Source organism: Pipistrellus kuhlii, unplaced genomic scaffold (assembly GCF_014108245.1).
Source record: "Pipistrellus kuhlii isolate mPipKuh1 unplaced genomic scaffold, mPipKuh1.p scaffold_m20_p_14, whole genome shotgun sequence".
In the NCBI taxonomy this organism is placed as follows: Eukaryota; Metazoa; Chordata; class Mammalia; order Chiroptera; family Vespertilionidae; genus Pipistrellus; species Pipistrellus kuhlii.
In genome coordinates, this window is record NW_023425449.1 from 38,548,178 (window position 1) to 38,670,073 (window position 121,896).

Below are 121,896 nucleotides of genomic sequence, written 5' to 3' on the forward strand. Positions count from 1 at the left end.
TGAATAAAAAGATAGAAATGAAAATTGCCAAACTAGTAAAATATTAAAATCCAAATATGACATTGAAATACCAGAATTTTTCAACTATCTCAGGAATAGTCTCTTTGGTAGTAAAAATTGGTATACAAAGATTGTCTAGGTACATAGTTTTCTGTCTTGTTAACAGCTACATTTAACATTGAATTAACCTGGTAGCCACTAGTTGTATGTGACTCTGAACACTTGAAATGTAGCTAGCCTGACTCAGGAAATGGCTTTTTAATTTTTATTTTAATTAATTTAAAATTTTTAAAAAATTGAAGAAGTGTAAATATCTTTTTTTTTCCTTCCAATTTTGTTTATATTGGTTTCAGGTGTATAGCTTAGTGGTTAGACAATGTAATAGTCTTTATATTGAACACAGCTCACTCTTCTTTTGCTAGAACTCCGTTTTGCTTTTGGTATCTGCATTGTGTTAGATGTTACTGCTGTATTAGGGCACATATATTGGGCATAGGTGACATTTTAAAACCTAACCAATAATTTTTATACTGTTTACATAGTAAAATGATAAAACTTGGAATATACTAGGTTAAATATTAAAAATTAATTTTATAGCCCTAGCCCAGTGGTCAGCAAACTCATTAGTCAACAGAGCCAAATATCAACAGTACAACGATTGACATTTCTTTTGAGAGCCACATTTTTTAAAAATATATTTTATTGATTTTTTTACAGAGAGGAAGAGAGAGATAGAGAGCTAGAATCGTCAATGAGAGACATCAACCAGCTGCCTCTTGCACACTCCCTACTGGGGATGTTACCGCAACCAATGTACATGCCCTTGACCGGAATCGAACCTGGGACCTTTCAGTCCGCAGACCGATGGAGAGCCACATTTTTTAAACTTAAACTTCTTCTAATGCCACTTCTTCAAAATAGACTCGCCCAGGCCATGGTATTTTGTATAATATAAGAGCCACACTCAAGAGGCTAAAGAGCCGCATGTGGCTCGCGAGCCACAGTTTGCCCACCATGGCCCTAGCCGGTTTGGCTCAGTGGATAGAGCATCAGCCTGCAGCCCCAAGGGTCCTGCATTCATTCCCATCAAGGGCACATACCTGGCTTGCAGGCTCCTTCCCATCCCTGGCCCTGGTTAGGGCCCTGGTCAGGGCCCTGGTCAGGGCTCCTGCAGGAGGCAACCGATGGGTGTGTTTCTCTCACATAAATATTTCTTCTTTCCCTCTCTCTTCCATTCTATCTAAATAAATAAATAAATAAATATCCTCAAGTGAGGAATTTTTTTAATTAATTCTATAGTTTCCTAAAAATAAATAAATTGAATTAACCTAAACCTCCCTCCCAGTTCAACTCAAGGTTGAATTCTGTTCTTACATCACAGTTCTAAGTCCAAATCAAGACACTGAGCTGTTGCTGTAGAAGTAAAATGTCAGAGTTCCAGCTCCTTTTTTTAACAAGTTTTTATTGATTTTAGAGTGAGTTCTGGCTCTTACCTCCTTGGCGAAATTAGTCATTGCTGCCTGCTTCCTAAGGATGCCAAGTCTTAAGAGGTGAGGCGGCACGATTCTACCTCCTTGGTTCTTCCTCAAAATTTGAATAGTGCTGTGATAGATAACCACCTCTGTCAGCACCATTCTCTACCTCCAGAAATAGTGCTTCGTAAGGTCTGGCTAAAAAGAAAATATAATCAATCAATCAATAGAATTTTTAAGGGTTGATATTTTAGAAAATATGGAGAAGTGAACTATGCCTGGTTAATAAATCTTTATTTACTTATAACTAGAGGTCCAGTGCACAAATTCGTGCACGGGTGGGGTTCCTCTGTGTGGTCTGCAGGGATTGGGCCAGAACCCACAGTCCAGCACTGCCTGCAGCTCCTACCTGCCAGCCCTACTGTGCACGCCATGGGCTTGTGCCCAATCAGTCCTGATGGGGAGAGGCTAGTGCTGCAGCAGCAGTGCTCACCAGCCATGCGCCATGCACCTGGCATCCTCTCAAGGTGAGTGGCCTGCAGAATTGAGCTGAAACCAGCGCTCCAACATCCCCCCGAGAGATCCCAGATTGTGACAGGGCATAGGCCAGGCTGAGGTACCCCACCAGTGCAGGATCAGGCTGGGGATGGACCACAGGAGGGCTCCAGGGCATGTCCAGCCCATCTCACTCAGTCCAGATTGGCCAGACTCCAGCAGCAAGCTAACCTACTGGTTGGAGAATCTGTCCCATGATGGTCAGTGCATGTCATAGCAGTTGAGCAGTCTTAGCATATCATTAGCATATTACTCTTCGATTGGTTATTTGGTTGTTCTGCCATTCTATTTGCATATTACCTTTTGTTATATAGGATTATTATATAGGATGACAATACTACCTGACCAGTGTTGCTCAGTGGTTGAACATTGACCTGTGAACTAGAAATCAGGGCACATGCCAAGTTGTGGGCTCAATTCCCAGCAGGGGGCGTGTAGGAGGCAGCTGATCAATGATTCTCTCTCATCATTGATGTTTCTAGCTCTCTTCCTCTCTGAAATTAATAAAAACATTTTTAAATGCCATTACTATATTAAATATTGTCTCTCCTTTTTAGTTGAACAGTAATAGGAGACTTTCGATCGGGCAGAGTTCAGATAGTATTATAAAGCATCCATTTGGGATGACTTCTTGCCCTCCCTGGGAAATATTCCAAATCAGATGTCAGAAAGACAGCTGTTTTCCTCCAGATGTTATTGGAGATCGCCAATGTATATTTAAACTAAGAATTAAGCTACAGACAGGGATTTAAAAAACATAAAATAGCTCTTTTATGATGCATTTAAATTAATTACTTTTAGCATGTACAATAAAAGGAACAGCAGATGGTGAAGACTTAGTTTAAAGTGAAAGCCATTAAAATAATTGCAGCTGGAAAGAGAGTTTCCCACATCAGGAATTCATGAATAACAGTTTAAGCAAAGTTTTTAAGTGACCCACATAGTAAACGAATCTATATTATAATTATATTCCATGTACTAAGCACATAACATTTCATATACTAAATGGATTTCTATATTTTTTCAGAATACCAAAAATGAGGAAATGTTACTCAAAAGAGTAACGTTAAAAATGTTGATACAACTACATACAATTTTCTTCAAAATTTTACTCAGATTTTATAATTGCTTAAAGGTTTAGATCTCCAATTATTAGTCATCATTTATATGTAATCTGTATATATCTTATACAAAGAAAAGTATCAATATTATATTTTAATACAATGTTATTTATGACTTCCAAGTTTTAAACGCCATAGTTCCTTTCTTCACGTGGCATTTTAAAACAGAAGATGGTAGCCAATTCACATAGTTTCCACTGATAAAGCCACAAAAACTATCTTCGTGTGTATATATACAGTTTAACATACATACATTGAGTATGACTGTAATTCTCACACACACAATCACAGACACATGGTTAAGTATCTTACTAAATGACAGAACACTGCTATTGAACTATTGAACGTCAAATGCTGAGTCAGCAATTTTTGGCTAACAGATTCTGACAACAGCTGTAATCTTACTGATAACTCCCAATGAGAAAATGACTGTTAGAGATGGTAACAGAGCCTGATGAAAGAGGCTGGGGCTGGCTGAATACTAACAAACGGGGCCATAAAGTTCAAACTTCTTGTGACAGATCCTGCACTAAGCACATATGTCTGTTCTCAACATGAGTCTAGTATAAATCCTTCTTGAGACAAGAAATTCTATGCTATAGATGGAATTTTTCTGTGTGTGTCCCTCACTCCCACACACACACAAAGTCCCCAGTGTGGCCATATTTGGAGATGAGGTTTCTGGAAGATAACGAGGGTTAGATGATGTCATGAGGGTGAGCCCCCATAATGGAATTAGTGCCCTTATGAGGAGAGGGAGAGACCACCTGTGAGGACACAGCAAGAGGCAGCTGAGGTGGCAGGGCTGCCCCTCCACGCCTTGGGGGTGACACCACCACTCCAGTGGGTCTGGAAGGCAGTGTTTCAAATTAAAGAAGGGAATTCTCTAGCTTAGGACAGCATGGACTGTGCCTGGCTGTTTTCATCTTCCTTGGGATCCATCACCCCTGACCCCCAGGCCTGAACCACGTTGTATTTTGGAAGTACATCGTTTGCCTGGCTTCACTGGCTTCCAGCCAAAGAGGAATTGGCACCAGGGTGAATCATACCTGGAGTCTCATCCATATCTGATTTATATGATTTTCAGAGGAGACTTTGGACATTAGATCTCAGGCTTGATGCTAGAATGAATTCAGACTCTGGGGCTGTTGGAATGGAATAAATGTGTTTTGCATGTTAGAAAGGCATGAATTTTGGAGGCCTGAGGCAGAATGCTATGGACTGAATGTTTGTGTGCCTCCAAAATTTGTGTTGAAGCCTTCACCCTCTATGTGATGTTATTTGGAGATGGGCTCTTTGGAGAGTAATTAAGGTTAAATTAGGCCATGAGGTTGGGGCACTCACAACAGGATTAGTGCCCTTACAAAAAAAGAAGAGACACGAAAGATCAACCCTTTTTCCCTCTCTTTTTCTCTCTCCACCCTTCTTCCTCCTGTAAAAAAATAAAATAAAATAAAAAATAAAGGAAAGGCCACATGAAGACATATGAAGAAGATGATCAACCAAAAATGGGGAAGGGATACCTCAATATATCCCTTGAATCTGTTAGCACCTTGGCTACGGACATCTTGGCTTCCGTAACTGTGAGAGATAAATGTTTGTTGTCTCAGCCACTCTGTCTATAGTGTAACTCGGGCTGTTAAAACAGTCTGGCCCTCAGAGGTCACAGAAATGTGAGTGTGTGCGGAGGAAAATGGCTGTGTGACTGTGGAGCTGAGAGTTCAAAGAGAGAAAGTGCAGAACCTGGGGAGGGGAGGACAAGAGAGTGAGCACTGGTGGAAATCACCCACCTCGAATGAGCAGGAAGGTGTGCAGTGCCTGAGTGAGGACACGGTGTCCTGCACGGTCACAGGCATTCATGTGGCTACACAACTTGCTCACTCGTTATTTTAGGGAGCAGGGCAGGACTTCCCACACTGGTGGTCCTCCTTGGTCCCCAGATCTATGCCTATTCAATGCCCATTCGTTTTACTTTCTTGTAATAGAACTTTTTTTTTTTATCCTGGCTGGTCCAGGGTCTATCTAAGATATCTCAACCTATAACGGAAGGGTTTCAATCTCAATCTAAGATGTTTAAACAAAGAACAGTGCCCATAGGATAAGATAATCAAAGAAATTGGAATTATTTCTTGTTATCAACTGAAAGTAATAACAAGAGATAGAATGGTCAAGACCGGCTTGGCTCAATGGATAGAGCGTCGGCTTGGGGACTAAAGGGTCCCAGGTTCGATTCCGGTCAAGGGCATGTACCTTGGTTGCGGGCATATCCCCAGTAGGGGGTGTGCAAGAGGCAGCTGATCGATGACTCTCTCTCATTGATGTTTCTAACTCTCTCTCTCCCTTCCTCTCTGTACAAAATCAATAAAAATATATTTTTTTTAAAAAAAAAGAGATAGAATGACTTCTTTTAGTCAAGAGTCTGGAGGGAAACATGAACATAATTTAGGGGGGAGGGGAAGATATATATAAAAAAAAAAAAAGACCCATATAAAACTTCTGGAGATGAAAAATACATCTGAAATGAAAAATACATGGAATGGGTATAAAGGATACCATTGTGCTAATTTCTCAGTGCATCATTCTAACCATTCAATATGTCATCTCTGTTCATAAACACAAAAGCTTTCCAGTGACAGCAAACAAAATACCTCATTAGTGGTATTTTTAAGCTGGGAAGTCGGGGCCACCTGTATGCGCTGAAGCCTGGAGGGACTCCAGTTTCATGAACATTGATGCTGCCGATCACTGAGGTACATGAGTCTGCACATGTCAGAATCCCCGAGTTTTAATTAAAGTTATGATGGGAACAAAGAGTGTCCATTAGACAAGAAGAATTTGGTGTTGGCAAGTAATATTTGCACTCATTTGCTTAATTAGACCAGTACTTTTAAAACAATTTGTAAAGCATAGGATTAGAGCCCGGAATTTCAAAAGACTTAGCAGAAGCCACAATCATGGTTTCAAACAAATCATCTGAAAAAACTGTAGGCTGAAGACGGCAATTAGCAGCTCACAGAAAAAATAAATTTGATGGAGACCGTTTCTACTAGTTGAGTAACCACATATAAATATGGCTTCACCGGAATCATTGGTAACTTAACCTTCAAAAATTTCTCAGAGTGACAGCAAACTGCCCTTCCTGTTTATTTCAGAATTAGGAGCCTACGCAAAATTCATGCACTAGGGTGTGGGCAGTCCCTCAGCACAACCTGCCTCCTCTCATACTGGGAGCCCTCAGGAGATGATTGCTGGGGGTCCGCTCCTGCCCAAGCCTTACCTTACAATGACCTGGGTGCCAGGATGTTCCTGGGACATAAGCGCTGGGAGCATATGTATGCAAATTAACAGCCATCTTGTTTGGGTTAATTTGCATAGTCACTCTGATTGGTTATGGCATAGCAAAGATATGGTTAATTTACATGTTTGTCTATTATTAGGCAAGACTAGAATTCAAGTAAAAATTAATTCCAAGTGCAAAAATATTCTATGTGATTTTGACTTTGGTGGGAAGCATGGAAGCAACAAAACAGGCAGGACTGGCAAAGCTCAGTCCCAGCCTGACCTTTGCTACTTCAAGCTCAGTCCTAGCCTTACATCCTCATCCTCATAGTTTAGTTTATTTGTTAAATATGTTTTTATTTCAGAGAAGAAGGGAGAGGGAGTGAGAGAGAATCACGGATTGGCTACTTCCTGCACGCCTCCTCCCGGGAACCGAACTCCAAACCTGGGCATGCGCCCTGACCAGGAACTCCTGATTCATAGGTCGACACTCAACCACTGACCAACACCAGCTGGGCTCCATCCTCATATTTTAAAAAAGTAAACAAAATCCCTTGATATATGGAATTAATCAATGGCCACTGACTTAGTAAGTGTACTTTCAGTTCAAGTTATTATTCCAAGCATTGAAATTTTATTGTTTTATTGTTTATTCTCAAACAAGTACCTCAGTCAGTAACCTTGCCCATTCCTTTTCCTAAAGAAAGAGAAATATTTGGGGGGGCATGTAATAATGTCATGGAGAAGGTGATTTTTTTATCCTCACCCTAGGATATGTTCACTGATTTGATTTGATTTTAAAATATATTTTTATTGATTTCAGAGAGGGAGGGAAAGGGAGAGAGAGAGAGAAACATCAACGATGAGAATCATTGATGAGCTGCCTCCTACAAGCCCCACACTGGAGATCAAGCCTGCAACCCCAGGCATGTGCCTTTGAGCAGAATAGAACCCAGGACCCTTCAGTCAGCAGGCCGACGCTCTATCCACTGAGCTGGCTGTTCATTGATTTTGGAGAGAGAGGAAAGGAAATTGACTGGGGATGGTGAACACACAGTACAGTGTACAGGTGACTTGTTGTAGAATTGTGCATCTGAAACCAGTGTCACCCCAATAAATTCAATAAAAGGGGGGGGAAACAGAGTGTCATTTTTCTGCTGACTCCCTGGATCCAACAAAATATAAATTTATTTAATCACCTGCATTCAGCAACCCATGAATCTAATATTGTCATAACAAACAAAGAATGGATTTAAGGCTTAGTAGCCAGAGCATTAGGGTTCATACATCATATGAGCTTCACCACTGGTTTTGTGGTTTATTGTTTTAAAGACAAAGTCATCATCTCACACTTTGCCCTCTGTAGAAGACAGAAGGCATTTTTGTCACAAACTCTACACGGATTATGGGACAGATCTCACACCATCAAAATCAAGAAAGTAATCAATAGAACTCGCTGCAGGCGATAATTCTTATAATATTAAGAAACAATTATTTTCTACAAATAAAGACACATTTATTATAAACGACTTTGCTTAGCAATGGTGCTTCAACGGTCTGATATACAGGCAGCACTACATCATTTCAAAATAGCTAGAGAGGGAGAAAAAGAATTTTATTTTTTTAATATATTTTATTGATTTTTTTTACAGAGAGGAAGGGAGAGATATAGAGAGCTTGAAACATCAATGAGAGAGAGAAATCAACCAGCTGCCTCCTGCACACCCCCTACTGGGGATGTGCCCACAACCAATGTACATGCCCTTGACCGGAATCGAACTTGGGATCTTCCAGTCCACAGGCCGACGCTCTATCCACTGAGCCAAACCGGTTCCAGCAAGAAAAAGAATTTTAAGAAGACAACACAATAGATATCCCCATGAGGCTCTTACAATGTAGGTGAATAACCAAAACCCAGGTCCATGAAATGTCCAAGAACACGTGATGGGCTCTGCCTTGCTCACGAGCGCAGAAGGGAAGTGGGGGAAGGGACCAAGAGGGTCTGGGAGACGCCCTGGGCCGTGTCCCCGGACTGTAAGAAGCCTGTGTGGGTGCATGTGCCGGTGAGTAACGCAGAACGGGTCCATGAGAGTGCAGTGACTCACTGGGGTTTGGAAAAGGATATATTTTATGACGCCATCAGCGGAGCAGAGTTTTGGATATACACTCCCACCTCCTGTTCCCAGGATTGATCAGGTACTTCGATAAGGACATAGTCTATGCTTTTATGGATATATCTAGCAATGTTCATTTAGCTTTAGTTACCAAATATAAAGGATACTGCGGCTTTTACAAGGCAGTGTCTGTTAAGTTCCCCTTAAAAGGAAGCACAGCCTCGTGCAGAGTAACACAGAAAATAAAACCACCCCGAACCAAACAGCCTTCATCTTGCACTCAAGAGAGTGACCATTTTTTACACAAGCAGTAAACTCTGAAGAGCCCTCATAAATTCATGTCAGAAAGAAAAGGAAAAAGGAGAATTCTTAGCAATGAAACCACAGCCACACATCCACCTGTATTTTGATTTTTAAAAGCCAGGATGTAATTTCTTTAAAAGTATTCAAAATCTTACTTGTGAAAGGAGTTCGAACGTCAGCTCCAAACCAGCAGAGGGGAAATGTAATCTGACCACTTGGAGGACTCACTTCTAAAACCTTCACACACACACACACACACGGAACAAAAAAAAGGAATAAAACTTTCCACAAACTTTGGGATCACGTGAGTCCAACTTTAATCCTGCAACTACTTCTCCTTTTTCCCAGTTTGTTCCTATTCAAAACTTCCATGCGAATGAACCAGATTTACTTAGTATAAGCAGGCGTTCTGCATTTAGTCCTTCTCCCTGAAGAGAAATGAGAAACTAAGTTCTAGCTCCTGGGGAAACGTTGAATGTCTTTTCTATGTTAATTATCGTGAGGACCAACATGGCAGGAGGTGACGATTCCTTTAATTGCTCTGATACCTTTGCCATTGGCTGTACCTACTTCCCCAATATTGTTCAATGGTAGGAAGAGGGAAAATGCCACGGAGAAACCTGGCACCATGGGGCCAGGGGCCAGGGACAGAGATATCCTTCCAGAGCGTTCACTATTTGGTGCAGTATTTGACGCAGCATTAGTTTTCACATGACCTTTATTTAACTGCTAGAGGCCCAGTGCACAGAATTCATGCATGAGTAGGGTTCCTAGGCTGGCCGGTGACCAGGGCCAATCAGGGCCTTCCTTCTCTCAGCTGCTGGCTGTTGGCCAGGGCCTTCCTTCATTCCACGCTGCCCCTGGTGGTCAGCACACATCATAGCGGGGCAGTCAAACTCCTGGTCTGTCCAACTCCCGAGGGGACAATTTGCATATTAGCCTTTTATTATATAGGATTATTCAAGAAGCAAATACATATATTACTGAATTTAAATATTTGAGGCCCAAATGAACTAGATGGGATACTTTTTTAAAAAAAAAAGAAATTAGTATTCATAAAAAAGCAAAAATAAAACAACAAAACCCATTCACTTATGATTATACTGTGGTCTTGGGTTCAGTATTTCTCAAATTAGTTTTAACCTTGCACTATATGGATCCATATAGAACTCCCTTTCTCTCTCATTTTCATAAAATGACCTATGTTGTTGTTATATAATTGAATGAACAGTTTAAGAGAAAAAAACAAAACAAAAAAATTCCTTTTGCTGTGTCAAAGACTCGGGACTTCTACCTGCTGATAAATTTGACTTTGTAAATAAAGAATAAAGATCATTAACCACAATCCAAATTGATCAAAATGAGGGGTTGTTTTTGTGTACTTTTTGTTTTTTTGTTGTTGTTGTTTTGTGTTTTTTTTTGGGGGGGAGGGTGAGAGTTGAGTGAGTCTTTCCTTCGCTTTTGTTTTTAAGCACACTATTTTTAATTCCCAGGTGTAATTGTAAATGATGGTGCTAAATGGCAAATATCTGTTGACGTCTCTAATGAAACTTACTGGTTATTTACTTTTTTAAAAAATCCAAACTGCTTTTCTGGAAAGACTGTGAAAACTATGTTAAGTTTGTTTTTTGTTTTTTTCAAAAATAGTTCTTAGAAACTCTGATTTAAATACAACAATAACAAGCAAATAAACTGGAAGGTCTTTAAAAGCCAAACCAAAGAATTTTATCTCGGATCTTATCATTAGATTCTACAGTATCAAAAATAGCCATCAATGTTGAATAAATTTAAAATACAAATAATTCCGCGGAAAATAACAATAGAAAAATACCCATCACCCATCTCAACCGCAGGGTGATGCAACTGTCGTTTACCCAAAACACAGCAACCCGTTTTCCCCCCTCTATTCAGTCAGTTTCATATTGCCCTGTTTAATCAAGTCTGGAAAATAACAGTGTAAAGTTATCATTAAGGTTTAGGATAGGTGTTCATGGTTAGCTTTAGCATTAAATAGATTGATACCAGCTCTGGATAGTAGTACTATCCAGAGTTTTCAAAATATATTTGAAAAGTAAACACCCCAGGACTCTGTTGCTACAGAAATAAAATGAACAATAATAAAAGATAGGGATCTCTTTCAAAACATCTTTGTTAGGCCCAGCTAGTGTGGCTCAGTGGTAGAGCATCAACCCAGGAACCAGAAGGTCAGGGTTTGATTCCCGATCAAGGCACATGCCCAGGGTTGTGGGACCAATCCCCACTGTGGGGCCTATAGGAGGCAGTCGATCGATTATTCTCTCTCATCATTGATGTTTCTATCTCTCTCTCCTTCACCCTTCCTCTCTGAAATCAGTAAATATATATAAATATATTTTAACCCTGATTAGGCTAGTTCTTGAAAATGCCTTCCTTCTGCTTCAGACAACAATCAGAAAGAGGAAGAAAGCAGCTTAGAACACTTATAAACCTTTGAAGGTCAACTTTCATAGCTCTTCTTGGCACAGATCCAAATCAGTTCACAGACTATTATAACTTCTGAGTGTTGGCTTGAAATTCTGGAGCCTCCTTGACGTACCTTTGAATCATCTATCACACTGGAATTTTTCAGTGAATAACATATTATTTTAGAATCAAAGAAAAATAACTTGAGGTGTGTTAAATCTTAAATGTATGTGACACTTGGAAATGTACTTGGGGAACCCAGGTATATCAATAACACAAAACACACACAGAATCCAAAATAGCAGTCAAATTAGCCAGCATTTCAAAAACATTTGCATGGGCAACTTTGCATTGGTTGGCATGCACAAAGTGACCCTTTCAGCTACATGGTTAGGGATAAGAATTCCACCATAAGCAAGAAAATAAATATTCAATCCAATAGTCAAAATGATCCTTCAGCATAATGTGTTGTTCAGCTTAAGAGAATTCTAGACAATGACTACTTTGACAGAGATATTTTGAAATGGTTCAACCTTTAAGGAAGTATGGAAATGTACATAATGACACCAAAATAAACACTGAATTTGTCCTAAAATTCCAAAAATGTTGTCAATGAGATAAATTTCTCTTGAATTTATTTCCTCCTGTTCATTCTCACCTTGATTGCTTTGATTCAAGCCCTCATCACATCTTGCCTAGACTGCAAGAACCTATTAATTTTCCTGCTGACCTCGTAACATTTCAACCCTCCTAGTACTCCAAGAATCACTGACAGACGTGTGTGTCATCACCTACAGCCGTGGTCGGCAAACTGCAGCTCGCGAGCCACGTGCGGCTCTTTGGCCCCTTGAGTGTGGCTCTTCCACAAAATACCACGGCCTGGGCAAGTCTATTTTGAAGAAGTGACGTTACAAGAACTTTAAGTTTAAAAAATTTGGCTCTCAAAAGAAATGTCAATCGTTGTATTGTTGATATTTGGCTCTGTTGATTAATGAGTTTGCCGACAACTGACCTACAGACTAAGATGCACACTTTTTAAAACTTTTGGTAAATCTATTTCATAATCCAAGTCAGTTTACCGTCCTAGGCTCATCTTCCACTCCTTATCACCTGTGCTGACTGTGGGCACATGATGCACTCACAGCTCATCCGTCACAACACCTTAGACCTGCTCTGTGTGTGGGAGCTATTTGAGGGCAGGAAACAGTACTGGTAGTTGGAAATGCCTTACAAAAAAAGACATATTTGCTTAATGTATCTATAGGACATTTATTTCTGCTATAAAATAATGAAGCAGCCTAGCAGGTTTGGCTCAGTGGATGGAGTGTTGGCCTGCAAACTGAAAGGTCTCAGGTTCAATTCCAGTCAAGAGTACAGGCCCAGTTGTGGGCTCAATCCCCAGTGGGGGACTTGCAGGAGGCAGCCAATCTATGATTCTCTCTGGTCATGAATTTCTCTCTCTCTCTCTCTCTCTCTCTCTCTCTCTCTCTCTCTCTCTCTCTCTCTCCCCTCCTCTTTGAAATCAATAAAAATATTTTTTTAATGAAGCAAATAAAGTGAATGTTATATAAAGCACTAAGGAAAACACCATTTTTAGACCGTTTATAAAATGTAGACTGGAGAGAGAGGACAGAACAGATAGATGAACTTTTAGAATTTTTCAGTTCTTTTGGTCCATAAAGTCCACTCTTTAGCTCTCCCACATGAATATTTTGAAAGCAAAAAAAGAAAAAAAATAGATTTAAATTGTACCCCAAAATTCAGTTGGGCAAAGGAAGAATGTTCAACAAACAACATTCAATAGTCCTTCAATACCCAATAATGAAATCATCTGTGTCATGCACTGAAAAGATCCCAAGAGAGAATTACAGGGAATAAAAACAAAAACTGAGACATATAGTCCTCAACCGCAAAATGCAGGTGTGATGATGATATGTTGCAATCCATGTAACATACAAATCCAAGTGCCATCAAATAACATGTTGCTAATAGAGTGTCACCTGATGCCTGACTACCCTGGATGCTTACTGGAGCACCACACTCCATTCCTGCCCAATCTCAGCATGCAGGAGAAACACTAATTTTTCAACCAAAGACCTTGGATGCATACATGCACAACCCATGGACACAGACAATAGTGCAGGGAAGACCTGGGGGGCGGGGGCGGCGAATTGGAGAAATGAATCAATGTGGGGGGGAAGGGACATCTGTAATACTTTCAACAATAAAGATAAACTTTAAAATTTCAATAAGAGGCATACATTTGGTTGGGGATATGATGACAGCAAATAGCTGCAGCAATCTGAGAAAGAACAAAATAGGAGGGATCACAATCCTGAGTGTCAAACTATACAAGACATTGTAACCAGCCCTACCTGGTTTGGCTCAGTGGATAGAGCATCAGACTGCAGACTGAAGGGGGTTTGATTCCGGTCAAGGGCATGTACCTTGGCTGTGGGCACATCCCCAGTGGGAGATATGCAGGAGGCAGCTGATCAATGTTTCTCCCTCATCAATGATTCTAGCTCTCTGTCCTTCACCTTTCCTCTCTGTAAAAAATAAAAATAATTTTTAAAAAAAAGACATTTTAACCAAAACAGCCTGGTACTAGCTCAAGAACCGGCATATAGATCAATGGAACAGAACAGAGACCCTAGAAATCTTCCTAAGCCTTTATGCTCAACTAATATTTAACAGAGGAGGTGCTGGGGAAATTGGACAAAAGGATGAAACCAGACCATCAACTTACACCACACACAAGTATAAACTCAAAATGGATAAGACACCTTCTAGTGCAAACACCCCTCCAGGGACCTTCTCCCCTCCACCCCCCTCCCTCCCCGACTCTCCTGGGCGGCCACCTGGTCTCCCCTTGGTAAGTCATGAAACCATAAAAATCTTAGAAGAAACTATAGGCAGCAAAATCTGAAACATCTCTCAAAACAATACGTTTGCCAATACATCTCCTAGGCCAAGGGAAACAAAAGAAAAAATAAACAAATGGACATTAAAACAAAAAGCTCTGCACAGAATAAGAAACCACCAACAAAATGAAAAGGGCCCACTCTCTGAGAGAACATATTTGCCAATGATACATCTCATAAGGGGTTAATTTCCAAAATATATAAAGAACTCACACAACTTAACAAAAGACAAATAATCCAATTTAAAAGTGGGCCAAGGATCCAAATAGACACTTCTCCAAAGAGGACATACAGGCGGCCAAGCGACAGGAAAAAATGCTCAAAGTCACTGATCATCACGGAGATTCAAATTAAAACAACAATGAGGTATCACCTCACACCTGTCAGAACGGCTAAATGACGAGTGCTGGCGAGGATGTGGAGAAAAGGGAGCCCTTGTGCACTGCTGGTGGGAATGCAGACTGGTGCAGCCATTATGGAAAACAGTAAGGAGTTTCCTCAAAAAATTAAAAATGGCCGAAACCGGTTTGGCTCAGTTGTAGAGCGTCAGTCTGCGGACTGAAAGGTCCCAGGTTTGATTCCGGTCAAGGGCATGTACCTTGGTTGTGGGCACATCCCCAGTAGGGAATGTGTAGGAGGCAACTAATTGATGTTTCTCTCTCATTAGTGTTTTTAACTCTCCATCCCTCTCTTCCTCTCTGTAAAAAAATCAATAAAATATATTTTTAAAATTTTTTAAATGGAACTGCCATTTGACCCACTGATTCCATTTCTATGAATATTTTCTAAGAATCCCGACACACCAATCAAAAAGGGTATATGCACCCCTATGTTCATAACAGCACAATGTACAATAGCTAACATTTGGAAACAGCCCAAGTGCCCATCAGCAGATGAGTAGATAAAAAAGCTGTGCTACATTTACACCGTGGAATACTATGCAGCAGTAAAACAAGAAGGATCTCTTATCCTTTTTTTTTTTTTTTTAATATATTTTATTCATTTTTTTACAGAGAGGAAGGGAGAGAGTTAGAGAGCTAGAAACATCGATGAGAGAGAAACATCTACCAGCTGCCTCTTGCATACCCCCTACTGGGGATGTGCCTGCAACTAATGTACATGCCCCTGACCGGAATCGAACCTGGGACCTTTCAGCCCGCAGACCGATGCTCTATCCACTGAGCCAAACCGGTTTCGGCAGGATCTCTTATCCTTTAAGTCACAACCCACAGGTTGAGAACCGCTAGCAGGGTGGCCTGAGACCATCGGGAAACACAGATATTTACATTACAATTCATAACAGTAGCAAAATTACAGCTATGAAGTAGCAACGAAAATCATTTTATGGCTGAGGGTCGCCACAACATGAGGAACTGTATTAGAGGGTCGAGGCATTAGGAAGGTTGAGATCCACTGCTTTAAAACAACATGGAGGGACCTGGAGAATATTATTATGAAGCAACATAAGCCAGTCAGAGGAAGACAAGTATCACATGATCTCACTCACATGTGGAATGTAATGGACAAAATAAACTGAGGAATAAAACAGATCCAGAGGCATGGGAATCTCAGAGGAATGGGGAGGGGGTACGGGGGTGCAGGGAAGAGATCCACCAGAGAGCTTCTGCACACACAGCCGGTGGACACAGACAACAGTGGGCGAAGGCCTGGGTGCACTGGCATGAGCTAGAGGAGTCCAGGAGGAAAAAGGGGAACATCTGTAAAACCTTCAACAATACGATTTTTTTTTAAGAAAAAGTACATAATGCATGATTTTGAAAAAAAAAAAAAAAAAGCATAAAACAAATAGTTCTTTTTAATTTTGAATCCAAATGTACCATAAAGTAAGGTCAATGTGAAACTGAAAACTGTCTTTTCAAGAAAAACTGCTTTTTATTTGACTTATGGCCCCACTAAGCCCTTCCTGCCGGTGACTAGATAATTATTAGAATTAGGATTGGCAAAACACCCTCTCCGCCACGTCACGGACCGGCCTGAGGCGTCTTAAAAGGCGTTATTCCAAGGAGAGAAACTTTAATTTTGCCATGCAGAGCCGAGCAAACGATTATTTGTGTGTTTAACTGCAGTTATATCGGCTTATACAGTTATAGGTAACTTATATGTAGTTAGCATGGCTATTCATGAAATATGCAAAGAGAAATGGATTTTCTTAGTTACCTTAAGGCTGCACAAACTCTTCAAAAAGCTCAACCCATGTTTTATCAACCTCAAACCACCCTAGCACTTTACTTTAAAATGAATGTACACTCCGCTGTACTTGAATTCTGTAGGTTTTTCTTTAATCTTCCATTTGAAAGCGGTTCTTTTCCTTAAACATAAAAAAGGAAAAGAGTCTCTTGTTTCTCCTGAAACAGCTGAACCCTTAGTCGTTTTCCTAAGAAGCCACTTCAATATAAAACGAAGGAAACTTTGGCCTGGACAGATGGCTTTGTTTACTTAGGTAAAGTTCCTGTCTGGGGAGCTGGCCAGGCTAGTACAACCACATCGTCCAAACAAGATGGCCAAGCCGAGTCTGCACATTCAGGGAGCATAAACGGCCACCATAGGTTGTAATGCCATCCCCCTGAGACACCTTCTAGCGCAGACACCCCTCCAGGGACTTTCCCCTCTCTACCGCCCCTCCCCCACCCCCAATCTCCTGGGCGGCCACCTGGTCTCCCCTTGTAGGGAGCACTGACCATTGGCCGTCTCCCTGGACCAAAGAGGTCATGTAATCAGAGCGCATCACTTCCTTCACGCATGCAAAGCCTGAAAAACCTACCTCACAAAGACCTTTTTATCTTATCTCCACTCTTAACACGTCTTTGCTAACAGCTTGGCATTGTTTTCCAAGGCGGTTCTGCTGCAGAGTGAGAGGTTTGTAATTACTTCAGACTCAGGGCACCTGGCCACCACAGCGCCCACAGGATGTGGAGAGGATTTCTAAAGCGGCTCCTGCCCAGCGCTCGGACCTGGAACAAAAGATAAATTATGCACACCTGGTGCTGCCCATTTGCCTACAGACGCCAGCAAGTTTGACTGGCTGCTTGTTAGTGTGCATATATTCCCCTCCATTTTCTCTGTTTCTCGTGCATCTTTAGTCTCATGTTCATATGTCAGAATAAGCTCAATATTTAAAAATCTAACTTTTTGCCAGCGTGGCTCAGCGGTTGAGCATCAACCTATGAACCAGGAGGTCACAGTTCGGTTCCCGGTGAGGGCCCAGCTCGATCCCCAGTGTGGGGATGCAGGGGGCAGCTGATCAATGATTCTCTCTCATCATTGGTGTTTCTCTCTCTCTTCCTCTCTAAAATCAATAAAAATACTTTTTAAAAGATAAAAGTTCAACTTTTGCCCTTTCCCAATACCCACTTCTTTAGTTTAAAAAAAAAAACAAAAACACCTGACTCTAGTGTGACTAATTTGAATTTTCTCATTCGTGTTTGGTACTCAGACCAATTCCATGAGAAGAAACTAAATCTTAGAAAGGACATACTTTTTTTTAATATATTTTATTGATTTTTTTACAGAGAGGAAGAGAGAGTTAGAAACATCGATGAGAGAATCATCCATCAGCTGCTTCCTGCACACCTCCTACTGGGGATATGCCTGCAACCAATGTACATGCCCTTGACCAGAATCAAACCTGGGACCTTTCAGTCCGCAGGCCGACGCTCTATCCACTGAGCCAAACCTGTTTCAGCAGAAAGGACATACTTTTTTACAGTAAAAATTCTCTTGATATTTTGTAAAAATTAATTTTTAGATTATGTTCAAATGTGAAAAGAGACTCCCATGAAAAGTTCCCCAAGCCTGTTTCAACGGTGAGGAAACTGAGGGCCAGGGTCCCACAGCCCTGCCCGCCCTGCAGCCTCCCTCTGCAAGCTGCAGTGGAGCTATCTGCACACCAGACCCTCAGACGTGTTTCTCTAATCCATGTTCTCTCTCTCTCTCTCTCTCTCCCTCTCTCTCTCTCTCTCTCCCACCCCTTTCATTCTCTCTAAATATCAATGGGAAATTATTCTCGGGTGAGGGTCAACAAAAAATAAAATAAAATAAAGCCATCAGAATAAATCACAACGGGTACATACAGACACTGTAAGACAGTGTTATGTTTTACAGTGTTTGTTCACTTTACCTTTTTTAAAAAAATTTATTGATTTCAGAGACAATGGCAGACCGAGAGATAGAAACATCAATGATGGGAATCATTGACCTGCTGCCTCTTGCACGCCCCCTGCTGGAGATCCAGCCTGCAACTTGGGCATGTGCCCTTGACCAGGATAGAACCCGGGACCCTTAAGGCCACGGGCCAACGTTCTATCCACTGAGCCAAACCGGCAAGCGCTGTTTACCTTTAACATTCCATGGGAACAAATTATTGATAAATCACAAATTTGTTCAGATACTGGTAGCGCGAGTGTGTTCTTTGTAAGCAGTAATAAGCCAACATTTGGTTTCAAAATGGTACTGCTTAATAAACTATATGTGCATCCAGTATGTTACACGTACAGAATGGTGTCTCATGACTAAAGGAGCTGTAGTTAGTCATAAAATATATATATAAACGAGGTCACTGAACTGCATAATAGAGGTGCCTTAATCTCAGAAACCTTTGTTTCAGAAAGCCATTTGCACCGTCTGAACCACCAATAAGAAATAATTTGAGCCAAGAATGTACCTTACACTTTCTAGTATTACAAATGCATAGGTAATGCTATGTGCTCTCATTAAACTGTTCGTGAGAGCAACAACAAGGAAGTACTGTGCCCCAAGGAAAGCCTTTTTCCTTTTGGTGAACTAAAGGAATATGGCTCTAGCTGGTTTGGCTCAGTGGATAGAGCATCGGCCTGCGGACTGAAGGGTCCCGGGTTTGATTCCAGCCAAAGGTACATGCCTGGATTGCAGGCTCAATTTCCGGAAGGGGGTATGCAATAATTCTCTCTCATCATTGATGTTTCTATCTCTCTCTCCTTCTCACTTCCTCTCTGAAATCAATAAATATTTTTTAAAAGGAATATGGCTTTTTAAATAATGTCTCATTTATTATTATATAATTAGAATTCTATAATTAGAGCTATCATTTATAATTAATATATCTTAAATATAATCAGAATGATATTTGTTTCCCAAACAAATAATAAGATGTAAGATAGAGAACCAAAAATTGAATCAAGGTGGTTTTTTAATTACCAATTCTTCTTTTATGTACTTTATAAGTTATTTTTATTCATTCCATAAAGGCAGAAAGAAGTTTTTTCTGTATCACTAGTGAAAAATATCAGCTGTTATGATTTATTGATATTGTGCCATTAATTTTCCTCATGCCTTTTTCTGCAAATGTAGCAAATAATTCTGAGAAAGTCCACTAGGGGGAGTTCTTACTACAGCTATAACACAAAGACCGCTCTTGCCATTTGCTGATGGGAGCCGATGGTATTTTCCTTCCATTTTTCTGTGTACTTGAGTTGGCAAACCAGATGCACTCTCCGTCGCCAGCAGATGCCAAACATAAAAACATTTAAATGAAAGTTTATTGAACCAAAGAAACAAGATGGGAATGTAGGACAATTCTTATAAAACTTTTCTTGCCATCTGGAGTAAGGCAAAAAAAAATGTACATCTGCAGACAATTAAACGTTGACTAATGTCTTTAAAAGAATGATATACTTTAACAGGAGACTTTCTTAAAATTTCAATTAAATATTTTTATTTCAGAAACACTCCAACGTGTTCCTGCTAAAAGCTTCCACAGAAGCCAAAGCTCACCGGCACACCCAGGTCCGTTCCCTCAGACGGCCTCGGTGTTCCAGGGGCGACTCCTTAAGAATGTTTTTTACCAAAACCGGTTTGGTTCAGTGGATAGAGCATCAGCCTGTGGGCTGAAAGTCCTGGGTTCGATTCTGGTCAAGGGCATGTACCTTGGTTGCGGGCACATCCCCAGTGGGGGGTGTGCAAGAGGCAGCTGATCGATTACATCGATGTTTCTAACTCTCTATCCCTCACTCTTCCTCTCTGTAAAAAAAAATCAATAAAATATATATTTTTTAAATGTTTTTCATGATTACAATTTCAACTTGGCGTCTATTATGAAAAATACAACATATACATATATGTTCTCACATGCAAAGTTTTAGCAAAATACACCTCTGGGAAATTTACTTTGAACTGCTGTGTGAGTGTGTGTACGTGTGTGTGTGTGTATTAGTGTGTTCCTATGGCTGTCTGTATTAGCAATCTTGTGCTGGCCCATTGATATTAACGGTAAATGGTCCATCTTTTTTTTTTTTTTTTAATTTGGGAAGTAGCTCCAGGTTTCATTCAGAGGAAAGATGGCACCTCTTGCTGGCACGCCTGCGGAGGAATGGGCGGGAGACAGCACACGGAGGGAGGCCTGGGAGAAGCAGGACTGCGTGTGTAACCTTCCCTGGCTCCGGGCTCCTGGGCCAGGCCTCCAGCGCGCGGAGCAGATGGAGCAGGCGGGGTGAGACATCGTAAACATTTCTGAACTCGCTCTGCCAGGCCCAGTGGCCTGTGGAGCCGCGGGGGGAGGAGGGGACGGAGGCCAGGGCCGCCTCCTGACGTGGAGCTGTCCCAACGGGTGGCGGCCACCACCACATGGTCCTGGTTTTAACCGGGGCCGGGAGGGCGGCCAGAGCACGGGGGCAGCAGCTGCTCCTCGCCTGTCCTGCCGGCCTCTGTGTCCGCAGCCGTTCTCTGTGCTGCCCCGTGTGTTCAGGCCACGATTTAGGCCCATGGCCACGGCGGGGCAGCCTCGCCGAAGGCAGGGCGGTCCGTGGAGGCACACAGGATGCTCTGCAGATGGGCACTGACACCCTCGTCACCTGCAGGACAGGATCCGAACTCCTCAGCATGGCATTCGGGCTCTCCACAGCCCAGCCTTACCCAGCCGGCCCCGCTGCTCCGTCTCCTGGAAGCCACGCTCCCCTGAGTCACGGTCAGGCTTCTCTTCACGCCTGTCTGCCTCCTCCCCGCTTCCCTGAGCGCTCCTGTCCCCTCCTCCCCGCTCCCCTGAGCGCTCCTGTCCCCTCCTCCCCGCTCCCCTGAGCGCTCCTGTCCATCCCTCCCCGCTCCCCTGAGCGCTCCTGCCCCCCTCCTCCCCGCTCCCCTGAGCACTCCTGTCCCCTCCTCCCCGCTCCCCTGAGCGCTCCTGTCCATCCCTCCCCGCTCCCCTGAGCGCTCCTGTCCCCTCCTCCCCGCTCCCCCTGAGCACTCCTGTCCCCTCCTCCCCGCTCCCCCTGAGCGCTCCTGTCCCCCTCCTCCCCGCTCCCCTGAGCGCTCCTGTCCCCTCCTCCCCGCTCCCCCTGAGCGCTCCTGTCCATCCCTCCCCGCTCCCCCTGAGCGCTCCTGTCCATCCCTCCCCACTCCCTGAGCGCTCCTGTCCATCCCTCCCCGCTCCCCTGAGCGCTCCTGTCCATCCCTCCCCGCTCCCCTGAGCGCTCCTGTCCATCCCTCCCCGCTCCCCTGAGCGCTCCTGTCCATCCCTCCCCGCTCCCCTGAGCGCTCCTGTCCATCCCTCCCCGCTCCCCTGAGCGCTCCTGTCCCCTCCTCCCCGCTCCCCCTGAGCGCTCCTGTCCATCCCTCCCCGCTCCCCTGAGTGCTCCTGTCCCCTCCTCCCCGCTCCCCCTGAGCGCTCCTGTCCCCTCCTCCCCGCTCCCCTGAGCGCTCCTGTCCTCCTCCTCCCCGCTCCCCTGAGCACTCCTGTCCCCTCCTCCCCGCTCCCCTGAGCGCTCCTGCCCCCTCCTCCCCGCTCCCCTGAGCGCTCCTGTCCATCCCTCCCCGCTCCCCTGAGCGCTCCTGTCCATCCCTCCCTGCTCCCCCTGAGCGCTCCTGCCCCCTCCTCCCTGCTCCCCCTGAGCGCTCCTGTCCCCTCCTCCCCGCTCCCCCTGAGCGCTCCTGTCCCCCTCCTCCCCGCTCCCCTGAGCGCTCCTGTCCTCCTCCTCCCCGCTCCCCCTGAGCGCTCCTGTCCCCTCCTCCCCGCTCCCCCTGAGCGCTCCTGTCCCCTCCTCCCCGCTCCCCTGAGCGCTCCTGTGCCCCTCCTCCCCGCTCCCCTGAGCGCTCCTGTCCATCCCTCCCCGCTCCCCTGAGCGCTCCTGTCCCCTCCTCCCCGCTCCCCCTGAGCGCTCCTGTCCATCCCTCCCCGCTCCCCTGAGTGCTCCTGTCCCCTCCTCCCCGCTCCCCCTGAGCGCTCCTGTCCCCTCCTCCCCGCTCCCCTGAGCGCTCCTGTCCTCCTCCTCCCCGCTCCCCTGAGCACTCCTGTCCCCTCCTCCCCGCTCCCCTGAGCGCTCCTGCCCCCTCCTCCCCGCTCCCCTGAGCGCTCCTGTCCATCCCTCCCCGCTCCCCTGAGCGCTCCTGTCCATCCCTCCCTGCTCCCCCTGAGCGCTCCTGCCCCCCTCCTCCCTGCTCCCCCTGAGCGCTCCTGTCCCCTCCTCCCCGCTCCCCTGAGCGCTCCTGTCCCCTCCTCCCCGCTCCCCTGAGCGCTCCTGTCCATCCCTCCCCTCTCCCCCTGAGCGCTCGTGTCCCCTGGCCAGACCCAGCCGGCTCTGCCGAGAGGCCGCTTCCCGGACAGCGCCTCTCCCCCTCATCAGCCCAGATTACTCTCTCTGGGCCCATCAGCACTCAGTCATTTCTCCATCACATCTCTTAGGCCCTGCCTGGCCGGCATGGCCATGAACCAAGATGTCATGGTTCAGTTTGGGTCAGGGCACAGACCCGGGTTTCTGTCTCAGTCCCCAGGAGGGGGCGTGCAGGAGGCAGCCAATGGATGATTCTTTCTCATCTCTGATGTTTCTCTCTCCTTCTCCTTTCCCCTCTCTGAAAGCAATAGAAACATATTTAAAAAAACAAAACAAGAACAAAACAAACAGAAGCTCTCTACAAAATGATTCATATGCCTTTCAGCATAACGATTATTGCTTGTCTCATTTCTGATTCTTATATTTCCAGTAGGACATGATCTCACTCCTCCAGGACCCATGGGTCAGACTGTCGGACCTCAAAGGGAGGGTGGGGATAAAAGGGAGAGATCAACCAAAGGACTTGTGTGCACACTTATGAGCCTAACCAGTGGTCAAGGGCAATAGGGGGGTGGGGGCATGAGAGGAGGGGTTGGGGATTGGAATGGGGGATTGAGGACAAATATGTGATACCTTAATCAATAAAGAAATTAGTAAAATTTTTAAAAATACACAAACAAACATATTTTGGGTCTAAATGTTGCACTTCCCTATGAGCCTGCCAGCCCTTTAAGGGAGGGCACTCAGCTGGACACACACACACACACACACACACACACACACACAGGGGCCCTGGCCGCCACATTGTGACAGCTGCTCCTGCAAGTGCCCACACCGAGCGTGTGTCCTCAGTGCCTGCAGCCTCGTGTCAGTCTGCCTGGTGAGAGTCCTCCCTTTCCCGTCACCTGTGGGCCAGCTTGGGTCTGTGGCTTCGACTATTGGTGCCTCCGTGACCCCATTTGCAAACCGGGGCAACACTGGTCCTCGCTCACGGAGGAACCGTGTCAGGCATGTAACATATGGTGTGAGGCATGTAACATGCGGTGTGAGGCATGTAACATATGGTGAGAGGCATGTGACATAAGGTGTGAGGCGGGTGACATACGGTGTGAGGTGGTGACATACGGTGTGAGGAGGGTGACATACGGTGTGAGGCGGTAACACGGTGTGAGGCGGTGACATACGGTGTGAGGCGGGTAACATATGGTGTGAGGCGGTGACATGGTGTGAGGCGGTGACATACGGTGTGAGGCGGTGACATACGGTGTGAGGCAGTGACATATGGTGTGAGGCGGTGACATGGTGTGAGGCGGTGGCATACGGTGTGAGGCATGTGACATACGGTGTGAGGCGGTGACATGGTATGAGGAGGTGACATACAGTATGAGGTGGTGACATACGGTGTGAGGCGGTGATATACGGTGTGGGGCGGTGACATACAGTGTGAGGCGGTGACATGGTGTGAGGCGGTGACATACGGTGTGAGGCGGTGACATACGGTGTGAGGCGGTGACATATGGTGTGAGGCGGTGACATGGTGTGAGGCGGTGACATACGGTGTGAGGCGGTGACATACGGTGTGAGGCGGGTAACATATGGTATGAGGCGGTGACATATGGTGTGAGGCGGGTGGCATACGGTGTGAGGCGGTGACATACGGTGTGAGGCGGTGACCATAAAGGTGGTGAGGCGGTGACATACGTGTGAGGCGGGTGACAGGGTGTGAGGCGGGTGACACGGTGTGAGGCGGGTGACATACGGTGTGAGGCGGTGACATACGGTGTGAGGCGGTGACATACGGTGTGAGGCGGTGACAGACGGTGTGAGGCGGTGACATACGGTGTGAGGCGGTGACATACGGTGTGAGGCGGGTGACATACGGTGTGAGGCGGGTGACATACGGTGTGAGGCGGTGACATACGGTGTGAGGCGGTGACATACGGTGTGAGGCGGGTGACATACGGTGTGAGGTGGTGACATACGGTGTGAGGCGGTGACATACGGTGTGAGGCGGTGACATACGGTGTGAGGCGGTGACATACGGGGTGAGGCATGTGACATACGGTGTGAGGCGGATGACACGGTGTGAGGCGGTGACATACGGTGTGAGGCGGGTGACATACGTTGAGGCGGTGCTAACGGTGTGAGGCAGTTAACAACGTGTGAGCAGTGACATACGGTGGTGAAGAGGCGGTAAACTACGGTGTGAGGCGGGTGACACGGTGTGAGGCGGTGACATACAGTGTGAGGCGGGTGACACGGTGTGAGGCGGGTGACACGGTGTGAGGCAGTGACATACAGTGTGTGGAGGCGGTGAACAACGGTGTGAGGCGGGTGAACACGGTTGAGGGCAGGTGGACATACGGTGTGAAGTGTGAAATACGGTGTGAGGCGGTGAAAATACGGTGTGAGGCGGTGAACATACGGGGTGAAGGCATGTGACTAACGGTGTGAGGCGGGTGACACGGTGTGAGGCGGTGACATACGTGTGTGAGGCGGTGGACATACGGTGTGAGCGGGGTGACACGGTGTGGAGGCAGTGACCATACGGTGTGAGGCGTTGGACATACGGTGTGGGCGGTGACATACGGTGTGAGGCGGGTGACACGGTGTGAGGCGGTGACATACGGTGTGAGGCGGGGACATACTGTGTGAGGCGGTGACATACGGTGTGAGGCGGGTGACACGGTGTGAGGCGGTGACATACGGTGTGAGGCGGTGACATACGGTGTGAGGCGGTGACACGGTGTGAGGCGGTGACATACGGTGTGAGGCGGGTGACACGGTGTGAGGCGGTGACATACGGTGTGAGGCGGGTGACATACGGTGTGAGGCGGTGACATACGGTGTGAGGCGGTGACATACGGTGTGAGGCGGTGACATACGGTGTGAGGCGGTGACACGGTGTGAGGCGGTGACATACGGTGTGAGGCGGTGACATACGGTGTGAGGCGGTGACATACGGTGTGAGGCGGTGACATACGGTGTGAGGCGGTGACATACGGTGTGAGGCGGGTGACACGGTGTGAGGCGGGTGACATACGGTGTGAGGCGGGTGACACGGTGTGAGGGTGTAGACTGTGTGGCGGGACGGTGTGAGGCGGGTAACATATGGATGTGCCGGTGACATGGTGTGAGGCGGTGACATATTGTGTGAGAGGTGACAGACAGTGTGAGGTGGTGACATACGGTGTGAGGCGGTGACATGGTGTGAGGCGGTGACATACGGTGTGAGGCGGGTGACATACGGTGTGAGGCAGTAACACAGTGTGAGGCAGTGACATACGGTGTGAGGCGGGTAACATATGGTGTGAGGCATGATATACGGTGGGAGGCGGTGACATACGGTGTGAGGCATGTGACATACGGTGTGAGGCGGTGACATACAGTGTGAGGCGGTGACATGGTGTGAGGAGGTGACATACGGTGTGAGGAGGTGACATACGGTGTGAGGAGGTGACATACGGTGTGAGGCGGTGACATACGTGTGAGGCGGGTAACATATGGTATGAGGCGGTGACATATGGTGTGAGGCGGGTGGCATACGGTGTGAGGCGGTGACATACGGTGTGAGGCGGTGACATACGGTGTGAGGCGGTGACATACGGTGTGAGGCGGGTGACACGGTGTGAGGCGGTGACATACAGTGTGAGGCGGTGACACGGTGTGAGGGGGGTGACACGGTGTGAGGCGGTGACATACGGTGTGAGGCGGGTGACACGGTGTGAGGCGGTGGAATACGGTGTGAGGCGGGACATACGGTGAGGCGGTGGATATACGCGGGGTGGGGGGTGGTGACATACGGTTTGTGCAGGCGGTGACACGGTGTGAGGCGGTGTTGGGTTGTGATATACGGTGTGAGGCGGGTTGGGGTGATGACATGGTGGGAGGTGACACCGGTGTGAGCGGTGGACCATACGGTGTGAGGCGGGATCCTGGCCCACAGGAAAAGCTTGAAACCCACTGTGCTTCTTACTGGTGCTGCTGCTGCAGCTCACACAGCGCTGAGATGGGGTGGCCTGGCCCCTCCCAGAGCTCCCGCAGAAGGGGACCAGGGCTCCGGGCCAGGCCTGCCTCCGGGGACAGACCGCGGTCTCCGTCTCGCTGCCTGAAAACCACAGTTAGCCCGTTTCTCAGATAAAAGGAAAACAGATGTTAGTCATGTTACTGAACGTGTAACAATGAATTAAAATAACTGGCTTACAACCTTACTTTGTTGGGGAAGTGGGTCTAAATGTTGGGTCTAAATCCTGCGGAAGCACACAGAATGCTCTGCAGATGGGCACTGACACCCTCGTCACCTGCAGGACAGGATCCGAACTCCTCAGCATGGCATTCGGGCTCTCCACAGCCCAGCCTTACCCAGCCGGCCCCGCTGCTCCGTCTCCTGGAAGCCACGCTCCCCTGAGTCACGGTCAGGCTCCTCTCCATGCACCTGCCCGCCTCCTCCCCGCTCCCCCTGAGCGCAGAAACCTCCGAGATCACTGACCCTAAACTCCGCTCTTCCCGGTGAGACACCCGGCACTCCCAGCACTGAGGGGTCTCCAGACGCTCCTCCCTGGGAACGCCGAGGGGAGCACTGGGGGGAGGGAGGAGCAGAAGGCACGGTGCCGCCTCAGAGAGGTGTGGACAGGGAAACCCTCCCTGTCCCCTGACCCTGAGGCCGAACCGTGCTAGCCGTTCCCAACCTGGGGGCGTGACCCCCGGGCTGAGAATCGCTGCTGTGGAGCCTAAGACCATTGGAAAGCACAGATATTTGCATTACGGTTATGAAGTAGCAACGAAAATAATTTTATGGTTTGGGGTCACCACAACGTGAGAACTGTATTAAAGGGTCACAGCATTAGAAAGGCTGAGAACCACTGCTTTGTAGGCTTACAGCAAAAAACAAGTCAGTGTAACGTGGACATTTCTCAAGGAAAAGCTTTGTCTTTAATAAGTCTCGTATCCAGCCCTGGCCGGGGTCCTGTACCCCAAAAGGTGGCCGTTCGATTCCCAACCAGGCACAGACCCAGGCAGCAGGCTGCCACCCCTGGCCAGGGGGCCATACGGGAGGCACCTGATCGATGTTTCTCTCTGAGTCTCTCTCTCTCTCTCTCTCTCTCTCTCTCTCTCTCTCTCTCTCTCTCTCTCTCTCTCTTTCTTTCTGTCTCTGTCTCTCTGTCTCTCTCTCTTTCTCTCCCTCTCATATCAATGAAAAACATGTCCTTGGGTGAGGAGTAAGTAAATAAATAAGCCTCTTATCCCAGGGGTTGGCGCTGAGCGTATCAGAAGGAGGGACATTACACAGGATTAAACACACAATCCGCCATCTGCTCTCGCAGAGCTGCAAACGCAGGAGAAACTGCGTGGCCTCCGGCAGGTGCGCGCAGCCTGAGTCACTGGCATCGCCTTTCCCGCCCGCCTTTCCGTGCGTCCTCCTCCTGCGGCTCCTGGTGAGGGAGTCCGCGGCCATGGCATGGGACCAGGTGAAGATTAAGTAAATCAAGCAGATAAGGGGGAGAGAGGGGGGAATGGCAGTTTAAGTAAATTAATAATAAATGGTGATTTGCTTAGGGATAAAGGACAGAAGCCACATCAATGCCTGTGGCTGAACTGGCAATGGCATATATCTGCGTACGGGCCTCACTCAGATCTTCAGTGATCGCCCCCAAGTAGATAAAATGTAAAGTTAGGCCCTAACCGGTTTGGCTCAGTGGACAGAGCGTCGGTCTGCAGACTGAAGGGTCCCAGGTTTGATTCCAGTCAAGGGCATGTACGTTGGTTGTGGACACATCATCAGTGGGGGGTGTGCAGGAGGCAGCTGATCAATGTTTCTAACTCTCTCTCCCTCTCCGTTCCTCTCTGTAAAAAGTCCATAAAATATAATTTTTTTTTAAATGTAAAGTTAGGCTCTATGTTTGCTTAGTGTATGCTAGAATTAACCATGGGTTATAAAATGGATGTTAAGGAACTATTAAAAATACGTTGAGCCGAAACTGGTCTGGCTCAGTGGATAGAGCATCGGCCTGCTGACTGAAAGGTCCCAGGTTCGATTCCAGTCAAGGGCACATGCCTGGATTGTGGGCTCGATCCCCAATAGGGGGTGTGCAGGAGGCAGCAGATCAATGATTCTCTCTCACCCTTGATGTTTGTATCTCTCTATCCTTCTCCCTTCCTCTCTGAAATCAATAAAGAAATATATATATTTTTGAAAATACATTGAGTGATATCAGCAAGAGGAGCAGAGAAGGGACAGCCTGAGCCCATCCCTCCACAGAATCACAAAACAATAAAATCAGCCTCAGCACTGCTCCATAAAGTAGTCCGAGGTTTACAGCAGCCACGTGAGCACGCCGCCAGTGCTCCCAGCGTCCCAGGGAGGAGGACTCTGTGCTGGCAGCCTCGCCTCGCCTCCACCCGCTCGGTGGAGCTCTCACACACAGGGTGGGCACCCGGGTCTGGAGGGGGCCAGGAGGGCCTCGCTCCCACGGACAATAAAAGAAACGTCAGCCAAAAGGCCTACATCTGGCAAAGCTGAGATTCTCAGATGGACAGAAGCTGAGGGACATTATTGCTAGGAGGACCTACCCTCTGAGAAAGGCTCCAAGGCGTTCAGGAGTGAAAAGACACCAGCCAGGCGGAGCTGCGAAGCCGTGCGAAGGGACGAAGAACACAGCGACAGCGACGACTCAGCTAAATGTGACAGCAGACACTACCGTGTCTTTGGTTTGTAACTCCCTTTTCGTTTCCCCTGTGATTTGAAAGACAAATACATCTAACAATAATTGGAAATCCACGTTAACGGACATGAAATGAATAAAGATGTCGTCTATGACAACAGCAAGAGGAAGGAACAGAGACGGACAGGATTGGAGTGTTTACATGCTGCTGAAGTTAAGCTGGCGTTCATTCAAACTAGGTCATTTTAGATTTAAGATACTAATTGTACCTCTCAAGGTTATACTAAGAAAATAACTAAAAATCACCATTAAAAAAATAATAAAATAAAATAAGGGCCCTAGCAGGTTTGTTCAGTGGATAGAGTGCCAGCCTAAAGACTGAAGGGCTCCTGATTTGATTTTGGCCAAGGGCACAGGCCTGGGTTGCAGGCTCAATCCCCAGAACAAGGCGTGCAGGAGGCAGCCAATCAATGATTCTCTCTCATCATTGATGTTTTCATCTCTCTCTCTCCCTCCCTTTCTCTCTGAAACAAATAAAAATGTATTTTAAAAAATAGAGAGAGAGAGAAATAAGTTTCAAATAGAGGTAATGAACCAGTAGCTCTCTCATTACCTGTGTAGAGGAGTGACTTGCAGGAGGCAGCTGACAAAGAGTTACATGCTTTACCGTTTTGACATCAAATATTAGCGTTTACGAAGATAACTGTGGTAGGCAGAAGGGAACATTCAAATACATCCACGCCCAATCACCAGGACCTATGGCTGCGCCAGGCCACGTGGCAAAGGGGAATGAAGGCTGCAGATGGACTGAAGGCTGCTCATCCACTGACCCAGAGACGGGAGCATGTCCTGGATCATCCGATGACGCCCCAGGTCCTCACGAGGGTCCTGAGACGCAGGGGCAGAGGCAGAGGGAGATTTGGAGAAGATGCCAGGCTTCTGGCTTTGAAGATGGAGGAAAGGAACACGAGCCAAGGGATGCAGGCGGTCCCCGGCAGCGGGGAACGGACGGGAAACCAGCCATCCCGGGACCTCCAGGAGCAGCAGAGCCTCGCTGAAACCTTGATGTTAATCCCCGGGGCCCATTGGGACTTCTCTTCGGGAAGGAATAATTCTGACCTGTTTTTAACCACAAAGTATGCAGTGACCTGCTCCAGGGGCAATAGGAAACCAATGCAAGAGAAAACCAAGATGGCGGTGTAGGTAAACAACTAATCTGCCACCTTGCACAACAATTTCAAAACTACAGCTAAAAGACAAAATATCTATCACCCAGAACCACGGGAAAGCTGGCTGAAAGAGAAAGGAGCACAAGCGCTGAAAACAAATACATGTCTATCAACAAGTGAATCTAAAAGCCAAGTGAATTAAAAATCTGAGGAACAGAATAAACTGGTGACTATAATAGAATCAGGGGCATAGAATGGGAGGGGATTGATAATTCTCAGGGGGAAAAGGGTGTCTGTGTGGGGGTATGGGAAGAGACTGGACAAAAATCATATACCTATGGATAAGAACGCGGGGGAGGGGCGGGGGGGAGGTAAGGGCAGAGAGGGGGGTGGGGACCAGGTGGAGGGGAGCTATGGGGCGGGGGGAGGAGAAACAATTGTAATAATCTGAACAATAAAGATTTATTTTTAAAAAATAAAGGAAACCAATGCAACACCATAAAACTTGAAATATTGCAACAGGTAGTTATAGAATCAAAACGCAAAAAGCATTTAATTGTAGGCTCTGCCTAGGGGAGCTTGAAATGCCCTCAACCTTACAGCTTATTTATAAAAGACAAGGGATAGACTTTCCCCAATTTGATGATCAACCTATTTATGAATCTGAAAAGAATTTCTTAAACTGTTAATAATAACTTTTAAAAAGCAGACTTTGACCAGTCATACTAAAGGAAAGACTGGGAATTTCTTTCTAATGTCTGCATAGAAACCCATTTCGGTGCAGAATATTTCTCATGTGGAGGGGTAATTGTGGAAAATGAGGACAAAATTGCAGAAAAGAATAACTATTAAAAAGATGTGTCAGACAAGTCGTTGATACAAGTATGATCATTTACTATATTTTCTGACAATGTGACCTTGGTCAGCTTTTTAGATATCTGAATTTGCCTCCATTTTTTCATTCTGGATGAATATAGAACCCCAGCCGAATTCTACGTTCATAACTTTGCATTTCATCTCAGATTTGTATGAGCTCTGGGATCCACAAAATCCAGATTCCCCAAGGACACCAGGCTCTCTGCTAAATTCCCTTCCCGCCATCAGCATCTCCACTGAAGCACAAGGAAATGAAGACTTTTCACGCCCGGTTTCCTGCCCAGGTTACTCCGTGGCCTGCATCCGGGACAGGGCCTGCATCTGAGCCAGTGTCCGACGCCAAGGCTCAGGCCCTGTGTCACAGGGCACAGGTTCTCAAGTGTGTCCCCTGGGCCAGTCACATCGATTGCCTGCCCCGTCAGGACCCCTGGTGAACAAGCCGTCCAGGCGACTCTGAGAACCGCTGCCATGCACTGTCCCGACCCCTCTGTTCTGGAAGGCCGGCTGCCATCACACCAGCCTTCCTGACCCAGGTACCCAGGCCCTCACAGGGTGGCTGGTTGCCCCTGAATTACAGCACCTGGGGCCGCACAGACTCTCTGTTCGCTGGATGAGAGTAAGAATTACACCAAGGAGCAATCTACCAGCACTTGTTGTGGAAGGATGGATGCTGTGTTCCAAACCTTTAACTGGAACCGTGTCCTAGTATAAAGCAGTGTGCAGGCTGCTCAAGTCCAGAGTGGCTCCATGACCGACTGCGGCAGTAAGGCGACATCTTGTGGACAAACGTGGGCATTTCACGAAAGTAACACGACTTGTGGAGTGGGCAAGGTTTGGAGGGTTTTTTGCTTTATTTTTCCTCCAATCTGTCATAGACTAAAAATACTTTGTAAAAGACAACCAAGTTTTTGAAAAATAAAATTAAGAAAGATGTCAAAAAAAATCAACTGAGGAGATTTTAAAGATCTTGCCGGCTTCATTCATTGATTCAGAAATCGGGCAGCATCCAACCTAACAGATAGAAAGAAGCTCTGAGGAGCTGGAGAGGGAGCCAGATAAAGGGTTATCATACAAGGGCATCATGCAGATATTCTGATTGCAAAAATAATACCACCAAGGCCTATAGAATCTATAGCTCTAATTAGTCTTAAATTTTTTATTGATTTCAGAGAGGAAAGGGAGAGGGAGAGAGAGATAAAAACATCACTAATGGGAGAGAATCATTGATCAGCTGCCCTTTGCATGACCCACATTGGGGATCAATCCCACAACCCAGACGTGTACCCTAATTGGAATCAAACCATGGCCTTCTGGTTCGTACGTCAGTGCCCAACCACTGAGCCACACCAGCCAAGCTCTAACTAGTCTTTATGAAACGCTGTCAGTACAGATATTTTACCTGTCTCCATCAGTATTGTTGAAAATATTTATCTTCTACGAATACCTACCACTTGAGAAATCTTTTATGTTTTTCTCCACTGCCAGCTTCTGTAAGTCAAAGCTTGCTTATTTATCATATAAATCCATGGCCATAATACTGTTACATCTTTGTACATTTGTCAGTGTAAATACATGTGTGTGTTTAAGGAATGTTCCGCAAATATGTGCCTTCTCTTCCTCGGGGAGATTTAAATGTGTAGCAGCGTTAGAAATCCCCACAAGCTGTGTTCTGAGGCTTAAAATGGTGTTTGATTAATTTTTCCGATGCCAAGACGTGGAGCCAAATTATTCTGATTCTGATCCTGGAGTTTGAAGAACAATAACGAGCCGCCACCTTCCTTTTCATATCCAGTTGGAAGTTCCGACTTAATTCCAAGCAGGCCCCATCTGCTGCTTCCTTCTCATCCGGTGTTCTCTCAGAAGCACTTAAGTCTCTCTTTGGGGAAAAAGACCCCGCTGATGTCACTTGGAATACACTTTTCACACTCCCCCCCCCCCCACCTTCTCTCTCTCTAACTGTCGCTGGTCCTGCCTTGAGGACGCGGCTACAGCCTCCATCCCACGGCAACCAGTGGCTGGCTCGCTCGCTCACACACAGGGCTCAGCTTCAGAGGTGAGCAGGGGACACATTTGAGAACAAACCCTGAGAACATTTAAAAACTTGAAGGCAAGTATTTGTATTTCGTTTTCAATGGATTCACCTAACCTGATGCCTGACGACCCTAGATGGTCACTGGAACACCATACTCCATTCCTGCCCGATCTCAGCATGCAGGAGAAACACTGATTTTTCAACCAAAGACCTTGAATGCATACATGCACAGCCCATGGACACAGACATTAGGGTGCTGAGGGCCTGGGGCGGGGGCGGGGCAGGCTGGAGGAGGTCCAGAGGGGGGAAAGGGGACATAGGTAGTACTTTCAACTGTGGTGCGCAGCTACAGTGTTTGGACAGGTGCAAGCCTCGGACTGATGGGAGGGCACAGTCCTCTCATGGCCACGTGCAAGCCTCCCAGCACAATGATAGCCAACAGCTGTAGCTGTAAGCTTGAACACGTGGCCCCAAAACGTGGCCCCACGTGCCTGAGTGATTTAGGCTGCAAGTAAACAAAGCTTGATCAGGTGCATGTCATTGAGTGGGATCCAGACCCCAGAGAATGTTGTGAACATCTGACCACGCCCTCACTCTGCCTGGTGGCATCAGCTATAAAGTAAAGACGCGGCTTGTGGGTGCTGGCGCTGCTGGTCCCCACCAGGGAAGCAGCGTCCCACCGAGTCCCAGCTTTCCTTCTCTTGTCTGTCTTTTCTCAATCCTCCCTCGCCCCCACTCGGGTTCACCCTTGGCTGTGCTGGTGAGGCACATTCAACAATAACGAACTGTTTAAAAAGAAACACTGATTTTTGTCAATATGCTCATCAGTGAATCTGCTGGTCGTTCCAGCCCCGCCAGGACCTTGAGTTGACCAGCCTTGAGAGTGAGAGGGAATGGCCAGGAGATCCGCCTCAAGGCTGACAAAACCTTCAAGTCCCAGACGCCGGCAAATTAGACATAACTTATAGTTTTAGTTATAACAACGTTCTCCTTTCTCTGACTGACAACAGGTCATTTTAGATGGTTCCTTGGGTTTCTCCACCTGTTAAGTAAGGAAAACTATAATGAAAAAAGTCATGCCCTGGCCAGTTTGGCTCAATGGATATAGCACTGGCCCACTGACTGAAGGGACCCAGGTTTGATTCTGCAGGAGGTAAGCAATCAATGTGTCTCTCTTACATCAATGTTCCTCTCTTTCTCTCTCTCTCTCTCTCTCTCTCTCTCTCTCTCTCTCTCTCTCAAAAAAAAAAAATCCCTTCCTCTCTCTAAAAAAAATTCCTTCCTCTCTCTCTAAAAATCAATGGAAAAAATACCCTCAGGTGAGGCTTAACAACAATAACAAAAAGTCATCAACTAGGGTTCTTGCGGTGTGGACTTGTGATTGAGGAGATGCAATACCTCCTGCTGACTTCTCCAATGAACAGTGCTTTATGGGGTGACCTACAATGCACCAACCTGTCCATTCGTTTCTGCCAAAAGAAAGCCAGACTCATTGTTTTGGTGCTTACAGAATGTTGGCTTCTTCAACTTTTTTTCTAGCCACTTCTTATGGTATTTAAACATGACCCACGATAAATACTTACATGACTCATTTAATAACATCATGTTGAATGACAAACTACTGATGAATTTTAAATATATATACATATATATTTAAATATATAGTTTTAAATATATATCGTTTTAAATATATAATGATTTCAGAGAGGAAGGGAGAGAAATAGAAACACCAATGATGTGAGAGAATCACTCATTAGCTGTCTCCTGCATGCCCCATACTGGGGGGTATCCAGCCCACAGTCTGGGCATGTGCCCTTGGCTGGAATCAAACCTGGACCCTTTAGTCAGCAGGCCAAGGCTCTATCCACTGAGCCAAACCATAGGGCTTTACTTTTTTAACCACAGCGTTTAGACAGTGATGGAGATGAGGTCTGAAAGGGTCACAGAGGCGCCTGGGCAAATGCCTTGGTTCTCAAAATGTAATATTTTCTACATATTTTTTTAATGGAATTATAAAGACTTCCCTCACAACTCCTCCTTATAAAAGAATTCAAAATAATGGAGATATTCCCTTTTCCAAGAGGTGGAGCTTAATCCCCACCCCACCTCTTAAGCATGAACTAGAACTAGCGTCTTGTTTTCAAATAGCAGACGAGGGGGGAGGTGGCGGTTTTGCAGTGGAGAGAGCTGGAACACACCAGTGTGCACAGTGATGGGGCCGCGTCACCTGTGGTGCTGGGATGTGATACAGTCCCTGACGTGATGTGATGAGAAGGGCACTTAATCTCTGTGGCCTTCACTCCCAATGCTGACAGCTCCAGTCTCATCTTGAGAAAAACAGCGGACGAACGCAGGTTGGGGAATACTCTGTAGGCCCCAGGCTGCCCCTCCTCAAGACTGACAAGATGATGAGAGAAGAGGACTAAGTCCCAGACAGAGGAGGTGAGGGGGCCATGATAACGAGATGCAATGTGGCTCCTTTTACTGGACCCTGAAACATAAAATACCGGGCGAAAGCTACATGAAGCCTGAAATTAAATTAACAGCAATGTATGCACTGATGCTAACTTTCTAGTTTGACAAACGGTGGTGTAAGATTTTAGTAACGGGGAAACCACCTGATATATGGGAGACCTATGCGATTTTTGCAACTGAAATTATACGAAGATAAAAAAGCTTATTTTGAAAAGTCTCTTCTTTCAGAAGTTGAATCAATCATTGAGAAATGGCAAGATAACACAAGTCACATCAAATTAGCAGATCATAATTAATGTAAGGGAAAAAGACTAAAAATTTGAATGCATGGACAGATTGGTTTAAAAAAAATTGTTTTTTTAATTCTCAGCACAGTTAAACGGAATATCTCTCATCATTTCATTATAGTATCAGCTCTTTTTCCTGCCATTTTACCTTCAGCCATTTCTTTAGTGTGTGTGTGTCCCTCCTCCGGCCCAGCCGGCATGACTCGGTGGTTGAGCCACGTTATGGTTTGAGTCCCAGTCAGGGCACAGGTTGCAGGTTCCATCCCCAGTGTGGAACTTGCAGGAGGCAGCTGATCAATGTTTCTCATCATTGATGTTTCTCTCTCTCTCTCTCTCTCTCTCTCTCTCTCTCTCTCTCGCTCTCGCTCTCGCTCTCGCTCTCGCTCTTGCTCTCACACTCTCTCTCTCTTTCCCTTCTTCTCTGAAATAGATTTTTTAAAATATAGTTTTAAGTGTTCCTCTGTGTTTCATTCCATATTTCTCTTAACTGCCCCCGTGTGCCCCTGTGAAGCAGGAAGCTGTCACCAGGCTATTTCCACTCTCCCTGTGGCCCTTTGGCTTGCTGTCCTTATTCTATCTTCTTTCAGTAACAGCCCCAAACAGTTGGGAGAATCACTCCCCCCACGGAGCAGTGTCAGAACCACGGTGAGCCAGGTTGTGGAGCCTCCCCTGGCCAAGGACTCAGGGCCACGCTTAGGACGCCCTGCTGCCTCCCTGGAATCTGCGAGCAGGACAGAGGGCCGAGGCGCATGCCGCGCGGTTATTCCGGGCTCTAGCGAGTCTGCTACCGAGACCTCTCCAACCCCCCAGTTCTGTCTCCCAGTCTAGTTCTCCAACCTCCCTTCACTAGTGAATCCCCTGTGCTTCTGCCCCTGGCCTATTACAGAGCCGGTGACTGAATAAGCGACTGAGCTTCCCTTCAGAATAACTCAGGGGACAGAGGGAAGAGGGTGAAGATAGAGAAGGCATGTCAATGATTACTAAATCTGGGTGGTGAAGACTAGGCATTCTTTACATTATACAATTCCTCTGCTTCAGTACGTTTGGAGTTTTCTGTGATTTAAAAATATGGTAAGAAGGTGTCTAGCTTTATTTTTTTGCACATAACTGTCCAATTTTTCCAACACCATTTATATCCATAAAAAGAAATCAAGATTCACATTAAAATTTAAAAAGAGTGAAATAAGCCAAATGATTTCCAATCTATAATAATAAAAGTGTAATATGCTAATTAGGCTGGACAGCTGAATGACCTTCCGGACGTCCTTCCAAACACGTTTTGGGCAGAGCTGGGGCTGCGAGGGTGGAGGCTGCCCTGCAGCTGCGAGGCTGAGCCCCTTGCACAAATTTCATGCATCAGGCCTCTAGTACCTTATAAAGTTTTAAAACTTTTCTCTATTTTCCAGATAGAGGTACAGGAGGGATTTAAAACAGAACTGGACATCAGCTGTTTAATGCCTCATTCTTTTTTTTTTTTAAGCATATATCTTTTTTTTTAATCTATATTTATTTTTTATATTTTATTGATTTTTTTACAGAGAGGAAGAGAGGGGGATAGAAGGCTAGAGACATAGATGAGAGAGAAATATCGACCAGCTGCCTCTTGCACACCCCCCACTGGGGATGTGCCCACCAATGTACATGCCCTTGATTGGAATCGAACCTGGGACCTTTCAGTCCACAGACTGATGCTCTATTCACTGAGCCAAACCGGTTTTGGCAATGCCTCACTCTTGAGACTAAGGATAAACAAGAAACACTAGACAATTCGGGAACACTTCTGACATGAAATAAAAAACAAAATTAATAAGAAAAAAAAACGCCTTGGAAACAATAGAGGACATAAAAGAGAACTAAAGAAAAACAATTTATATCTTCAGAGAAATGTGAAAAGATAATGGACCCTATCACAAAAGATCATCAGCACTCTTAAAAGTTATAACCATAATTGTCAACAGAAAAATTCAATGAAATGGTTTAAAATTGAGGAAACGCTTAGAAAAGACTAAAGTTTATCAATCAGATAGAAAATAGGAAATCAGAATACAAGGGAAATGGAGTTCTAAAAGGTTTAACATACATTTGAGAGATAAAGAAAAAAATTTAAAAACTTCCCCTCGCTGGTGTAACTAGTCTCAACCTGCACAGCTAGGTTCCGGATCTGAAGGAGGGGCCGACGCCCAGATGGAAATGCCATATGAGAAATATGAATCTAGAAGGCCCTGGGGGCCAGGTGGAGACCCCTTCCTGAGGGAGGCACCTTTCTGACCTGGTCCGCCTTTTATTCCTTTGAATACACCTTTCCCTTTAGCAATGCATACAGGCAGATCAAAGGTAAATTCTGGTAAACAACGTAAGGATTATCACATCAGGAAATCGCCTTGATCAATTGTGCCCACAGCAAGCTATTACATGACAATAGCACAAAAGACAACATAAAATGAGTTTTATGCTCATTTTCAGCCCTGCTGAATGTCCAAGCCCATTGGCCTTCCAATGTTCCTTTTTGCATTTTCATGCTAACTGCAATTTGCTTCAGTGACTGAGTGGGTGAGCTCCAAACCAGAGGTCATGGTTTGATTCCTGGTCAGGGCATATGCCTGGCTTGCAGGCTCCATCTCCAGTGTGGTGTGCGGGAGGCAGCCAATCAATGATTCTCTCATCACTGTTCCCTCCCCCTCCCCCTTCCCCTCCTCCTTTCCTTTCCCCTCCTCCTCCCCCTCCCTTCCTCCTCTTTGAAATCAAATAAATATAAAACTTCCCCTATAGGACATGTATCCTTAGGTTAAAAAGATTCACTGATTAACAGCAAGAAAGGAGATCGGGAACTGCAAGACATTTTCCTGCCGTCTTATAGTTCTAGGTCTAAAGGCTCTTAAAGACTTCTGGGGATCATAGACGTGGGCTAAAAACTATAGAGAACACAAATAAAATGGCATTTGTCTTCACAACAACTTAGACTAGGGGTGTCGAACTCAATCAGAGAAGGGGCCGAAATCTAAAATGCAGCCTAAATCGCAGGCCGAATGGTTTACTGAACAGTCATAAACTGTCATTGTGATGGAAACGCAGCGGAGTGCAGTGATGACAGCGCGGTGCGGGCCACATTGCAAGGCCTGGCGGGACGGATTTGGCCCGCAGGCCTTGTGTTTGACACATGTGACTTAGACAGAAAGAGACAATGGAGTTAGTTTCTGAAAAATTCTATACCCCGTTTGTTATATTAGCAGGGATTCAGAAAATTTATTTTCTACTATTTTTCCCCCTAGGATCATAAGCTCCAGAAAGAGAAACATGGAACAATGGCTTTCTAACAAAAAAAACAACAACAACAACAAAAAAGTTAGAATATGATATAGCAGGCTTAGAAAGCAACGATTAGTCTGAAGCAGAAGAGCTAATGTGTCCAAGAGGAGGTCTCTGAGGAAAAGGACTTGATGGACTAAACCGCAAAGAAGCATTTGAAGTTATTAAAGCTATGGTGATTACACAATAGCACAGAAGACAACAGAAAGGCTTCCAATAAAGACCATGGACCATGCAAGAGAAGGAATGTCATCACAGTTCAGGATTTGGCTCAGCAGATAGTCTATGGCCATACCACCCTGATCTCGGAAGCTAAGCAGGGTGGGGCTTGGTTAGTACTTGGATGGGAGCAGACAATATTTAGAGCACATGTGTCAAACACAAGGCCCGCGGGCCAAATCCGTCCCGCCAGGCCTTGCAATGTGGCCCGCACCGCGCTGTCATCACTGCACTCCGCTGCGTTTCCATCACAATGACAGTTTATGACTGTTCAGTAAACCATTCGGCCCGCGATTTAGGCTGGATTTTAGATTTTGGCCCCTTCTCTGATTGAGTTCGACACCCCTAATTTAGAGAGTCGTAATATAAATGCTAACGAACCAACTAGGAAGTTAACAGAGGTAGCCAAGAAGTTCTTATGAAATAATGAAACCTGCAGACCACACGAGAAGGTAAGAGAACAGGAATGGAGACACAAGGGCTTGCAGCACAGAGCCCTGTAGACTGTGCCTGAACCTTTTACCTCCCCTTGGACTGGACGTGGAAGAGGAGCAGGAGGATGCAGCCTTCACTGGCTGGAGGTCCCGATGTTCCCTGTTGCATCTTTATGCCAACTGCTGTTTGCTTCGGCCTCAGGCAGTATCTGAGGCCCTCATTCAGCGAGCTGCAGGGGTGGTCACAGCCACAGGCCCGACACAACACACGTCTCTCAAGTCAGGCCACCCCCAGCCAAGCAGCGGCTCCTCCTCAGGACCGGAGCTTGGAGAGTGGGAACCCCGAGAAGCAGGCCCAAGGCCTTGAGATGGTGCAGCGTGGCCAAAGCCAGCCGCGGTGGGAGGATGGCTAGCCGTCCCCAGCATTCGGCTGCACCCACAGCCTCGTCTCTGCCAGTCAGGATGGGAAGTTGTGTTTCAGCTCCAGGCTCAGAAAAGCAGCCAAGTCAGACCAGTGACCCCAAGGCTGACCTCCGGACCAGCTGCATTGAATAATGACCCCCTGCCCTTGTGCCAGCCCAGCAGTCAGTGGAGACCACAACCCTAAAAGGACACACCTGGAAAACTGCTGAATATCCTATAGAGCGCTTCACCTGGAACCGCCCTAAAATCTCCGCTCTTAAACCCTTAGGATGGAGGACCCACTGCTCACACTCTTCCTCGGGGAGCACTCCCGTGCCCCTCTCTGCCCCAGGCAGGTTATACCATCAGCTTCTTCACTCCCAAGCTCCAGGGGCCCTGCCTTTACCTCTGTAACTTGTTTCCTAAGCCCGCTTCTTCTAGGAATGACTTTCTATACCTCTGTGATCAACCAAATCAACATTCTCTTATAAAGTCAACAATGTAAATTGTTTTTATCAAGAAACAGCAGTATGGTGATAAAGTTTGAAACACGAGATAAAAATGGCAGAGTAATATCATCTCTAGGTGGCAAAACTGGGAAATATGACAAAGGCTTAGGTGTATACTAAGTTGGTTTTTACCCCATGATAATTTTTAAAGTAAATGCAAATAAAAGTTTAATTTTTGCGCATCTCTTCTTAGTATATATCCAGGCATATTTGCCAAAAGAAGTAAAACTGTTCCCACAATTTACATATACCTCACTACTCTGCAGTGAACATGATTTAAATATCCATCCTTTTAATAAAGAAAATCACATTTCTATTAGAACCTGAAGAGTGAAATTCAGATTCTTAAAGCTTTACAATAGCTCCTATTTTCTGAGTACTTAGCCTGTTTTTAGAAATTGTTTGAAGCACTTCATATTTGTAACTTTTATCATTTAATCTTCAAAATAACCCTATGAAGTTGGTCCTTTTATTACACAATTTCATACATGAGAAAGCTGGGTTCGGTTTATGCAACTTGCCCAAAGTCCAGTTATATCTAGATCTGGAATATAATACAAACATTCTGATACCATAGCTCACAGTACATTTTCCTTAATCATCCAAAGGTAAGGATACAATTGATGAGTTTTGATTTCCAGGTTTCATTTTTTTCTTTTTTCTATCATTTATGTTACTAGAGGCCCGATGCACAGATTCATGCACTGGCGGGGTCCCTCGGCCTGGCCTGCGGGGATTGGGCTGAAAATGGCATTCTGACATCCCTCAACGGGTCCTGGATTGTGAGGGCGAAGGCCAGGCTGAGGGACCCCGCCTGTGCACCAGACCTCTATTATGCATGAGGCCTTCAGTTAATCTCTTCCCACCCTCAACCCCATTCCCTCTGAGATTCATCAGTCTGTTCCAGTTCTCCATGCCTGTGTATCGAGCGTCTTCCCCCCTGGTGGTCAGTGTGTGTCATAGCCACCGGTCGAACTGTCACTATAGATTGGTTTCAGGGGATGAGGAGATAGAAAAACATCAATAATGAATCATTGATTGGCTGCCTCCTGCATGCCCCTTACTGGGTGGGGATCAAGCCCAAAACCCGGTCACGTGCCTTGACCAGTGTCAAACCCAGGATGACGCTGTTATCCACTAAGCCAAACTGGCCAGGGCTCTTTCTTTTTTTTCCTTTGTTAAGAAAATTGCACTGCCGTTCCGCTTTATAAATGTGTATGTGAACACTGACAAGGTGGACATAAGGAAAACTATAAGCTACAAAGTTAAAGAGCAGCATTAATGAGACGATGGGTGTGATGTCAGGTGTCAGCCCACTGTACTCCACAGCATAATTAAGTAAAAATGGCCCGACTGGAAGATTCAATTAGACCCAAAAAACCTGCTTTGAAAAACCACTCTGTATATCAAGGGGTTTATTGTTTTGGTACTCTTTGCATTAAGATGTCATGAAAGGACTAAATAGAAACATGTGAAGTCATTTGTTCATTTATTCATTAATATGTCAAATTCAGTTTTCTATACACTATGTTGTTTATTCCATTTTCTGTACTATTAGACATACATATTTAAAAAAATATTTAACTTATTTTTATGAAGAAATTAAATATTTTTTGGGGGGAAATCATTTTATTTATTGTTCTCTAGCAACAATCTTGAAACAAGTCTCATCCAACTCAACGCATTTAAATACCTTTGCTCCATGGCAGTTTGTTTACAGATCTAGTTTAGTTTACACAATTCTATTCTACATAACACTGTTTTACCCTGTTACATAGTATATAATTAAAGAACATTTTTGTAATTAACATGTTTCTTTTGATATAATACAGAACAAGTTTTTCCCATCTCCCGCAAGCACTCAAATATATTAAAAAGGTATCCTTTCTTAAAAGGCACACACATTTACAGGTTCAAATCTTTATTGTTTTAAAATTCTACATGTGTTTTACAATACAATAGTTTGTTATTTAAATGACCTCTAAACGGTTAATGTACAATGAATATGTTTTTTTCTGAAGCTGAACCATGAATTATAATTTCATCAATATAGTTATTCTTAACAGAATAATAAAGGTGGGAAGGCTTCCGTGCTGCACGTACAGTGTCAACAGCACAGACTCCTCCTTTAGAACCCAGGCAACCAGTCTGCTGAAAGTGCTTTTAAAGACTGATAATTATGGCTGATCTTAAAAACCAATCAATCAAATTGAGTTCCTTTTTGTTTTGAAACATCAAAGGGCATTAAAAAAATAAAGGAAACCATTTGCTTTAGTCATCTACAGAGGCAAACTCAAAATTATGATTATCTGCATGCAATAACACTCCTCTCTTTAAATAGCCTTGAAGAATCTATACATTTTATAAAGAATGTGTTCAGAGTGCAAGTGTTTGATACTGATTTCACAAAAGGACAAATGCTGGTAATAGCAACTAACATTTACTATCTAAGTTCAAGCTAATGTATATGTAACAGGCAATTAATATGGCTAATCGTAAGCCACAATACACAGGGTATGCCCTTTGAGAAATGAACTAGTTTGGTCCGCATTTCGTTTGGATAAAAACAAAACCAAAACCATTTTAATTCAGCCAAATGTCTTATTCAGTTTATTGTTCTAAAGGGTGTGTAGCCAGCTGAAAAGTAAATGATGTACACCAATGAAGCATATTGTCACGCTGACTTTTGTATAAAAAGATGGCTTGCTGTTTTGGAGTGATGGATGAACACTGTAGGATAAATCAGGAAAATGTCACAGAACGTATTCATTTCTTCCAGGTTATACTTTCTTATTCCATGACACAGCTTTCACTCTGTAAAACTTTGTTCCCAAAGGAACTTTAAATCTGTTTTGTGCCTAAGAAGAAAAGAAACCAAATTACACAAGTGCCATCGTATCATACCACTCAATGCTTGCATACTGGGGCGAGGGGTGGGGAGGGGCTCTTAGACAAACTACACCAGACCTTCCCCTCACCGGGCGAAAATACACTGAGCCACTAATACTGACGGAAGGATACAGTACAAAGTGAGCCGTAAGTCCTTAAAGCATCAAGGAGACTTCAATACTACACAGTTTAAGTTCTATAAGTGTTTTGAGCAAAGGGGCCCAAAATTACACAGTTAGGAAATATGCTCCCTAGATTTCACTAATTGTATTGTAATGGCATTGCTAATGTAACAGTCAGATGCATTTTTAGTCATCAATATTTTACTTCAATGGGAGTAGAGTATGAAAATAAATAAGAAAATATCAACTCTATTTATAAATAGATTCACTTTTAATCAGCAGTTATGTTCCCATTAAAGGTCTCACTCAAGAGAGCAAAAAGGCCAAAACAGCACTGTTCAAGATTTTTGTATCAAGTAGTATAAGAATCCTATAGAATAAAGAGGTAATATGCAAATTAACGCTCACACCCTCACAAGATGGCTGCCTATGACCAGGCCAGCAGGGGGTTAATGAGGGATGACCAAACGACTGAACAAGCAGGCCATATGGGATGACCAGGCCAGCTGGGGGGAGAGGGGGGCATTACGGGTGACCAGGACAGCAGAGGGGGCAGTTAGGGGCAACCAGGCCAGCAGGGAGAGGGCAGCTGGGGCGACCTGGCCAGTAGTGGGGGGCAGTTAGGGGTGACCAGGTAGGCAGGCAGGTGAGTGATTAGGAGCCAGCGGTCCAGGATTGTGAAAGGGTGCAGGCTGGGGTGAGGCGACCCTCCCCATGCATGAATTTCATGCACCAGGCCTCTAGTTTTCTACATAATTCCTAAGTTTATAACATATGATATATATATAAATATATATATATATTTTTTACCTTTTTGGCTTGACAGTATTCCTTTTCCATTACTTTTCCAAGAACCCAGGGTCTTCTAGATACACCTGAAGCTGTTAAATCAAGAGATTAGTTTCTTTTTAAAAGTACAGTTTATAATTATCATAAAATGTAACTGTCAGAATCAAAACAGACTAATGCAAGATTGCTGAAATCACGAAAACGTGTAACAATTTTCAAAACAACACTGAATTCAGTCTACTTTTCAGCCATAAATTTTGATTTTATTTACTCATTAAAAATAGATGGTAAGTCTAATCACAGAACTAACAAAGTTAAAGATATACAAATAATCTAAGTATAAATTATAAACAAATGTAGAAATTCTCTAAATTAGCTCAACAGTGCCATCTACTGAAAGTGCTAAGATGACCTTTTCCATTCTGAAAATAGGCAAAGCCATGCAGACAAAACGTATTTTCTAGATTCTAAGAAAAGCCCTGCTCTGAGGGGCGCTCCTGTCTGCACCCAGAGCACGGAAGGGGTGAACACAGTCGGTGCACAATAAATGACTGACGGGTCTTCCAGGGGAGGCCTGAGCAACGGGAGGAAATGTGGGAGGAGCCGGAATGAAAAGGCTTGCCCTCACAGAGCCCAAGCGTGACAAACTAATACTCATTCTCTTTAAATTCATCAGAAATTCTCATAAAAACTTGATTCCAAAAGTTCTTTGGCCAATAAATTATCTGTTTAGATAAGCCTTTGAGATTCCCAAGAGAAGCCAAAATTAATTTGTATGCCATAAATATAAGTAAATAAAAGATATCCTGAAAAACCATCAGAAATGTACATTCATAGCGACTATCACATAATAGAAAGACAGAGAAGCCCCTGGACCACAGAATGTGAAAAATACTATAAATGCTGTAATATAGCATTTTAGATAATCCATCGTTTATGAAGAGACTCATTCTAAAATGAAATGCTTATGTTTTATGTATGAGGACTAAAAGTCCCCACTGTCTCGGGCATACACACACTCTGCTAGTCCACACTCCATCCCTAGGACAGAGGACAGAGGTACTATACCCTCTGCTCTTTAATCCTCACCACCCCCACTCTCCCCCTCCCCCCGCCCAAAAAAAGAGGCGGGGTAGGGTGTAAGGAGGATGTGGAGTACCAGGGTAAATTAAGACTGTTGCCCTAGCCAGTGGTCAGCAAACTCATTAGTCAACAGAGCCAAATATCAACAGTACAACGATTGAAATTTCTTTTGAGAGCCAAAAACCAACTTCTGCGCATGGGCCAGGAAATTTCAATCATCCTGTACGTGCGCACCCACACATGGTATTTTGTGGAAGAGACACACTCAAGGGGCCAAAGAGCCTCATGTGGCTCACGAGCCGCAGTTTGCCGACCACTGCCCTAGCCAGTTTGGCTCAGTGGACTAAAGGGTCTGGGTTCAATTCTGGTCAAGGGCATATGCCCAGGTTGCAGGCTTGATCCCTAGTAGGTGGCATGCAGGAGGCAGCCAATCAATGATTCTCTCTTGTCATTGATGTTTCTATGTCTTTCTCCCTCTCCCTTCTTCTCTACAATCAATAAAAAATATATTTTTTAAAAAGACTGTTAAATTCTTTTCTGCAAGATTTGAGTGCTTTAAAAATGATAATGTGCACTGTGGATCTGAGTATACAGTCAGTGTTTACAAAATTTAAAACTGAATTCCCTCCCTATCCTTAGGATATGCACATTGAAAATATTTAAAGATAAAGAAGAACCATGATATAATTTCGCCTCATATGGTTCTGAATGTGCACACAAAACATTATATGTATTTTTGTGTTGGTACATTTAGACATACACATATAGAAATAATAGAAATGGGGCCAAATGTTAATAGAAGGTGAACATGAGTAAAGGTTTATGGGGGGGGGGGGGTGTTGCACTATACTTATGCTATTTTATGATAAATTTTGAAAATTTTTCAAATGAAAAGCTTAAACAAATAAAAAACAAAAACTATAAAAAATCATATAAGAAAGTATCAAGCTCATTGTTTTCAAGGTACAAACCCCACTCATTTCTCATGTTTACATGAGAAATGCACGTATTTATGGACATTCTACGTAACCCGCCGCCAACAGCCACAAGAGCGTGACTGTGATGTTGGCCTACTTCAGAGATTGGTATTTGATCAGGTTATCATCCCAAATAAAAACAGCAATCTGAGTACACATACATTCTTGTTTTTCTATGTAGGTGAAGTATCCCAGGGTATCATCTTGTTGTTGTTTTTTTAATTCTTCCAAGTAATAGAAAAATTGGAAAAGTAATAACAGAGAGAGAGGACCCTTCCCCATCTCTTTGCCTATCACTCTGCAGATCTGTGTGTGTCCACTTCAGCCCAATTCTATGCTCTCCCTCTGGGGCCAGCTGGGGATGAAGAGAAGAGACCCAGCTTGCCTGAGGCTCCTGCTCATTGAATGATTACCTTACCACTGTCCCATGAGCCTAACGCTGAAAAATTCCCTTCTAAATGGTGAGTACTCTTCCCCACAGGCTTTTCAAATACAAAAATGGTCCACTGATGAGTGGAAACAGAAACAATCAGTTAAAACCACAGGCAGAACTAGTGAACTCTTTGTCCTAACACAATTGCATCTAAAATTGAATATTCATTAACTCTAGGGTGGGAGGGAGGGAGAGAGACAGAAAAAAATGCAAATATAAACAAATGAGAGAACAGGAATAGCTATAAAGAGAATGCAGCCAAGCAGCAGGCTGACATACAGAAACACAGACAATGGTTTTCACAACAAAAGCTTGTAAGGACTGGGAACGAAGGAACTAGGACAGGTTCTAGACCAGAGGACAAGTACCACCATCGTTAAAGAAACCAGTGTGAGAGGGAGTGGAGTAGGATACATGTATATTCTTTTTCCCTCCCTAAATGGATTGATAACTAGATTGGACTGGCAAGAAAACTGCTTCTGAATATTGGTCAGTAGAGTGACAGCAGGTCACTGGAAAAATAACCCCCTGCCCATCCATCAGCTTTCTCTTATTCTGAGGAAGGAAAATATGTACCAGATAAAAGGTGGGGGAGAGGGAGAGGGATGGACAGGACACTAAACAGTTGTGGCAGCAGAGAGCTTTTTATTTTAAGCCAGACTATAAAGTAGTATAGAAATTATTTTAGCCGAAACCGTTTTTGGCTCAGTGGATAGAGCGTCGGCCTGTGGACTTAAAGGTCCCAGGTTCAATTCCGGTCAAGGGCATGTACACTGGTTGCAGGCACATCCCCTGTAGGGGGTGTGCAGGAGGCAGCTGGTTGATGTCTCTCTCTCATCGATGTTTCTATCTCTCTATCTCTCTCCCTTCCTCTCTGTAAAAAAATCAATAAAATATATATATTTCTTAATTATTTTAGAAGATTTATACCTGACTGTTGAAAATAGTTCAGTACATCATACTCAGAAATCACTAGTCCATAGATGCATCTCACTATTATTAAAGCCTTCAGCAAAATTGCAAATTATTTAAATTTGGTAGATAATTTAAAAAAATAAGATAATAGATATTATAAAGTTAGTATATTTTAAAACTTATTTTTGCCTTTAAAAATGTTTAAGAATTGACATTTTAATAAAAAAAATAAAGTAGAAACACGGGATGATAAAAAAAGACAGGAAAGACATTTTATCATTTGCCAAAAAAAGGTAATGTTATTAACAAGCATGTGAGCTTAAATAGATTGTACTTATATAAGAATTAAGACAATTTAATTCTGCTACTCCTGGGATATGAGATATCTGGCCCAATTGCAATAACTACGTTGATTTAGAATTGTCAGTAGAATCCAGGAAATTAACCTGGATACAGCAAATTTTATAAACAAACAGATTCTGACATATTTAGACAGCAAATAAAAATGTGTAATATAGTCTCTCCATTCCAGGTTTTATTATTGTAGTTATGGATGTGACACTTACCACCCTCACCTGGTTTGAGATCCAGGGCAGGCAAAGACTCTGAATGCAGAAAATACAAGGTTGGACTAACGGTAAATAATACATAATTGTCGTGGCGCTCGTCTAGGATAATGAGTACCAAATCTCCCACCTGGAAACTAAATAAAGGAATGTCATTATCGACCTGAGAAGTTACTATCGCCCCCTTCTGAAAACTTCAAGTATATATGCAATGTTCAACTATATATTAAAATATCACAAATGCAGTATAATTTTCACATTTACTATGTGAGATATATATATATATATATATATATATATATATATATATATCCTATATACTAAAAGCCTAATATGCTAAGTGTCCAATCATCCATTCAACCAATCAAAGCATAATATGCTAATGATATGCTAAGGCCGCTCAACCTCTCGCTATGACATGCACTGACCAACAGGGGGCAGATGCTCCAACCGGTAGGTTAGCTTGCTGCTGGGGTCCAGCCGATTGGGACTGAGCGAGATAATCTGGACATGCCCTGCAGCCCTCCCATGGTTCCTCCCCAGCTGGCCAACTCCCACATCCCTTCCTGGCCCCAGCTGTGCACCGTGGGATCCCTTGGCTTGGGCTGACCCTCGCACAATCTGGGACCGCTTGGGGGATATCAGAGAGCCGGTTTCAGCCCCAAAGGGGAATGGCCAGTCGCTATGATGCACACTGACCGCAGGGGGAGCGCGGCTCAGCCAGAAGCCAGGCTCACAGCTGCCAAGCACAGCGGGTCTGGGAGCAGGGAGCGGGTCTAAGTCGGCAGTCAGACATTCCCCGAGGGCTTCCGAACTGCGAGAGGGCGCAGGCCAAGCTGAGAGAACCCCGCCCCCGAGTGCACGAATTTCATGCAAGGGGCTTGGCCCTTGCAGCCCCAGCTGGTCATCCAAAAGGATGCCTAGAGGTCGTTCAGCAGTTGGATCTAAACAGCATATTGGCTCCTCATTATATAGTACTAGAGGCCCTATGTACATGAAAATCCATGCTCTGGAGTGGGGGATCCCTCAGCCCGACCTGCCCCCTCTCACAGTCCGGGCACCCTCAGGGGCAGGAGGCAACCCAGCGACCAGGGGAAGACAATGCCCCCATCAAACCCCTGCTGCTGTCACTGCCAGCGATGTAAGCCTCAGGCTGGCCCTGGGCAGCTGGGGGGTGGAGGGGACTGGGTGCCACCATCTTGTGGCTATGGGTGCCGGCATCTTTGAGGGCGTGACAGTCAATTAGCATATTCCCTCCTTATTGGCCATGGATGCCATCTTTGTGAGGGTGCGGTAGTCAATTAGCATATTTCCTCTTTATTAGATAGGGTGTGTATATATATCCTATCTAATAAAGGAGGAGATGCAAATTGACCATCACTTCAACACATACGATGGCTGCCTCCATGTAGACAGAGATGGCTGGCCCCATGTGGACACAAGATGGCCACCACCAGATGGCCAGCAGGAAAGGGCCATTGGGGGGAACCAGGCCTACAAAGGAGGGCAGTTGGGGGATTCAAGCCTCCTGCATGTCCCGCACTGGGGATCAAGCCTGTGGCATTTGTGCTCTAAGAATCGAACCTGTGACCTCTTGGTTAATAGGTCGACGCTCAACCAAATGAGCCACAACAATTGCATGAAAAACCATGCTTTTTAATACAATTTTTTCATCACCAATACAATTCAAAATTATTCAGTTCAGTAAAATATTTTGCACAGAAAAAAAGAAACCCACAAAATATAAATAAAATACTTACTCTCTAATAGCTATCTTTTCAGAATGCCTTGAGGATACTGAAGACATGCTCTGAGACATCTAAAAACAACAACAACAACAAAAAACAACAGTCCATAAAGCTTATACAATTAAAGAATGACAGTTATTAGGTCCTATTGTGAAAACTTTGTTCAATGTTATACACACTGTCCCTATCCCAGCTTTTTTTTTTAATATATTTTATTAAATAAATATATATTTTTAATATATTTTATTAAATTTATTATTAATTTTTCACAGAGAGGAAGAGAGAGGGATAGAGTTAGAAACATCGATGAGAGAGAATCATCAATCAGCTGCCTCTTGCACACCCCCTACTGGGGATGTGCCCACAACCAAGGTACATGCCCTTGACCGGAATCGAACCCAGGACCTTTCAATCCGCAGGCTGACGCTCTATCCACTGAGCCAAACCGGTCCTGGCATCTATCCCAGTTTTTAAGAGTCAAAGTTTATATGGTTCATAATAACATAATTCTTTGCCTTCAACAATTACTTTCAGTGGACAAATTTACCTACATTTTTACTTTTTATTATTTTCTGAATCCAATTTGGCTGGATTAAAAACAATACAGAATTACATCTGTTTTGTTTGTTTTTTTAAATATATTTTATTTCTTTTTTTACAGAGAGGAAGGGAGTGGGATAGTTAGAAACATTGATAAGAGAGAGACATCGATCAGCTGTCTCCTGCACACTCCCCACTGGGTATGTGTCCACAACCAAGGTGCATGCCTCCCTTGACTGGAATTAAACCTGGGACCCTTTAGTCCACAGGCCGATGCTCTATCCACTGAACCAAACCAGTCAGGGCTAGAATTACATCTTATTTATAATTACATACCTAATCTTAAAATTTTCACAGGGAAAGAGATTGACATGTATACTTCCCGAGCAAAGTGGGCCTAAACCCTGATTATACAAATCAACAAAAGATGAATAGATCTCCCTTTATTTATTAAGTTTAATTTTGATGCTCAGAATTTCCTCCATTTCCCTCTGAACACTATTTTGAATAATGCAGGGTCTCAATTAGTGTTTAAAAACAAGAGAGAAAGAAAAAACTACAACAATAATGACTAGAAAAGCCTAAAATTGTATAGCAACTGATTATCATAATCATCCAAATAGTCTACATGCTGCTGGTAAAGATAAGTTTGATTATCCATTTTCAGAACACATGCAACTTTATTCAGATTTTTTTAAAAAGATTACGTTTTTGATAAATTTTTTAAAATAAGGACTTGGATCAATTAAGAAGAAAAAACTTACCAGTCTTTGATTTAACCGCTTGTTTTCTTCTTCTTTTAATTGTAATGTCTGCAGGGGGAAATAAGAGAGACCTGTGGTTTGGTTTATCCTTGTACCTACTCAAATCTAAACAGGATTGACAAAACTTTTTAAACTTCAGATTACTTTCAGTTCCCATACAAAAGTTAGTGGGAAATATTTATTTATAGATCCTTTCCCACTGTTTTATTTACTGGATTAAAAAATAATGAGAACATTTTTAGTATATTTACCTAACCCAACGACTCTAAAAGTTTAATGTGCGTTAAAATCGTATCACTTATGGAACTTTTAAGTATGCAGTAAATATCTGAGATCCATCCCCAAAGACTCTGCGAATATGTCTGAAGAGGTATTTGCTTATATCCCAGTTGATTCTGATATGTGATCATGCAACACTTCAATAGCAGCAAGAACAACAATAAATGCAGGTTAGAACCAAAGCTGAACAATTTTTACTAGGTTCTTATAAGCTTGTAAAGAGGGGAAAAAAATTTTTAACTGAAAATCTTAAAAACCAAAGGAATGAGAAGTGCTCTGTAAAACGATTGGGAGAAAGCGACTTATTGCCCATGTTCATTTCCATCAATCTCCATTAAAAAAAACAACTTTTCTTCATCATTCATATAATCTATTTTTGCCCAATCAAGGCATGTATTCAATGCTTTGTTTTTGAAATACTTATGTTTTAATGAATTCTGAGCTATTGAATAAAACTATTATTATACATAGTTATTTTATAAAGACCAATAACCTTTTTCCCTAATATAGACTTCATTTATTAGAAACATATAACAAATAGAGTCTTGAAATAATATTGCCAATTGTTAAGCCACTTCTCAACATATTAATTACAAAAATAAACATTAAAAAAAGATCTGGCTGAAACCGGTTTGACTCAGTGGATAGAATGTCAGCCTGTGGACTAAAAGGTCCCAGGTTCGATTCCGGTAAAGGGCATATACAATACCTTGGTTGCAGGCACATCCCCAGTGGGAGGTGTGCAGGAGGCAGCTGGTCAATGTTTCTCTCTCATCGATGTTTTTCTAGCTCTCTATCCTTCTCTCTTCCTCTCTGTAAAAAAAATCAATAAAATATATTTAAAAAATAAAAATAAAAATCTGCCCCAGCCAGCATGGCTCAGTGGTTGAACATCAACCTATGAATGAGGAAGTCACATTTCGATTCCCAAGAGGGCACATAACTGAATTGGGGGCTCAACCCCAGTGTGGGGTATGTAGGAGACAGCCAATCAATGATTCTCTCTCTCCATTGACTAGAGGCTCGGTGCACGAAATTCGTGCACAGGGGTTGGGGGGTGTCCCTCAGCCCAGCCTGCACCCTCTCCAATCTGGGACCCCTCGAGGGATGTCCAACTGCCCGTTTAGATCCGATCCCACAGGCAGTCAGACATCCCTCTCACAATCCAGGACTGCTGGCTCCCAACTGCTCACCTGCCTGCCTTGCTGATTGCCCCTAACTGCTTCTGCCTGCCAGCCTGATCACCCCTAACCACTCCCATGCCAGCCTGATGGATGTCTAACTGCTCCCCTGCCAGCCTGTTTGCCCCCAACTTCCCTCCTCTGCTGGCCTGGTCACCCCTAACTGCCCTCCCCTGCAGGGTTGATCACCTCCAACTACCCTTCTTTGCAGGCCTGGTCCCTCTCAACTGCCCTCCCCTGCTGGCCTGGTACCTCCCAACTATCCTCCCCTGCTGGCCATCTTATGTCCACATAGGAGCAGGATCTTTGATCACATGGGGGCAGCCATCTTGTCTGTTGGAGTGATGGTCAATCTGCATATTACTCTTATTAGATAGGTTTATTAGATAGGATGTTTCTGTCTTTCTCTCCCTTCCTTTTTAAAATCAATTATATATTTTATAAAAAGACCTAATTTATAAACAGGGCACGTTTTCAGCATAAGACATATTTAACTGCATCCACATAATGAACATATCAAATATTGCAATTGAAGAAAATAATTTACTTACTCGTTCTAACAGCATTATCCTCTGTTTTTCTTCAGATAGCATATGGATGTTTTCTCTAAGAGACAATGAATTATTTTAGTTTAAGTCTAAAAATTCTGGACTTCACACTCTTCAAAAGAACTTTAGAAATCTAACTATTACTACAAAGCATTTTAAAATTTAAGGGTCTGAACTAAATTGTAGAAAGCATCCTGTTTAAGCTATGGTACATTTCAGTGGTGTACATTCTTTGTAGCAAACCTCCTGAAATTAAGACCTGTTGACCTTTTGAAAATATAAGCAAAGCATTGGTTTATGCCTTTTCCTGGGATAATGTCTTTTATTTTATTATTTATTTCTTATTAATCCTCACCCGAAGATATTTCTCCATTGATATTTTAGAAAGAGTGGAAGGGAGGGGGAGAGACAGAGAGAGAGAGACATTGAAGTGAGATAGACACGTTGATTGGTAGCACGCCCCAAACCAGGGCCCAGGTGCAAGCCAGCAACCACGGTACATGCCCCTGACTGGAATCAAACCCGGGACCTTTCAGTCCACAGGCCGATGCTCTACCTACTGAGCCAATATTTTTAGGGACCTCCATACTGTTTTTCCATAGTGGCTGCACCTATCTGTAATCCCACCAACAAGGTCTGAGGGTTCTCTTTTCTCCACATCCTTGCCAGCACTTGTTCCATTAATGTGAGCCATTCTGACAGATGTGAGCTGACTTAACAACCAAAAAATAAACAATCCCAATAAAAAATGGGCAGAGGACCTGAATGGACATATCTCCAAAGATGACATACACATGGCCAATAGGCTTTTATTATATAGAATACATAGTTAATTTTCGTAATCGTGTTTCTATTGCTTTATTTTTTTACTTTTTGCTGAGAGGAAGAAGTGTCCTACCCCAAATATGTCTATAAAATGTGCTCATTTTACTCCCTCGCTTGTTGGCTCAGTGGATAGTCAGCCTTGGACTGAAGGGTTCTGGGTCCAATTCCAGCCCAAGGGCACGTCCTTGGTTGCAGGCTCCTCCCCTGCCCTGGACCTGGTCAATGCTTATGCAGGAGGCAACCAATAGATGTGTTTCTCTCACATCGATATTTCTCTCTATCTTTCCCTCTCTCTTCCACTCTCTCTAAAAATCAATGGAAAAGTATCCTCAGGTGAAGGTAAAAATAATAAGAAGAAGTTTTCATGTTAGCCCTGCTGGTGTGGCTCAGTGGTTGAGTGTTGACCTATGAACCAAGAAGATAACAGTTCGATTCCCTGCCAGGGCACATGCCTGGGTTGTGGGCTCGATCCCCAGTGTGGGGCCTGTGGGAGACAGCCAATCAATGGTTCTCTCATCATTGATGTTTCTATCTCTGTCTCCCCCATTTCTCCTCTCTGAAAATCAAATAAAAATATGTATTTTCTAAAAGTTCCATTTCAGTTTTAATCATTTAATTCAGTCATATTTTAAAGCACCTACAAATTAACAATTGTTTGTTGTGAACGATATCCTCTCAATGTATAAAATTTCCTATTTAACTTTTCTAAACCATTACCTTTATGTGGCTTATGTATTTTTTCATCATTTACCTTATGTATTTTTCTCAACTGCATTGAATCAAATGTTCTGTATTAATTTTTCTTTAGATGCTTTTTGTTTGTTTGTTTGTTCATTGAATGCAGTTGAATGCTTTCTTTCCAGACAGGTTTTGTAGAGAGGTTAATTCATTTTTTCACATACATTTGGACTTGTTTCTGTCATTTATGTTTTCTAATGCTATGGTCTCTATATATGGTTATGCTTCCTGTTTTCAAATTGCACTTATTTGTTCTATTTTTCACGTACATTCTTAAGCCTCATACCTTTCTCGAGGTTAACCAGTCTCTAGTCCCTTCTTTTGAACTAAACAGAGACCTACATTCATTTTTACTTTTCAAAAGACTCCTCTGCCTTTCCCCAGTACACCCTCACCAAAACGAATATACTCACTACTAGAGCAATGCCTTTTCCTCCTACGTTATGGGTCTCAAAGTTCAAACACTCCTGTAAGTAAGAACAGCTTAATGCTACTATAGCGACTCTTATCCTGGCAGTCTATGAAAATACGCCAGGGTGATTCATAAGACACATAATCAGTTACATTAAAATATCTGTCATGTTTATAGCTTAGAGAATTAAAATGGCACAACTTTTAGACATATGAGCTATCAACCAGTGGTGCTAAATATATCTCCTTCCACCAGAACTTGTAGTTCACACGAGTGGCCTGAGAGCCTAATACCTGAGGCAGCTGACAAGGTGTACTCACTGTACGGACATCATGCTCGTCTCCATCGCCGAGTCCACTCTCCCTTCATCTTGTGTCTCGATGGCTGACTTCTCTGTCTCCCCTGGGAGTTCAGGGGCACAAGCTCCATAGAGTTCTGGGGCTGTCGCTACAAACGGTGAAGGTACAAAACCGCTGCCCCGCAGCTTACTGACTTCTTCCTCAAGTTTCTTCTTTTCTTCCAGCAACCGCGCTCGGTCTTCAGAGAGGGACTCGATCAAATCTAAGGGGCACCCCGAGGTTGAATTAAGCATTACAGAATACTCTTAAATGATTTCTAATTTAAAAACAGAATTAAAAATCGTATTACAAAACTTTACTGACCTTTATCTCGCTCTTGCTGCTGCATTGTACTTTTCAACTTGTCACTGAGATCATTAATTATGTTTTCTTTCCTCATTTTTTCTCTTGTTAAAACAGTGTTAAAGTTGGTCTGGAAGACAAAATGATTAGTTACATAAATTGTCGCTCTAACCGGTTTGGCTCAGGGATAGAGTGTTGGCCCATGGACTGAAGGGTCCCAGGTTTGAATCCAGTCAAGGGCATGTACCTTGCTTGCAGGCACATCCCCAGTAGGGGGTGTGCAGGAGGCAGCTGATCAATGTTTCTCTCTCATTGATATTCCTAACTTTCTATCCCTTTTCCTTCCTCTCTGTAAAAAAATAATAATAATAATAAAATAAAATAAATTACTAAAATATATATATATTTTTTTAATATATTTTATTGATTTTATACAGAGAGGAAGGGAGAGAGATAGAGAGCCAGAAACATCGATGAGAGAGAGTCATCGGTCAGCTGCCTCTTGCACACCCCCCACCGGGGATATGCCCACAACCAAGGTACATGCCCCTGACCGGAATCGAACCCGGGACCATTCAGTCCCCAAGCCGACGCTCTATCCATTGAGCCAAACCGGTCTCGGCAAAATATATATATATTTTTTAAAATTGTCTGCATGCACATAGATGCTAGGGCTAAAAAACTAGCCTTGAAAATAGTTTTGCATGTTACATTTATATGTGGGGGCGAAAGTACAACATACAAATGTTTATTTTTTTTTTTAATGAAAATGTTATACTGTAGTAATTACAATGTTATTTTATTTCTCTGGTTCCATATTAAGATAATATTGTTCACATATTTATTGTCAGAGGAAAAGCAAAATTTGGGGAAAAGAAAATGATCAACAAATTAGCAAGTGCTATTTTACCTACTCTCTTAGTAATCTTCCTGCCTCTGAAAGCTTCCTGTCTTTATCTAAACCTTGGTTAGCACAACAACATTTCAAGAGAGATTTTATCACATCTCCATCTCTTATCTGTATATTTCTATGGCCACTGCTTTATGACCAGGCTTAATGGTCTGGCCCCCGCTTATCTGGCAAGCTTTACCACTCACTACTGATCAATATTAATAACTGAATCATGTTCAATAACAATCAACTGTAATCTACCAACAGCCTAACATGAATAAGAATTATCAAAAGGAAAAAAAAAACATTTGGGCTGATGCAATTTAGAAAAATAAAATTTTAAAGATTATCATCTAAGTATAGTATAAACACTTTCATTTGCAAAAGAACTTATCTGAGTTTTGAAGAGATAAGAAATGTACTTAAAATCACACAGGTAGTTAAGAAACTAGAAGGAGCCCTAGCTGGTTTGGCTCAATGGATAGAGTGTTGGCCTTTGGACTGAAGGGCCCACTTTCGAGTCCAGTCAAGCCAGCACATGCCTGGGCTGCTGGCTCCATCCCCAGTAGAACAGCTGATCAGTGATTCTCTCATCATTGATGTTGCTATCTCTTCCTCCCTCTCCCTCACTCTTCCTCTCTGAAATCAATAAATATATATATTTTTAAATAACATTTAAGTAAAAAAACAAACTAGAAATATAATTCACATTTCCTAATTTATAATCTAAGACTTTTTCATTTTGAAGCATCTGTCCTTGTAATATAAAAAGAAAATGCTGCCGAAACCGGTTTGGCTCAGTGGTAGACCGTCGGTCTGCAGACTGAAAGGTCCCAGGTTCGATTCCGGTCAGGGGTATGTACGTTGGTTGCGGGCACATCACCAGTAGGGGGTGTGCAAGAGGCAGCTGGTCGATGTTTCTCTCTCATCGACGTTTCTAGCTCTCTATCTCTCTCCCTTCCTCTCTGTAAAAATCAATAAAAATATATTTTAAAAAAAAGAAAAAGAAAATGTTTTTCATCATGAAGAAGGTATCAATGTAGGAAAATCACTTCTAAGAGACCCTAAAACATTAACTGCACAAAGAAATTATATTTTGTAATTTATGTTGCCCTTCTTTAACCTAAAATAATGAAATGGGGCAGGAGAGCATACCTGCTGTTCAGCAATCAAAGATGTTCGAACATTTTGCATTTCTTCATTCTTTCTTTTCTCTTGTTCTTCAAGTTGTTCTAAAAACTTAGCTTTCTCTTCCTGAAGCTTTTCCTGAAGTTCAGCAACCAGGCTTGAAGACTCTTCTCTGGTAGATTCAATGGCAGAACTTGAAAATTAAATACAGTATTACTTTTTTTCAAATTTGCAGATATAATCCCAAATATACCAAATACTATTACTAGCTGAAATCAGAAAGGTTTTATATCTTCAAATCTAACAGTGGTTACTATCATTATTCGCAAATAACATGACATTGTACACAGAAAACCCTAAAAACTCCACCAAAAAACTCTAGATTTAATAAAGGAATTCAGCAATGTAGCAGGATACAAAATTTACTCCTAGAAATCTATGGCATTTTTGAGTATCAATAAAGTACTCTGAAAGAGAAACTAAAAACAAAAACAATCCCATTTACTATTGCAACAAAAAAATTAAGATACTTAGGAGGTAAAAGATGTACTCAGAAAACTATAAGAAGTTGAAAAAAGAGATGGAGGAAGTTATAAACAAGTGGAAGAAAATAGCGTGTTCATGAATTGGTAGAATCAACATCATAAAAGTGTCCATACTTCCCAGAGCAATCTATAGATTCAATGCAATCTCTATTAAAACATCAACAGCATACTCCACAGACCTAGAACAAATACTACTCCAAAAATTTATATGGAACCAAAAAAGACCCCAAAGAGACACAGCAATCTTAAGAAAGAAGAATAAAGCTGGAGGAATCACAATACCAAGTTATACTACAAAACATCTGGGTTCTGTCACAGAACAGCATATAGATCAATGGAAAAGAACAGAGAACCCAGAAACGGACCCACGCCATTATGCTCAATATCTGACAAAGGAGGCAAGAGCATACAATGGAGTAAAAACAGTCTCTTCAATAAATGGTGCTGGGAAAATTGGGCAGATGCATGCAAAAAAATTAAACTAGACCACCAACTTACACCAGACACAAAAATAAACTCAAAATGGATAAGAGATTTAAATATAAGATGGGAAACCATAATAATCCTAGAAGAAACCATAGGCAGCAAAATCTCAGGCATCTCTCGTAGCAATATCTTTACCGGCACATCTTCTAGGGCAAAGGAAACAAAGGAGAAAATAAACAAATGGGACTACATCAAAACAAAAAGCTTCTGTACAGCAAAAGAAACCATCAACAAAACCATCCCACTAAATGGGAGAACATATTTGACAAGATACATCTGATAAGGGGTTAATTTCCAAAATATATTAAGGAATTCATACTTTAAAAAAGACAAATAATCTAATTTAAAAATGGGCAAAGGACCTAAATAGATACTTCTCCTAAGTGACATACAGGCAGCCAAGGGATATACAAAAAAATGTTCAAGTCATTGATCATCAGAGAGATAAAAATTAAAATGACAATGAGGTATCATCTCACACCTAACCGAATAGCTACCATCAACAAATCAACAATGGTGTTGGCAAGGATGTGCAGAAAAGGGAACCCTACTACCCTGCTGGTGGGAATGCAGACTGGTGCAGCCACTGTGAAGAATAGTATTGTTTTCTCAAAAAACTGAAAATGGAACTCCCGTTTCACCCAGTGATCCCACTTCTAGGAATATATTCTAAGAAACCAGAAACACTAATCAGAAAGAATAGATGCACCCTTATGTTCTTAGCAGCACAATTTATAATAGCTAACATCTGGAAACTACCCAAGTGCCCATTAGCAGATGTGTGGATAAAGAAGCTCAGCCAAGACCGGTTTGACTCAATGGATACAGCGTCGGCCTGCAGAATGAAGGGTCCCAGGTTCGATTCCCATCAGGGGCATGTACCTTGGTTGAGGGCACATCCCCAGTTGGGGGTGTGCAAGAGGCAGTTGATCCATGATTCTCTCTCATCGATGTTTCTAACTCTCTATCCCTCTCTATAAAAAAAAAAAAAATCAATAAAATATATTTTTTTAAAAAGCTCATATTTCTAAATGATACTTTGTTTTTATCAGTAAAGAAACACACGTGCGTGTACACACAAGAAAACTGCATACTCCCACCTTTGCATAGAACAAAGGCGCCAGCAGCCAGGGGAAGGCAGGCCCATTCTCTCATGAATCTTCATGTGTCGGGCCTCTAGTTAACTATATTTGATTTGGTCTAACAAATAATTGTTTGCCATGTGTTTTGAAACTTTTTTTTGAGATTAAAATTTAAAATTTTTAATGTTCCATGCTCTCCCAGATCTGTATCAACTATTCCTTAGAAGTATGACTATGAACAGTACAGATGTAGATTTTCAGATATATGGAAACTATACACAGCTTACATTCATTTTCTTTACACACAGGCATGTAAGAAAGCCCCATTTCTAAAGACTTAAAAATAAGATAGCCCCTTTCCCAAAAAGTATCTAAATAATGTGTAAATTGATTTAATTTTACTGGTTATATAGGAAAGTTATTTTAATTTTGTATTTCTTAAACCTCAAGTAGACTGAACGGCTATTCACATATAGACTATTAATATTCCATTTTCTGTCTGTTCATATCCTTCGCTCATTTATCTAATGAACTGTGTGCCCTTTTTAAAACTGACGTGTGTCCCTGGGCAGTGTGGCTCACCAATGAGCGCGTCAGTAATGGCACTGAAGGACTGTGGGCTCCATCACCAGCCAAGGGCACGTGTCTCTGTTGCACGTTCGATTCCCTGCCCTGGTTGGGCATGTGAGGGAGGCAACCAATCAGTGTGTCTCTCTCTTCACTCTCCCCCGACACCTCACCCTTCCTTCCATTCTAAGTATCAATGGTAAAAATACTGAGTGAGGATTAGCAAACAAAATATCTGACTTATGAAAGTGTTCTTTCCTCTGCATGAAAAAGAAACTGAGAACTACTTTATGCAGAATCCTCATCCCAGTAAGTTCTGGGAGGTTCAAGTTTGTCAACAAGAGACACCCACACAAAATCTGGAGTGCTAAAGAGGGTCTATGTTTCTCCAAAGATGGCTGTGCTCTGACATGTGGGCAACTTAAGATTCACAAGGGGTTCCTAAGCAAATTACCTGTATTGGTGTCTCAGTAGACAACTAGTATTCAATAGAAGTCTCCTAAAAATTGTAGGTTTCCTGCCCAAGCTGATTTGGCTCAGTGGGTGGAGTGTCAGCCTATGGACTGAAGGGTCCCAGGTTTAATTCCAGTCAAGGGCACATGCCCAGGTTGTGGGCTCAATCCTCAGTGGGGGGCATGCAGAAGGCAGCCGAACAATGATTCTCTCATCATTGTTTCTCTCTCTCTCTCTCTCTCTCTCTCTCTCTCTCTCTCTCTCTCTCTCTCTCGCTCTCTCTCTCTCTCTCGCTCTCTCTCTCTCTCCCCGCGCCCTTTCCTCTCTGAAGTCAATAGATACATATTTCCTAATTAGCCAACACTTTATAACTTTGAACCTATAGACCTCCAGGATATTGACTCCCTTATACCACCAACCTCTCCCGAAGCTCTTTAAGTTCTAATTCTAATATTAACTCCTTTAATCATATGTAATAAAGGGCTAATATGCAAATAGACTGAACGGCCGAACACCCGGAATCGAACTGGTTGCTATAACGTGCACTGACAGGGGGCATGCGGGGAGTGGCGGACGTAGTGGGATGGTGGAGCATGTGAGTGGTGGCACCAGACCACGGCAGGGCGCCCGTCACTGTCATTGGGGCGAGCCTCTGGTGGTTACTGAAAATTCTTTGCTCCCGCGTGCCGCGGTCTCATCTGCTGCCGGCACTGGAGCCACTGCTCGCACCAGCTGCTGGCAACCAGTGCCGGTCCCAATTGCTCGACACCCTCAGCGGGTGCTGCTGGCCCTGATCACCCCTGAAGGCTTCTCCGCCTCCCCCTGCTCCTGAGGGGCAACAGGGATAGCAGCTGCCACTTGCACCCACCAACCGTGCTGGCCCCACTCGCACCTGCTGCTGCCACCAGTCCCAATTGCTCTGCACCATCAGCGCGTTGGAGCAGCAGCAGCGGGAGCAGGGCTGCTGGCAAAGAGGAGTCCGCGGCCACAGCAGGATGGGGTGAGACCCACCCCTGTGCCCACCATAGCCACATGGCCCACAGCTCCTCTCAAGGTACAGGAATTTATGCACTGGGCCCCTAGTCTTGAAATATTTAAGAGAGGTTCTGGCCATGGCCAGTATGGCTGTTGGTTGGAGCATCGTCCTAAATGCCAAAAGTCATGGATTCAATTCCTAGTCAGGGAACATACCCAGTCTGTGGTTCAATCCCTGGGCAGGTGCTGAAGGCAGGCAACCAATTAATGCTTCTCTCACATGGATGTCGTCTCTCTCTCTATCTCTGTCTCTCTCTCTCTCTCTCTCTCTCTCTCTCCCCTCCTTTCCTCTCTAAAAGCAATTAAAAAGGCAACAAAAACATATCTTCAGGTGAGGATTTAAAATATAAAATAGGTTTTATTTCTAAGCTCAATCCAGAGATAGATACAAATGTAATTGTAGGGAAAAATAAACTCTAAAGATGGGAATCTGGAATTCTCTGATGTTTCGATCTGAAGGCAGTAATGACCTTACCACCCGCGCAAAAATGGAACTTTGGCAGACCGGGGCATTCAAAGCAGAACCACTAACAACTGTAGTTGTCTGGGATCAAATAGCTAAAGCCTAGGTTTTGGAGATCTCCCAGTAGTCCCTCCAAATCCCACTAAGCCTCCCTTATCAGCAGTAGCCTTTCTCCCTGATTTGAGTCTGAGGCCCAAAATTCGTGCACTGGAGGGAAGGGTCCTCCTCAGCCCAGCCTGCACCTCTGGCATCCCTTGGGGGATGTCCAACTGCAGGCTTAGACCCTATCCCCCTGTGGGATTAGGCCTAAACCAGCAGTTGGACTTCCCTCTCACAATCTAGAACCGCTGGCTCCTAACTGATCACTTGTCTGTCTGCCAGATTGCCCCTAACCACTCTGCCTGCCTGCCTGATTGCCCCTAACCACCTCTGCCTCAGCTCCCGCCACTGCAACTTCATCCAGAATGATGTCTGGAAGATTATTCAGCTTTCCGGTCTAATTAGCATATTACACTTTTATTATAGATTTGTGTCATCTTAGCTAAGGTCCCCTTCTCAACAAGCTGATCATTTTCAACCTCTCCACCTTTTCCTTAATCCCAGACCCATTGCTACAGTCATATCCCATGTTTCAAGAGAAGTTAAAGGAGGAACTGCACTTCCAAGAGGTTTCATTTATTTAGAAACGTTGGAAATAGATCCAATGGGAGTTAGACAAACAAAATGTTTAAACAAGCCAAAATCATTGGTATAAATGTAATGAACGGAGATTCTGGATTAAATGTTACCTTTTAACATTTCGCAAGGTTGGCTGCGTGAAACCTGGACCCAATGGCCAACATTAAACAAATATAAGAGGCCAAGGAGATATATGCTAGACCCATGTTTGGTAAACCGTGGCTCTCGAGCCACATGTGGCTCTTTGGCCCCTTGAGTGTGGCTCTTCCACAAAATACCACAGCCTGGCGAGTCTGTTTTGAAGTGGCATTAGAAGAAGTTAAAAAATTTGGCTCTCAAAAGAAATTTCAATTGTCGTACTGTTGATACTTGGCTCTGTTGACCAATGAGTTTGCCGACCAGTGCGCTAGACCACAGGCCAGGTCTAACCTGCTATTACCTGTTTGGGTGAGTCAAGTTTTGTTGGAACATAGTGAAACCCCTTTATACTGTCTCACTCCCGTTTGGCTATAACAGTAAAGCTGAGTAGCTCATATAGAGACCATCTGGCCCACAGAGCCTAAGACATTTACAAACTTTTTTTACAGAAAGTTTGCCAACCATTCTCCAGTGTAGACAAGTTTATCCCAATGATTCGCAAAGTGTGACTGACCCACAGAACAATCGGGGGGTAACTAGAACACATACAGGGGATCAGTTAAGGTCAAAACTATTTTCAAAATAATACTAAGATGATATTTGTCTTTTACACCTTGTTGACATTTGCACAAGTGATAAAACTGCTGACACCTTCACATAAATTGAAGACAGTAACACCAAACTGAACTTTTAATCATTATATCCTTTACTTCAAGACACTCAAAATGAAAAAGACAGCAGGTTTATTTTGAAACATACTGATGTACTAGAATTATATTATTGAATCTGGGCCATTAAGTATACAATTTTTTTAATATTCTATGTGACAAAATGACAAGCATATGTAAAGCACTTCTGCCACTTACAAAGTATGTCTGTCTCATGGAAACATGCCTATGTAATTGTTTTGGCTGTAGGCATAACTGGCTGTTTTTTTCATCGAATACATCTAAAAAATTACAATCTTTGGTTATTCAGACTTGGGTTTTTGGCAGATAATTTTGAGAAAATATCAAATTGAGCCTATTATTTTAATGAACAACTGACAAACTTATTACCAACGAAAAAAGTGTGACTCTTTAAAAAGAAAGTTTGTATCTGCCACTATGCACTTTAGAGCTTACCAGTACCTAAGATTCCTCTTATAAAATCCTTAAGATAGTAACAAATGTGACTTCTGTTAATAAAATGTATTCACATCTGCAGATCTGCACTACAATGAACCAGTGTTTTCCAAATGATCACTTTATTATGCTACAAAATCATGCATGAGTAAAATATCCAAAGTGATAGTTCAATGAATATTAGCATCAAGATTACCTAAAAAATCCATTGACATGGAGTCATATTCCACAATGAAACTAATGCTTAAGAAATTATCAGTCGTTGCATTCTGATTTAGTATCAAGGAAAAATATCCACAATTATCGGAAAGGCTATTTAAATATCCCTCTTTCCAATTTTATATAAGTGAAAGGCTGGATTTTCCATATAATTTATTATTTCCATTTCTAATACAGAAAATATTGATAACCCATTTAAGCAAAATCACTTTGCAGTCCTTAATAATTTTTGAATATGTAAAAGTGTACTGAGACCAAAGTAAGAACCACTTACTCTTGGTTTCTACCTATTTAAAGGGTAGCATACACAAAGTGTGCACACACACAGGAAAATATGATAAAGTCTACATGTGACCAGCAAATCCTAAGATATTCACTATATGTCCCTTTAAAGAACAAATTTCCTGGCCCTTGGTCCACAGGAAGGCACACAAAGAGTGATGGTACAGGGGTACTGGGAATTAGTACACACCTGGGAGAGGCCGGAGAATACTCCCCTCGGCACAGCTTTGAGAAACACCTCGAAAGGCTCTCTGCAGGACAGGGATGGCAGAGGGAGGAAAAAACACCAGAATTCTATGAATTTCAATGGAATACCATTGAAATTGGAGTGGCAGAGGCCAATTACTGACCCTTAACCAGAGACATGATGTGGTGCCATTACAGACAGCACAGAGCAGTACTTGGGTTTGACCCAGAAGTCTTGGAAGTGGCTGCCTCTAAGGTGTGCAGAGAGCTAACTTAAATCAAAAGGCTCACTATTCCACACTCAATTCCACTATCTGAGTTGGTCCCCAACTACAATGCCAAATTTTTATACTGTTGTCTTTTTTTCTAGCCCTCACCAAAAGCACTTGAGACAATTTTCCAGGTGAGTGTGTATTCAGGGAAGGTACTTAACCAATTCTGGGGGGCTACTGAGCACTGGCTCCGAGGGGATTCTAGTGCCACCAAGACCCATCCGATTACTGATGACAGAGAAGTCTGGGCCCGGTGGGCCCCTCATCAGAGGTAAGAGCTATCTCCTTATATCCGGAATCTGCAGTAAAAGCAACTGATGGGGAAGCCATGGAATGAGGACCAAGTAAAATCTCCAAAACTGTCTCTCACTTCAAACCATATAGGGGAGGAGATTTCCATCACAGTTTTATCTGACTTAAGTGTATGTCCTGAATAAAACGTGTAAAAGCATGCAACAGATGATCATAAATTTAATCAGGTAGTGACTCCAGTAAATCTGCTGTTTCACATATGATCTCTTTCCTGGAGCAAATCAACAAGGCCTAGTGGCCTGGCATGTAGCTACTGATTTGGTGATTTCTTTCCCATCTACACCTATTAGTATAATTCAGGGGTTGACAAACTTTTTTTTTTTTTTTGGGGGGGGGGCAGTAATTGTTAGCCAGGTGATCTCTGTCACAACTACTCAACTCTGCCCAAAGCAGCCACAGGCAGAGGGAAGGAACAAGATCTCTGTGTTCCCATATGGCTGCACTGACAAAAAACCAGCAGCGGGTTCACCGCTGGTGTAGACCACCATTGCTGCTTTGCTCTCCGTCACAAGTAGACCACAAGCAGCAGTTTGACTTTACCCACAGTGACAGCAATATACTTTCAGTCTTATCTCTGGGTTATACCAACTCTCCAGTCCTCTGTTAAAATCTAGTAGTTGGTTTTCTTGCTAGTCCTAAGGATACCACATTATACATTTATGGCAATATGCTTCTTAAGCCTACTAAAAAGAAGTAACTATGTGAGCTAACCAGGGGAAGACACGTTTATTACCAGAGTGAGCAATAAAGACCATGAAAAGTGAGGAGCTGGTCAGCACAGAAAAATTTCTAAGTATCCCAGGGTCTGGGCATGAGGTGTTCCCTCCACGGTGAACAAGCAAGATGCCATTGAGCATCTCTGAATTTTGGGTGCAATATATAGTACATTTGGGTATGCTGCTGTGACTCACCTATGAAATAACTTTTAAGGCGGCCTGTTCTGTGTAAGGTCCACAGCAAGAGACACTCTTGCAATAGGTCCAAACTATCACGCAAGCTGCTCTACCCCTTGCGCCATCTTTACCACAGATACGTGTCTGCAGCAGGAATAGATACTGAATAAAACTGTTAGCAAGTCTTATAAGACAGTCAGTTGAGACCCTTAGGATTTTTGGAGCTGGTAACTATTTTCCTCTGGTAAATGGCTTGCTACTGGGTCTATACAGAAACTGAGAAATTTTACATGGTCTCCTAAATTACCATGTTACCTGAGTTGTCCATCATAAAATAGATGTGGCATACATGGGCTGGAGCTTAAACAAATCCTGATGGCACAAGTAAGGTCCAAGAGGTGCGGGTTCCCAAGATTTACTCCTGCCTCATTGCTGCTTTGCTCTCTGTCACAAGTATGGCATTCAATATGGGCTGGAGAGGAAACCGACCAACCTGGTTTCCTCATAGTAATTCTGCACAATATGCTGACACGATTCAAAAGCACAGCTCAAGTCCTAGAGCCCACTGAGAAGTGATCCTGAAGAACAGCAGTGAAGGGAAATCTTCCCAGCAGCAGTGTGTTTGGAGTTGCCTCAGAGAAATGGCCAGGGCTACAACAGGGATGCATGGATGCTAGCCAAAGACTTGCCTGGACAGCGAGGGACTTGGAAGAAACTAGACTAGATCTGGTGACAATATTTGCAGAAGAGAAATAGAGATGAACCTCCTGAAAATGGGCACAAAGGATAAGGATCTGTAAGTCCTCTGAGTATATAATATCCCACTTTGAGGAACCTCCTAATAATCAGATGGTCAAGGTGAACATTCTGTGAATATCAGTCTTTAGCCACACCAGTCCTGTTCGAAATGCTGACATACAGGAAGTGAGGTTATGTACTGGACTCAGCGATGGGGGCTGCCACGCACACTGAGCCCCCAATATTGCAGCACTTCCATGGGAGACGAGCCAGACACCTGGTGACAGGTCAGCTACCCTTGACCATTTCCATCGTGAGAAGTAATCTGTTCTCACAAAAACAGTCCATTATTCTCTATATAGATTTCTTTTGCATGTCCACAGTGTTTCTGTGAGAAAAACCATTCCTGAACTTATAAAATGCCTTGGTCACTGCTATGGTGTTCCACTAGGACTGCTGCTGAAGAAGGGATTTTACTCTCCAGTGGAAGGTGTGCAGCCATGGACTCAGGCCCCTGGGAGTCCTAATCTCACCATGTATGCCAATCCCTAAAGCAGGTGGCCTGACAAAACTGTGGACCAAACTACTGAAAACTCAAGTTATAGCACTAAATAGGTGAAATTTTGCATGGCTAGATTAAAGAATGCATACATGCTCTGGACCAGACACCACTTTGGGAGACTAATTCTCCCATAGTTAGAATACATGAATTGGAGAACAAGGCATAGAAATTAAGAGTAACTACTCTATTGTCCCTAAATATATTCGCAAAAATGTTGCTTCTTGTCCCTACAATTTGGGGCCACAGATTTTAGAGCAGATATAGTCCCCCTAACCTCCCACAAAAAAAGAAAATCCTTTACCAAGAGATACAGCCAGGGTCCCACGAAACTGAAGCTTAAACTACAACTAGGCTAATTAGGGCTCCTCAGGCCACTGAACCAACAGTCAGAGGAGGAGGCTGTATCGATGTAAATTGAATTCAATTCTCTCTGGGAAAGTTTCTCCTATATGAGGGCAGAGAGGAATATTGCTGGAAGTCAGGGGCTTTCCCAATGTGTCTCTTGGCACTACTGTGACCAAAAACAGTCAAATGAGCCCCAGCCGGTTTGGTCAGTGGTTAGAGCACCCACCAGAGGTCCAAAGGGTCACGCGTCTAATTCCCAGCCAAAGCCACCTCTCTCGGTTGCAGGACTGATCCCTGGCCCCAGTCGGGGTGCGAAGAGGCGGCAACCAATCAATGTGTCCCTCTTACATCATTGCTGCTCTCCACCCCTACCCCCACCATCTCCAATAAATAAATGGAAAAAATATCCTCAAGTGAGGATTACCAAAAAATAAATAAGTCAAATGAAAAACTATCAGCAACTATATTAGAGGATGGACCATTACTAACAGTCTCCTCAGATCAACAAGTAAAACCAGTTGAGGTAATGTCTAAGGTAAAGAATGGGTGTGTTAATAGAAGCAAGATGTGAATACCTACTAGAGTTACAGGGTTAATTACAGCAATAAAGACTATAGGACTTAAGATTGCATAAATCAATCAATCTTCATCTCTTTTCCTTCTCCCATTTCCCTAGTATGTATGTTGTGGTAACGATAGTTAACCCTATATTTCAGCATTCAACTTGCAGAATATAAAGAGAGATGTAGCTGTGTGAAAAATGAATGGATATCTCTGAGATGGCTAGAATGGCCTAAATTTGACTCTCACCTTTTGAAGACAGGGTTCGGTAATCTGAGGAGATATGAGACATATAAGCTCAATCACGTTAGACAGAAACATAACATTCAAGTATCTTTATTTGGCAGTTCAATATGAGTAAAAGAGATTTGTGGTTACCGAGTTTAAACAAGGTATACAGTGCTAGACTGTCGTCATCTTGCCATTGCCCTCACCTCTTTTCTCATCTGCAATGTAAAGCAGATTCTCTACTTCCCAGAATCCCCCTTATAACTTCAAGTTTGCCCATGAAAAGAACAGGTACAAGTCTGGAGAGCAGAAAAGCAGCCCAGGCTAACTCTCCAGAGGTGGCTGTCTCCAGATGCAGTTTCACAGGAGCCTCCTGCCAAGGAAATGGGAACTACCCATTGTGTGCTGCAGATGGAGCCACAGCATTGGGGCTTGAAGAGATTCTTGAATGTTGCAGCAGCTTCCCAGTGAGCCATGGAAACCATGAGCTTTGGTGTGTGCTTAATGTCTCTTTTCCTCATATTTCACTCAGAATTCTCCTGGCCTTCAGTAGTGACTACCTTGGCCTTACTGCCCCAATTCTATAAAACATTTCATGCAGGTTCTAACTCCTATATTGCACCCTCTAATTCTCACAGAATACAGAAGAGTTTCACTGTACACCAATATATATTACACAGCAGAAAGGCAATCACAAGTGACTGTGTAAAAGTGGTAAGGCGAGAAACAGAAATTCAAATATAATGTACATATAACTATATTCACCTGGAAGAAGAATTGATAGAACTAATTGATAATGTTCTAGAAACTTTTTATTAAGCCATAAAATCCCTCAATAAATTTGAAGGAACAGAAAACCTGGGGAACATTTTCTCTAATAAAAAGTGTTATTAGTAACAATAAAAGTAAAAAAAAAAAACACTATATAAAATTTGGGATTTAAAAACATCTTTTGAACCACCAAAGAAATAAATGAAGTTGTAACATCAAAAAAGTAACAACAATGAAACGTACATAGCCCAATCTAGAATTCAGCCTTTACTTAATACTGCTCAGAGAAAAACTGTTATCTTTTATACATACATACACAATTAAAAAAAAAAAAAAAACACACAAAAATAAGTAATTTTCAATTGAAGAATTTAGAGGGAAAAATTTCAAAGAAACCAAAGAAATAAATTTATACCCTAACCAGTTTGGCTCAGTGGAGAGTTGGCCTGTGGACTGAAGAGTCCTGGGTTCAACTCTAGTCAAGGACACACGCCTTGGTGGCTGGCTTAAACCCTGGCCCTGGACTCGGCGGGTACAGGAGGCAACCAACCCACATTTCTCTCTATCCTTCTTTCCCCCTCCCCTGCACTCTCTATCTCTGAAAATCAATGGAAAAATATCCTCGAATGAAGATTAACAATAAAAGAAATTTGTAAGAAAGGGAAAATAATCTCTTGAAAGTATTTTGAAATTTTCAAAAAAAATTTTTCTCTAGAAACCCAAAACTTTAATTCATTATTAAAATCTACTATAGATTTTCAAAATGTTTACAATAAACATTTAAAAACTAAAAGTTTTAATTTCATAAATATGTCCCAATTGCTCCATTAACTAAGTAAATGAATAAATCAAGGTACTATGCTTACCTACATACAAAATTGACATTTGAATCATCAATATTTTTCTTTTATAATCACAGACTAAAGTTCTTACCTTTCTCCTATTTGATTCTCAAGATGTTTAACTTTTTCTAATAACTCTTTCTCAACAGCTTCTCTCTCCAATTTAAATTCATTTAGGGCCGTCTGAATAGCTTCTTCTTTTTCACTATTAAGCTTCTGAATTAACTCTTCTCGGTCTTGTTCCTGGCTCATTATGAATTTCTCTTTGTCTTTCTCAAGTTTCTGGATAACAGCTTCATACTTCTCCTCTTGTTGGATGAGTTTTTCAGCTTTTTGTTTTTCAAGCGCACTCAATGCAACGTCCAATTTACCCTGCAGTTCAACTATTTCTTCTTTCAGGTTTTTTTCTATTTCAAATGCTTGATGATGCAATGCTGTTACTTGGTTTAATTCAGCTTTAAGCATGTTAGATTCTTCTTCATGTCTACTAATCAGCTCTGAAATACATTGATCTTTTTCAATTGTCATTAAAGTTCTTAGCTCTGCCAAGCCCACCTGATAATTTTCATTATTTTCCTGAATCTTTTGGTTTAGTTTACTTATCTCTGTTCTCAAATTTTCCGTCTCTTGTTCAAGAAGCGACTTTAAGGTCTCATTCTGCTGGGCTTTGCTTTCTTCCAACAAAATTTTTATTTCATCTGTTTCCGCTTCCTTCAATGCAAGTTCAACCTCTAACTTACATCTCGTATCTGACAAATCAGAAACCTTGAGTTTCAACTCCTGTAGCTGTCGCTCTTTTTCCTGGATAATTGTGGCATGGGACTCTTTTATCTGATCAATTCTTTGTTGGTTTTCATTTTTTAATTTCTCCAAAGAATCTTTGTGGTCTGTCATAACTTTCTCGAATTCCTGTGTGTGCCTGACATGCAGGGTGTCCTCCAATTCCCTTAGATGACTTTGCTCTAAGCTCTGAAGTTCTGTCCTCAACAGTTGCATCTTCTCATCATTTTCAACATGGAGCTTTTTAAAGTCTTTTAATGCTTTCTCTCGTGACTCCTTCAGTTCTTTAATTTCACAATTCTGAGTGTGCATTACGTTTTCCATTTCTAACAGCTTCTGGTCCTTTTCATTCTGCAGGCAGATGATAGCTTCTTTTTCATGCTTAACCAAAGCAAATTCATTATCTTTATTTTGTAACACCTCCTCAAGGCATACTAAGTCTCCTTTTAGCTTTTTAATTTTACTTTCATTTTCTTCACTGTCTTTGATTAGTGCATCAAGTTTGTCTTCATAATCACTTTTTAGAGACTGCAATTCTTTTTGATGTTTTTCATTTAGTGTTATTTCCACAGAGTATTTTACCTTTTCAATAATGTTCCTTATTTCTATTGCTATACACTTTAAAGAATTTGAGAAATCACACTGTTCTCTTTGTACAAATGTTCTGAAGTGGCAAAGGTCTTCCTTGATGGTTTGTATAGTTAATTGTGAGTCTTGCGCAACAACCCTACATTTTTCCAACTGGACATTTAGAGACACGTGATCCCCTGAATCCTCTTTACCACATATATTGGTATCCTGCATACGTCTACTGTCTATTGCATTGATAACTGATGAGTAAAGTGATTCCACCATCATTTCAGGACTTTGTGGATCACTTATAGGATTAGGAGATGATAAATTTTCTTCTATTACAAACTCATTCACAGCAGACATAAAATCTGATTCAGGACTTTCTGCTAATGAATCCAAATCTAAAGAAACTTGGTGAACAGTCTGTTCTCTGTTTGGGTGGGGGATAGTTTCAAAATCAAATGTATGTGCATCAATGCTATCTGGAGACAATTCTTCTAAGGGACATACTGCAGGACATAAGGGATCCTGAACAGTGAGTGGAGGAGGAGTTCTTGGTGAGGTAGTTGTTGTAATTCCTGTTGCACTTTCTACTCTTGGTGAGGAAGTCGACTGTGGGGATGTCTGACTCATGGATGCCTGGAAAAGAGAGAGACAGACTTATACAACTGCAGCAGTATCAACATTTACACTAGTAAAGTGAACCATTTGAAACAACTTAATTTGCCTTTTGTTCACTCAGTAGATCTGTAATGGTCTGTGACATTTCATCCAAACTTTGTGCTGCTTTTACCAAATTATGTAGAGAAAGTACATGCTGGTGTAGAGGTTCAAAGTCACAAAGTAAGGGGACCCTGAAACAAAATGTAAACAAATTAGATTTCTGATTTCTTAATTAAAAGATGAATAAGTACAACCAAATATTTTAACCTATGTAAAAAATCACTACTTCAGCTCTCGCCGGTTTGTATCAGTGGGTAGAGAGCCTGTGGACTGAAGGGTCCCGGATTCTATTCCAGTCAAGGGCACAGGCCCAGATTCCAGGCTTGATCCCCAGTAGGGGGCATGCAGGAGGTAGCCGATCAATGAGTCTCTCTCATCATTGATGTTTCTGTCTCTCTCTCCCTCTCCCTTCCTCTCTGAAATCAATAAAAATATTTTTAATTAATAAAAACACAAAACTACTGCCTTAACAACCTTTTTCAATCATTACCAGAAAAAGCTCAAGAAACCTAAGCCATCATCATTAAAATATTAGGAATCTCCCATAGTATGCAAAGCAGGAGTGACTACTAGAAAATAATTTACTACACATAAGACATTAATTTTCTGTTCACTTTAATATTCCCCAGAAATTTCCTAAAGCAGTCATAGGAGGGTCAAGCCTATCATAAAACAGTTCTCTATTCTGGCATCTCCTAGGAGGGCTGGTGCTACTTTCCACAGCTCCAGAATGAGGAAAACAGAGTAAGGTGATATCTACAGTTAAAAATACTAATGACATTTACCTGAGGAATGGCTGAACTTCTGAAGGACAAAATGACTGCAGAAACTGTAAATCTTTTAATGAAATATCTGGAAGCTCACAGTCAAACTTTCGAGGTTTCTGTGTCTGTACAAAATAACAATAATAATAATAATAATTCACCACAAAATATACAAATAATAAGTTGTCTCATTATAATCAAATTGAATAAAACAGTTAAATAAAAATGCTTCAAAAATTTACTCCCATTTAATAGAAAAATAATAATAAATTAAATATGAAGAACTAATCAATGACATGATGTACTATTTTTCTAAGTCTTAAGTAACTGGGATACAGTTGTTGGTAATCAACTGGTGTATTTGTCCCTGCCCTTTTGTTTTCAGCATCTTTTTATGGGAAATTCTAACATTTTCATCAACATTAAAGGAATCATTTGTTTCACTAGTACATAAATTATTTCCTAATTTTTCCTTGACCTATAAAATGATCATGAAACTCTATCTGGCCCTATATCTATCTACTCCTATCACCTGTTCACATACCTTGTTGTTTTAACTTAGTAAAAATCATTTTTTCCCATGTAACATTTTCTTCCTTGCCATTTTTTAGAATACAAACCCTTAGCCCTAGCCTCATGGTCAGCAAACTGCAGCTCGCAAGCACATGTGGATCTTTGGCCCCTTGAATGTGGCTCTTCTACAAAATACCACAACCTGGGCAAGTCTATTTTGAAGAAGTGGCATTAGTTTAAAAAATTTGGTTCTCAAAAATAATTTCAATCGTTGTACTGTTGATATTTGGTTCTGTTGACTAATGAGTTTGCTGACCACTGCCCTAGCCCATTTGCCTCAGTGGATAGAGCATCGGCCTGCAAACTGTATGTCCCAGGTTCGATTCTAGTCCGGGGCACATGCCCGGGTTACAGTCTCAATCCCTAGTAGAGAGCATGCAAGAGGCAGCCAATCAATGATTCTCTATCATCATTGATTTTTTTTCTCTCTCTCTCCCTTCCCCTCTGAAATCAATAAAAATATATTTTTTTAAATATAAATACAAACCCTTAATTTTAAAAAATTTCTGATAAGTGCTACCATTTCTTTATAATATGGCCAAGAAATGACCTTTAAAAATAACTCAATTTGTTTGCATCATTACCCTAAGTAGATGTAGAAGTGTCAAGATGCTCTTCATTAAACAAGTGTGGGAACCCTATTAAATCACTCATTCTTGATGTTCAAAAATGCATGCATTTAAAGCCCTAAGAAAGCCCGTGGCACAGAAAATGGCACAAGCAGAATGTCTAGGGGGTAGGGGAGGAGTAGGGGAGGGGGTAGAGAACCTACAGCATTTCGTAAACTTCTTTGACTGTGAAGTCTGATTTAGAAATATACCAAACTTATATTTTATGGTTTTAATTAAAGCCACTTGAAGAGTTACCCTATTCTGATTTGTTGAAACATAAAATGAAAGAAAGGGGGTTGATGGATAAGAGAATGAAGAGAGGAAGAAAATAGGTGAGAACAGGAGAAAAAGGAAGAAAGAAAAAGAATTAAGAAAAAGGTAAAGAGGAGAAAGAGAAAGACAAAATACAATTAAGAGAATCTAGTCTTATCAATCTTAACAGTGTAGTAAGACATCCCCTTGAGTGATTAAGACTCTAAATAAAAAACTATATTTTAAACCTTTATAGCAACTGGTGTTTTTAAAGCCAAAAGCTTTTTTATGTTGAATATATTAAATATATACATACACATACATACATATGGCTAATATGCTAAGTGTCTGTCCGGGTAATGACATCACGAAGCAACATCTGGCTTCCTCTCCCTAGCCATGAGCATTATAGCCAGGTGGGAACATTTTACACTGTAACCAAATGTCTGTGAATTGTTTTCCTATGCCTCATCTCATTTAATACTCACAGAAGTCCTAAAGTAGGTAGATACGAGACTTGGTAGAAAAAATTTTTTTTTTAATTAGCCAGAAAATGGAGATTTGGAAAGCTTAGAAAATTGATTCGAATGAAAAGAAATGGTGGACCTTCAAAATGACTTTAGGTTTTCTCACTGTGCAGAATGCAGTTAAATATTTTACCCTTTGTTCTCCCAGTATGAACTACAATAATAATCTGCTTTGTGTTCATATTTACTACTCTGCTGCTGACCATTACCTGAAAGAGAAGTTGGAGTGCTTCACTGGGCTGAAAAAGTTTAGCTAAATTAGAAAGCAGGTATAATTAAGCAAGTTTATTCTATATTTATAAAAGGCTAAGTTGACTCGCCCATACAAGATACATAGAAAGCTCTCACTGGAGCCAATCGCATGCATGTTTCCAGCTGTCATTGTTAATAGTGAATTTGGTTGACACTTCTATTATAAAGAACGAGCAAAGAGCAAAATATTTCTTCTAATTAATTTCCTTTCAATGTGCATGAATTCGTGCACCGGGCCACTAGCATTCTGATAAATACTTCTACTTCTGAAATAAAGGATTGAATAAAGACAAAATTTGGTCATGGTTAGGAAATAAATACATACACAAAAGGACGGTGGCCAGGAATCCAATCCTCTAAATAGGCGATTTCTTAAAAAAGACTTCCCTGTATAAAGAAATTAATACAATTATAACTTTGAGATAAAAAACAAACAAAAAAAACCCTCTGATTTGTGGGGAGGGAAAATTGATAATACTTCAAGTTTAAAATTAATAATGAATTCAACTCTACAGTCCTAAAATTTTTCTATAGATTTCAATAGTAATTAAAATCATATACATACTATGTAATGCTATGTTCATATTTATAGACTAAAACAGCATTTTTTACTTAAAAAAATAAACAAGCTGTTAATGAAGAACACTTACTAAATAATTTCCCAAAGGATTCCCTTTTTGACTTTTCAGCTTCATATAATCGCTTTCCATCTTTGACTAAAGCACCAGCCCACTAAAAAGAGGAAAGCTTATGTTAGTATCACTCAACGATTCATTAAGACTCATACACAATTAAAACAGAATTCAACTTGCATACCTCCCTGTAGTGTTTTATGAACATTTTTCTCCTTACAACTTCAACAACAGCTAAGCAGTACATCTGAGGAACTGTACTAAGAGCTTCAACAATTTTCACTCTTTCTAACAGCTCTATTACGAGGCGAAGTAAAGCTTGCAATTTCTCTCCATCTTGATCAGCATGAAGCATTACAAAGCAACACCACCTATAGAATGAAATTTACAAACTATAAAAATAATCTAATTTCAATAGTGGCAAGAGAAATACACTCCACCACTTGGGAGAAATCAAACAACATCAATTCTAAACATCCTAAATAAGATAACAAAATCACTTACTTTAATCTGACATGGAGATTAGTTGCTAGCTCTTGTTTGGCAGTGGTACACTTCTGTTTAATATCCAATATTTTTCTATGATTTTGCAACATAATCATCAACTGGTTTGCATGACTCAGGCATAAATCGGGTAATACAGATGCATCCTTCAAGTTTTCTGCTCTCATCTGATTAGCTAAAAATCCCTTTGAGAGAAAATATTTTAAAAGTATTAACTTGGTTACATGAGAGACATAAACATTCACTTAGTAGGAATATCTTTATGTTAAATAAGAACTATCTTCCTTTCAAAGATTGTAAAATCTACTCTTTTAAATGTGTAACATGTGGTCAGAACAAAAGATTCAGTTTTTAAGAAATCTATATTCTAATCTATTCTATTGTCATGCTAGAAAAAAAAAAAGTTAAGCCCAGGGAGATAAAGTCACTTATCCAGATACATTTAATAACTTAATTAGAACTAGAAAGTATGTTTCTAGACACCTACTAAACATGTCGGTAAGAGCATGATATTAAATGAAATATGGTCAGTGATTTAAAGCCATGGAAGAGTAGCTGATTTGCCGAAACCGGTTTGGCTCAATGGATAGAGCGTCGGCTTGGGGACTGAAAGGTCCCGGGTTCCATTTCAGTCAAGGGCATGCACCTTGGTTGCAGGCATATCCCCAGTAGGGGGTGTGCAAGAGGCAGCTGATCAATGACTCTCTCATTGATGTTTCTAACTCTCTCTCTCTCTCCCTTCCTCTCTGTACAAAATCAATAAAATACATTTTTTAAAAAAAGCTGATTTAATCTTGAACATTTAATTGTATATGGCATACTTCCTGATATAAAAAATTAACTTTGCACTTTTTATTGAAAAGCCATTCCTCTCAGTATTTCTTAACTATCTTTTGTTCCACTGATACATGTTTTGTGCTATCTTTAGAGCAATGACTAAGCTGTACAATTTTATAGTATATATAGAGGACCGGTGCACAAAATTCATGCACAAGGGTGAAGGAGGAGTGTCCCTCAGCCCAGCCTTCACCCTCTCTAATCTGGGACTCGAGGGATGTCCAACTGCCCATTTAGGCCTGATCCCAGTGGGATCAGTTGGACATCCCTCTCACAATACAGGACAGCTGGCTCCCAACTGCTCCCCTGCCTGCCTTCCTGATTGCCTCTAACTGCTTCTGCCTGCTCACCCCCTAACCACTCCCCTGCCAGCCTGATTGTTGCCTAACTGCTCCCCTGCCAGCCTGTTTGCTCCTAACTTCCCTCCTCTGCTGACCTGGTCACCCCTAACTGCCCTCACCTACAGGGTTGACCACCTCCAACTGCCCTCCCTTGCAGGCCTGGTCCCTTCCAACTGTCTTCCCTTGCTGGCCATCTTGTGTCCACATAGGGGCAGGATCTTTGACCACATGGGGGCAGCAATCTTGTGTGTTGGAGTGATGGTCAATTACTCTTATTAAATAGGATAGAGGCTTTTGGCGCTCGGTCCGGGAGCGTCCGACACCCACTGGGGGGGGGGGGGGGGGGAATAGGATAGAGGCCTAGTGCACGGATGGGAGCCAGCTGGTTTGCCCTGAAGGGTGTCCGGATCAGGGTGGGGGTTCCCTTGGGGGGGGGGGGGGGGTCTGCGGTGGTTTGCAGGCCAGCCACACTGCCTGGCGACCCAAGTGGAGGCCCTGGTATCAGGAATTTATTTACCTTCTACAATTGAAACTTCGTAGCATTGAGCTATTCAAGCCTTCTGCTTGTTCCCTGGCTGCCGTCATTTCTGTTTGGATTTTGATTACCTTCTATAATTGAAACTTTGTAGCCTTGAGTGAAAGCTAAGGCCTGCTAGGACAGGCAGAAAGCTTGGCTTCCTCTATTGCCTGGAAAACCCAAGCCTCCCTCCTGCTCTCTGTGGTTGTAGCCATCTTTCTTGGGGTTATTTGCATACTTGCTCTGATTGGCTGGTGGGCGTGACTGGTGGGTGTAGTGGAGTGATGGTTAATTTGAATATTATTCTTTTATTACCGTGTTTCCACAAAAATAAGACCTAGCGCTTGGAAAAATAAAACATCCCCTGAAAATAAGATCAAGCTCATCTTTGGGAGCAAAAATTAATTTAAGACACTGTCTTATTTTCAGGCAAACAGGGTAGGTAAGATTTTATTATTTGGTAGGAAAAAACTTTTTCTTAGCTATCCTCACTCATTTATTTTCATAGGTGAACTTTACATCATTTTGTTAAGTAGGGAAGGAATTGTCTTTAGGCTATAAATTTAGACAGATGTGCCATCGGCAAAAGTATTCTTTTGTTCAAACCAGCCAAATGAAAGCCCAATAGCAAACACTTAAAAAATGTTCAGAGGTTATAATTATAATCTCTTGATGAGGTTATTACTAAGTACTTTTATTGTGTTAAATAAGGTTCTTTTCCTATTATATTTACTAGATAACACATTACGGAAGATTTCAAACTTGAACATCCATCTGACTGCCATACTTACTGTATAAAATGATTATCTTTCTAGGGATTTAACCATAATGATCAGCAAAGAACAGCAAATTGTCTTCGAAATTTCTAGTAGTTCTCTCCATTTCATGTTATTCTAAACATCATGAACATATTCAAATTTAAATGATGTGTATTTAAAATTAAGTCAAAATAGTCTATATATAAAAAGAAAATTTCAATAGTAATTTTATTTTACTTTATTTCAAAATGGAATATACTCTATGGTTATACTTTTCTGTAACTTAATTCATTTAAAAATAACATACTGCTTATATCTCCTGTCAGTCCTTATAGGTTTTTAATTACTTTTTACTGAATCCAAGAAAAATATAGAATCCCCAAATCTAAATTTTGGACCATTAATAAAAGATTTCCTAACACCAAAACCACATATTTGTAATATAGCACACTGAGAGAAAATACACCCGATTCAATCAAGACCGAAAGATCAGGAAAAAAGTGTGCCTGGGCAATGTTTCAGTTTTAGGCTGTGCCTAAGAAATGCTAAGATAGCCCAGCTGGCAGGCTAAGTGGCTGAGCACTGACCTATGCCCAGTGAGGGCACATGCCCGGGCTGCAGGCATGTGTGGGGCATGCAGGAGGTCGCCGATCAATGATTCTCTCTCATCGTTGGTGTTTCTCTCCCCCCACCTCTCCCCCTCCCCCTCCCCCTCCCCCTCCCCCTCCCCCTCCCCCTCCCTCTCCCTCTCTCTCTCTCTCTCTCTCTTTTTAAATATATTTTAAAAAAGAAATGCTAGCCGAGACTAGTTTGGCTCAGTGGATAGAGTGTCGGCCTGGGAACTGAAAGGTCCCGGGTTTGATTCCGGTCAAGGACATGTACCTTGGTTGCGGGCGTGTACAAGAGGCAGCTGGTCGATGTTTCTCTCTCATAGACATTTCTAGCTCTCTATCTCTCTCCCTTTCTCTCTGTAAAATATCAATAAAATTTATTTTAAAAAATAAATAAATAAATAAATAAAATAAAATTGTAATAGCCCCTACCACATGCCATAAGCAAACAAATTCTCTCTAGAAATCTGTAAGAAACAAGAGACACACAGGCACAGATAAAAGTGTTAACAGATATAGCCTTTAATTACTATATGCTTAATGTATTCAAAGATAATGGATAAGACTAGATGTTTTGGTAGATAATTTGAGGTTATATAAATAAAAAATAGTGTTTAGAGCTAAGATTAACAAAAAATATCAAATCACCTGAGCAAGTTCTTTCTGCTCATTCACCAGTCGGCCACAGCTAGCAATCATCTGGTCCAGGGCATACAGCCGATCTTCGAGTCCTTTAATGGCTTTCATATTCTGATTATCAAGTTTGGCAATAGTTTGACGGCATTCTACTATAAATGGCCGAATAACCCTTGGATCAAGCTAAATGACAAGGACACATGAATAAATTGTCATCAAATAGTTTGATACAGCTTCAGAGAAAAATACAGTTATCTGAGATTTTATTTTCAAAAGAAGGTCAAGAATAGGATAATTATGTTAATAAAACACAAGTACTATTGATTGTATGGAAATACATAATTTAGAATATAGCCCTAACCCAGTGGTCAGCAAACTCATTAGTCAACAGGGCCAAATATCAATAGTACAACGATTGAATTTCTTTTGAGAGCCAAATTTTTTAAACTTAAACTTTTTCTAACACCACTTCTTCAAAATAGACTCGCCCAGGCCGTGGTATTTTGTGGAAGAACCACACTCTAGGGGCCAAAGAGCTGCATGTGGCTCACCAGCCACAGTTTGCCGACCACGGCTCTAGCAGTTTGGCTCAACGTATATAGCATTGTCCTACAGACTGAAGGGTCCCAGGCTCAATTCCGGTCAAGGACATGTACCTTGGCTGCAAGCTTGGTTCCAGGCCCTGGTCAGGGCATGTGCAAGAGGCAACCAATCAATGTGTCTCTCTCACATCAATGTTTCTCTCTTTTATCTCTTCCCTTCCCTTCTACTCTCTCTAAAAAAGTCAATGGAAAAAAATCCTTGGGTGAGGCTTAACAACAGTAACAAAGAAGAATATGTTTCCAGGAATTACACATTTCAATCAATGCCACAAACTATTCAACTGTTACTATCCCAAATAAAATGTAATTTTCAAGGTCTAAAACACATCCTTTGGTCACTTATCAATCCCACTTCTCTCTAAAACATAACATCTTCAAATTTACTTCCCTCCTGGAGAGATCTCTTGCTCCTCAAGGAGCTGGATCATCTGCAGTCTGCCCTTTCCCAGGGAATACTTTACACGGTCAGGCTTTCTGTAGGCACTCTCCATAAAACCATTAGCCAAAGATCACCAATGACCTTGTTTCAGTTGAGGCTCTTTTACATTAAGCACTTTTCCAAATTTTAAAGCTTTTGGCCTTACCTCAGGAGTTTCTTCACAAACCCTTTTCTGGCTCCTTTTCCTTCTTAATCCATAAACACAGATAAACCCAAAGCACTCAGTGCTTACTGGGCCATTTTCACTCTTTTTTACATCACTTCAGCATAACGTCTATAGAGCTAACTCCCAACCCTTTCTTAATCCCAGATCCTTATACATTTTCATCCTGTGTTTCTGCTTGTTAATATCTATGTATGAATATCAACTATGATATGTTCTATTACTAGTTCATTACATGTCCGATGGAAATCCCTAAATGATTTCTTTCAACCCACAATGATATCCAAAAACACAGAATACAGTGAAGGGTTCTGTGATCTAATACCAATAATTCCTTCCAGACCTACCTTCTTTTGAAACTGAATTGCCTACTGTTTCCACATAAACCCCGTGTTTCTCTACTTCTGACCTTGGTTCACCTTGATGTACCGCCTCGCTTTTAAAGCCCATTGCTGCCTCTCTGTAAGGGTCACAGACAAACACTGCCTTCTTCATGGTGCATTCCATGACCTCTACAGTCAAAAGGACCTAAATCATTTGTTTTATGTGCAACTTCTGGTTCACAGATAATAGACAAAAGCAGTTAAAAACAAACCATTCTAATGTTATTATCAAGAATACAATCCTATCCTATATAATAAAAGCCCAGTGACCAAACAGCAGAAAGACCAGAATGACTGGTTGACCAGTCCCTATGACGCACACTGACCACCACAGGGGCAGATGCTTGATGCAGAAGCTGCCCCCGGTGGTCAGTGCACTTCCACAGTGGGAGCGTCGTTAAGCTGACCCAGATAAGCAGCGCTCCCACAGCCAGCCACGCCCCCCACTGGTGCATGAATCCCATGTACCAGGCCTCGAGTGTAATTAATAAATTAACCATTTGTGACTCCACAAAAAAGGAAACAGACATTATTTAAATATAGGCAGTACTTCCTTTGCACTGAAACTTGTGCATATATGAACATCTTCTCACTTTTCTCAAGTTCATGGTAACTGAATCCAATGTACACACATTTCCAATCCAAAGTATTGTACAAACCAAAGACTAGCTGTAAATTATTAGGGTGATAAAGGGCTAAAAAAAGATGACTGAAATAGACTCAAATTTTCACAATTAAAACTATACACAGAATTAACTACTGAAGAATGTATTTCATTCAATGTAAATCATCAGTGTAAATAAAACCTAGAAAAAACAAACTTTTCTTTTACTCTAAAAGTCATTATTTCTATTTTAACACAATACCCATTCTCCCACTTCATACTTAGTATAAATAATTTAAATAATAAGAAATATCAAATTAACATTACTTACCCTGCTCATTGAATCAAAGCACTTCCTAACTAATGATTCCACATCATTAGGTCTATCTTGAACATTTATCCAGTCTAACAAAGAAACATTAAAAAGGGGCAGATCTCTGTCTTCAGCATCTACTGAAGTTTCATCCTGCTGAGCAGTACTTTGACAAGTTTCCCCAATTTCAACATCTGTGGTATCTGGGGCTACATGTTCCACTGACTTGTGAAATGAGGTTAATAAGGATTTGTTAGTTGTCCTAGGCGTGTCAGGAGAAAGCACCAGTTCAGTGGAAGTTTTCATCTCAGCCTTTTCTGAGCCTTCATGTTCAGGTAAAGAATCCACTCTTCCCAAACATTCCCTGTAACTATGTCTGGTTAGGCACTCCAACAGGGGAATCTTGGCCATTACTGAAACCGCAGTTCCTAAACTTAAAATATAAAAGTTGTGTTAGGAAAATAACAGGATTACTCTAATTAGAGATCAACATTTTGAAAGATTAGCATTTTATTATTACACAAATCTTACCACCTTTCTATTATGTTATACATATGTAAAGCAACCTAGGAGGTATTCTTTAAATGAAACCTAGTTAGATGGAGAGAAAGGTATCAACACATTTAAATTCTAAAGTTTGTCAGTTCACATAAGTGAACACCTGGTTTTTATCAAACCTAAGAAATTCAAACTAACAGACAAGATTTACCATAGCAGTCTCTTAGGATAATTTTTATCTTTAAGTCAATCAAGTATTTTTGACATGCTGAAAGCACAGGATAAAATTAACAATCTTAATAAAGATTAAGGTAACTCTTACATTCATCAGACCATGAAAATAAAATAGACATATGTTGTCATAAGCCATAGGTAAAAGATAAAATCTTGATGATGTGTCTTCTGTAAAAATATATATAAAATGATTCCGGGTCCTAATTAAGTTAATATATCTAAGCAACTCTCTAAAATTTAAATAGTTACTTGAAAAGGCTTTTATATAAAATTTTAAAAGATATTTCAAGTCTTAATTAATGATTCCCTTTCCTTCCCAAGATTTGTCCCATTGTCAACTTAAGGCCAAATCTTCTAAAGATTTAGGCCATAAAAACAGAAACTTTATTAAAGGTTTGCTTGAATGAATGAATGAAAAAAAAAAATCTCAATTCAAGGCAATAAAAATACTAAACACAAAAAAATGAAAGTATATATTTTTTTCTATGTAATAGAAAATATTGCTATATTTTCATTATAGCCCTTTTTAAAAAGAAGCAAAAGGTATCAGGTGTGTTTATACACAAAGAACCAGAAAACAATCTAAACAGAGGTAGAACACACTGGCTTTTTTCCATCTTAGCAAGCCTAAAGCATATGGCCACATTTTAAAAGGAAATTACATTTTCCTTGATCGGTTAATGTTTTGAAATTTTTTCCATTTCCATTAGATATGTGTTGTTTTTTTTAATGTTACTTTTACTTTATTGGAAAGTTGTTAGCAAGATGAGAGGATGCAGATTCTTGGGTCAAAAGTATTTTAAGTCTTTTACATAAAGAAAACAACACAAGAACTAGAAATGTGGGAGAACTGTAAGTATGTGGTGAGAAAAACTGACCATTATTTTGGAGTCTACAAAAGGCATCATCGGCCAGCTGGTGTGGCTCAGTGCTTGAGTTCCACCTATGAACCAGGAGGTCATGGTGTGATTCCTGGTCAGGCCACCTACCCAGTTGCAGGCTTGACCCCCAGTAGGGAGCATGCAGGAGGCAGCCAATCAATTATTCTCATCACTGATATTCTAACTCTCCTCCCTTCCTCTCTGAAATCAACAAAAATGTTTCTTTTAAAAATTAAAACGGTATCATAAAATTCTCAAAAATTAATTTTGATCACTAAAAAAACCTACTGATACATTGCAAAGGTATTTTAAACATCATATTATCCATTTTAATGGCACACATACTGAGTAAGTTTTAGCTTGATGTCTTCTATGGATTGCAGATAATTTGAATAAATATTTTCAAACTTGAAAAGTAGCTTTTGGTATGAATTTGAACAGTCCTCCAGATTGGCCATTATTGCAGCCCAGCCCTGGTGTTGAAGGTGTTCATCATGGACCAGACTTTCACAGAAGGAGCTAAGTTTCTTGGCAACTTCATACATTTCCTACATTGAAAAAGAAAAAAAGAAAAAGAAAAAGGTAATGTTTTCTGTGCACATATTTATATATGAATGCATTTTGAATACATTTTAAAGAAATTAGTTAATCTTGTGCCTGTTTATTATAATAGTGGAGGAAGAAAACCACCTAACTCATTGCTGCTGGAAGTATATACAGGTAAAGCATCTACTTAGGGCAACTCAGCAATAACTATCAAAAGTAAAATGGGTCCAGGTGGTGTGGTTCAGTGGTAAGCCTCGACCTATGAACCAGAGGTCATGGTTTCATTCCAGGTCAGGGCACATGCACGGGTTGCCAGCTCAATCCCCAGTGTGGGGCATGCAGAAGGCAACCAATCAACGATATTCTCTCACTGAGATTTCCTTCTCTCTCCCTCTCCTTTTCTCTCTGAAATCAATAAAAATATTTTTTTTAAAGAGCTAAGTCAAATAAAGAATTGTCAAAGGGTTTTTTATTATCTATACTATGAAATAAAATGCAAAGAACCTCAATGTCTATCATAAATAATTTGTGCCAACACAATGAAATATTGTAGTAGCATAAGATAAAATAACTTTGTATGATGATACCGATATGGAAATATCAACATACAGCATTAAATTTAAAAGGTAAGGGTGTTGGTTTCATAAGTCAATATTCTTTTATTCTAAGTTGATTCTAGGGAGGGTATGAGGAAGAATAGAAAAGTGAAGAGGAGAGAGAGATGAGAAGAGAAAACATAGGAGAAACACTGACCTACAATCTAGGCATGTGCCCTAACTGGGAATCGAACTACCACCTTCTGGTGTTTGAGATGACACTCCAATCAACTGAGCCACATACCTTGCTATTTAGATTTGAATGCTTTAGAAGTAATAAATGTTAGAATGTTCACAAATGACTAATAATAATTCATGAAAATGTTACCAAGTATATGTGTAAGACTTCATTTTGTTAAAAGCACCAGCTATTAATTTTTAAGTTTTACTAGATGTAACTAAGTATTATTGCATCTCAAAATGTACTTATATCTTACCACTGCAAGCTGTGTTCTTGAAGCAACAGTGTGAAAAACTGCAGGCATCATTAGTGACTCTTCAACTTTTATTTCCATGTCATTTTCTGTTGAAAAGGTAGTTTTAGGAATAGCAGGTGGGAGTTCACATAAGATCATTTCTTTGTTAAAAAGAAAAATTGGATTTGTGTCCTATGAAAGTAAAAATGCAAAGGAAAAAAAACAACGCTGAAGTAAAATATTACAAACAGTGAACATGCACATTCCCTTAATACATGAAGCAGGTAAGCCTTACTTCGGAACGCTGATTCCCCACGCCCTCTCTGAGGAAGCCGTAGCACGTCTGAGTAAAAGGGCTGCTGGACACCTACCGTCCCAGCACTGTAGGTGCACACTCTTCTATCTGCAGCCATGCACTCTCCTCCGTTGACCACCAGCACCTGGTGCTGAATAGCGATCTTGTATTTGCTATGAATAGCATGTTTAAGATCTGTAACACTAACAAGAAGGTAAAAAAACAGTTATTTACATTAGCCCCATGACAAATATGCTTATTATCAATGTAATACTATGTAAAAGTATCTAAATTTCTTATTTCTGGAATTGGAGTCAGAAATTTAATTTCATAATAAAATAATTAATCTTAGGTGAATAAGTCAAGCTATGTGCCACATCTAAAAGTGAGTCTATGAAATAGAGACAGTAGACATTCATTTTGTGCTCTTTATATAATGTAGCAAAGGAATATGCTCAGATTAGCATCAGGTCAGTAAAAATCCTCAAAGCATAGGATGTATGATAAAAACTCCACATCACATTACACAAGCATATATTACATCTAAACCATATGAAAATTATATCCTTTTCCTATCTTTCAAAAATAATTCCTTTATAGGTAAAATCGTATTATATAAAACTAAAAAAAAAAAATTAAGTTAATAATTTCACAGTTCCATTTTAAAACTAAGATTATTAATTCCATAAATTATAATACTTTCAGTGTCAAAATTCTATTTTGTTATCAAGTCTTTGCTATTTTGGCCACTATAAAAATATAAGTAGATTTAGAATACGGGGTGAGGCAAAAGTAGGTTTATAGTTATTCATATGAAAAATAACAAATAATAATAATACAAGAATAAACTTGTTTACTGTACTCACTACTGTAAACCTACTTTTGCCCCTCCCCTCCTTATTTGCTATTTCTATTCCCCGTCGTTTGGCCTCAAAATATATTTTTCTTCCCCTGAGACTTCTCTCCATTTTTAAAAATATAAAGGACATTTATTAGTCAAATATTTGAAACCCCTGCATAGCTGGAAAATTATTAGACACATGATTTCCACTAATTTGGCTAAAAGTCAAATATTGCCTTTAATAATATGAGGGAATTTTTTTAAAATCACTAAAAAACATGGGATTGATACATGTTGCTTTATATAGCTAGTAACAATCCCCTTAGCAGAGTACTGTAAAATCTAGAAAAGAAATCAGCTATGAAAACTTACTTCTAGTTGATAACTTGGGTTGAAATCAGTATATTTGTGGGTGAGTTGTTTCTTGTAAATAATATAGTCACACAAATAGAATAAAGCACAACTTAATGATTTTAACTTTAGCATTTCAGAGAAAGATAACATGCTGAGATGATATACTGCATTTAAGACTTGTATTATCACTACTCTTATTTAACAAAGCAATAGTTTTCACAAATCAAATTGTTCCTATTAAGTTTTTTCATGTATAAAATGCAAAGCTGATGCAAACAAATGAAATACAGCTCACGTTTGCACTGTAAGTTCAGTGTCAAATGTTAGGGTAGTCCCAGTGTTAACCAGAAATACATATAACTTCATGATGACGTCTCAGGATTCGGTGGGCTTATACCTCACACTCTGATATAGTTACTAAAAGAAAGAGATAAGAAAAGTGGTCAAATTTAAACACATATAAATACCATCACACAAAGCACAGCACAGCTGTACTAGATAAATAACACCACCACCAAAAAACATAGATTTTTATGTTTAAAATGACTAACTGGACAATTTAGTAAACTTGCTGCCTAAAAACATAATGATGAGATGAATAAAATCCATAACTGTTTTACCATTAAAACATAATTTAAACAAAAAGGCCAGTGGTTTAAAAAGTTATATGTTAATGTCACACTGTTCTACATGCAAAATAAAACGAATAAAAATTAAAAATTTGATAAACATCTTTTTAACTCCACTTTTTCCTTATAACGATAAAATTTTAAGGTTAAACTTACAAAGAACAAATAAAAATTGCCATTAACTTGCAAGTTAGGGAAATAAGTTCCAATTCCTTCTCTTGAGCTGCCTGGGTTCCATCTGTACCATGAGTTAGAAATATTTCACGGAAGAAACTAGGACCTGCCCTAGCTGGTGTGGCTCAGTGGATAAAGCATCAGCCTGTGGACTAAAGAGTCCCAAGTTCGATTCAGATCAAGGGCACATGCCTGGGTAGCAGGCTTGATCTCCAGTGTGGGGCGGATCAATAATTCTCTCTCATCATTGCTATTTCTCTCTCCCTCTCCCTGTCCCTTCTCCTCTCTGAAATAATAAAAATATATTTTGAAACAATAAAAATATTTTTTAAAAGAAGAAAAAACAAATTCAGGCTCTAATAGTTTTATCACCTCGTGAACAGCAGAGTGTGAAAATCAGAATATTTAAAATAACTTTGCCACTAACTATTTGAAGTCAAAATCTCATATATACATAAAACATCTATGAAATAAAGCAGGGTGGAGAACCTTTTTTCTGCCAAGGGACATCTGGATATTTATAACATCATTCCCGGACTATACAAAATTATCAACTTGAAAATTAGCCTGCTAACTAATTAAACACCCCTAATGCCTTGGCAGCGCTAAACCAAATGGTTTCTTAGGCCTTGTGCAGCCCGCAGGCCAGACGTTCCCCACCCCAGAAATAAAGGGACAGATTCAATGTTTAGCCACAGGAGGTAAAAAAAATCCCTAAGGTTAATGAAAGATAACAATAAATTGCCACGAATTAGTATCTTTATATTCTTTCCACATGGCCTCTACAGTGAAATTATCAGGAAAGAAAGAAAAGGCAAATAGGTTTTAAAATTAATGTATCCCAAATCATTATTCTAAATGCCTTAGATCTATTAAAAACTATTTTAAAGGTAGGAACTGTGACTTACCGTCAGGCACTGTGAAAAGGACTACCACTTAAAAAGATTATAACTGGCTTATGTTTGCTTTGCTTGATATTGGCAACTGAATGGCATTACTGGTTAAACTCTGTGAACTGAAAAAGAAAAATTTCTGGATTACTATCGATATAAAGAAAAATAATTCAATATGTGATGGCAATATACGCTTATTGTTCTCTTCCTTTTAAAATTACCTTCTGAAAGAGTAATCTCTTCTCAGTCTTTTTCCTACCTGCACATTCACTGAAACCACATGTGACTTGGACCCATACCACTCCATTAAAAAACATCAAATAGCCGAAATCGGTTTGGCTCAGTGGATAGAGCGTAGGCCTGCGGACTGAAGGGTCCCAGGTTTGATTCCAGTCAAAGTCATGTACCTTGGTTGTGGGCACCCTCTCCAATATGGAACCCCTCAAGGGATGTTCAACTGCCCATTTAGGCCCACCCAGGATGGGGCCTAAACAGGCAGTCGAACATCCCTCTTACAATCCAGAACTTCTGGCTCCCAACTGCTTGCCTGCCTGCTGCCTGATTGCCCCTAACTGCTTCTGCCTGATCATCCCCTAACCACTCCCCTGCCAGCTAGATCGACGCCCAACTGCTCCCTGCCAGCCCAATTGCCCCTAACTGTCCTCCCCTGCAGTCCTGGTTGCCTCAACTGGCCCCCACCCCGCCAGCCTATTCACCCCCAACTACCCTCTCTTGCCGCCTGGCTGCCCCTAATTGGTCTCTCCTGCAGGACTGTCCCCCCAAATGCCTTCCCCTGCAGGCCTGGTTCCCCTCCCAATAGACCTCACCTGAAGTCCTGGTCCCACCAACTTCCCTCCCCTGCAGGCCTGGTCACCACAAATGCCCTACCTTGCAGTCCTGGTCCCTCTCAACTGCTGTCCCTGCCAGCCATCTTGTGATAGCCATCTTGTGTCCACATGGGGATAGCCATCTTTGACCACATGGGGTGGCCATCTTGCATGCCAACTGACTCCATCCCTTACCAGCTTGATGAAGTAAACGAGTTGCCATATGGAGAGGCTCACGTGGCAAGAAAATGAAGTTGGGCTCTGGCCAAAGGCCAGCAAGAAGTTGAAGGCCTCAGTCCTGCAAAGGACTGGATCTAGACAACCACCAAAAGCTTGGAAACAGACCATTCCTCAAACCTTTCACAAGACCCTAGCCCTAGACAACATAGTAAGAGCCCCTGAGGCAGAGGAATAAGGCAGACCATGCCTAGAAACTGTGAAATTATAATAGATTTGTGTTGTTTTAAACAGCTAAGATTGGGGTAATTTCTTTCTCTGCATAGGGATACTACAACAATTAAGTGGGGGAGGGGAAGTTAATGTATTTATGGAGCTTAACAGATAATAAGAATTCAATAAATAACCCAAGCACTCCTTTTGGGGTGCCTCTTCATCTGCTAACTCTCCAGTGTTTTGGTGAAATCTCAACCATCCTTCTTCCCCCTTTTATAGCAGCTCACATGCTCCCATTCCTAAACTCAACCCAAATCTCCTAGACCTGGATCATTTACCTGACTCCTCTCAAACTCAGCAAACTCAATTTTCCCATATGCATTTCATTATTTTTAAAACTGAGTTGTTGTTTTTCTGTCTCCTAACCCACTCACTTTTCAACTGTTTCTTTCTGTTGATGTGTCTGCATTAAACCAGTCTCTCAAGTGCTATCCTAGATCTTTCATCTTTCTCAGACTATATTATAAACATCACTTAAATACTTAAACCTAGTTGATTCCAACACAAATATTTACTACCTATTACTATTCCTATTGCTACTGCCTTAATCAGGCCCTCAGTGATTTCTGGAATTCTCTGAGTCATCAGAGCTGCTTTGCCTATCTAAAATCCTCCTTTCTCTACCTGCTATTATTACTCCCTCCCCCTTGTCCTACTCTCAAGCACCACACTTCCTTTCACAGATTTAATCACAATACATAAGTATGTACTCTGTCTTTTTATGCATGCATATATTTTGATGTTTCTATTCATATTTCACACTTCTACTGAATAGCAAGCTTCTTTAAAACAAGGACTGTGCATTCTTGAAAACTAGTTCTGAAACATGTCTAAATAAAAATGAATAATTCGCCGAAACCGATTTGGCTCAGCGGTGGAGCGTCAGTCTGCAGACTGAAAGGTCCCAGGTTCGATTCCGGTCAAGGACATGTGCATTGGTTGCGGGCACATCCCCGGTAGGGGGTGTGCAGGAGGCAGCTGGTCGATGTTTCTCTCTCATCGACATTTCTAGCTATCTCTCTCTCTTCCTCTCTGTAAAAAGTCAATAAAATATATTTTTTTTAAAAATGAATAATTCTATACTAGTAAAGGATCATTCTACATCCTTGTAAAGAATGTTAAGAAGTCACATGCTTGAGGGAAACCAAGATGGCAGCCTAGGTAAACACCTAAACTGCTGCCTCGCACAACAATTTCAAAAATACAACTAAAAGACAAAACGTCTATCACCCAGAACCATGGGAAAGCTGGCTAATTGGAAGTTCTACAACTAGAAGAAGAAAGAAAAAAAAAAGCATTGAGACATGCACAAGCACTGAAAAGTGGAGGTAAGGAGGCACACAGGTCAGGCTGGCAGCAGGTGACTGGGTGAGCTGCTTTTTTCAACCCGAAGGGAGACAAGCTCCCGATTACTCTGAACTCCAGTTTGGGACCCAAACTCCTACAGGGAGAAGCTGGACTGTCTGCCATCAGGTCAGAAAGTGAGGGTGGGTTTCTTGCAGATGTGCACACAGCAATCATTGTTTACTGTACTGGGACACGGGGCCCGGGGACTTGGAAACACGAAGACACAGAGATGGCTGATTGATAGCCATAGCTGTTTGCCATGCCCTAGCCTAGTGACTCCCTGAGACACCGCCCCACACAATCTACAATCCCACCCAAACTCCACGCAGCAGCTTTTTGCATATAAATGGCCTGCCCTATCACAGCTTAACCTAACAAACTGCAGCTCTGGTCAGACAGCTCCAAAACCTCCAAACCCAAGCAAAGAGGCGAAAACTGTAGTTCTCGCTGTAGTTCCTTCAGGGTGGCTTCAGACAGTAGCTGACCTGCACCCCATTGGAGATCCAGAAGCTAGTGTATCTAGTGGTCAGTGTGAGACAACACCAGATCTCAAATACATCCATAAGTGACACATTCAAGAGGCAGACTCGGTGAGCACCAAAGCCCCACTGGAACAAGTCCTGCCCCATGAGTGTGTCTCCTGCACAACAGTTCTTCCATTACAGACACAGCGTTTCCTCACAGCCTATTGGCCTAGAGGTCAATTCCTCCCAGTGAAACAAAAAAGAATCAAAACTTAACTACAACAAGGCTGTACACACTGTCCACAAAGGGATGCACCAAGAGTATATAACTCAGATAACTGGGAGGCCAACCCCCTGGGCCCTATAGGACACGTAGCACATAAAGCCACCCTACCAACTCAGGGAAACAGCAAAAATGCGGAGACAAGGAAACTGATCAGAAATGAAAGAAATGGAGAAAAATAAAGCCTAGATATAGAGTTCAAAACCACAGTTATAAGGTTTTTCAAGAATTTCCTAGAAAAGGCCGATAAATTTAATGACACCCTCCAGGATATGAAAATAAAAATAAAAAATCCAACTAGAAATTAAACATACACTGACAAAAAATAAATATTATACAGAGACCCAACAGAAGACTAGAACAACACAAGAATCAAGTTAAAGAATTGAAATACAAAGAAGCAAAAAACAATAACTGGGAAAGAAAAAAGAATCCAAAAAGCTGAAGATAGTGTTAAGAAGCCTCTGGGACAACTTCAAGCATACCAACATTAGAACTATGGGGGTGCTAGAAGAAGAGAAAGAGCAAGATACTGAAAACCTATTTGAAGAAATAATGACCAAAAACTTCCCCCACCTGGTGAAAGAAATAAACTTACAAGTCCAGGAAGCCACAGAACCCCAAACAAAAGGAATACAAAAAAGACCACACCAAGACACATCATAATTAAAATGCCAAGAGCTGCTGAAACTGGTTTGGCTCAGTGGATAGAGCATCGGTCTGCGGACTGAAGGGTCCTGGGTTCAATTCCTGTCAAGGGCATGTACCTTGGTTGCGGGCACATCCCCGGTGGGGGGTGTGCAGGAGGTAGCTGGTTAATGTTTCTCTCTCATTGACATTTCTATCTCTCTCATTGCTCTCTATCCCTCTCCCTTCCTCTCTGTGGAAAATCAATAAAATAAATTTTATTAATAAAATAAAAAAATAATAAAATGCCAAGAGCTAAAGACAGAGAATCTTATAAGCAACAAGAGAAAAAACAGTTAATTACCTAAAAGAGAGCACCCATACGACTGTCAGCTAATTTCTCAACAGAAACTATACAGGCCAGAAGGGAATGGCAAGAAATATTCAAAGTGATGAGTAGCAAGAACCTACAACCAAGATTACTCTACCCAGCAAAGTTATCATTCAGAATTGAAAGTGGGATAAAGAGCTTTACAGAAAAAGTTAAAGGAGTTCATCACCACTAAACCAGTTATTATATGAAATGCTGAAAGGTATTCTTTAAGAAGAGGAAGAACAAAAAACTAAAGATAAAAATTATGAACAACAAATACTTATCTACCAACAAGTAAATCTAAAAATCAAGTGAATTAAAAATCTGAGGAACAGAATAAACTGGTGAATAGAATAGAATCAGGGGCACAGAAAGTGAGTGGACTGATAATTCTCAAGGGGAAAGGGGTTGGGGGATGAGGGAAGAGACTGGACAAAAATTGTACACCTAAGGATGAGGACAGTGGGGGGAGGTAAGGGCAATGGGTGGGAAGGGAACCAGGTGGAAGGGACATATGGGGGTGGGGTGGGGGGAAAAGGAGAGACAATTGTAATAATCTGAACAATAAAGATTTATTAAATTTAAAAAAAAAGAAGTCACATGCTTGACTTCAATCACAGTATTTCTTCAGGTTGTTCTCAAAGAAAGATCCCTAGATTTTCCAACATCATTATCTCTATGACAATAGGCTCCATTTCATTCATCAGCCCACCACTACCATTCAAATACTTGACAATGAATTTCTCCAACTGAACAGATACTCAAGTTCTAGTTAGCTAAGATATATGTCACTGTTATACTACAGATTAGCACCAAGTCTTTTAAATGAATATAACAAAGTGACTAGGAAGCCAACAGATTGAAGTAACAAATATTGAAGTTGATTATCAGAGCCTCCAAGTAACAGAGCTAGATCCTCGGGTGAGTAACAATAAGCAAGGTCTTCTGCCAAAACTTTTTGCTAAAAGTCACTAAAACACCCTGGCTGGGTAACTCAGTTGTTTAGAATATCATCCTGATACGCCAAGGGCATATATAAGAATCAACCAATGAATGAATGCATAGATAGAACAAAAAGACATTTCTCTAATAAAAATAAATAAATAAATTTAAGTCACTAAGTTTGAGTATTTCATACCAGACCATAAGCAGTATATCCTCATTTATATTACTTGCCTTTCACTTAATCATCATCTTTCCACATTAGAGGCCCGGTGCACGAAATTTGGAGTGTGTGTGTGTGTGTGTGTGTGTGTGTGTGTGTGTGTGTGTTCCCAGCCCAGCCTGCACCCTCTCCAATCTGGGACCCCTGGAGAGCAGTTGGACATCCCTCTCATAATCCAGGATGCTGACTCCCAACTGCTCACATGCCTGCCTGCCTGCCTGATTGCCCCAAACCACTTCTACCTGCCAGCCTGATCACTCCCTAACCACTCCCCTGCCAGCCTGATCAATGCCTAACTGCTCCCCTGCAGGCCTGGTTGTCGTCGTCCCCCCCTAGCCCCCAACTACCCTCCTCTGCAGACCTCCCCTGCTGGCCTGCTTGCCCCCAACTGTCCTCCCCTGCAGGACTAGTCTGGTCATCCCCAACTGCCCTCCCTACTGGCCCAGTAACCCCTAACTGTCCTCCTCTGCCAGCCCGGTCACCCCTTACTGCCTTCCCCTGCAAGCCTGATTGCCCCCAACTGCCCTCCCTTTCAGGCCTGGTCCCTCCCAACTGCCTCCCCTGCTGGCCTGATCACCCACAACTGTCCTCCCCTGCTGGCCATCTTGTGGCAGCCATCTTGTATCCACATGGGGGCAGCATCTTTGACCACCTAAGAGCAGCTATTCTGTGTGTTAGATTGATAGTTAATTTGCATATTACCTCTTTATTATATAGGATGCTTCATAAATATTAATATCGATGGCCAAAGAACATTCCAACTTGTGAATTCACCAAAACTTAATACTTACTATCTCACAGATACACTTTTTTTCTTATGCTTATGATTATTTTCATAAAGTAGATTTATAGAAGTAAAACTGCTGGATCAAAAAATTCAAATATTTTAAGGCTATTAAGAGACTGATTCCTTTACCAACTTATACTCCTCAGGCAATATATTTAGACAACCAGTTGACTATATCCTTTTAATATCATATTTTTACATGTTTGCTAATATTTATTTTATATTTAAACATTGCCTTTGATTATTACTGAGTTGTAATTTTATTCATTCCCAAGTTGCCTATTGTATATCATGCACTATATTAGAGATAGATTGTAATCCTATAATAAAAACCTAATATGCAAATAGACCAAACAGCAGAATGATCCGTCGCTATGACACGCACTGACCACAGGAGCTGCCCCCTGGTAGTCAGTGCACTCCCACAGGGGGAGCACCGCTCAGCCAGAAGCCAGCTCACAGCTGGCAAGTGCAACTGTGGTGGCAGGAGCCTCTCCCACCTCTACGCAGCACTAAGGAGCAGCAAGCTGAGCAGTAAGGAGCAGTAAGCAAGTGGGCAGTAAGGACAGAGAGGTCCCGGACTGTCAAAGGGCACAGGCTAGGCTGAGGAAACCCCTCCCCCAGTGCACAAATCTTGTGCACCGGGCCTCTAGTAGTATACACTGAGTGGCCAGATTATTATGATCTCTGAACGCATAATAATCTGGCCACTCAGGTGTGTATTTGTGTGTGTGTGTGTGTGTGTAGTAGAGGCCTGGTGCATAAATTTGTGCATGGATGGGGTCAGACCAACCCAGCCAGGGGAAGGGGACATGGGCAGTTGGCTGGCCTGCCTGCTGGTTGAACTCCTCATTGAGGGGACAATTTGCATATTAGCCTTTTATTATATTAGATATACATTGAGTGGCCAGATTATTATGCGTTCGGAGATCATAATAATCTGGCCACTCAGATATATAATCAATAGTCCCAAGGCTCCCATGAACTAAAATTACCAGGAAGAATGAAGTCCCTATCTTCAGGGTTAGCTTATAAATTAAAGAGGACAACATATATATATATGGCACCCTTCACAATGCCTAATAGAAGCACTCAATAAAATGTATTCAATAAACACAATCTGTACATTCATGTGCTAGGGACTATAAATATAAAATTAACGGGGGAAGTTGTGATATATGCAGTCAGGAAAAGTAGGCATATAAACACGATACTTTCTAAAGAAGTGTACAGAGAGGAAAATATACAAGGCCCTTGTACTGACAAGAGTAGCCAGAGGGTGCATCACCAGAAAGGGTTGGCAGATCTGAGAAGCTGGCAAGAGAGGAAGCTAGCCAGATAAGTAGGGAGTCACATGACTGTACTCAATAAAGGCTTGATGAGTGAAGGATTAAATAGATTGGTTAAAAGGAAGTCATCTTTTTTTTTTTTTCTTTTTTTTTTTAAGAATTAGGCAAGTAAAAGGATGCTAACTTAACATAGAAGGAATACTAGTGACTAATTAATCCATTCATCCAAATTGAACAAACACTTATTTAGCTTATATGCCAGGACTGGGTATTCTGTTAACAAAACAGACATGATCTTTGCCCTGATGGAGTTCAGTCTTGGAGAAAAGGGCATTAAAAAAAATGTAATAAATGCCATGAAAGAAGACTGGGCATGAAGGAGGTTCTCCTTTATATCTGGCTGATCAAAATAGGCTTCTATGTGGGTTATGGTCAAATGGAGTCATAGGGGATGAGAAAAGACTGTCCTGCAAAGGTGGGATAAAGTAGTACAAGAAGGCACATTTCTGTAATACTAAACAATTAATAATCACTATATTATTCTAAGTGTTTTCTTGTTTCCTTTTAAATAGTTTACCTTTCTTGCCTTGATATAATTTCACACTTAGAGAAAAGTTATAATACAGAGAACTTCCTTGTATCTTCTACCCAGATTCACCAACTGTGTACATTGTGCACCATTTGCTTTATCATTTCAGCCACTTTGTGCCCCATACATCTACATATTTCCCCTGAACTACTTGAAAGCAATTTGCAGATAGATGTCTCTTTATCCATAAATACTTGGAATATGTTTACTAACAGCCAGGATTTTCTCATATATGACCAAAGTAGACTATTCAATCATTAAATTTAACAGTGATGCAACATTATTATCTAACTAGAAGCCCAATGCATGAAATTCGCACAAGAGTAGGCCTTCCTTTCCCCCCGCTGCCAGCACCAGCTTCCTCTGGCACCTGGGACCCAGGCTTCCTTCCAGCTGCCAGCACCCAGGACCCGGGCTTCCCTCACAGAGAGAGGCCCTGCCCACCCGCCACAGCCCACTGGTCGGTGGCCTGGGCCTCCTTCTTTGGAGCGATTGTGGACACACACACCCCCCCCCCACAATTGATCGCCCTGCTGGCTGTTGGCCTGAGACTCCCTCTGTGGGGCGATGGCCAGGCCCCAACCATCGCATCGCACCCACCCTGGCTAGCCTGGCACCAGTGGGTGTCACAGCATGGTCCCAGATGGTCATCCGGATGGTAACCACCATTCAGTCGATTTGCATATTACGCCTTTATTATATAGGATTCACAGTCCATAGGCAAATTATTATACCAATAATATCTTTTACAGTGTCTCCCCCGCTCTCCCAATCCAGGGACCAATTCAGTATCATATATTGCATTTAGTTGTAAAATATATTCACTCGCCTTCATTCTGGAACAGTCTATCAACCTTTCTTTTTCTTTTCATGATCTGGGGCAATAATGCTCTCAATCCAGAGGCTTTAGAAATTATTAGAGTAAAAATGACCTAAGTGCCATTCCCCTGTTCCATAATACTTACAATAAATAAAGGAAAGTGATAAGCTGTGCAGCTACTGTGTGCATTTATTCAAACAAACATCATCTCTTCATCTGATGTTGACTGTAAGAAACAGCTCGCCCTAGCCGGTTTGGCTCAGTGGATAGAGGGTTAGCCTGCGGGTTCAATTCCAGTGAAGGGAACATGCCCGGTTGCGGCCTGATCCCCAGTGGGGCATGCAGGAGGCAACCAATCAATGATTCTCTCTCATCATTGATGATTCTTTCTCTCTCTCTCCCCCTCTCTTCATCTCTGAAATCAATATAGATATATTTTTAAAAAGAAGAGAAACAGACCCTGAACATACTGCCCTAGAAGAGTGGATCCAGCTCAGATTATCCTCATCTGCAGACCCCATTCTGTGATGTCCCAGTGGAGATCTGCTTCCCCGCTCTCCTTGTCTTCACCACTAGTCATTTACACTTAGTTCTCCAGTTCTTTTCTTTTAATCCTTGCCTGAGGATTGATGGATTTTTAGAGAGAGGAGAAAGGAAAGGGATACAGAAACATCAATGTGCGAGAGAAACATGATCAGTTGCCTCCCATGAGGGCCTGGACCAGGAATCGAAAGGCACAACCTGGATATGTGCCCTGTCCAGGAACTGAACCCAGCACCTTTCAGTGAAAAGGATGGCACTCCACCCAAGTGAGCCTGGCCAGGGCTCCAGCTGTTACTTTATGTAAACATAAAACAGAGAACAGGGTGTGAAAGAACATGAGTTTTGGAACCAGATCTGTTAATTCAAGTCCTGCTCCCACTATTTGATTTTGTGACCCTGACTGGCCTTATTTAACAAAATTGCTTTGATTACAAAAAGGAAAGAAACTATCTGTATCACATAAGCTTATTATGAGGAAATAAACATCTACACACATATGGAAGAGCGATGCAAACTAACGTGCAATATAAACATCAGTTACTATTATTAACTAATCCAGATCAGTGTCCTGAACTCAGCAATGCTAAATATCTCCAAGTAGAAGTTATTCTGTTACTTCAAACTCATGTCCCAATTTCTTCAGTGCTTTTCCTTTATAATTATTCCCTAACTTATTTTGTCAACAAAACCTATCATTCTTTTTACTCAAAACTTGTTATTTCTATTTAAACCCTACCCAGTTTTTTCTTCATAATCCAACCCCTCATTTTCAAATGACATTACCCTTGTTAGAGCCTGCACATGCCTTTAAGCCTCCAGCCTTCTGCAGCCCTTCCTGAGCACGTCTACCAGTTACAACCACGGAGTCAGGCTGCTTCCTCCTCAGGTCCCTCCCCCAGAGCCTCACTGCTGCCCACAGAGGCCACAAACCAATGGCATGCCCTGCTCTATTGTTTCTTTGCAGCTATCTTCCTGACCTCAGTTCAGTACCCAGATGGTTTCACTTAATTTCATTATCTGCTTGCCCCTTGAAGCAAGTAAATTTGTCATCTCTGGCATCAAACTAGATTAGCATTATAATGGCAGATTTGGGGGCAAGTCTAATCTATCCCAATGAGGTTCAGCTAACCTTTACACAACAGTTCACCATCTATAAACTGAAATATTACCTTTTACAGAATGGATAAGAGGGATAGCAATAATGTACTTCAGATTCATTCACAACACAAAGAAAAATGTAAAGCTTTAAAAATGGTAGCAATTATAACTTTAACGCCAACATTCAAGGACTTAATAATTAACCCCAGTTTATATTTCTAGAAGTTTTCTCCAACCACTCCACCACAAAAAGCCTATACTTTCATTTTACAAAATCCTGCCAGATAAAATCTCCACCATTTCTACTTATCTCAATTTTATTCATCCCAAAATGGTCCTATTGGCACTTCTGGGAAGTCTTCCCTAATCACAGGCAGTGGCCCACAGCATTCTTTCCCCACTTCTTAACTTACAGAGCTCTTACCCAACTATAGAGGAAATATCAGTTATGTGTGGAGGGGAGGAGATTTCACATCAAAGTGATACCAATGTAATAACCTGATTATTAATTAACAGGAAAGGAGTAAAGGGAAGGCCAGATAATACAGGCATGTCATTTGTACAGCTTTGCCAGGAAGCTGCAATTTAACACTCCCCAAGCATGTTCTCCTCGGAATGCTGGAGGAAGAGGCGGGACAATAGATGCATGCCCAGTGAGGTCTAGGTGATAGAGAAAAGGTGATTACCTATCAGTCACACCTGGGAGCAGGGCATGGGCCAGAACAGACATGGGCACTACAAGGTGGAAAATCTGAGATACTGAACAAAGTTTGCTCCTTGGCCCTCTTGCACTCCTGGCTCTGCTGTTGCAGGGAGCACGCTCCCACAGCCATGTGGGACCTGACTCAATTTCACCATGGAACGGGAACTGGACACTGCTGAAGCCCCAGCTGCACATTTCCCAGCACTGATTTAAGGGATATGGCACTTTGGAAACGGAGGGATATAATTTCGCACAAATACACCTTTCTACCACATCCCATGCTCCCATATCTTAAGAACCAGACCTCCAGCTCCCAGTGGGAAAGGGACAACCCACTCCGCCAGCAATGGAGAAATCCCCCCTATGCAATCTTCCAATAACAAAAGGACATTTGTCCCTCAAGGATCCTTCCCAAACATACAGGGGTTACAATGGACATAAGGAAAAGAACGAGAAAGCATCTCTTATGCTCATTAGAAAAAAATGTCTAACCAATTTACTAATTGGAAAATAATTTACAATTTCCTCTTTGAAAGATTACCACCAATTAAATAGGTCATTCCATCTTACTGTGAGATAATCTAACATATTCAAATTTTAGAATTAGCTTCTTTATATGGGAGAACAAAGGGAAAAATTCCCAGTGACATTTTCTAACACTCACAAACTGTCATTTTTAATGTATTTTTATTGATTTCAGAGAGGAAGGGTGGGGGGAGAGGGAAGGAGAGAGAGGGGGAGAAGGAGGGAGGAAGGAAGGAAGAGGGAGAGGGAGAGAGAGAAGCATTAATGATGAGAATCATTGACTGGCTGCCTCCTGCACGCCCCCCATTGGAGATCGAGCCCACAACCTGAATTGGCTGGCCAACACATTCAGTCTTAGGCAGAGTATTTCCCCAAAGAGAACCTTTCCATAGAGGTTCAGAGCCTGATGAATGAATGTCTTGCCTACAACTAAACAAACTGTCCCTCTCCCTTCCTCTCTGTGGAAAATCAATAAAATATATATTTTTTTAAAATATATCTTTATATAAGAACAGCACCAAAAAAAATGGCAATAACAGGAATAACTTTTAATAGTTTAAAGTGTGTCCAGAGTTTTTTCCTATGTATACAGGAAATACTCGTGTATACAAAGACAGTTTGGTTTTATAAAAGTGAAATAACATCATACATACCACTATACAACTTATTTGATGTCTGACATTCCTAAAATTATGTATAAATCTCAACAAAGATCATTTAAATTTGGAAATGTTAATAAGTAAGCAATCTAAAAAAAAGTTATCCCAATTAAGAATATCATCAGACTTTGTCATTTTGAATTAGTATTATTGTTTCCTTTTTTTCATGTATAACATATCATTTGACAGCTTCTGCTTAACAAAGACTCAAAAGAACCATTAAAATGAATTTAAGTCAAGACTACTACAAAATATCTCTCCTACCTTCAAAGTATACCAAGTAAGGAACTCACAGCTATTTTTCCTATATTACTATAACCAATTGGGGTATGACCCCCAGAGCTATATATGGTATAATTGTTAAAGGATAGCAGTATCAAATTGTGACACTTCCTTTAAATGTGAATTTTTTTTTAATTCCTAACTTTGCCATATATATACATACATATATATATATGTGTGTGTGTGTGTGTGTGTGTGTATGTATGTATATATATATAATTTCAACAGATAATCTGAATAATTACTAACCAAATGGGTGGAGGAGGGCAATGGGAAGAATAAAGATAAAAAAATAAAGAGAAACAGTGACTTATCTATGTCCTATCATTCTTTTTCTTTTCCTAGAAATACCCTACTCCGTAAAAGCCCAATGCCTTCAGTATATTTTCTCAAATTTCCAAGAATGCTCAATTACAATTATTTTTATACAGAGCTCCAATTTTCTTTTATAAGGCAAGAATACTTCCTTAAATATTCTTATATGTCTCACAGTAACTGGTTCAATAGTCTGTGATAAGTAAATAACTGTAGGAATGAATGTGTGTGGAAAGGAACTGCTAGATTTTTCTCAAGTTTTTGAACCAGTATTTTCGGTAGTACACAAGAAAAGCATAATTGGGGTTGGTGAATAGTATTACCTAAATAAGAAAAATTTACCAACCATTCCTTTTTTTTAAAAATTAATAAGTTGCAAAATAAATAAATAAAAAATAAAAATTAATAAGTTATACACATTTGCAATGTAAAGCATCTAGCAGGTGCTTCAACATTGACTGAAAGCGAGAAATTCTCAAACTCAGAAGCCAAAGACAGCTCTTCTCAAAATTACATAATAACCATTTTGGTTCAAGTGTGGTTTTACAAGAACAAAGGTCTTGTGTCCTCTGCCCTTTTGGACTTTATGAATTTGATTTACTAAAAAGTCAATCTGTTAGGCATTCCAACTTTGTGCTTGTTAGCAAGCGTCAGAAAAATTTTCTCAAAAGACAAGAATACTACCTCCATTGTCTTTCCTGTTTTCCAATAACAGCATATGAGAATTAGGCCAATAGAGAGATGCAAAATAAAACCACAATGAGGTTATCACCTCACACCGATCAGAATGGCTACCATCAACAAACCAACAAATGACAAGTGCTGGCAAGGATATGGAGAAGAAGGAACCGTAGTGCACTGCTGGTTGGGAATGCAGACTGCTGCAGCCATTATGGAAACAGGATGGAGTTTCCTCAAAAAATTAAATATGGCTGAAACTGGTTTGGTTCAATAGATAAGAGCGTCAGCCTGCAGACTGAAGGGTCCTGGGTTTGATTCCGGTCAAGGGCATGTACCTTGGTTGCTGGCGCATCCCCAGTGGGGGGAGGAGGGGGCGCACAAGAAGCAGCTGGTCGATGACTCCCATCGAAGTTTCTAACTATCTCCCTTCCTCTCTGTAAAAAAAGAATCAATAAAATATATATATTTTTTTAAATTCAATATGGCCGAAATCGGTTTGGCTCAATGGATAGAGCGTCGGCTTGGGGACTGAAGGCTTGGGGACTGAAGGGTCCTGGGTTCGATTCCGGTCAAGGGCATCTATAATACGTTGGTTGCGGGCATGTGCCCAGTGGGGGGTGTACAAGAGGCAGCTGATCAATGATTCTCTCTCATCGTTATTTCTAGCTCTCTGTCCCTCTCTCTTCCTCTCTGTAAAAAAATCAATAAAATATATTAAATAATAATAATATTTTAAAAAATTAAATATGGAACTGCCATTTGACCCACTGATCCCACTTCTGGGACTATATACTAAGAAACCCAAAACACCAATCAGAAAGAATATATGCAACCTATGTTCATAGCAGCACAATTTACAATAGCTAAGATCTGGAAACAACCCAAGTGCCCATCAGTAGATGAGGGGATAAAGAAGCTGTGGTACATTTACTAATACACTACGGAATACTATGCAACAGGAAAAAAGGAGCCTTACTCTTTGAGAGCATAGAGGGGCCTGGAGAGTATCATGCTAAGGGAAATAAATCAGACAAAGACAAGTATCACATGATCTCACTCATATGTGGAATCTAAGTAACAAACTGATGAATGAGTGGATCCAGAGACATGGACGCATGGAACAGAGTGCGGGACCTCAGAAAGAAAGCAGGGAAGGGCGGGTGCGTGGGAGGTAATCAACTAAAGACCTTGTGTTCATATAGGCATACCCCATGGGCACAGACAACAGGGTGGTGAAGGCCTGGGGCTAGGGGTGGGGGTGAGCTGGAGGGGATTAATGGGGGGAAGGGGACAAATGTAGTATTTTCAACAATAAAGATTTTTTAAATTAAATTTTTAAAAAAAAAAAAAGAATTAGGCCAATAACTCATCCTAATGTAAACTAGCATAAAAGATTCAAAGTAGACTAAATAAAATTACTTTTAAAAAGTGGTCTGAGTCCAATTAACAAACATTTATCAACATCTAGGATTTAAAACACTATGTGCCCCTAGCAGGTTTAGCCCAGTGGACAGGGTGGGCCCACAGTCCTGGTTCCATGCCTGGTAAGGCACGTGCCTGTTGCGGGGGTTACAGCCCTGGCCAGCTTCACAGGAGGCAACCAATCAATGTCTCTCTCACTCCCAGGTTTCTCTCTCTCCATCTCTCCTTCTCCCTTCCACTCTCTCTAAAACAACCAACGGGAAAATATCCTCAGGTGAGGATTAACAAACAAAACAAAACAAAACAAAACAAAAAAAAAACACTAAAATAAAATCATGACATAAATATTTCTGAGAAAATATGTTCATTCAGTCCACCTTCTGTCACAATGAATAACAGAAAGCATAGTATCTTCACATCCTTAGCAATGGTCTACTTACAGATCAAATAACCTCTCAAAAATTACATCCACCACCTTACTCGGCGGGCCTTCTGCTTCTCATAGTAATTATCAGCATGGGAAGGAGGACCCTATTTGTATCAAACAGCGAAATACAATAAGGAAATTCTCCATTGAACCCAGAGTTGTGTTGTTAAATTAAAAATAGTGGCCTTAAAGGCTATCCCTGGGATAAACTATTCAAGCACCATGCACACACACGTACACACACGTACGTGTACACACACACACACACACACACACACTGGAAACTATGCAATAAAGTAGTCAGCAGTACAGACACATTTTCACATGGCCCAAATCACAGCCCCACGCCTAGCAGACTGAGGGCGAACATTCCCATCTAGCTTAATGTCTTGTGGGAGTAACGTGACTCTACCAAGAGTAAGCACATCAGTCCTCCTGGCACTCAGGCAACATACATCACTTTGTGGTGTGGCCACACTGGAGAGAGGCATGACGGAGAAGACGGGATGATGAAACTATAAACAAACAAAGCACATCCACCGGGCAGTGGAAGAAACTGGAATGCTATTCCCAGAAGCAGCCATTCCTCCTGCGGTTCTGTCTCTACCTGGAAAGTTGTGAAACCCGCATATACCTACATACTCCATCCCAAATCCATCCGTGGGGCGGGCGGGGGCTGAGTCATTCCCTCATTCCCGGGAGTAACTTTATCCCGATCCTCCAACTCCGGGGTCGGGACAAAGACGCCTCTCTCTCCTCCCTCTCTCTCTCTCTCTCTCTCCCCGTTTCTCCCACTGTTCGGCCTCAGCCCAATTCCACTCTCGGGTTTCTCAAGTCAAAGGCACCATTAGGCCGGGCTGAGCCCAGCGGGGGTGACCACGAGGGAGGCTGGCGTCCCGGTATGTTCGGGGCGTCCCTCCCCATCCGCCACTCCCGCAAGGCTGCCAGGGGCGCGCCCCGACAGGCAGGCAGGCAGGCAGGCACCCCGGGGCCCCGCCGGAGGAAGCCCAGGCAAGCCCGGCCCTCCCGCAGCCCGGCGGCGGGGCTTCGGAGCAGCCCTGTTGGCACAGGTGCCCTGGCGATGGGCGGCGACCGCCAGGCAACACCTGCGGGGCCGGCGGCGCGGGGCCCGGGGCGGGCTCACACCTGTGCGCGGGCGGCGCTCCAGCCCTGCCGGCCCCGGAGCCCGGAGCCCGGCGCCCGGGCCCAGCGCGGCCGCGGGGCCAGCTGCGGGGCGAGGACACGGCGGAGGCGGCGGCACCCACCTGGCAGCACCTCCTCCGTCCGCGGCGGCAGCAGCAGCAGCAGCAGCAGAGCCCGCAGCCCCTGGCACCATCTTCCGCCGCCGCCTCGTCCTCGGCGGCGGCTACCAACCGCCCATCCGGCTCCGCCAACCGACACAATCGCCGGCGTCCCGGTGCCGGCCGCGGCCCCGAACTCCGGGCGGGCGGGCGGGAGGGAGGGGTCCGGGCGGAGCAGGGACGCGGTCAGCAGGCCCCTCGGCTCTGCGTCGGGGGCCGGGGGGAAGGGGGCCGCGGCCCGTCAGAGCCGAGGGGCCGCGGCGACGGGCGGGCTCGGAGGCAGCGCCGGGGTTCGCAGGCCCGCGGGCGGACGCGGCCGGAGCGGGGTTTGTTATTGTCGACTCCGTTCCTTCCTCCGCGGGGCATGCCGGGAGGCGGCGGGCGGGGGAGGGGCGGGCCGGCGGCGCAGAGGGCCGGCGCGCAGGACCGGAAGTCGCCGGAAGTCGGAGGCCTGCCGGGAAAGGGGCGGAGTCGGCCGGCCGGCGCTGTCCTCTCCTGACCTGGGAGGCCGAACTGGGCGGCCCGGGCGCTGCGGCCGCGGTCCGGCGGGCGTTCCCGCAAGGTGAACTTGACCTTCCCTTGCCCCGGCGAGCTGGCCTGAGCGAGGCGGACCCTGCGGAAGGCTGGATCGGCTCCAGGGGAAAGGGCTCGTCTCTGCAGCGGATCGCGGAGGAGCGGGGCCTGCCCCAGGTCGGGGTCTGGTCTCCTGCCCCCTGGGCCGCCCGATGGGGGGGCCCGGAGGGCTGTGGGCCGGCGGGGTCGGGGCCTGGCTGCCATCCCCACCCCCGGCACCTCCCAGGGGCCCGGGCTGCCAGCGGCTGGCCAGTGTCTGCGGGTGGGAACGGCACCGAGTTCTCAGACCAGGTAAGGCCAACAAAGCATCCGACCGACGAGGAAGAGAGGCGAGGCGGGGCTGGTCAGCGCGGCGCCGCGGCCACCGCTCTTGGGCTTTATCAATTCTGATTTCTCCAGTTCTAGCCTGAGCACCGAACTCCATCAGCGAGGGGAATCCTGATGGAGAAGAGGAGCATTCACAGGCAATGCCTTGAAGCCACAGGCTGGAGAATTAAACATCTGATAAGTTACACACAGAAAAATTATAGGATATTTTAAATTCCTTTTATATCCAGGAATGTCTGGTACGAGTAAGTTTAGCGGTGTTGCCAACCAAGTCATCAGAGGGCTTTTGAGTTGTGTTTCATAAGAATAAAGGCACCAAACAGAACAGATGCTATTGGAAAGTAGTGTGCAGCCCTTCCTTTGTCACGGTGGAAACTGATTTTTCAACAAACAAGGATATTGAACCAACTGGTAAGCATTAGGGATTTTCCGTTTTCATCGCCCTGACCTGGTACTTAAAAGTTAGGTTTGAAAAGAACTATTATTTTTACCACTTTGTTTTTAATTTTCCTTTCCTATGTATTAGAGATCTTGTGTCGGCAACATCATTTTACTCTACGGTATTTTGTTGTTTGTTTGTTTGTTTGTTTGTTTGTTTGTTTCAAGCTGCAATTTTATTACACCACCCCAGCAAGACATGGCAGAGAAGTGAAAAGTAAGACTACATGTAAGGTTGTTATGCCTTGGAGGAAGCTATGAACTGATTCTGTTAGGGATGGCATAGTAATCAGCAAACAGAAAATAACGTGGTGAAAAGGGATTTGACCAGAAAATTGGTAAACAAAATACAGCACTATTAGGCCTCTAAAGAGTATATCGGTGCTTGACTATCCCCTTAGTTATCAGTGACATTCATGATTACAAATACAACTTGGAATGTAAAAGCATCACTGGGATGAGCCAGTGACAATGTGTTAAATAATAAAATGTTTTAAATGTTACTTGTCTCTCTGACCTCTTTCTTTGGGGGGAAAAAAGAAATATTTCTCATTTTCTCTTGTAGTCATAGAGATTGGGTCATACCTTACAGATTGACACCTTCTCCAAAGCATAAATGTTAAGAGTGTTTACGCACCCCCTGTTCTGTCCTAGTAATAAGTGAAAATGTATTAACATTCTTTTATATATAAGCGGGAATCTAGAGGAGGTACCAACACAAGTTGATAAAATTAGTGTCCATAATAATGTTTCAGAAAGTGGCATTTTCCTTCAAACAAGGATATTGAAAACCCTCTGAACTCTTCCTTAATAAAAACAAGAATAAACAAAAAACCCTCAACCAAGTTTCTTTATAAGTCTCATTTTCACTTACTGTGCTTTTCTCATTGAAATTACATGTTAAGAGGGACCTCCAAATTATTGTGTTAAATGGACAGTTCTGAGCCTTTAACATTCTAAGGCATTTGCCATTCTTAATTAATCTTTTTATTTTCTTTTGTAGTATCTCTTTCTTGGCTCTTAAATCTGACCTTTTGCCTGGCCATTGTGGCTCAGTATTTGAGCATCGGCCTAGAACCAGGAGATCATGGTTCCATCTACAGTAGGGGGTGTGCAGAAGGGTAGCCAATCAATGATTCTCATTATTGATGTTTCTATCCCTCTCCCTATCTGAAATCAATTTAAAAAAAAATTTTTTTTTTTAATCTGGACTTTCATTTGGTCCTCTTCTGAATTCTCAACACAGTGTAAATTATACAAATACTAGAGGCCTGGTGCATGAAATCCATGCACTGGGGCAGGGGTGAGGGGGAGGGTGCCCTCAGCCTAGCCTGCGCTCTCTCAGCCCAGGACCATTTGGGGGATGTCCGCCTGCCAGCTTTGGCCCCCTAGGTCAGCAGGCAGACATCCCTCTCACAGTCCAGGACCCCTTGCTCCTTACCACTCGCCTGCTCACTGTTCCTCAGTACTGCTGCAGAGGCAGAAGAGGCTCCCACCACCGCCACTATGCTAGCCAGCCGTGAGCCAGACTTCTGCCTGAATGGCACTCCCCTGTGGGAGCTCACTGACCGCCAGGTGACAGCGCCTGCGTTGATCATCTGCCCCCTGGTGGTCAGTGCACATCAACCGATCATTCTGCCCTAATGGTCACGTAGGCTTTTATTATAGACTAGAGGCCCAATGCATGAAATTCCTGCAGGAGTAGGCCTTTCTTCCCTCGACTGCCAGCACCAGCTTCCCTTGTAGCACCAGCTTTGTCCAAAAGGACGTCTGGTCTAATCATCATATTACACTTTTATTATTATAGACCAGTGGCCCAGTGCATGAAATTTGTGCACATTAAAAGGGAATTAATTACAGGAATTTTAATATTGCTATTTGCCCTTTATAGTAGAAGTGTCAGAGATGAAAAAAAGTTAGTAAAATGTATATGAAAATCTCCCTCGTGTCGGAGTCTGGGGCGGGCCGCAGGACCTAGAGTTAAGTCCCCGTCCACCTTTGAAAACACAGGAGACTCACACCGCCGGCCCCACCCCCATTGGGTGAGACCCAGACCTGGCCAACCCCACCCCTGTCAAGCCCCTCCAAGTGGGGGGTGCAGCCTCGGGTCCCTCAGCCCGGTGTCAGGTGTGGGGTGCAGTCTCAGGGCCCCTGGCCCAGCACCAGGACAGGGAGGATGGCCCGAGGTCCCCCGTCAAACCCCACCAGGAGGGGGCTGTGGCCTGAAGTCCCTCATCAAGCCCCACCAGACAAGGGACACGACCTGAGGTCCCCATCAAGCCCTGCCAAGCATAGGGCATGGCCTGAGGTCCCCCGTCAAGCCCTACAGGGTGAAGGGGCACAGCCTGAGGTCCCCCACCCCCACCAGGCGCCATGCAGCCTCAGGTCCCTGGTATTCAGTCATGACATTAGGGCATTCCAGCTAATTTGCATATTCCTCTATTATATAGATAGATAAGATACTATGGGAGAATAGACAAAGAGTTAATCTTGTCCTCATTGCGTTGATTTTTTTAATAAACCTTTACGTTCTTAGATTTACAGTGTGGGCAAAAGAAATTGGTCCTCTTTCAGAGGAATATATAGGAATAAGTACTTCAAATTAGTTTCAATCTTTAAAATCATATTTTTTCCTTCAGGTCCCAACTTTAGTGTCCTTTTTCAGGGAATCCTTTCCTAACACATCCATAGTTCTAGATTCTTACGTTACATACGTGTCTATCTAACCTGCGGAAATGTAAGGCCTTTTTTAATAGAAACTATTTTCCCAATACCTGTGTATAGCAGTGTATTCTCAAACATTTGATGACAATGCCCTACACCTTTTTAAGGCCTTCCATTTATAGCTCAACTCACTTCCTCACTGGCCTCTTACTGGATTCTCATCATGGATGTTTCTATCTCTCCCAAAACTAATCTGATCATGTCTTTTCCCTGCTTGCAACTGGTCTTGTTTTGTATATTACATAAAATATAAACTTCTTAACATAGCATAAGAATCTTAAGTACTAACCCATCTCTCCAGTGGTGTGCAAAAAAGTTGGTTTACAGTTGTGAATATGCAAAGCAAGAGTTTATTCTTGTATTATTGCCCACACAAACAGCTATAAACCTACTTTTGCCCACCCCCGGTATCTTCCCTGTTTTTCCCTTTCCATGGGCCTCATATGAGTTTCCTCATCCAGTAACATTCTTCCCCTCTTGCCCACCTTACAAAGTCATCCCTGAAACAGATCTTGGATATAAGCCATTCTAACTGCTAGACAATATAGCACTGCTCCATGTCACACTGCTGTAAAGTTTGTTTCCCCTCTGGGGGTGAAACGGGTACCATTAGGCACTCCATCTATTTCTACGTTCCTAGAACTTCACAGAGCTTGACACATGATAATTAGTCTATTTGAATATAATAAATTCGTCAAATATTGAAGGCCAAAAGTTACTGTGGGAAAGTCATGCCCTCAAAAATGTCATACAAGGACCATTAAAAATCATTGTAGGGTCAACCTGTGGACCTATGAACCAGGACATCACGGCTGGATTCGGTCAGGGCACATGCCATGTTAATGGGATTCTCATCATTGACTTTTCTCTCTCCCTTTCCCATCCTTGAAAACCAATAAAAAATATATATATTTTGGCTCAGTGGATAGTGTCAGCCTGCGGACTGAAGGGTCCCCAGTTCGATTCTGGTCAAAGGCATGTACCTTGGTTGCGGGCACATCCCCAGTAGGGGGTGTGCAAGAGGCAGCTGATTGATGATTCTCTCTCATAGATGTTTCTATAACTATCTCTCTCCCTCTCTGCAAAAAAAAATCAATAAAATATATTTTAAATACAATATATATATATATTTTTTTTTTTTTAAATCATTGTAATGACAGGTTTATATGATAATCTTCTCTGTATCCTTGGGGGAATTGGTTCCCGGATACCTTCCCCCACCTCTATGGACACCAAAGTCTGCAATGCAAGTCCCTAATATAAAATAGCATATTTGCACATAACCTATGCATATTTAAATACTATGCAGAGTTGTTATGCTGTGTTATTTAGGAAATAATGACAAGGAAGAAGTGTACATGTTTGGTACAGACCCAGCCATTGAAGCCCTAACTACATAGTACACATCAATTACAACCTAACTTTTTAATATTAGAATCTGTGATTGGTTGAATCTACAGATGAGAAACTCAAAGATATGGAGGGCCAACTGTACATCAGGATATTGGAAAGATCGTGGTATACATGCTATTTTAATGGCCTAATTTGAGATTTCATTCTGCAAATGTAGTGGATATTTCTCAACCTAGTGTCACTACCCTGATTTTCTTTTAGGTTGTGTTTAAACAGTCAGCAACCATGATTGACATATTTGACTTTTCAAAGTATAAATCGAAATTTTTCATTTTTGTACTTTGTTTTTAAGATCATAGCTAATTTGGTTGTAAAATATGGTCATACACACTAATGCTTCTGCCACTATGATTATAAGTTAATATTTTTAGTAGTATTTATAGACCTTCAGTTGGTATGTTAATACTCACACATATTATTAATGATAATGGCAGTTAACTTATGAGTGACTACCTTCAAAACCAGTGATGCGTTCCTGAGTAATGATGTTTCTAATGCGGCAACACATACGAGAACATACTTTCAGCATGCTTCATTTTCCAAAAGATTTAAAACAACAGATGGAGACAAAGCATTTTTTTTTAATGTTGTTTTTCATTATTTTGAAAAAAAGCTTCCCAGCAAAATGTCCAAAACTATATCTAGAATGTCTTAAATCAGAAACTTACAGTCCTCCAGATATAGCTGTGGATTGGATTCAAACAGCAAGTGGTAGTTTGACTTGAGGTGCTTCTTTGACTGTGACCCACATTAAGAAATACATTTTGCACCCTAGCTGGTTTGGCTCAGTGCATAGAGCATTGGCCTGAAGACTGAAGGGTCCCGGGTTCAATTCTGGTCAAGGGCACATGCCCCATTTGTGGGCTCAATTCCTGTAGGGGCTGTGCTGGAAGCAGCCAATCAATGATTCTCTCTCATCATGGATGTTTCTATCTCTCCCTCTCCCTTCCTCTCTGAAATCAATCAAAATATGTATTGTTTTTAAAGAAAAGAAATACATTTTGCCCTAGCTGGTTTTGCTCAGCATCGGCTGCAGACCGAAGGGCTCTGGTTCAATTCCTGTCAAGGGCACATGCCCAGGTGCAGGTTTGATCTGCAGTGGGATGCATATAGGAGGCAGCTGATCGATGATTCTCTCTCATTGTTTCTCTCTCCCTCTCCCTTCCTCTCTGAAATCAATAAAATATCTATATGTACGTGTATATATAAAAGAAATACATTTTAGCACTGTGACCTGGGTCATGCCTCTAGCAATAAAACAATATTTTATGAAAAAACATTTACTGCTTGTGATGTACTTTGATGTTTTCTATTCTATTTTTTCCAATGCTAGTAAATTTTCCAACCCACTAAATTGATTTTACCTCCCTCTAATGGCTTGAAAGATATTACATTCAATAAAAGGTCCCAATCCTTGAGAATCTTTGCTCCTACTATTATTTCCATTAGTGGCTTCCACAACCCCCCACTCCCCATCCCCCGCTCTTTATTTTTTAGTGGCATCCTTCAATGGTAAAGTTTTTTATATGTTTATTTTTAAAAAGGATAACCTAACTGAATCCCATGAAACACTAAAGGCCAAATATTGGCTTTACATTTATAAACCTATTTAGTTGCCTTAAGAGCCCTATCAGATTTCTACTAATTTTCAAAGATGATAACAAAGATGTGAAGAAGTTAGAACTCTTAATGTATTGATGGTGAGATTGTAAAGTGGAGCAGCCACTTTGGAAAACTGATTGGCAGTTTCTCAAAAGTTTCAACAGTTATCACATAGCCCACAATTACACTCTTAGAGAAATAAAAACATGTCTGCAAAAACTTGCACACGAATGTTCATACCGAGTTATTCATACAGCTGAAGTGAAAACAATCCTAATGTCAACTGACCAATGGATAACGGTGCATTGTGGCTGGGTCTCAGGATATTATGTGAAGCAAGAATTTCAGGTCCTTAATAAACAGTATTACTACTAGTATATGGCCCAGCAATTCTATTCCTAGATTGTACTCCAAGAGAATTCTACTTCAAGAAGATTAAATATTGCCAAAATCGGTTTGACTCAGTGGATAGAGTGTCTGCGGACTAAAAGGTCCCAGGTTCGATTCTAGTCAAGGGCATGTACATTGGTTGCAGGCACATCCCTGGTGTGGGGTGTGCAGGAGGCAGCTGGTCGATGTCTCTCTCTCTCATCGATGTTTCTAGCTCTCTATCTCTCTCCTCTCCCTTCCTCTCTGTAAAAAAAAAAAAAAAAAAAAAAAAAATCAATAAAATTTATTTTTTTATAATAAAAAGGATTAAATATGTACATCTAAACAAAAATGTATGTCTAATCAAAAATGTTCATAGCAGCATTCTTAGTAAAAAAATAGAAGAAAGAAAGAAAGAAAGAAAGAAAGAAAGAAAGAAAGAAAGAAAGAAAGAAAGAAAAAGAAAAAAGAGACCCAAATATCAACTGATGAATGAATAAACCAAGTGTGGCCTGTCCATACACTGGAATACTGTCTGGCAGTGAAAAGGAGAGCACTGACACATGGTACAACATGGACGAACCAAGGAAACACACTAAGTAAAAGAAGCTAGTCAGCAAGAAGCCACGTCATACTCTATGATTCCGCTTATACGACAGGTCTGGAATAGATAAATTCCTAGACAGAAAGAGGATTAGTGGCAGTCAGGGTCTGGGGAAATGGGAAGTGACTGCTAATGGGCAGGAGGTTTCTTTAGAATATGGTGAAAGTGTTCCGAAATTAGGTAATGGTGATGATTACACAACCTTATGAATATCCTAAAAAACACCGGATGGTACACTTTAAAATGGTGAACTTTGGCCCAGCTGGTGTGGCTCAGTGGTTGAGCATCAATTTATGAACCAGGAGGTCAGGGTTCAATTCTGTAGTCAGGGCACATGCCCAAGTTGGGGATCGATCCCCAGTGTGGGGAGTGCAGGAGGCAGCCAAACATCATTGATGTTTCTCTCTCCCCGCTTCATCTCTGAAATCAATAAGTATTTTTTAATAATATGATTTTATGTTTTGTTTTGGTTTTTTAGATGCCACATATAAGTGAGATCATAGTGTTTAATATTTGCCTTTCTCTATTGTTGCAAATGACAAGGTTTCCTTCTTTTGTATGGCTGAATGATATTTCATTGTGTGTATGTATGTGTGTGAGTGTGTGTGTGTGTGTGTGTGTGTGTGTGTGTATATATATATATATATATATATATATATATATATATATATGCCACATTTCCTTTATGCATTCATCCATAGACATAAACACTTCAGTTGCTTCCATGTCTTGGCTATCCAATATAATAGAGCTAATATGAAAATGGTCATCACACCATCACAATCCATCACCAGGAGGCATGCGCAGGTGGGCAGGGTCTTGACGCTGTCTATGTAGCATGGAGACAGGTCCCAGCAGTTCCATGCAGCAAGGCCTGGGGGTCCTGCAGCTCCATGTGGCATGGAAGTGGGACCCCCAGCTCCGGCCTACCTCCTTGAGGCAATCCATCTGAGGAGCCCTGGATGGGTGGGCCGGGTCTACCTCTTTGGGGAGATTGATCACAGGGCTCCCGCACTGAGAGAGGGCCAGGCCAGGCTGGGGGCACCCCCTCCCCCGCAAGTGCACAAATTTCGTGCACTGAGCCTCTAGTCATAATATAATTAGTAAATAACTTTTAAACTTGTGCACATTTGTTAAGTATTAATTTAATAATGTTTCATGGCAAGACTACTGTCCCAAGTTATGGAACTATTAGTATATGCATACATTTTAAAAGGGACATTTTTAGACGTAAGTACTTCTATCTCTAGTAGATCCTTAGTCTTGTGTTGTGCATTTAATTAACCCTTTTTGAATAAATACTGTATATAAGTTCACAGCTTAATCAACATGAAGTAGGCTCAAAGAAAAAATTGTCCAGAAATGTCTCAATCAGCAAAGCCTCGATGCACAATTTTAATTTGAATGACAAATAATTAGGAGGTAGAATTATTAAGATAAGCCCTAGCCTAAGAAGCTAGAATCTTTTAATATATGTGCTGCCGAAGCGAGCACAAGAAGCTAGAATCTTTTAAAATATTCACAAAACATTCTTTCATATCTACAGTTGTAAACTTTTGGAGTTAAATTCTAAATATCAGATAGAGAGCTAAATACCAGGAGGACGTATGTGTGGCATTTTTCTAAGCATGAAATTTCTAAGCATGGTCTCAGTAAAATTAACCACATTAAGTGCCCCAGTGCCCCAGCCACAAAATGCATCATACCCAATTATTAAATACTGTCCTGTGCCAGTACTTGCCGTCAGTAGAAGCTGTCCCTTGTCATGATATGAAAACCAACTTAGGAATCAGAATATATGAACTTAAACTTGAGCTTTAAATAATTAGTCTGTTCTTTCAACATTATAGCAGCCTAGCAATAGTTATTCTTTGTTCAGTAAATACAGACAGGGTGTGGTGGCCCTTAGCCAGCTGGGTGTGTCTCTGAAGTTGAAAAGATGACTAATGAGGTGCTGTTTACATTTAAAAGTAGAAAAATTACCCTTGATGTATACTATTTCTTTGACTAACTGAAAAAGCACACAATTCAAAAGCAATAAACTCTTTCAAGACAATTTTCGGTCTCAAGGGTTTTTGTTTAAAAGTAATATACTGCATATTTTCAAAATAACACCAGGGGTCACTGTAAGCTAGACAGCTTCAAACACGTTTGAAAATGTTGTTAATGCTAATCACATGGTTTTTATTTGAATACTTGTTTGTTGGTGGCATTTTTAAAAATCCCTGCTTTCTTTCCTAATGGCCCTCAGGAGTTTTAATCATCTTCTTGTTACAGAAAACCGGAGAAGAGCCAAGCAACGCTTAGAGAGATGGAGTTACCCTTTTTTATTATTATTACGTGTGGGCCGAGAGAAAACTGTATTTCAAATGCTGGGCCCCAACATGGAGGAACTTTCCCTACTTATATGTTTTACCTTCTTTGTCCCCCAATTATAAGGTGTTTCTGGTCCCCTTTGCAAGTTCTTAAAGAGCCCTATGTGCTGGGGCTTTGAGACCTCAACCTAAGACTTGGCCTGGCACCGGCACTGATAACTTCATCAGTGCTGGTGTAGTTTTATTTTCCTTATTATTTAAGCAAGCAAGCATTTACAGAAGCCAAAAAAAAAAAAACAAAACAGGGTTACAATTTCAAACAGCTGTCTTTATATAAGGTGGATGCTTCATTCTAACTGTCCAAATTATTGAAATAAAAACTTTATTTTTCATAAGCACTGTCACAATCAGATCAGCATGACAAAGTGTTATACTTCTAAGAATGTTGGAAATACTTTTTTCTCCAGAAAAAAAGAGAAAGTATGATATAAAGCTGCACTTATTTTTTTTTTACTTTGCTGCATGTAATATATTTCTGCCTAAATGTTCATGTGTTAGGAAGAGACTAGGTTAAATGACTTCTAAGATCCTATCCAGCTCAGAGTTTTGTAACGACACACTTAAGCTTGAACTGCCTATTGATTTAAGTATTTTATACTATACAGAAGGTCACAGAACTTCACTCCTGCTCCTGGAGGACCACTTTGTTTAAGTACAGGCCTGGGGAAAGACAGAAGGAGATGTAGGGCTATTTTAGAGATTTCAATATCTAAATAAGAGACGGTTCTGGGATTCTCTACCATACAAGACAAACCTAAGTTCTTTCCTTGAAAACAACCACCTCTCCAGACTGTCTTTTGGTTTCCTTCAGATCATGTTCACACATATCTCCTTCTCAACTTAATTCCATCCTGTGTAACGCCTTTCCCCACCAACATGCAGGTAGCCTCACCTGGATCTAAGTCACTGTAGTCAATTTAGTGGTCAATTTTTGACCAGTGTTTAAAAATAAGTATAATAGGAGTTTTTGAAGTTTGGACTCCAAAATGTATCACATCACACAATCTTGGTGCTCACGACACTGCATTACATTTGCCAGCCGTTTTCCCTGAGCTGCAGGCTGGCTGGAATCTGCAGGAGGAAGATGGCCTTGTTGATATTGTACTGGAGGCCCAGTGCATGAATTCATGCACCTGTGGAGTCCTTGGCCCAGCCTGTGGGATTGGGCTGAAGCTGGCTCTTTGACATCCCTCGAGGGGTCCCAGATAGAGAGAGGGCACAGGCCAGGCCAGGCCGAGGAACCCCAACTGGTGCATGATCCGGGCCGGGGAGGGATTCAGGAGGCAGCCAATCAATGATTCTCTCATTGTTGATGTTTCTCTCCCTCCCTCTCCCTTCCTCTCTTAAATCAATACATATATTTTAAAAATCCAACTCAGAGGAACAGATTTTCTTTTTAAATAAAACAATCAGCATAATATGGCCTAAAATACATAATATAATTAGTCTCAAAAAGGAGGGGTTGGATGTTCCTTTCAGACAAAAACATTTGAAGAAAAAAATGGCTGATTATTTGCCATGTTTGAAACCTTTCTCAACATACCCCAGGTTGAAAACAAACAAACCAACAAACAGGAAAATAAACACAACCAAGCATATCTCACTAAGACTTAAAGAGCAAATTAACACATGAAAAGATGCTCATAATTATGTTACAAAGGAAATTAAAATCATACTGAACTACCACTTTATACCCAATAATGATAAAATTAAAGACTTCCAATACGAAATGTTGGCAAAGATATAAAGCAAACTCTCATTGTGGGTAGGAATGTAATGTGGTACAAGTTAGAAAGTGTGAAGGCATATAAAATTAAGTGCTTACATACCTCTCAGTAATCCACTCTTACATGTAGCCATGAGAAATACATTGCTATGTCCACACAAAGACTAATACAGGGCCACATGCTAACCTGACTCACTCAGGGGAGGCCTGCATGATGGCCTTGCAAACTCAAGGGACCTACAGTAACCACAAGGTGGTCTGAAATGAAAACCTTTTCATTAAAAGGCAGTTTACAGTGGGTAGTCATGTCCTAGGCCAGTATCTTCCCTGACAAAGATCAACTTTGATCTTTACTGTTTGCATCTAACATAACACACCTGTGGAATCTCAGAGTAACTTGTAACTTCCCTTTTCCAGACCTCTCTGGGCCCATCAAATGGGGCCAAGGGCAGACCACAAATTCCCTCATTGTTAGTTATCTTGTTTGTTGTTGACTGTTAAAGATCTTGTACCCACCTATGTAAAAGATATATATGTCATTTTTTTTTGCCCTCCCTAATCAATCACCCACTTAAGTCTCCTCCTTTGATAGTAATGTATAAAACAAGATGAAAAAAAAAAAAAAAAAAAACAATTCTCTGAAGCACCATCTCAATACGTTGAGATCCTGCCTCCCAACAATTGTCAACAGTTTGGCTCAAATAAACTCACAAAAATTCTTTACAGGTTTGAATGTTTTTTACATTAACACAAGGGTGATAGATAACACAGGGTGAAGGTGAGCTTGTTAACTCCCACCTACAGTATGGTCGGCAGACATAAGCAGAGCAAGGACAATGGGCCAGGTACAGAAGGTCACCAGGGTGGGAAGTTCTGGGTGCCCAGCATGTGGCAACTGTAGGGTGAGGAAAAAAATGTAGGTGGGACCTTGCCCCCCGGGTGACCTTTCCTCTCCCAGCACATCACTGATCTCCAGGGAGCACATCCTCCCTAGAGATAACATTTGGGCCTTGTTGTATTTCAGCTCCGGGTCCAGAAAGACAACAAAACCAGACAGCATCCCCATGGCTACCCTGAGAACCAGCTGCATTGATTAGACCCCCTGCCCAGGCACCAATCCATCCGTGGAGACAACCCTGAAAGGACACACCTGGAGAACGGCTGAAGGGTCTATCAATAGAAGATTAATAGACTTTCCCTCAAATCCCCACCCTTAGAACTCTGAGGACCTCCCTCCCTGGGGCAAGCCAGGGCCTTTCTCTTTCCTTCCCCTTCTCCTTCCTCTGCCTCCTCCTCCCGGTCCCAAATCCTCCTGCCTGTCCCAACGTCACCATTAGCTTCCTCACTCCCAAGCTCCTAGGGCCCTTCCTTTACCTCTAAAACTTGTTTGCTAAGCCTATTTCTTCTAGGAATTACTGCTTCTGCCTCTGTAATTTACCCAATACTTGTTCTCTAAGAGTTTGGGTCTTGGCTCTGAATTCTTTCCTAGCCAGAACCCAAGTACCGAGGTTGCTGAATCTGGATTTGGTCTGATCTCACGGGTCAGATACCAGGTGCCTTTCCACCGCTTACAGCGTAAGGATGGCGGAAGAGGGTAAATGTGTTCTGTGAGGCCTGGGGCAGAGAAGAGGGAAAGAGATCCCATGAGTTCTTGGGAGCACTGCCAAGTAGATCATGACAATTTAGGAAATTTTGGGGAAAGAAGCACAGCAATTGGAAATACAAAGAGCTGAAATGCCATTACAGAAAGTGTAAAGACTTGAACCACTAGCTCATGGCACATTTCCTTCAAACACAGTCTCCTAAGAGTATTAGCAAACATTTGAACTAAATCATTTATAAAAGCTTTAAATAATGTTCAAGGTAAGCATGCTGCCTTTCTTCAAACACTCTACTGAATCAGTAATTAAGGATAACTTAGCATTGAACTTCTCAGAGAACCGGACCACATTGCTTTTGGGAACAGTTAATGGGCTAAGAACAAGCCTAAGAGTGACTGCTTTGACAGTTAAGAAGTCTTAACTCACAACAGCTTGTTTTACTGGAATAAACCCGTTCCATAGACTCTCATGTTTGTTGCTTGAAAGAAGTTTACAAATAAGACATGCCTGTGTATGTTTGTCTACCCATACAGACACATGGAAGGACTGACAAATCACACAGCACAGGATAACCAAAGCATCTTGGAAATACATATTGCAGCCCGGCTGGCATGGCTCAGTTGAGCATTGACCCGTAAATCAGGTCTTGTATGACCAGGCGGGTCGCCGTTTGATTCCTGATCAGAGCACTTGCCAGGGTTGTAGGTTCCATCATCAGTGTGGGCGTGAAGGAGGCAGCCGATTAATTTTTCTCTCACCATTGATGTTTCTATCTCACTACCCCTCTCCCCTCCTCTCTGAAATCAATAAAAGTTTTTTAAAAAATGTATATTGCCATAACAGAAAATGTATTTCAATTGTCAAAATTCTGCCCTAAGCAGTTTGCTCAGTGGATAGAGCATCAACCTATAGACTGAAGGGTCCAGAGTTTGATTCTGGTCAAGGGCATGTACCTTGGTTGCAGGCTGGATCCCTAGCCCTGGTTGGGGTGTGCAGGAGGCAACCAATCGATGTGTCTCTCTCACATCGGTGTTTCTCACTG

At 42.2% G+C, this 121,896-nt stretch overlaps 2 protein-coding genes across 12 annotated transcripts; one reads left to right on the top strand and one right to left on the bottom strand.

Moving 5' to 3' along the window:
• Window positions 1–42,592: 42,592 nt before the first annotated feature.
• Window positions 42,593–107,219, bottom strand: RB1CC1 (RB1 inducible coiled-coil 1). 11 transcript variants are annotated; one of them, XM_036437185.2, is made up of 24 exons: window positions 107,067–107,212; window positions 90,138–90,244; window positions 88,722–88,843; window positions 87,308–87,434; window positions 86,958–87,128; window positions 85,724–85,926; window positions 83,784–84,198; window positions 81,274–81,444; window positions 77,562–77,746; window positions 77,242–77,428; window positions 77,076–77,157; window positions 76,751–76,812; window positions 74,232–74,335; window positions 73,451–73,577; window positions 71,462–73,362; window positions 58,616–58,781; window positions 56,590–56,698; window positions 56,248–56,488; window positions 53,956–54,010; window positions 51,945–51,992; window positions 50,653–50,711; window positions 48,902–49,029; window positions 44,940–45,010; window positions 42,593–43,976 (listed from the first exon to the last, which is right to left on the bottom strand). In XM_036437185.2, the coding sequence occupies exons 3-24, from the start codon at window positions 88,790–88,792 to the stop codon at window positions 43,899–43,901; spliced, it is 4,761 nt and encodes a 1,586-aa protein (XP_036293078.1). In that variant the 5' UTR covers window positions 88,793–88,843; window positions 90,138–90,244; window positions 107,067–107,212; the 3' UTR covers window positions 42,593–43,898. The 11 variants fall into 11 exon arrangements, 8 of the variants coding, with proteins under 8 accessions (XP_036293078.1, XP_036293074.1, XP_036293075.1 ...); XM_036437181.2 differs by having other exon boundaries at window positions 48,893–49,029; XM_036437182.2 differs by lacking the exon at window positions 90,138–90,244 and having other exon boundaries at window positions 48,893–49,029; window positions 107,067–107,219.
• On the top strand, window positions 105,060–120,712 carry LOC123652338 (collagen alpha-1(I) chain-like). Its single transcript, XM_045581596.1, has 3 exons — window positions 105,060–105,112; window positions 106,742–107,966; window positions 120,278–120,712. Exons 1-3 carry the CDS (start codon window positions 105,060–105,062, stop codon window positions 120,344–120,346), a joined length of 1,347 nt encoding a protein of 448 aa, XP_045437552.1. The 3' UTR covers window positions 120,347–120,712.
• The last annotated feature ends 1,184 nt before the right edge of the window (window positions 120,713–121,896 follow it).

Bases quoted from the DNA above. Each gene is read 5' to 3' on its own strand.
- RB1CC1 (XM_036437182.2), bottom strand. From the start codon at position 88,792: ATGAAGTTATATGTATTTCTGGTTAACACTGGGACTACCCTAACATTT. The intron at 73,578-74,231 runs GTAAATGTCATT...ATTTTGTTTCAG, and splicing joins GAAGTTCAGCCATTCCTCAG to GGTCCCCTTACTTTGTGACT. The intron at 58,782-71,461 runs GTAAGAACTTTA...TTAATTTTCAAG, and splicing joins GAGAATCAAATAGGAGAAAG to TTCTGCCATTGAATCTACCA.
- LOC123652338 (XM_045581596.1), top strand. From the start codon at position 105,060: ATGGACGCATGGAACAGAGTGCGGGACCTCAGAAAGAAAGCAGGGAAG. The intron at 105,113-106,741 runs GTGCGTGGGAGG...CACTCCCGCAAG, and splicing joins AAGAAAGCAGGGAAGGGCGG to GCTGCCAGGGGCGCGCCCCG. The intron at 107,967-120,277 runs GTAAGGCCAACA...GTTGTATTTCAG, and splicing joins GCACCGAGTTCTCAGACCAG to CTCCGGGTCCAGAAAGACAA.